Below are 144,179 nucleotides of genomic sequence, written 5' to 3'. Positions count from 1 at the left end.
TTCTACCAGTAGAATATAAACTTAACATGTCTATTGTTTTCTTGTCTCCTGGAGTTGTCCCACTCACAGAACCCACTGGTAAGAGCAAATGTTCACTTACATTTTTGGTTAACGACTTATTGGGCATCTAAGAAGTGTTGGGCTCTTCCTGGAGCCCATTTAGAAGGTATACATTCTCTAGATAAATTCTCAATGGACACAGTTCCTCCCTGAGACTCACCATGGCTTCCTCCCTCTCCTCCACCCTATGGCCCACACCTGACATCAGGCCACCTTCTCTGATTAGGGCAGTCCTTTCTTAAGTGGTCCCTGCTTCTAGTGTTGTCCTTTTCCAACCCATTGCCTACACTGTCAGCCCTGATCATACCACTATTCTATTTAAATCCATCTGTGGCTCTGTAATTGCTCTCAGAATTAAGTCCAAATCCTTTAACATTTTCCACAGGGTCCTGATTTGACTCCCAGTCTCACGGCTTGTCACTGTCTTCCTCACACACTAAGCTCTGGTCATGTTTAGTAGTTTATTGCCCTGATGTCTCACCTCCAGGCCTGTGTGATGATGGTCCTTCAGTCTAGAATGATCTTCTGTTTTCCCCACCCACGCTCCTACCTCTCTTCCATCTGCTTTTTTTGTAACAAGGCAAACTCCTATCCATTTTTCCAGTTTCAGTTCATGCATCATTTCTTCCAGGAACCCTAAGAAAGAGTCACCAAGACTCAGACTGGTGACTAGGTTAAATTCCCATCTCATCCTGAGCTGAAAACCTTCCTATAGAAGTTTGGTCCTGTATTCTAATGGTCTCTTCCCTTGCAAGCTACAAATTTGTTGAGTGCAAGATCTGTGCCTTGATCACTGTGGAACATCCAGCCCCAAGCAAAAAACTTAACATTTAGGTAGGTGCTTAAAATATATTAGATTCTTTATATCTAACTTACATAGAAATACTACATATGTCAGAACTAATTAGTTTTTATTAAAATCTTTTGTAATTGACTTATTTTCTGTTCTTAGTTTCATTTTAGCAGTTTTTACACTTGTGGCCTTTCTTTTGTCCTCCGTCAAATCTGGTTATCTCTCCCAGATGTCTGTAGGTATCCTTTGGAACAGACAAGCAGGAAAGCTAACATTAGTCAGAGACATGAGAGCTACGTCTGGCTGTCTTAAAACTTACACTAGGGGCTTCCCTGGTGGCACAGTGGTTAAGAATCCGTCTGCCAATGCAGGGGACATGGGTTCGAGCCCTGGCCTGGGAAGATCCCACATGCCACAGAGCAACTAAGCCCGTGCACCACAACTACTGAGCCTGCGTTCTAGAGCTCGTGTGCCACAACTACTGAAGCCTACGCACCTAGAGCCTGAGAAGCCCGCGCACTGCAATGAAGAGTAGCCCCTGCTCGCTGCAACCAGAGAAAACCCTCACGCAGCAACGAAGACCCAACTCAGCCAAAAATAAAAATAAAAAATAAATAAATTTAAAAACAAAAACAAAAGAACAAAAAAAAAACTTACACTGCCACTCTCCCTAAGGCAGAAGGGCCACTGGGTTTTAAACCACTGATGAACTTTTCCACTTATTTGTTTTGGGCTTGGGTACATTGCAAATCAATTTCATAGGAAATGGAAGTTGCTGCAGCATCCCAGGTGACTTCCTGCTTCAGATAGGACTTGCTGAAATGAAGAGTGTGTGACTTTGTGGACCAGGGTTTCTTCCAAACATATGAGGCAATAGGAAAGACAATGTGGCATCTTAGGCTGAGGACAGGCATGCTTGCTTTCTCTTGGGCAGAAGAGAAGAGGGAAAAAAAGCTTTTCTGACAATTTTCTGACAAACTATCTTTCCTCATTTTACTGACCAAAACTCCCCTTGGGAATGAGTTCGGTGCCCATATTTTTCACTTCACCCTCCTCGTTTGCAGGTAGAAGAAGGTTTTCTCTCTAGAGTCTGTGCCTATCCCCTGCGCTTATCTTCACCTACCTTCCCCCCACCACAGTGCCTCTGAATATTAGATAAATGCCTTCTTATTCTTCTAATTCCTTTGGTTGGCATGCACGTGGTCATCCATTACATCTGCCTGGACTGCTTCAATCAAAGCAGCACATTCTTGTTTGGCTCTATTTCCAGGAGGTTTCTGTCTGGTTACTTTTTTTTTTGCATCTTCTTCTTTCCCTTTACCCATAAACTTTTATTAGACCTTTGTGAAGCCAATCAAGATAGCAGGGAATATACATTATAATTCATTCGAAAAAAAAAATCAGCTGCATTTTGATGAGCAGGATCATTTCGCAAAGCTTGCGGGAAGCGAGGCTATTGATGCCTTCTCCGTCTGCAGGGTTGGAAAGCCCCTGCTAGCACTTGTCTGTTCTCACCTCGCCTTAGCAGTCCGGTCACATCGGCGGCCTGGCACCGATTGCTATCCATATCTCACCCTCAGTATGGCAGGAGGCGATCAATAGATGGATTAATCACACTTTGGGGAGCTCACACCCCGGGAAGGAGAGAAAATGAGGATTGGAAGAGGAGGCTGCTTGCCAATGTGTTCTGCCTGGAGTTTGCAGACTGGTGCCCACAACACAGGACCACAAAGAAACCCGCTTTGCCCAGAAGGATGACCAAGACCAGTTGCATAATGAGACCTTCTAGAAGCTGACCACTAGCTTGACCTCAGCTGATCAGCAATGCTTAAAAAAATGATATGGGCCAAAGTTAAAGCCTTAAAAAAGTGTAATGAGACATAAGGGATCTAGTGAATAAGATCATGCTTTTTCATGGGGCCAGTCTACAAAAATGCATACTTTTCAATATGAAAGAAACCCTGTGTGTGTATGTGTGTTTTAAATGTATTTCTATAGACCCAGAAACTGGAGAAATTTTTTGTTTGTTTTTATAGTTTACTTATGTGTAACTGGGAGGTTTGCAAGGAAGAACCCTAGCCATCAAAAGTCAGCTCCTGGAAAAGGGAACCCTCTCGCACTGTTGATGGGAATGTAAATTGACACAGCCACTATGGAGAACAGTATGGAGGTTCCCTAAAAAACTAAAAATAGAACTACCATATGACCCAGCAATCCCAGTACTGGGCATATAACCTGAGAAAATCATAATTCAAAAAGAGTCATGTACCAAAATGTTCATTGCAGCTCTATTTACAATAGCCAGGACATGGAAGCAACCTGAGTGTCCATCAACAGATGAATGGATAAAGAAGATGTGGCACATATATACAATGGAATGTTACTCAGCCATAAAAAGAAACGAAATTGAGTTATTTGTAGTGAGATGGATGGACCTAGAGTCTGTCATACAGAGTGAAGTAAGTCAGAAAGAGAAAAACAAATACCGTATGCTAACACATATATGTGGAATCTAAAAAAAGAAAAAAATGGTTCTGAAGAACCTAAGGGCAGGACAGGAATAAAGACATAGACGTAGAGAATGGACTTGAGGACACGGGGGGAGGAAGGGTAAGCTGGGACGAAGTGAGAGAGTGGCATGGACATATATACACTACCAAATGTAAAACCGATAGCTAGTGGGAAACAGCTGCATAGCACAGGGAGATCAGCTCAGTGCTTTGTGACCACCTAGAGGGGTGGGATAGGGAGGGTGGGAGGGAGGGAGACGCAAGAGGGAAGAGATATGGGGACATATGTATATATATAACTGATTCCCTTTGTTATAAAGCAGAAACTAACACACCATTGTAAAGCAATTATACTCCAATAAAGATGTTAAAAAAAAAAGGGTAGATATCATGTTAAGTGGTCTTACATAAATAAATAAATAAATGAATAAATGAATTAAAAAAAGAAAAGTCAGCTCCTGAATTCTTATTTGGGGGACAGTCGGGAGGAACACTGGTTACTGAATAAGGGGCCCAGATGGCTCAGGAATCCAAGAATCCAAGATCTCCTCTAACAGAAGCTATGTGTGCACAAAAAGCACTGCAGTTTGGAACAAAAGATTTAGGTTTGCATCTTCCCTCTGCTACTGCGCCAGCTAAAGGAAAGCAACTGAATCTCTGACTCTCAGTTTTCTCACCTCTGTAATGGATTAAGCCTGGCTTTGAGGTTGCTGCAAAGAGCGAACAAGACAATGCAGATGGATGGGTTCCATAAACTGAAGTGGGCTTTGAAAATCTAAGCGCTATTATAAAGGAATGTGCTTAGAAAGGATAATGGGGGCGGGGGAGAGGAGGGATGTCTGCATATTTGGACTCTCATCCTTTAACTGGTCCTCTGACATGGTTATTCAAGGTAAAAAGACATAGAAGATATGATTGTTTTGAACTTAAAAACAGTAACGACAGCAACAAAAAAACCCCTGCTACTGATTTGTTCTCTTCCTGAGTAAAGCTATTTGCTTTTACCAACACTTATCCTCAAAATCCATTCTGGTTCAAGAGGACTCAGGGCTCAGCCCCTGACTGATCTACCTCCCACCCTGGATGGAATCATCATCATTTACAAAATGGTTTGATTAACGTTTGATTAAGGAGGTCTGACCTTTGGGGAATTAGCTTCATAATTACAGGGCTGTGCATTGTCCCTCCCCCGTTGAGGTCTCTTTCCAGCGGTGAGTGACAGGCATTGAGGAGCAAATCTCCCCTAATACTGTAATCACCAGGTACCACGTAAGTGCAGCTCACATTTTCGCTCCAGAGTAGAGAGCAAAGGAAGTTGCCTCTTAGGGCTCTGAGTCGCTTTCCGTGCGCTCCATTTCTGCTTTTAATGGCTTTGGTAATTCAATCACCACCTCCATCCAAACAAGAGCTAAAGGGGTTGGGAGGAGGGTAGGAGGCGGTTTGGGGGCTGAGGCCAATCTTCATCACACTCCCCTGAGCAGTTCGTGTGCTGGGAGTGGGGGACCAGCTGGGTGAGTTGGCGGAGCCGCAGGGCCGCGGGAAGGGAAGCAGGTGCTCCCTGTAAAGGCGACACGCTTGCACCAGGCTGCACATGAAACGTGGAGAAGGCCCCTTCCTCCGCTTTGTAAGCGCGGCTCCTTTTGGCTTCCGGAGTTTTCAAAAGCGTAAGGGAAATGAGTCAGAACGGGAATGTTAGCCTGTGTGGTGAGAATTGTCGTGTTTCGCTGCTCTGTTTTATCCCATTGGTGAAACTTGACGAAGGAGAGAAAACACAGCCACCAGAGCCCAGCTGGCCCCCTCGGCCACTTCTAGGAACCCACTGACGAATGAGGCTTGGATCCTACTCTCAGAAGCAACCCGAGGAGAATTACTGTTCAATTAGCAGAAGTATAGTCCCCCATTTCACCGAGTGTAGGGGGTGAGATAGAGGTCACCTGAGAAAATGGTTTTGGGCATAAATTAGCCTTGGAAATCCTGGATCAAATAAATTGAAACAGGTTGCTTCATGGCAGTACTTGTCAGAGCCTTCAATTCCTGAATTCGCCTAATCAATCTCTAAAAGAAAGATAAAGACAGCAGCATGTCCTAAACTTGGCCAACCCACAAAACTCTTTTACATAAAATACCGCTGGGGAAATGGTCTCGTCCAGTCCGAACTTTTTTTCCTTAAGAATTCAGGTTTTCTTCAACTTCTTGTCTGCACTTCAAACTTTGTTGCTTCCTTGTGCATGTGTTTTTTATTTTTTATTTTAAAAAAAATTTTTAAGCATCTGTATTGGAGTATAATTGCTTTACAATGGCTCAAGTCCATTCTCTACGTCTGCACCTTTATTCCTGTCCTGCCCGTAGGTTCTTCAGAACCTTTTTTTTTTTTTTTTTTAGATTCCATATATATGTGTTAGCATACAGTATTTGTTTTTCTCTTTCTGACTTACTTCACTCTCTATGACAGACTCTAGGTCCATCCACCTCACTACAAATAACTCAATTTCGTTTCCTTTTATGGCTGAGTAATAGTCCATTGTATATATATGTGTCACAACTTCTTTATCCATTCATCTGTCGATAGACACTTAGGTTGCTTCCATGTCCTGTATGTGTTTTTTAAAATGTACGTACATTTCAAAACATGACAAATAATTGTTAGCGGCAGAACATCCCAGTGACTCGGAATTGTTTAAGCCACTCTAGGAAGCTGAACCCAATGGTGTAGTGAATGCCAACCCCCTCCCCTATTAGCAGCTGGAGTCCTGGAACTGACCATTCCTCTCTTATTCCTCCAGAGAACTGCTCTTGGAACGTAAACACAGGCAGGAAAGAGACCCTCTGGAACACAAGATGTAGTGGAACTTTCCTTCCTGTAACCACAAGCTCTCTTGCGGGAATAATGTAGTGTAAGGGGTAATGGCTCTGGACCACACAGGTTCAAATCCTGGCTCTGCCTCTTATGGGCTCTGCCTCTTATGGGCCACATGGCTTTGACAAGTCAGTTCATCTCTCTGTGCCTCTACTTCCTCAGCTATAAGGTGGGGTTAATAATATTGCGAGCATTTTGGGTTGGTGTGAGGATGAACTGAGACCATCTCTGACAGCACTGGGAAGACCTAGCTCCTCATTAGAAACCAGTTGGGAGAAACCAGGTGCTGTTAGGATACATAACATCCCAACACCCAGCACAGCGCTGGGTGCAATAGGCAACCAATATTTGCTTAACTGAATTGGATACTCAAAATCTGAACCTCAAACTGCATTTCTTTTGAACTCTTTCTTTCTATGCCTAGTCGAGGAATCAGCAGATGGTAGGCGTCCAATGTTGCTAGACTCAGGGGGAAAAGAGAGAAAATTAAATAAACGTTTCCCAGGGTCATTCAAAATGTTTTTCTTTATAATTTTTTTTTCTTAAGTTTCAAAAGTTTTCATGTGATTTTGTTATTGGGAACATAAAGAAAAAATTTGATTTAAAAAAATTTTTATGAAGGAAGATGTTTACCATAGCATTACTTTTACTGGTGGTGAAACAGAAACAAAGCAATTCTCGGGAATAAAGAAATGACCAAGTAAATTATGTTAGAGCTATAGGGTGGACTATCATGAAGCCATTGAAATAATTTTTATGAAGAGTTTTACAAGGAGAAAATGATTGTGATAGAATATTAATGCAAAACATGAGATACAATATAATATGGAGGATGTGATCACAATTATTTAGAAATAAGGATGGAAAAAAGTAGGATGAAAATAACCCAAATGCAAAGAGTAATTTTATTTGGGTAAAGGATTTTTAAACTCTAAATTTCCAGAATTTCTATAATAACTGTGAATTACTTTTATATTTTGAAAAGATAAATTCCATGAAAAAACTTAAAACAAACTTGTTTTAATTCTTCCAAACTTATTGGTTCTTCCTGATTCTCAGGCAAGTGAGTATTTAGCCATAAGCAACGATAACTACCCAGACCCAGGTGTCCTCTGTTGGCTGGAGGTGACAGCCAAGGAGGAGCAAGCAGCTGAGGGTCTGGGGTCAGCGACACAGAGAAGTCTAAGGGGGGACTTAACATGTGCCTTATATATCCTTGAAGAGCAGACTTCTTACCCATCACTCAGTAATTTCCATAGGCCTTATATTCCCAAACTTCTGTCTTTGGAAGCCACTTGCTTAATAGGAGTAAGAAGCATTTATTCTTTCCCAAGTGTCTTTAATTCTCACTCATTACTAGGAAAAAGTTATTTCCTTAGTTTGGCACTCAGCACTCTCCACAAACTAGCTCCAAACTATCTTTGCAGGATCTTCTCCCAGTACTCCACAAGTCTTTTGCAACAATTAAACTGGTCTATTTACCGGATCCGAGAAGTGCTGTGTAGAATCTTACATTACGAGCAAGGCAGCAATGTAGCTGCGACATCTCTTACATGTGAACTTAGTAAATGGTGGGCACTTGTGGAAGAGGCAAATAAAATAGAGATGATATTTCAGCTGTGAAATATCCACAAAAGAGAACAAATGGGGTCAAAAGGCAGGGTAGCTTGCCCATACTTTCCCTCTATCTAGAATGTTCTTCTTTGTGTCTTCAAATACCTAAACCATCTCACAATGTTAAAATCTTAGGTATTTCCCCAAAAGAAATGAAAACTTACATTCACACAAAGACTTTTATGTGAATGTTTATATATAATTGCCCAAAGCTGTAAACAACCCTAACATCCTTAACTGGTGAATGGATAAACAAATTGTGGTCCATGCAATGAACTACTACTCAGCAATAAAAAAGAATAACCCACAAAACCCACAATGTGAATGAATTTGAAATGCATTATGGCAGGTGAAAGAAACCAGACTCAAAATGTTATGTACTGTATGATTCCATTTTTGACATTATGGAAAAGATACAACTACAGGCATACCTTGTTTTATCGTGCTTCGCTTTACCACGCTTCACAGATACTGAATTTTTTACAAACTGTAGGTTTGTGGCAACCCTGCATCGAGCAAGTCTATCAGTGCCATTTTTTCCAACAAGCATTTGCTCATTTTATGTCTTTGTCATATTTTGGTGATTCTCACAATATTTCAAACTTTTTATTATTGTTATATTTATTATGGTGATCTGTGATCAATGATCTTTGACGTCACTACTACAACTCACTGAAGGCTCAGATAATGGCTAGCGTTTTTCAGCAATAAGTATTTTTAATTAGGTAAGTACTTTGTTTTTAAAGACATAATGCTATTGCACACTTAGTAGACTACAGTATAGTGTAAACGTAACTTTTATATGCCCCTGGGAAACCAAAAAAATTCATGTGACTTGCTTTATTGTGGTGGTCTAGAACAAAATCCACAATATCTCCGAGGTCTCCTTGTATAGAAACAGAAAACAGTTTGGTGGTTGCCAAGGACTGGAGTCGGGGCATAAAAATGGGCACGAGGGAACTTTTTGAGATGATGGAAATGTTCTAGGACTTGAATATGGTGGTGGACCCATGACTCTACACTGCATTTGTGAAGACTCATAACTGTACACAAAAATGGGTGCATTTTACTCTATGTAAGTTATACCTCATTAAACCTAACTTAAAAGAAAAGGAAGACAACATGAAATACACACACGTATATATAAGCCTGTGGTTCTCAAAGGGTTTGGTTTCAGTATTCCTTTACACTCTCAAAAATTACCAAGGAACCCAAAGAGTTCATTTTTATATGGGTTGTATCTATTAATATTTATCGTATTAGAAGCTAATGGTGAGTTTTTGTCTTCAAGGAATTTGCCCATTTCAAGAAAGTAATCGAACTTTTTAGCATAAAGTTGTTTATTATATTCTCTTAATCCTTCTAATGATGTAGATCTCTAGTGATATTCTTTTTTCATTCCTTATACATAATGTATATATTCCAAAACTCACTCAAGAAGAAGGAGATTACTTGAATTAGCTCTATGTGTATTAAATAAATTAATTAATTTTTAAAAAAAGAAGCTAATGGTGAGAAAGCCATCTTTAATTCATATTTACAAATTCAACTAAAATAGTAAATAGTAACCTCATTACACATTAACATAACCAATATACTTTTATGAAAAATAACTATTTTCAAAAACAAAAAAATTAGTGAAAGTAGTGGCATTGTTTTACACTTTTGCAAATATCTCTGATGTCTGGCTTCATAGAAGACATTGTGATGTTCCTGCCTGCTTCTGCATTCAATCTATTGCTTTATTTGTTTTGGTTGGAGTATATGAAGAAAATCCTACTTCATTGCAAATACGTATTTAGAAAAGGAAAAAGTATTTTGATATTTCTCAGATAATTGTAGCTATTTGTCTTTGATGCTGCACCAAAATTCTTCAAGCAGTAGTTTTTGTTTTTTTTTTTTAAAGATAGCTGCAATGTGAAATCGAAAATCATACCATGAAGCTTTCCATACTGTTACATTAAAAATTGTTGGTCTATCTTGCACATTGAATGCATTTCATAGATACTGAGTTATGCAAATCTTTCAAATTTTGGCCCATTTCATCATTTTATTTGTATATAATATATATGATATATGATGTATATATATATATATTGCATTCATTAATATCATCACCTATCTCATCAGAAAACTCATCAAGTATTGGGAAGCTGTCAAGCTTATGGTGGTGGATATGTTTTGCCAAAATCCTAATTTTTCACTTGAAATCTCAAATTTTATTTTTGCCAACAAATACTGCCAGTTGTTTTCCTTGAAGTGACAGGCTGACTTCCTTCAGTTTCAAGAAAATCTCTGCCAAATATCTAGGCCTGAACAGCCACACTTTGTCTGTTTGTCATTCTTTCAAGAAAAAATGTTGTCCTGTGAAGAAAAAGCAGCTATTTCAAGTTGCAGCTCAATCACAAAGTACTTTTTTTGAAGACAGTCATCCTTCAAAACACAGCAAAAGTGCTTTTTGTATACTTCTCACTTTATCACACAGCCTATTAAAAAGACCTGTACTCTAGAGTTGAGAGTTAATAAAATTATTTTGTTGTTTCATTGAGAATATTCTTAAGTGAAATTGGCAATTTGTTTAAACCATGAGTGTGAACAGTAAAGAATAGTTATATACTACGGCCTATACAGTTTGGTGCCACTTAAGTTTTACCAGCATTTTTTTTGCATTATCAATACTACGGTCAACTCAGCAAAGAAGGCAAAGTCTTATATTGTTATAAAAATACTTTTGAGTTTGCAGACTTTTTGAAAGGCTGTCTGGGACCCCCAGGGGTCTTCTGACCATACTTTGAGAACCACTGATCTAAACCTTTCTCATTGTTATGTCCTCTCTTAAATCTCACTATCTCCTTGAAATTTTCCCTTCCTAAACCCCTCGGTAGTTATCATTCTTGCATCTGTATTCTGATAACACTTGGCGGTTCTACCCTTATGTCTTGTATTGTCCACTTTTTATCTGTCCTGTCTTTCTAGTTACTTTCCAAACTTCTTGAGAGTGAGGAATGTTTCTTTGAATCCTTACCCCACCCCTAGCCCAGTAACTAGTAGAGTATTCCTATACATAACACACACTGTAAAAGTTTTTGATGATTGGTAAATGTTAAAAATTATGCCCAGGTAGACAGCTCTAGGTACATACAGTAGACACAATGGCAATGTTAGTCCAATTTAGTAAATAAACATTACCTAAGGCATCATCACTTCCCATTACCTGAGACCAGCCCATTTGAACTCAAATCTTTCTTCTCTGGATATTAACATTTTATATTTTCTCCTTGGTCTGCCTTCACTCTCAGCTTAAGCTAAAGAACGGACTGTGATATTATGGAAATAGCCCCTGCTTTGGAGGTCAAAAAAAAAAAAATGTGAGTTCATATTTTACTTCTACCATTGACCTGACCTTAGCAAGATCCTTCAGATCTCTGAGCCTTCAGCTATCCCATCTGAAATGAAGACAGGAATAGCTGCCTCGGCCACCTCATAAGGTTGTAAGGATTAAAGAAGATAACAACTGAAAAGCACTTAGCTCATAGATTTTCTCAAAAATGCTAGTTCCATCGGCCCGAGCTCCATTTGACCTTCTATCCTGGGAAGGAGCAGCTGCCTTCTCCTAGCCAAGGTTGAATGCCCAGGCCAACTCCCCGCTTGTTCAATAGCTCTCACAGAACTCTTCCAATCCTTGTTTGCTCATGACTATTCCCGTATTCCCTCATCATTTTGTCCTTGAATTAGCTGAGATCTCTTATTCAGTCTAACAATTCTAGCCCTTGCACTTAAGCTTAAGCCATCATCTTATGTATTACCAGTCACTAAACAAGGAGATGGATGGACCCCATAGGGCCAAAGAGAGTTTTCTTAATCTAAGAAAGGGAGGGTTTGTTCGTTAAATATATTTTTCAAGTTTTCCAAGGTTTGCAATTATTGTATACTTTAGTGGTAAAAATTTTTAAATCTCATTTGAGGCAAGGGCCTGATTTGTTTTGCTTTTATTTACTCATTCAACTAGTACTTTTCAATATTTGAAAAAATATCGAATATGTGCCTAGTGCCATGCTAGAATTATTAGGAATAAAAAGAAATTCTCAGTTAGTGTGATACAAGTCTGAGCTGGTTACTAAGGGAATAAATAGCTTCGGCATCTCATCCACAGCAGTGTTCGGTATGATCCTATTACATTTAAATGCTAATCCACATCCTGTAGAATTCTGATTCACCGGAGGACTAATGTTGCTGATAGCCAAGCGGATAGCCTGGTCAGACATGACATTCTGAGCAACAGCTGAGCAAAACCCTCTCAACCTTCAATTCCTCCAAAATGCCCATAAACACAGCTTTCTGACTGAACTAGGAAATATCCACAAAAGAAGAGAAATTCTGTAAGTACATACAAGGATGATGAATTTTAAATAACAAATGCACATTTTATGAACACTGCTAATCTCATTATTTTAAAATTTGGCTAAAAGTTTATCATTACTTTTTTTTTTTTTAAACCTGGGATGCACAAAATTTATTCCACTCTTAGGTTCACAGAATATTGCCATCAGCTGATGAAAGGCTCTTTAACAAATTTTATTGTAGTACTTTCACTCCCCCTCCTCTTCCTAAATGTCCATGCTTCTATTTTCCTCCCTCCACCCTACAAGTACCCAATCAAATGTATCTGATATATATCCTTACATATATATTTATTCTTATAAAAGTTTAATGTTATTTTCTATGTGTATATTTTTGAGGTTTTTTGGTTTGGTTTTTGTTTTGTTTTGTTTTTTGTTATATTTTTTTAATTAATTTTTATTGGAGTATAGTTGATCTACAACGTTGTCTTAGTTTCTGCTGTACAGCAAAGTGAATCAGTTATACATATACATACATCCACTCTTTTTTAGATTTTTTTCCCATATAGGCCATTACAGAGTATTTAGTAGAGTTCCCTGTGCTATACAGTAGGTTTTTATTAGTTATCTATTTTATATATAGTAGTGTGTATATGTCAATCCCAATCCATATGTTTTTAATTTATAGAAATGGTATTATGTAATAAATCATATTATGTTCTCAATATTCTTTTGTTTGGCTGTGTCACGCATCACGTGGGATCTTAGTTCCCCGACCAGGGATCAAACCCATGCCCCCTGAGTTGGAAGCACGGAGTCTTAACCACTGGACCACCAGGGATGTCCTGTTCCCAATAGTTCTTACTTAATGCTATGTTTTGGTATCCATACATGCTGCTGTATACATATTGAGTGTATTGCTTCTGCATTTTGCAGAGAGTTGCAGAGCATGTACATTTGATTTATACATTCTACTGAGAGACCACTAGGTTACCTCCAACTTCTCAGAGTAAACAATGCATCTATGAACATCCCTGCACATGTTTCTTTACAGATCTTTGCAAGAAGTCTCTGAGGTAAAGAGTAGATTGGAGTCACTAGATTGTAGGATATATACATATTTTAATTCACTGGATACTACCTGTTGCTGACAGAGCGGCCATACCACTTTATAGTCCCATAGCAGTTCCCCTGTTTCTACATCTTCACCAACGCCTGCTATTATTCTTATTTTTAACTTTGCCATGATTGTTGTTGTGAAGTGGTATATATTATCTTAAATGAAGTTCTCTGACTACTAAGGTAATTTAAGCATCTCTTTACATACTAGTTATTTGTTGGGGACTGCCCCTTCTATGAATTGCCTATTTATTTTCTTTGTCCCTTTTTCCATTTGGTTTGCTTGCTTGCTTACTTTATAAGAGTTATTTGTAAATTCTAGATATTTTCCCTTGTTGTTTTGAGGTTGCAAATAACTTCTCTCAGCCTGTTATCTGTTACATTTTTAAGTGGTGTCTTCCATTGAACAAAAATATACCATTTGATGTAATCAAACCCATTAAATCTTTACTTTGTAGTTGGTGCCTTTCAGGTTTGGTTTAAGAAAACTTTCTCTGCCCCAGAGGTCATGAAGCTATTCTTACAGGTTTTAGCATTAGGTTTTTAGTTTTACCTTTTACATTTATATTTTTAACCCATCTGAAATTCACCTTTGTATATGGTATAAGGTAGAAATCCAACTTTATTTCTCCACATATGCTGAACAAATTGTTCCAATGCCATTTTCTAAACAATTTTTCCTTTTCCTCTTGCTTTGTGGTGCAAAACTATCAAGTTTACATACACACGCACACACACACACACACACACACAAAAGTATGTGTTTATGATATTTCTGAACCTTCTAGTATATACCACTAGTCTATTTGTTCCTGCGTTCATTACATATTATTTTTATTTTATGGTTTTTACTATGTCAATAACATCTGGTAATTTGTCTCCCTTCTTTGTTTCTTTTTACCTTTAGGTATTCGTGGCCATTTATTCCTTTATCATAAATTTAAACTGAATTTTTCAAGTTCCTCAAAATTCAGACAGGAATTTGATTATAATTGCATTGAATGTATAGATTCATTAGGGAAGAAGTAACAACGATAAATCATCCCATCCTATACATGATATATCTTTTACTCAAATGTTTTTTAATGGAGTTTAACAAACTTCTTCATAAGGTGTTATGCATACTTTTATGTTGATTTCTAAATATCTTATAGGATAGGTTGGCAACCTTTTTCTGTAAAGATAGTAAACATTTTAGGATTTGTGAGCCATACAATCTCTGTTGTAACTATTCAACTCTGCAGTTGAAATGTGAAATCAGTCATAGACAATATGTAAACAGATGGACATGACCATGTTCCAATAAAACTTTACTTACAAAAATAGGAAGTAGGCTAGATTTATCCCATGGACCATGGTTTACCAACTCCTTTTGCTATTATAAATGGTATTTTAGTGTCTATGATATTTTCTAGCTTGTTGTTGCTGATAGAGAGAAACATTATTGGTTTTATTAGATAATTTTGTATCCATCAGGTTTGCTGAGCTCTTAACACTTCTAATAGTTTGTTGATTTGATTCCATTGAATTTTTGAAGGAAACAATCATATCATCAGTAAAACATTAGAGTCTGAGCTCTTCTTTTCCCAAACTTTTTTTTGTGTCTCATATAATAGGCCAGGGCAGCCAGTGCTATATTACCAGTTGTGACTGTAATAGTTTTTTGCCTGATACTAATTGGGATAAATCTAGAGTTTTTCTGTTAATATAATCTTTGCTCCAGGTTTTAGGCATATAGACTTTACCAAATTAAGGATCTTTCCTTTTATTCCTCATTTACTTATAGGTTTTATTATAAATAAGTCTGATTAATATATAATGCATATATATATATATATATCTCATAACAATCCAGCCTGATTTCTCTGGCCTGAATTGATCACTGTAATCTGACTTTATCACTGTATCTAACTGTATAAAATGCTTTTTCTGCCTCTGTTGAGATAGTCAATGATTTTTTCTTCCTTAGTCTATTAATGTAGTGAATTTCTGCTGTTAAATTTTTCTTTCGTTCTTGGAATAAATACTTCTTGATTATAATATATTTTGGGTATTTGACTAGATTTGGTTAATTAATATTTTATTTAAGATTTTTGCATCTATTTTATGAGTGTAATGATTCTGATTTTTTCTTTTCTTGTTCTGTTCTTTTGTTCTTATCTAATTTTTGAACCATAATTATGTAAGACCCATAAGATTATTAAAATAGCTTTTTTTTTTCTTTCTGAAACAACACATATAAGCCAAAGATGATGTGTCCCTTGAAATGTTGATAACTCTCACCTGTAAAACCATCTGGATCAAGGACTTTGGGCATAAACATAGATCATACATTATCAATTCAATTTCTTCACTGGGTATTATCTATGTCACAATCTACATGTATATATATACATACACACATAATGCACACTCACACACACGTATTTCAGACATGTATCCTCTTTTACCTTGCAGCTATGTGAGTAAAAAATCACTCACATTTTTATGTTTTCCCCCATAGGATTCCAGTGGTTGAATACATGAGTATATGTATTAACACTAAAACGAAAGATCCCTAGTTCTTAAACTGATAAATAACAAATTAGTGATTATTTAAATTGTTTTTGCTGTATAATTTACCTGAGGCTCAAAAATAAAATTAAAGCATTCTGGATGAATTCTATTTTGCTTTAGAGCAGTGACCCTCAGAACTTAGTGTATAAAATCATCCGTATTCTTGACTAAAATGCAGAATCTGAGGATGCAGATTCTGAGGCCCTAACCTTAGAAATTCAAATGCGGATAATTCTGAGATGGGAATTAGGAATGTTCTGATGCAGTTGATTTATGAATTAAACCTTGAGGGACATGGTTCTAGACTATTCTATATAAAATGATCTTTTACCCACAAAGATACTGGAAAGAAGTGGAGCAAATCCTTGGCTAGTTTAAATATTAGCTGCAAGGTCAGGATCTCAGCAAATCAGGACTGAAGTTTAAACAATGTATTTTTTTATTGTTGTACAGAAGGCAGGGTCTGAGAGAGCAGACTCCCACCATTTCCCAGATGTGACCTTGAGCACGTCCCTTGTTTCCTCGGGACCCGCAGTTCTCTTACTTATAATGAGAAGAATGAATTAAAAATTTTAAAATTTTGTTTCAAGTTTTACATTCTGCTGTATGATTCTATGATTCTATGTTGTGATAGATAGCATGACTCTATCAAGGAATTAGATGAAGGCGAGGTTTGAAACTGCACTAAAAAAAAATAAATCTTAATGTTGATTCTTCCTAGGTAACATTTTATCTTTTTTATATGGGCTTTGTCCCTTTTAGGGTGGGCATCCAGCCACCAGTTCCCTGCTCCTTCAGTCTTTTGCTAACAAGAGCTTTCACATCTCACATCAAGGCCTGTTTGAGGTAACTAGCTCTACAGCTTTTCCACTTCTAATAAGATATGCCACCCCAGTGACAGAAGACTGCTTTCTAATTCCTGAACACACTGGGCCCATCCTCAACACCAAATCTTCACTCATTACGAGAGTCACTCATTATAGTCTTCACTCCTTCGATAAAAGGTCCTCATCTCTCTGCTTTTCTTGACTGAAGTCCACTCATTAATCACATCCATGTCTGAGGTCACCCTGTCCTGAATGCTTTTTCTGAGCCTCATTTCTCTTACCTGGATCAATCACTGTGCTCTGACTTCCTATAGCATGTAATTTATATAATGCACATTTTAACATTCAATCATATCCTTCCTTATTCCACTTAGCTAACAGGTTCCGTGCAGGAATAAGATTATAAGCCCCTTTAGTCCAGGGCTCAAATAGCCCTAGGATCCTGGAAAAGTCCTAAGCACGAAACATACCCAATCAATTCAAATTCAAATTCCTCATTCTCTTTAGCTCTTCTTTCAAATAGGTCCAGGAGAAAACCAGATATGTGTGGACAATAGAGCAACCTAGCATTTAAAGCACGCAAATGTTTCCATGGTTCTGAAATCCATTATCACCTCCAACTCATAGCACTAGACTAGCTTCCATTTCCTCCTGATTCTATTTTCAGGTTTATTTGATCCCATTCTAATAGCTAGATGGAAGCAGATTGCAAATGGATAATATTTTCCACATTCTTTTTAAAATCTAATGTCAAGGTTTCTGTTAGCATTTTGGACTTCTCAAAAATGTCTCATTCCAAATCCCATTGGGTTCCAAGGAAGAATTTCACCCCACTGCCTAACAACCATCTGTTTTGCATTTTTTAACCATGACTTTTATCTATAAGTACAGTTCACCCACCAAATAATTACTACGACCACTCTCTTAAGTACATACATTAGTTTCTGAATCTTTCCTTCTTTGACCTGTTTCTTATGTTTCCAGACTTTTCAGCCTCCAAGGGATGAGTTAAGACTTACTTGGCAAAGGTTACTTCATCAAATAAGAATGGCATCTTGACCAGGGAAAGGGGCTTAAGTTAGCATTCCTGGGTTCCCATTCCATCTCAGTTAACAACCAGCTATGTTAGAAGCACAGAATGTTAAAGGTGAAAGAAAAGTTTGAGAAAAATTAGTCCAACTCCTTTATTTTAAAGCTACTTTTAAAAACCTTGTGTAGTTAACTTCTATGCCACTCATTTGGAAACATCAAGCTCCATTTGGGAGAAGGTTCAAATAAAGTTAAATTAATTAACTTTTGTGAAGAATTCTATTTGGTTTGTCCTTAATATCAGATGAAAGAAAGTTAAAAAAATAAATCCAAAGTGTTAATATCAATTAAAAATAATGAGGAAGAAGGAACAGTTATAGAAATAGTTCCCTAGTATAGTTTAAACTTCTTGATCACATACTTGCAGACCAAACAAAATGAAAGAGGCATCACAGTGGTTCCTTAAAAACTTTGGAAATCTCAGAATTTTCTGATTGACCTAGTGCAGAGTATACCCTAAAGAGCTATCAAATATAGCATTTGGTGGAGCTGGCCTTAGAGCAAGTCATAAGACATGGCAAAAATTTCATTATTATGGGCAAAGGATCTCAACAGACATTTCTCCAAAGAAGGTAAGTAGTCAATAAACATAGAAAAAGATGCTCAACAACATTAGCCACTAAGGAAATACAACTCAAAACCATAATAAGGTACCACTTCATACCCACTAAGATGGCTATAAAGACAAAAAAACCAAAAACTTACAAGTGTTGGTGGAATGTGAACTAACTGGAACCTTTATACATTGCGGGTAGAAATGTAAAATGATGTAGCTACTGTGAAAAACAGTTTGGCAGTTGCTCAGATGGTTAAACATAGCTGCCATATGGTCCAGCAATTTCACTCCAAGGTATATACACAAGAGAATTAAAGCCATATGAACAAAACTTGTACGTATACAGAAACTTGTGAGTAATACTGCAATGAGCATTTGTGTACAACTGTCAAAAATGGGAACCCAGATTAACTGATGAATGGATGAATAAGATGTGGTATATCCATACGATGAAATATTATTCAACCACAAAAAGGAATGAAATAATGCAATATGGATAAACCTTGAAAACCATTCTGCTAAATTAAAGATGCCAGGCACAAAAGGCCACATATTGTATGATTCCATTTATATGAAATGTCCAGAATAGGCAAATCTATAGAGATAGATAGTAGATTAGTGGTTGCCAGGGGCTGCAGGGGTAGGTATGAGATTTCTTTTTGGCATGATGAAAATGTTCTGGAATTAGATAATAGTGATTGTTGCACAACCTTGTGAATATACTAAAAACAACTGAATGGTATATTTTAAAGTGGCAAGGTGTACGGTATGTGTAAGGGTTAATTTTACATGTCAGCTTGACTGGGCCATGGGGTGCCCAGATTAAACATTTCTGAGTGTGTCTGTGAGGATGTTTCCAGATGACATTAGCATTTGAATCAGTGAACTCAGTTTAGTAGATTGCTCTCCCCAATATGGGTGAACATTATCCAATCCTTTAAGGGCTTGAATAGAACAAAAAGTGGTGGAAGGAAAGATTCATTCCTTTCCTACTTGCCTGCCTGAGCTGGGATATCAGTCTTCTCCTACCCTTTGGACAGACAGGGATTTATACCATCACTTTTCTGAGTCTCCAGCTTACAGATAACAGGTAGTAGAACTTCTCAGCCTCTACAACCACATGAGCCAATCAATCATAATCAATCAATAAATCAATCCTATTGGTTCTGTTTCTTTGTAGAACCCTGATTAATGCAGTATGTGAATTATATGTCAATAAAAAGAAGCAATTATTTATTCTAGCTTTATAAATTCAGTCCCTTTCCAAACGCAACAGTGACCCTGCACTGTTCTCTATCCTTGCATCTAAAGAGTCACTGAGCCCACTGTGCTCTTCAGAAGGGTTTCTTCCCTAGGATTCTGATTCCACAGCCATCATCACAGTCCAGATTTTCATCACCCTATACTGGATTTACAGCAATTGCTTTCTAACTGGACTCCATTTCCATCATAAACTATCTCACACGTAACCCCCCAAATATTTTTAAGACATATGTAACCTCTCCTTCTACACATACATGTATTCTCCATCAGCCTAAAAGTCTGTAAGGGCCCCCTATTACCAAGTCATCACATTTAAACCTTGTCTACGATTCAAGGACTCTATCAAGAATCAGATCCTCTCTTGCTTTATAACTTTCTTTTCCTTCCCATGCAGATATACCCCCTCTAAATAGCCATGAAAGTCTCCTCCGTATCTCTCACATACATCTTGTCAAGTCTTGCCCCTGTACTTTGACTCTTACATATAATTCTTTCTCGAATGTTCTTCTATTTCCCTTTATCAGTCCATGCCACCGATTTTCTTTAAGACTTTCCTCAAAGCTCCCTTCCTTCAGAAAGCTTACGCCACTCTGAATAACACCTTGTCATAGTAAAAGTAATAACTACATACTAGCTATTAAATGTCTACTGCATACTAGATACTGTGCTGGGAGATTTAAACATTTATTATTGTTTTACCCTTGCAAAGACCTATTGAGGTAAGTAGTATTGTTCCTATTTAGAGATGAGGAAACCAAAGCTTAGAGAAGTTAAGTCATATACACAAGGTCACACAGCAAGGAAGTGCCAGAGTTGAGATTTGAAATCATTGCTATTCAGCCCTAAATTTCATACTCTTGCTTCCTAGAATATCATATGATACATGTGCAATTTTGTTCAAGAGTTTTCTTTGAGAATGTTGTTTCCTCAAACTACAGAATATTTATTGTGCCTAGTGGTACCAGTTAGCAAACAACCAAAACTATCCCTAGCTAGCAAAGAGAAAGCTGTTAGCTGGCTCAATATCAGAGTCATCTGAAAGCCTGTAGAACCAGGCTCAGAAAACCAGAAGGACCCAAGGAAGGTTAGACAAAGGAGACATATAGCCCAGGTCCTTGCCCCAGGAATAATCTGCTGAGAAAGCTACTGAGGACATGACTGTTGCTTGATGGCACCACTGCTGAGTGAGTGATCTCTCCCACTGTTCCTCCTCTTTTAAGTCATTCCCTCTGGATTATCTCGTGGCTGAGCCAGGGCAGAAACCAGAGAAGGGAATGGAGAAGGGAATGTCTTACCTCTTTAAGCTTCTGAAGTGGGAGGTGGAGGGGCCTGCATCCACCAAGGCTCACTCTAGGGGGGTAGTGATAGTTTATATTTTTGTTCTACAAATATTCAATTTTCTTTCCTTCCCGTGGGCTTGGCCATGCAACTTGCTTTGGCCAGTGGGATATTAGCAGGAGTGATATGAGCAAAGACCTGAAATAATCTACATCATGGGCCTTGCCCTCTATGCTGCTGCCATTGCCATGAGAAGAACATGCCATGAGAAGCGGCCTGGATCCTAGAATGAGCACCTGTGGAGCTGAGCCCCTGCAGCTGACTCTCCATCCCACAGTCAAGACGGAGCTGCCCCAGCTGGGCCACAGAATGATGACAATGATGATAAATGCATATGACTGTATGCCACTGAGTGGTTTGATGCAATGGACTGCTCCCACATAGGAAGGGTTATAAGATGCTCCAAAATGTCAGATATTCAATGTGCTTCAGCTCCTATTTTAGTGTATTCCCTACTTTTCAATTCCTTGCATAGAACCAGTGTAGCATTCAACACAAAGTATTCACTCAATATATTTTTTTAGCTAATGATAGTACAGAGTTTCTGATCGCAATTTATACAGAGAAAGATAAAAAATAGAAAATCTATTTTGACAGTTTCTTGAGTCAACAGGATTCCTAGGTTCATGAAAGGAGAATGTAAAATAATTAGTAATGCTGAAGTAAGTAATTTACTTCTTAGAGTGGCAAGCAGAATTCCATAGGATCAGCAATGAGACCCAACTAGACAAGTTTGACATGGAGGATTTAATTATATGCCTTTTTTCTAGTGTGAATTAGACGTTATGTGCGGTCTCACACCAACAGGTTGCACCTGTCCATACCAGTCAGGGTCATGGAATCCAAACGTCCCTCCATGTGACTGAAGCATGGGGTTTAAGGAAATTTAAAATTCATAAACATCATTTGAAAAAAAGTCCTCTTGCCCTTGTTCCAGTTCTATACCAATCAGTCAACAAGTATTCGGTAATCTTCATTTAGGTTCCCAGCACTAGATCCGGCCTTAAATCCTACAGAGCCTGTGTCAAGAGTAGAAATGGAGGTCCAGATATGATATGACTCAATATTCAAAAGTTATAAATCAAGCTAACAAACTACAAAATAACATAAGCTCTTATCCTTCTCCCCTGACAAATATATTTCCATAAAAGCATATAGAACAAAGACAACAAAATGGAGAGATGCATATAAATCTATGAGTTTTATATGACTGAATTTTAAATGACAGAATTTAAATATTTTGCTCATGCTTATATGTTCTGTTGATGGGTTGGCAATTTTGGGTGAGTAATAAGATCCATATAAAATTCAAAAATAATGATACATTTATTCCATATAATATTGCCCTTTTTTCTGCAAAGTCACTAATTATGGTGATATAATCAAGATTTTCACATAACTTATAGTCTACTAACAGTAATGATCTAAAGGATTAAAAAAGTATACTGGATTCAAAGCAAACACAAGTTAAATATATTTTCATTAAAAAGCAAATTAAAATAAAAACTATACTTATTCTTCATATTTCCAAAATGTTATTTTTTACAAGATACTTTACATTATCTATTAAGAACAAAAGATAACTTCAAATTACAATGAATGAATATCAAAAATTTAAGTTAAATTATTTTAATAAAACTAACATTTTTATTTTAGATTTTTGAAAATTTAATTAAATCTTACTGACAATTCTACTCCTAGGTACACACACAAGAGAAATGAAAACATATCCACAAAAGAACTTGTACATGAATGTTTATAGCAGCATTATTCATAATAGCCAAAAAGTGTAAGCATCTTATATGTCTACCAACTGATGAACGGAAAAACAAAATATCTTTGGTATAGCCATACAATGGAATATTACTAGGCAATAAAAACGAATCAAGTACTGATACATGCTACATTATGGATGAACCTTGAAACCATTACACTTAGTGAAAAAAGCTAGTCACAAAAGACCATATGATGTATGATTACATTTATATAAAATGTCAAAAATTGGCAAATCTATAAGAGACAGAAAGTAGGTTTGTAGTTGCCAAGGACTCAGGGGCAGGGATGAAAGGATTGGGGATGACAGCTAAGGGGAATATGGTTTCTTTCGGTGCTGATGAAAATGTTCTAAGATTGTGGTGATAAATGCACAACTCTGTGAATATACTAAAACCACTGAATTATACCCATTAGATGAGTGAATTGTGTGGTATGTGAATTATACCTTCAAAAAGCTGTTAAAATCTTATTAAATACCTACTAATCTTATTAAATATTCTTACTTTTGTTCTAGCAATGATGTCTATGGAGTTACCCAGGTAAAGAATTGCTATCATTCTTTTATGCACACTATGTTTAGACTTACAAATAAGCAAAGTAAGAGGAATATGAACTGTTTAACACTGCAAACTGGTCCTCAGCTACCATACACATTGCTGTTAACACCACCTAATTTGTGAGGACCTCTGAAACCACAAATTGGAACAGGAGAGGAAGATAGTGCTCAAAACTATTAAAAACAAATACTTTATTACATAAGAATCTATTTCAATGATACTGAGAGGGAAACTTTGACAATTTTTTTACTCTTATTTAAGTGCTTTCATGGATCAAATCCTCCCCAGAGTTTAAAGCAAAGTCCATCTTTGATGTCAGCAGAATAACCCAGAAACCTTCACAGCATTTGGATGCAGTTGCCTTTTGATTCAAGGATGCAAGGCAAGAGATTTGGAGAAATATTTCTCTGGGACCTAAGTGATATTAATCACTGGAGCAGATGTTTGGAGGCACAGGTCACATTGGGCCAGAACTGAACACGGGATCCTGAGTAACAGAAAGGTCCTTGTGTTCTTTATTAAATGTGTTTGGGAAAAGTAGAGTAATTCATTTTGCTGCCTGTAGAGGTACAGAAAGTAATTTGTAAGCCCTATGAATCCAAGTTTGGAATGAATGAAGGACAGAGAGGCAAGGGCTATGGAAGCCCCAACACCAAACTGGATTGATCTGATCTTGGTTGCTTCCCATGGACTTTCAGGGTTATATCTGCGATTCTCCCTGCCCATTCCATTCCTTATTAAGCTTGAATCAGCTTGAGGCTGATATGGATGGACAAAATCCATTTCCTTTTCTCACTGGGTACAAGCTAACCTTTATATCCCAACTTCTCTTGCAATTAGATGGGCCCATATAACTGAGTTATGGCCAATAGAAACGAAATGAAACTGATATACATCACTTTCCTGCCTGCCCTAAAGCCACTCACACAAACCTATACTTTGTGTTTTTGTCTTATCTGCCAGCCAGACTCACAGGAGCCAGTGGAGGAGCCCAAATCCCTAGAAGATGGTGGAACCACATCTTCTAGGAAAGAGCCTGGATCCCCGAATGACTATGTGGAACAAAGTCTTTGCTCCAATCTGCAGTTGACTGTGATACTAGCAGGAAATAAACTTGTATTAAGTTACAGTAGCTAGTATTACTTGTCCTAATATATTGTCAAAAAATCATTAGGTAGGAAATAATTATGTAGTTATTCTCTAATTATGTGAATTAGACCTTCATCTATTTCAGTTTTGGTATTTGGGATCTTTTTGTCTTCTCAGTTCTGAAACCACTCTTAGTTATGAATAATGATTCTGGCTAAGGGTGGGGCCAGTGGAAAATATAGGCATCAGGGTTAGATGAAGCTCTCAGACCCAGTTCTGTATAAGAGCTATGCATCTTGTTCTTTGCCTTCTCTTGCCTGTTATCTGATGAACATCTTAGAAAGCAGAGCCACAATAAAAGCTGACAAGCAGAAAAAAAAAACTGTGGTAATGACACCTAGACTGATTTTTCCTTGGATTAACTAGGAACTGATGGAACAAGGGAAGCTAAGCTGCTGCTGAGAGCAGCAGTTCTGTAACATCCAGAATCTTGCCATCTCCACACCCCTAACACCAAAGCTGGCCAGCCCCAGGCTGCAGATGGGTCATGTTAAGGACAAGACTTTACAGAATTCCCGCCAGTGAAGAATAAGCTGTCATTGAGGAAGGAACATAGATAGTGGCAGGACATTCTCTGCTCTGGAAGAGAAAGAGCCGCACTCCATGTAGCATAAGGACTATTCCAGGAGGGGCTGAGACATCACAGTGACAGCCAAGAGTTACCAAAAGGGCTGGCAGATGTCAGTTTGTAAATGATTCTTGAGCAAGGATTGCAAACTCAAATGCCTCCCTGAGGCTGAGCCTGGGCAGGCAATGCAAATGTGTAAAGCAGGGTAGGTGTTTTCCTTACTACTTGTGGTAGACTTGGTTTAACTTTTACTTCCCCACTTTCCACAGAAATATGGATGTAAGAAATATTTCACCTTCCCCCTTTTTATAAGGAAAACAAGGCGACACAAGAAAGATGAAAATGGCAATGACTTGCCCATTTCCAGAGGGAGGCATTATGGAGTGGCAGGGACTGTGGCAAACGGAAGAGCACACATCCTGCTCCTGATGAAGCAGTTGCTGCCTGGGGCCAGCGGGTTTTCCCATTTGGGATGGTGAGCCTAGAATTTCTGGATCTTTAGTTTTTTCAGTAGATGCTGGACATAAGAATATGTACTAAACTATTTTTTATGTCCCTGACATTATATTTTTAGAAAACATTGTGTGGACCAATATTTTGTAGGTGAAACAGAACATATCTGTGGATTTGATTGAGCTGAAAAGCTGCCTATTTTCAACCTCTGCTATAAAAGCTAGACCAGCTTCAATTACCTCCATTTCTCTATAAGGGTATAGATAAGATGAAAGAGAATAAAGCTGGAAATACTCTTTCTCTGCAAAGTTTCTATGACTTGCTCAATGATCTGGAACTTGTGTGTCTGGAGCAGCTCAAAAAATAGAGTGTAAGTCACACATATAACTTCAGATCTTCTAGTAGCCACATTAAAAAAGTAAAAAGAAACAGGTAAAATTAACTTTAGTAATATATTTTAAATATTAAGCACAGCATAGTCAAAATATTTCAACATATCATCAGTATAAAATTTTTTAATGAGATGTTTTACACTCATCTGTTTTTACTATATATACTGTTTTGACTACATATGCTCTTTTTTGAAATCCAGTGTATTTTATCCTCAGAGCACGTCTCAGTTTGGACTAACCACATACCTAGGGCTCAGTGGTCATGTGTGTTTGGTGGCTTCCATAGTAGACACTGATGGTCTAATCTGTCCCTACTGCTGCTTTTGGAGGACCTGGGGTTTGAAGTAACAACTCACAGGCATCACTGAATGCAGTGCTTCTCAAAGTGTGGCTGGTCACAATAAAGACTGCTGGAACCTCACCTTCAAAGACTATGATCTGAATCTCAGAGATTAAGGCTGAGGAATCTGCATTTTTAATGGGCAGCCCCATTGACAGCAAAGCACAGTGAAAGTTGAGAAGCACTGCCTTCCAGCCATGGAATAGATATTCTTCATTTTGTTTTGTTTTTAATAATGTCTTTGTGGCCTGAATAATTTTATCAACTCAGAATAAACCAGAAGTTGATTGTTGCTATGGAATCAGAGCCACGGTTGCTGTCAGCCAGTAATCATTAAAACTCTGCTGCACCTGTGCAGTCTGAAGCTGATCACGGTAGCCCTCCCTTCTGGCATAATTTCTCCATCTGAAACGAGAGCAGTGGCCCTCTGCTCCTCTCGGGGATAAACCGTTCATAAACAGAAGTTTTGAGGCTTCCCTTCCTCTCTTGGATTCATCACTGTGGCTTCTCAGCTCCAAATCTTGGCCATTGTTTCTTTAGGATTGAAGACAGTCAGGGTTGCATTTTAGTTACCGTGCCTAGATTCCTGATGTATTTCTCCAGCTGGGTGTTTTTGACTTTGCACAACATGCAGAAAGGACATTGGATGACTCTGTGCGCACCTGTGTGCCCAAACTGCGGAGGTAGAGTCCCAAAGTCACTCTGCCCCATTCCCCACTCAAGTTCCTGCCAGAAACTTAGGGCCAAATTTCCAAACCTGCCGACACAGCCCTTCCTCCCAGCTTGGAGGATTCCCATATCTCCTTTATCCTGGGATGTTCAGAAGCTTTACAAACTATATTTGAGGTGGGGTCCTCATAATTTTAGAGCATTATAGCACGGTATCTTAAGCAATTTTTTAAAGTGCCTTATTTGTGACTAATTCTCCATGAAGAGATGGCAGGTGATTTAAAATATTTGACCCACGGAGGGAAAAGAATCCTGCCTGAGTCCTGGCTGATCGTGAAGCAGAGGGTGGAAGCAGGGGCGGTTGCTAAGGGACCGTTTCTAGGGGTGCTGTCGGGCGGGAGTGGAAGTTCCCCCGGGGATGTTGGCCTGTTCCTTCCACTCTCCTCCTCTTTCCCCTCCTCCTCTTCCTGTTGCTACTCCTACTTCCTGTTATTATGTATCTTCCTGGTTTCCTCATGGCGCCCCCTCCCCCTGCCCCAATCAGGTCATGGGAATTCTAAGCTCCTGAAAGACAATTCTGTGATACTAACTACATGTCTGGAAAATGAAGCCCCAGCCTGCAGGGGGTACCCGCTAACAGCTATCACTATTACTGTTATTATTGTTACTGTTATATTAAAACTGTAGCTTTCCAGGACTGAATTATCTTCCTTTGGCTTTGTTGCCAGGCTTTGTGTGCCTTCATTTTCTTTTTGATAAGGCATTTTTCTTATTCCTTTCTGCATCCTTTTTTTCTTTACCCAGAGTTAAATGCAGCCAAAAAGAATGCTCAGATAGATTAAGATGCTAAGAAAATAAAAGGTTGCTTTCAATCCAAGCAATTTTGAGTGACAGAATATTAATGAGAGGTGTGACATTTTAATGATGTTCACGCAAATATTTGAGAGCCTATTAGGTGCTAGGTACTCCTCTAGGCTCTGCAGATACACCAGTGAACAGGATTGAAAAAACTCTCTGTCCTTCTACTGCAGGAGGCAGACAATAAATAAATTATAAGCAAAACATGTGTCTGGGGTGATAAACGCTATGGGAAAATAAAGCAGGGAGGGACAGAGAAAGGGCTGGTGAGTGGCTGCAATTTTAATTAAGATGGTTGGGAAGATCTCACTAAGAAAGTGACTTTTGAGCAAAGACCCCAAGACAGGCAGCCTCACAGACTACCTGGAATATTCTTTCCACAGATGAGGGTAAAGCATGTGCAACAGCCCTGGGACAGGAATGTGCCTAGTAGGCTTCCCAGAACTTCATCAGTTTGGATTCCTAGTGGCTTATGGCAGAGATGAGGGACGTAGCATTGGCAAGAACACATTTTGTTTGAACTGACACCTTGGGGAACATTGGCCCCTTGGGAATTTTTTGTTTTAACACTTTACTTTTGCTTAGTAAAGTTTATAAAGAAATGATAGTAGACAGACTTACAGTCTTAAAACTTCACTGATAAATTAGGTTAAGTTCCCCAAATACAAGCTTTCTAGAGAAGAGAAGGGAATAGAAGGAAATTAACAGCTATTCAGCATTTAGTCTGCACTGGTGTTTAAAAGCTTACTAGGAGCCTCCCAAGCCTAGAAGTTTTTTTTTTTTTTTTTGAAGTTCCCGTCTATTCTTTTTTTTTTTTTTAAGCCAAGCCTAGACGTTTTGGAATACTAATCGGATCCCATTGACCAGAGCGCTCTCAGCCCTCTGGCTCCTTGCCCCTGCCTGCACATGTAGGATTACCAGCTCACCTCCAAAGTCTCCTCCTCCTGCTAGGTGTTGGGGGGTGGGGTGCAGGGCGGGGGGGAGGGCAGGAGGTGTCACCCATGCACTTAGGCGTCAGCCCTGCTGGGCTACCAGCTTCCCTCGGCTGCCTGAGCGCCCGCCCCAAGCCGATGTGGCCCGCACCCTGGCTTCTGCCTTGCCAGTCACTCGTCACCAGCGCTGCTTCTACTGGCTCACGGGCTGCTGGGCACATGGGGGACGTAAGGTAGCCGAAGCAGCATCACTCGGTCCTCAGGAGTCCCCAGTGTCTGCAGTCCAGCGTGACCAGAGGTGGAGCACAGCCCCTTCCTCTCTGCCGGAGCCTGACTGGAGGGTCCTCAGCGGAATGACTGCGCTCAAATCTCCTGAGTTTCCCGACACCTCTCCTCTTTCTCACCTGTACCCTTTCCTCCTAAGGATGTCCATATTTCTCTAGAGTGACTGGGTCAGAGTCAGAATTCAGATGCAGAAACATCCACAGTGTTGCCGTTCTTGAAATCGGCACGTCCCTCCGACCCTCAGGCCCATTTCAGATTTTAGACATTTTCTTCCCTTAGAATAAGTTCGATCTCAGGAGCCCCCAGGGCCCTTCATCCCACACCCCATCCCCAGCTTACAGATTGCTATCTGTGAGCCTCCCGTCCCTACCCCACGCCTCCCTGTCAATCAGACTCCCTCCCATATGTTAGTATCCTTGTCATAGAAGCCACTCCAGCTACTTCTCCCGAGAGGCTCCAGGTAAGTCAGGAGACCATGCACCGTAGTTCACTAATTAAGATATTTTTTCTTTTTTGAAAATTTTATTTTATTGTGCTAAGAACACAAATATTTAAGAGGGTAGATTTTCTCTTAAGTGTAAAGTACAGTATCTTTCACTATAGGTACAATGTTGAACAGCAGGTCTCTAGAACGTATTCATCTTCGCTGAGACTTTGACTACTAACTCTTCGTTCCCTCTCCCCCAAGCCCCTGGCAGCCACCACTCTACTCTTGGATTCTATGACTTTGACTATCTTAGATATCTCATGTAAGTGGCGTCATTTGTTTTTTGTTTTTCTGTATTTGTTTTTCTGTGACTGGCTTATTTTCCTCAGCATAATGCCCTCCACTTCTATGCATGTCACAAATGACAGAATTTCCATCTTTTTAAGGCTGAGTAATATTCCATTGTATGTGTCTACCACAGTTTCTTATTCATTCATCCACTGATGGACATTTAGGTTGTTTCCACATCTTGGCTATTGCGAATAATGCTGCAATGAATGTGTGAGTGCTAACATCTCTTTGAAATCCTGTCTTCAATACTTCTGGCTACACACCCAGAAGTGGAATTGCTGGATCACATGGTAGTTCTATTTTTAAATTTTTAAGGAACCGTCATACCGTTTTCCATAGCAGCTGCACTATTTTGCATTCCTACCAACAGTGTACAAGAGTTCCCTTTTCTCCACATACTCACGAACACTTGTCCTTTTTTTTTTGTAATAGGCATCCTTACAGGTATGAGATGATATCTCATCATGGTTTTGCTTTGCATTTCCCTGATGATTAGTGACACCAAACATTTTTTTCATATACCTGTCAGCCATTTGTATATCTTCCTTGAAGAAATGTTTATTCAAATTCTCAGCCCATTTTAAAATCAGGTTATTAGGTTTTTTAGTTATTGGGTTATAAGCATTTCTTATCTATCTTAGAGATTAACCCCTATCAGATGTATGATTTGCAAATATTTTCTCCCATTCTGTAGGTTGTCTTTTTCACGGTCGATTGCTTCTGTTGCTGTAATAAATTTAAGATTAATTATCCCATTTTAACATTGCTAATATTGAGATAGATCTTATAATCAATGAAAAGTAAAGTTTCATTGGCAGTGTTTTTTTTCATTCTTGGCAATACACAAAGTCATTCTACATCTTACAGCTTTACAGGTGTCTCAGATGAGATAAGATATAGTAAATACCTTGTGGGTCCGTATGGTTGAGGGGTAATCTACATGCCAGTCTTGCTAAATCCTAGCTCCAGTGTTTTCCTGGATTTGTATTGCTCATGCTTTATTTGATTTAATGCTCACCATGACTTCAAGGAGTAGGTACTATCATTCCCATTCTATATGTGACAAATTTGATTAAGACAAATACAGTCACAGGCCCAAGGTCACAGAGGAGGTAAGAGGTAGAGCAGGAATTAAGCCTCTCTGTTTTTCTGTCCTCAAAGCTCAGCACTTCTCCTTCTCCATCCTGAGCTTTTCACACAAAAATGGCACAAAGGGCCAGAGATGTGTGTCAAAGCTGGTCAGGGCGCTGTGATCGTCCAGACCTTGGAACACTCCCTTAAAGTTGGGCATTAGCCTTAAGTCACCGTAACACTCAAAATCCCAAGATGTGTGAGATGTTTCCTTTTTTGTTTCTTTAGTCCCCACATGTGGTAAAATTCTGAGTTCTTAAAACCACCCTATAGGGACCATGATCATTTCCTTATTGGTTCCATATGTTTTACTAATGTAGTCTCAGAGGTTAGAAATCAACATTCCTCTGTCCCCAATTTCCCTCCCTGTAGGTCAGAGTCCCCCAGAGATGAGAACTAGCCTCCTGGTTTGTAGGTTCTCCTGGGTCTTTAGAGACCACCAACTTGCTGACTTCATTCGGTGGCTTTATCTTAACTTGCTTGGGTGGTTTTTGTAGTGGTCCAGCGAGCTGAGAGTTCTGGGAGGTGCCAGATGTGTGTATAAAGCTCTTGTCGCTTTATGGATGCCACTTGATTACTCACTTGCCAATCCCAATCAACAGATAAAAAGAATTCTCCTTCCATTTTCAACACACACTTTGACTCAGTCCCCTTCATCTACCATATTCTGTTCCCAAACATATTGGATATGGCACACACCTAAAGGGCTTTGGGACCTATTGATGGCTCCCTATCCCTAGCCAGTCTATTTTTTTCCACTGCCAAGAAAGCAGTCCATTTTCTTCCTCCTGACTGATCTTCCTCCAATATTTGGGGTGGGGGGTAGATTTGGGGTCTGAAAACACTCTAAGATAAAACCAAATCTATCCAAATTGAACAGCATAAAGGGGAAAGAAGACAATAAATGCCAAGAATAGGACATTGAGCCAGGAGTTAGAGACCTGGGTTCACACTGGTCTCCAGTTACCCCACTACACTCATAGCTGATTGGACCCCATAAAAGGGGCTCTGGCTCTGCTGTTCATGATAAATCTCTGGAGTAACATAAGGTTCTCCTTCCCTTGGACGGAAAGGCCCAGCAAGGAAGCAGCAACAGCTCAGATTCAAGGAAATGGGACTGTAATAAACAATATTTAGTGAGTACCTGTTAAGCGTATGGCGGACAGAGTCCTGTCAACGGAGCCTGAGAAGTTCGCTAATATTCAGCAGGTTACTTAATTTTTTAAATAGGGATAATTCCAACTTGCTTACCAAGACATAGGGCTAGCTCATACAGATCTTAAGTATCTTGTAAGTGTGTGTATGTGCGTATATGCGTGTGTGTGTGTGTGTGTGTCTACCACTATGCTTGGTGCTGAAAATGTGGACGAGTGAGACGCTCATTTCAGTTGACCATCAAGGTGGGCTCAGAATGATGCAGTAACAGGAAGGAATACCTGTGTCTGAATCCTCCCTCTTATTTCTAGTCTAACCTTGTATAAGTGATTTAACCTCTGGCTCAGTTTCCTCATCTGTAAAATGAAACCCATTGCATCTAAGCCAGAGGGTTGTTAAAAGGATTAAAGGAAATTGCATGTCAAACCCTTAGCAGAAAGCCTGAGACAAAGTAAGCACTCCAAAAAAAAATGTTATTTCTTTTTCCTTAGGGAGGAAAAAGTGCACGTATGAAGCAATTAGAGAACAAGACAATAGCTACAAAATGCTAAATCCCTGGTAGAGTCAGTAATTGCGCAAGGAGCCAGAGGAAGGAGAGATCAAAGAGGCTGAGGTCTGCGGGGAAGGGCGGAGGATGGCTGATCTGGGAGCCTGGGAGCCGAGCCGGGCTGGGGGCGGGGCGGGGTGCTGGAACGCACGCCTTTTACCTCTGGGTTTGAAATGGACACCACGACTCTTTGAGGACAGAAGTGCTTCGCCCCCTTTGGACTTCACAATATTTAAAAGTAGTGGGGGATACTAACCAAACCACCTCAATAAAAACATATTTTAAAACCGACAATAAGGCTATGATGGAATTTGAAGCAGAAAGTGAAACTGTGCGTCCGGCTCTGCTTGCAGGAATCCTGTTTTACATTTTCCTCTTCTCGGATGTGTGGCTTTCGGAAGGGTAGGGTGGCAGGAGGAAATACAAAATTCTCAGCTGCTGATATCAGAGCAAGTGATTAGAAAGGGGGTGGGGCGAGGTCGAAATCATCTTTGAGTTTAAATTATTGTAAATCAGACCCGAAAACTAGGTTATACATTATGCTTTTGTTACTCTGAGAGTTAAATTACAAGGAAATGAACTGTGCATAATAATTCCCCACGTCACCGATTTCTCTGCTTTTCAGCTGAATGTTCTCGCCTTAGAAGCAAGGCTGCCGCTTAGAGCGATCGCTGGGTGGCAGGCGCCCTCTAATGGCGACTTCTGCAAGGACGCTGGAGGGGGAGTCAGATTCAAGCGCTGCCCACCCAAACCCAGAGGAGCCTTCTAGCCCTTTCCTGGTTTTGGAGACAGTGGGCCATGAAGGCTAAAGGCAGTGGCTCCAGGGAGTTGCCTATCTTCGGTGGACTCTCCAAGGTGTTAATAAAGGACTGTAAGTTATCTTATGCCTGTGTCAATATCATCTCCATCCAAGCAGGGAAAAAATAGTTAATAACTAGACCATTTAAGGAGTAAATTGAGAACATTTCATCAGATATTTGGTAAGAGCTGATGAGACGATGTCTGCCCACCCTGCACCCCTACCCACCCAGGCAGCCCCTCGCCCCATGGCCCCGTTCTCAGTTCTCGCTGAGCTCGGTTTTCTAAGAGAGAACGTCCTCATGTTATTAAAGAAGCCTGTCTAGCCGAATTCCTGCGGAACAGAGTGAAAGGTTCAGATTGTTCTGGGGCCCTGCAAAGCCTTTGACTGGAATGTATTATTTTTTCCTCAGACCAAAGCAATTAAAAAAAAAAAAAATCAGAGTTTCAACTAGAGAACTCATGAAGAGGCTTCCAACTGACTGGGTTTAAACAACAACTAAAAAAAGGTCTCTTGGAAGCAGAGTCTCTCCCCTGGTTTTCGTCTCTCTTCAGGTGACTTAAGGAGGTCGGCCAGAAAGAGCTCACCCTCTGGTCCCTGCCCTTTGATTATGAGTAATGACATTGAGAGTTATCGGAACCTTGAACACTCCCTGGCACATACCTCCCCCCTTCTGCTTTTTAAGTGGACAGAGTAAGGAGGTCATGGTACCACACGGTCTGAAATTGCTATAGCCACACTCTTTTCTTCCCCTTTCTCTCCCCACCAGATCATCAAGACCCAGAACAAGTGGTTGTGTCACGTTTGATTCTGTCGCATTCTAAAACATAATGTCTTGCTGGAAACACACACACACACACACACACACACACACAGACACACACATCCTCTGTGAGAATGGGAGGTCTCCCTTTCTGGGCACGTACAGCATCTGAGGCCCTGGGTTCTTGATTGGGCTGGGGCGTGTGTGCACATGCACCCAGGGCTTGGGATGCAGACACCAGCAGGCAGATGCAGGTGCTGTATTTAAGCATTACACATGGGCTTAGCCACTGACAGGCTCACACAGAATTTATGGAGAGCCTTATTCAGTGTAACAGCAGCAGGCTCCATTTTAATAAATCCCCTTGGTAGTACAGTCATCACTCAGACAGGAACAACTGCTCTGTGGGGCTCTGCACCCTCTGGCTGACCTTTGTACCTTCCCGCTGAAACCAAATCCTTCCCATCTTTTTTTTTACCCCCGTTGCACCAAAAATTTCATCTTTAAAATGAATCAGTATGTGCCTGACGAGTGCAGTCGGGGTGCGGGAAACAGAAGAACAGCGTGAGTCCCTCCACCAGTGAGGAAGGTAAGCTGGCTTACTTGAAGGCATGATTTGCCTCCATAAATACCATGAAGTAGAATTTCATGTTACAAATTAACGTGTGTGTGTGTGATTTTTTCCAAGCAAACGCTTTGTTTCTGAGAGAGCGCGTAGGCACCACATACTGCGGTTGCTATGGTAATTACTAGCCTCTGCTGAATGGGGACACAAGGGGTTACTTAGAAATGAACCAACTGGCGAAAGTGCACGTTCGAATGAATAAACCCACTTATTTGTAAAAGGTTGCAAGAGGCACTCAAATCAGAAACTAAAGGAGGTGGAAGTAGGGGCACATTTTAACAAAGATGCAACAAAACTACTCCAGGCACCCCTCGGTATCCATGGGGGATTGGTTCCTGGACCCCCCCCCCCAGTATACCAAATCTGCAGATACTCAAGTCCCTTATATAAACTGTGTAGTATTTGCATATAATATAACCGAGGCACACCCTGCCTTATACTTTAAATCATCTCTGTACTTACAGTAACTAGTACAAAGCAAATGCTATGTAATAGTTGTAAATATAATATAAATGCTATGTAAATACTTGCCAGGTATGCTGGCAAATTCAAGTTTTGATTTTTGGAACTTTCTAGAATTTTTTTCCCAAATATTTTTCAGCCCTGGTTGGTTGAATCTGCCCATGGGGAGCCCATGAATATAAAAGGGCCACCTGTACTATAGCAGTTTTCATCACATTTCTGGAGTTAGAAATGTCAAAAGCCTTTGAGACACTTGCACGTGGGTTTCCATAGACAAAGGACAAAACATTTCTAAAAGCAGGACAATTCCATGCAGTAGTAGCAGTACAGCAATAATAATAATAATAAGGATTCCCATTTATTGAGTGCACGTGATGTTTCCAGGGCCTTTCCAATTTTATCTCATTTAATCTACATAACCCTAAAACATATTCATTAGCTTATGTTTTCATTAATTTTATGTTTATTAAGCATCTTCTATGAGGCACAGAGTTGTTGCCCTGAAGATATGAAGATGGAGAAAGGTGGTCTCTTTACTCCTGGAGCTCCTGGCTAGTGAGAGAGATGGAAAGGAAACAGGGTCATGACAGTACCGGGTGCCGAGGAAGCTCACAGAGGGGAAATCTTCTCCTTGGGCTTTGGGGCAGTGCTGGGCTTGGGGGTGGGGAAACGGAGGGGAGTTCTACAGAAGAAAGCGACATTCAGGCAGTGCCTGGGAATAGCGAGATGTCAGCAGAGGCCAGGGAGAAGGGGTGTTCTAAGCAGAGAGAGAAATCTGTGCAAGTCTTGGTGAGGACACGGAGATTCCTAGTCCGGTTCCCAGAATAGGAGCTGGTTCACTGTGGCTGGATTGGGGAGTGAGTTGGGATGAGTGGGAGAGGCAAGAGAGAGTAGGCAGGGCCAGATTAAGAAGGGCCTTGAGATCCATGTGAAGGGGTTTGAACCTTGTCCCGGACAAAGTCCAGTCAAGTAGGTCAAGGATATCTGGTAGTAACACAATTCGGTTTGTGTTTTAGCAAGTTCACTTTGAGAACGGAGTGGAGAAGTGTGAGAATAGAGGCAGGGGGGAGCAGAGAGAAGGCTTGTGGACTTGAGAGAGAGACAATGGTGGGCAGAATTAAGGCAGAGGTGGGGAGGAATGGCAGGGGGGAGGGCAAATCTGAGGCTCCTGAGGGGACCCGATCAATAGGACTTGGTGGGATGGCTGAGGGACAGGAGGTAACAAAGTGTCCAGGAAGCGACCTGATCCCTGTTTTACTGGAGACAGAACTGAAGCAAAGAGAAGCTAAGTAACTTGCCCAAGTTCCTGCTACTAAGTGGTGGAGCAGGCTTTGAGCCCACACCCATCTGATTCTAGAGCTTACGTTCTCTCCAAGAAGCCATGTTACCTCCACGACTGCCCAAATCAGCCTGAGAGGTGCTGTTTACAAAGGAAGGAAAAAGAGGTACCAGATTCAGCTGAGGAACAGGGTGTCCAAAGGCAGACTGGGGAATTTTACAGTTGGACAACAAGCCTCAGGAAAAGAAATGCAAACTGAATCATCACGTGTAAATGTAGTAGTTGGTCAGAAATACAAACTGAATCATCACGTGTAAAGGTAGTAGTTGGTCAGAAATACAAACTGAATCATCACGTGTAAATGTAGTAGTTGGTCAGAAATACAAACTGAATCATCACGTGTAAATGTAGTAGTTGGTTCTTCCTCTTAGCCCAGCTTCCTATGGAAATATTTCCATTCAGTCCCAGTAAAGTGATGCACCATCTGCTTTTTTAAAAAATTGTCTTAAGAAGCATCAATGTGGAAAACATCATCGTATGTCCTGCAAACCAGAGTTAAAGATACATTCTTCCTGGTTGTTCCACAATGTCCCTTCTTTAAGAAGCGGTGTGGGTGGTGGGATGAATTAGGAGATTGGGATTGACATATATACACTAATATGTGTAAAATGGATAAATAATAAGAAAAAAAAGGAGTGTGATTGACCAACTAATAAATCAGCAAGTGCTATATCTAATTCCAAGAATAATTTAAGACAATACACATGATTAAATCTCCTTTTGAATTTAATGGCAGCTATCAGTTTAACTTTCCAGGCAAAAGAGTGTTTTTGAAGAAGAGATAGGGGCTTCCCTGGTGGTGCAGTGGTTAAGAATCCGCCTGCCAATGTAAGGGACACGAGTTCGAGCCCTGGTTCGGGAAGATCCCACATGCCGCAGAGCAACTAAGCCCGTGCGCCACAACTACTGAGCCTGCACTCTAGAGCCCATGAGCCACACTACTGAGCCCGCGTGCCACAACTACTGAAGCCCGCGTGCCTAGAGCCTGTGCTCCACAACAAGAGAAGCCGCTGCAATGAGAAGCCCACACACCGCAACGAAGAGTAGCCCCCGCTCGCTGCAACTAGAGAAAGCCCGTGCGCAGCAACGAAGACCCAACACAGCCAGAAATAAATAAAATAAATTAATTTTAAAAAAGAGGGAGATAGAAATAGAGATGGAGAGAGAGAGAGAGGGAGAAAGGCGGTGGGGGGGGGGGAAGGAAGGAGGAGTGGGACATAAGAAAAGAAAACAACAGTAACAACAAATTAGAATCAGAATTATATAACCCATCGGGTTTTCCTTTTGTTTTAAGCTGAGGAATTTTATAATCCTTCTATTTAATTTTAGATCACCATCTGATATATCTTTACTCTAAATTATTTCTAAGCTCTCCTTATTTTTTTAAACTTTTACTTCCTATATCTTTAAATGTAAACCACTTCCATTTGTTTGAGGAATAGGTAAAAAATAAATATAAGCAGCAATGTGTTTTCTCTGGGTGCATCTTTAACAGGATTATCTTAAAAAACAAAACAAAACTGAGGATATACAGAACAGCTTATCTGGACATAAGTGTACCAGGGATGACCCCACCATCAGTCAGGGTGGCTTTGGAAACCAGTGCATACTGGTTTCAGCCCTAAACACAAAAAACTCTGCCATCAAGGGACCAAAATGTGCCAGACCAAAAGGCACCATGAAAGTATTTAACGGTCTAGTTTAAGTGTTAAAATAGTGGGCTTGAACAGGATTTGAAATTAGTGGAAGGAAACCAGAGTAGATCTTCTTAGCTCTCCTTTTCCCCTCTTCCTCCAACTCTCTCGTCTCACTGTAAGTCTGAACCATCACCTATTACTCACACCCTTGTGCTCCTAGCTTTTGGGGGAGGTGGGCTATGGGGCAGAAATGATAGTACAGGTGCAGCAGAGAAAAGCTGAGGATGGGAGCCCACATGCCACGAGGGATTCAAATCAGAGTTGTCAAAGGAGAAGCCCAGCCTTGGGTGGTGTGGCTTCCAGGCCACTTTGAGGGGTGAGCCAAGGCTGGTTTTATGCTCAGCGATTTGATATTTGTGTCATCCTCAGAAAACTCAGCACTTTATACTTTAATCTGAGAAATTCACAGGCCTTCTGAGGTTCTTTTTAATCATCATACAACCCAACTGTGAGACCAAGAGGTGGTATATGACACTATTCTCTTTCGATGGAAGCGCAGACTGGGGCCTGGATCCATGGAGAGCTGCACAAGGACACATGGCAGGGAGTGAGTCATTTGACAAAGCAACCCAGAGCAACAGCTCTCCAATTTAGCATTTATCTACCAGGCTACATAGCTTCAATTTTGTTTAGGAGGCAATGTTTTCAGTAGCATGTGATCGTTCTTTTGTATCCTGTGGGGACTGGATAAAACTTAGAACCCTAATTACATTCTGATAGCATTGGCAATGTTTTCCGGAAAAGTGGGATCCCCTGTCTCCCACTTCTGCCTCCCAAGATGAGCAATGGCTGATCTCAGCCTGTCATTAAGTTCTTCCCCTTTCCCAGGGGTTGGTTTAAAGGTAGGCATCTGCCCCTATTCTAGCCATCGAGATGGGGGGAAGAGTTGTGGGAAAGAGTTCTTGGAGTCTCACACCCACTTTCTCCTTGCCTGTGGAAATGATCACATGAGGACTTGATGCTTAGAATTGTGATTCTAAGAATTGAAAAGAAGCCAAATGTTTCACAACAGATGCAGCTAGGATATTGTCATGGTTATGCACACTGACTCCAACAAATTGTATGGTTCCAAGTTTATCTTTCAGTGGCTGCATTGGTGATGTAATATTTGTGACACATACCTATCTTTCTTTGCTCTCTTTGAGAGAGAGCAAATTCAGGTTACTAGGAACCAAAGCCTTGGTTGGGTTTTCATACTTATGATTTTTTTTCTTTTAAGTCCAGATGGGACCAAGGATCATGGCAGAGCCAGAAGCCGACGTCAGGTCACCTTCTTGGCTGTGGCACGTGGGCGTTACAGCACCAGCCCTGTCTGCTCTTGACGAGCCCTGGCTAATGATGTCAGCTTGTCTTTCACCCAGGCCAAGGGGGCTTTGTGGGTTCTGTACCCACATCTGTGCCTCCCAATTAGCAAGGCACTGAGCTACTACTGCCATCAGCTCAACCTACTTTGCTGTAATGGCTTTCAAATTCTGTTTTGACCTTATTGAATTCCTTTTTGTTGAACAATTACAGCCTATACAGGCTATAATTACAATTGCAGTCTGTATCATTGAGCCATGAGAAATTAAGAACAAATACAGTATACTATGAAACAGACAGGAAGCCCAAATACCCTCATTTCGTATCTTGAGAAAAATGTTTGATAAATCATTAGGGCAAAGGAAAGTGCCTAAGTTATGGTTAAATAGAAAAAGTCTCCGTATTGTGAGGCAGAGGGGGGTTCCTCTTGAATTGCTGGGAAAACAACATTTTAAGAAGGCAAATCTAACTCTGAGCAATCAGCCATCATTGGTGGTTGGCAGATGCTTGGTAACCATTTCATATGAGACTTGTATATAAGTTGAAATATTGCAGTACAAATGTACCTCTCTTCGCTCATTCTTGAATGCAATTTCTGTAAATCAAATCCCATTTTAAATGTCCATTGAGTGATTTCACATTTAAAAGAATCCTTTTTAAAACTGGGTAATCTGTGTATATGAAAATATTGAATTTTTCGGGTAGTTTAGGTTCTGGATTTTAGGCATGATATTTTCTCAGGCTGGGGGAAAGCAGAAGACCTCTCTATTGCCAAGATGCTGCTCATTTATGGCCCCCACGCAGGTTGAGGATATTGGACGTTGTACTTTCTCTCTTTGATGGTAGCATTAGAATATAGAGCACACTATCCTGGCTTGGAGACAATCATTTATAGTAAAAAGTGAATAGAAGTTGAATAGGAATTCACATAGGAAGAGACATTTCTGAATGCATGCAACAAGCTTCTAGAAAAAAATTATCCAAGAAGGAAGGGCCTTGGGGCCTGGGAATTGGTGGGATGCGCGTGGATGTGCTCGCATCGTGAGCACAGATTCCTACTGCCCTGATCACTGTCATGTGTACACCAGCTCCAGCCCAGGACCAGGGTGCCTGCATTTCAGAATTCTGACCCGTAGGCCCCGAGGACAAACACCTCCAGGGGCGGTCGGCTTCTAGAAGCTTGCATGCAGCTCCCAGCACACTATGAGGACTCTGTAAATGTCAGGGAAGAACAACAAACAGATTTTCCCAAAGCAAACTGTTTTCTCCATTTTCTAAATGAGTGTAAATGTGTTTGTATGGGAAACTTTAACAAGTTTATAAGAACTTAGTGGCTGGACCAAAGGAGCATAAAATTGGTTTCTAGACACAAAGAACTCTTTAGAAAGTGGTTAACCTTTAAAGCAGCTCCTAAGAAAGACAAATATTTTGTATATTCAATGAGACCCTTGGAATAACAATTGCTTGTGTTTTCACTGCCCAGGAGTGTAAAGGAGCAAACAAACCAATTTACATTTCCCTTAGCAGTAGCTTGCTTGTTGTTATTTTCTTTAAGAGTATCAGGGTCTGGTTGGTGGCTGCAAATGGAATTTAAATATGTAGAGTAAAGAGGCAGTCAGACTAAAGTAAATGAGATTTTGAATAGCCTCTGTAATATTTATAATCTTGTACACTCTGAATTCCCGTCATTTCTTACTCATCCAAACAAACACAAATGGGTTTTTGACCCATGAGCCTTCTTTCCCTAAATACAACCAGTGAGTGGGTACACACACACACACGACCACAATATGAAAACATTCTGACCTAAGATATTATGATGGTTACAAGAGGATGTATTTGGAAACCATAAGAATCCCTCATGGTAGAAGCCTTGAGTGGCTTTCCAACCAAATGTTTTAAGTCTAAGCCTGCATCCGCGGAAGTCATTCTGGAGTCAAACACCTGGGTCTGGTCAGAAGTCAATGCAAGAAGAGAAAGAAATTAGTGAGTAATTACCTAGAGGGGAAAACAGAAACAGCCCTGGGGAGCAAGAGGGAATCCTCATGGGCAGGAACACAAATTCCCTGCCCCCAAAATGGGGCTGGGAAATGTCAAGAGCCCCAGAGTGAACGCAGTTAACTCCTGGAATGAATTCAGCACACCTGCCTTCTTCTCACTTGCTCTTTCGAGGATGGTGTGTCTCCTGGCCTGGACCTCCCCCGGCTTCAGCAAGTCAGGGGGTAGATACTGGTCCTGGAGCTTCACCTTTGTCTCATGCTTTTTAGTTGGCAAAGTTCTCTGCATTATCTCGCATGACCCTCCCAATAGTCCTGGGCAGCATGCAAAGTAGGTATTATAATCTCTATTGTATAGGTGAAAATCAAAAGGTACAAAAAAGATGGATGATGTTATCCCAAATCAGATGGCTGGTAGGTGGCAGGGCCAGAAACAAGCCCCAGAATTTCTGACCTGTGGCCCATGGCCTGGTCCTTGCACTTTTCCTGCTGCATTGCCATGCTGCCCGCCATAGACCTCCAGATAGATGAAAGGCTTAAGCACACGTTGTCTGCAGTATTCCTTCTATGCCACGCAAATGTAGAGCTATTCAAAAGCCTAATTCCCTACCCATCTTTGCTTTGATGAGTCAAAGGTGAGTGGACAAAACAATGAAGCAGGCTGTGTTTGATGGTCCCGGATTCCTCCCCTTTCTTTGTTCAACTTTTTCAGTTAGTTTTGACCTCCCAACCCCTGTGAGGAATATGGCCACCTCTCTTCTCCCAAACTAATCATTCAAAGCCTTGAAGGAAAACCTGTTTCAACAATTAACTCAACAAGTATGGTGAGTCAAGTACTGTAGCTGGATGCTGGGAATACAGAAATACAAGGTAGGGCTCCTATGCGAAAGAAGGTCCCTTGTGATGGGCGAGACAAAGGTCAGCACAAACAGTGATCAGTACAAAGATGGAGATGGCAGGAGCCTGGGCAGACCTCCTGGGGCCAAGCAAACTGTAGGGCCCGCCCTCCTCTTTCCCCACCTTCCTGCGCCCTCTCTAGCTGAAAAGTACAAGATTGTTCTAGACATAGGTTCTAGAGGCCTGATCCCAGGAGATGGAGAATAGGAAGGTCTGGAGTGATGACATTACTACCTCTCCCAGACCCAGCCCGGGATCACACAGCTCCTTGTTTGACACCTACCTTCACCCCCATGTGCCACAATTGACTCTAGGAATTTGCTGCTTGAGACGTGGAGAGGATTATAAGTGGAATAGGATGAAAGGGAAAAGGTCTGGAGGTGGGAGAAGAAGCTTACGGAACCTCAGCAGTCAGTGCGTGCACTCGTGCAGGTGGGGTGGTGGCCAGGGAAGATGTGGGGTGCAGGTCAGATAGGATCCCTGGTCAGACAGACAGGATCCCAAGTATTGTAGAGCAGATTTGAGAACTGTGCGTATATACAGACGAGGGAGGAAGAGAGAGAGGACAAGCCTGCATGCAACAGGAAGAAAACCTCCATACTTTCCTGGTGGCAGGAGGAGTCCAGCTGCGTTCAAATGGGAGACTTTAAGGGCGATTGTGGGAGACTAGGCAGGGTGGAGGGAGGAGACAAAGCTGGATGCTGGAAACAGCAAGAAGGCATTACGACATCTTCAGGGGTCCTCAGAGTAACAGCCTCTGAGAATCGCCCCTGGCTGCTAGGTCCTCAGCTTTCTAAAACCCTTTCTTGATACAGCCCAACTTTGCCCCATGGTTCTCTACCACCTTAGACGCTCAGACTGCCTCCGATGCCTGCATGCTCTCAGCCAGCCATCAGTTTGCTCTGTGACCTGCCCAGCACAGGTGCTTCATGGGAATGTCGCCTGGTGACCTGGCCAGTGCTGCCTGATCAGGTGCATGGCCAGGTGGTCCAGAAAGAATGTACATCACATCTTCTAACTCTTTGATTATTTACTTCCACAGCAATCTTCCTGGCTGTGTATATGAAGCACGTAAAAGGTGCCCAATAATGCTTGTGAGAAGGGCTGGGAGGGATTATCTGTCAGATTAGGCGGCCTGTTGATGATGCAGGTGTGCACTGGGGTCCTTGGTTGGGCCATGCCTGAGCCGTATAAAGAAGAGGACAGCTGTCTGTGGTCTCGAAACAGCTTCATATTTTTATCACCTGGACTAAACCCAGGCAAAGGGCAATCAGGTGGCGATTTTCTTAGCTTTTGCTTCTATAACTGTAAACTGAATGCTGAGGCTACTGTATCTGTAACTCTCCATATGCACCAAAGTCAGTGGGTTGCATTTTACCTCTGGAAATGAAAAGTACATTTTAAATTTGGAGGGAGAGTGAAGTAAATTTCTTTTTAATGACCTCTCTTTTTTCAAGATTCAAAGAGTTATCAGAAAGCTATTTTCAAAGCCTAATTTTGGCTACACTCTTCTTCCCATGATAAATAAAACTCTCTTTCTTTTATAAGCGTGATTTTTCAGTCTGCAGGAAGTGGTATTCTGTGACAAAGTTTTTCTTTGACCTGAAATTCCATTTTTCTACTTTGCAGCATCCTCCCAGGTAAGTTGCCAGCTCCTTATTAGTCTAAGAAGTCTCCTTGAGGGAGCTGGGATAAGCCCCACCTCTGGGGACTCCAGTGAAAATTGATTTAATTGTCACAAGCCTCTCAGACTAAGTATCTGAAAACTTTGGGGAATAAAAGGAGGAGAGCCTTTTAAGTAATCATTTGCAGCTCTGTGCTACTAAGAAGCACAAAAAACATTTTTTTTTTAATTTGAAAGCCTGTCAGTCCTGATGGTTTTCTTTTTAAAGGTCAAGAAACGTCCTGTGGGATTCTTCTTTTCACCCGAGCTTCTTATCTACCTTAAAAATTGTTCTGGATTAATGGCTAGAACACAAATGTGATACGTTGCCCAAACAGAGCTATCAGGAGCTGTCACCCAGGAGAGTCGGCAGGCATCTGTGGTGTGTCCAACTGAGCTTCTTGTTGGAATTTGTGGGGAGTGAAGGCTTCTGGTACTTCTTTTCCTCTGAAGATCTGGAAAAATCTTTCTAAGTTGACCATCCCCTCAAGCCTCCCTTTATGCTTAACCAAAATATCCCAAAACTTTGCTGAAAGAATATTTTTCAATCTGCTTCAACTTCTCTTCCTCAAATCAATCAGGAAAAAGGACTAAATCTGCAAGATGGACCGAATTTAATGCGTGATGATTATAAAGGATCTAAACCTGTCGTCACAGGCACACTATCCGCACTACTCCAGGACAGAGAGACCATTCAGTGGAAATGTGGGGCGTGAACCATTTCAGGCTTAGACGTGAAAACATTTGCATTGATGTTTCTCAATTGCCAATTACAGCTGCTTGTACAACTCAGTTACCAAAAGCATTGTGGTATGCCTTGATGAATAAACACTTATAACTAATTGGAAAATGTATTTCTAGAGTACCATGTTGCAGTCCTACAGAGCTCCTTTATTATCGCGTCCTGGCATCCTGCCCATCGAGCGGAGCCCACTTCCCTTTGAATAAGGCTGAGATGCCATAGGCTGACGCTTTCCCTCCCCCGCCCGCTTCAACAACACAGCTGATTATTCAACCATTTTCTCTACCCTTTGCTGCCTTCTGTGCTTTTTTTGGTTCTTACCATTCAAGAAATTTGGCTGTTAGAAGCTCCCAAATTACTAGTTCTTTGAAAATATGCCTTCCACGCTTACTTTGCATCCAGTTTAGAAAAATGTTTCTCTTCTCTCTTAGGAGAAGTAGGGAGAAAATGGCAATGTAACTTCAAGCAGTTTTCTCATTTGTTTACATTAAAGTGATCATTTAAGCAAGTTAACATGAATGCAAAATACATGCATTGTGTACACACACTCACAACATGTAAGGATATATGTCATAGTTAAGACCGACTGATTCTAGATATTGTGATTTAAAAGATTTTTTTCTGTACTTCCTAATTTTTTATCTTCATCATGTATCACCAATATAATCAGAAAAAAATACACATAAAATGACATTAAATAAAGTTTTCTTTACGTGGATCATTTTTCTAGAGAAAGATTAGCATAGAAACTGGAAGTATTAATATTACCATTTATCTTTGGTGGAGGTGAGTGAAGTAGGGAAGAGAGGTCCATGAGAAAATTAATTCTTACTTATATTTCTGGAAGTGTCTGCCATCTTGCTTTAGAGACGTAGCAGTGGTGGTCTATTTCAACATCATTTTCAGGGGTACAGACTGAGGTGGAGAATGGAGAAGTTGCCTGCCATTTCCCTCTCCATGCCTCCCTGTCTGCTGGCAAACTTGCACTCTCTCTAACAAAAGAGGCAAAAATGACTCCAAGGAAATGGAATTTTTTCCTGTGATGGCTACATCTGAACCCCAAGATGCGACAGTGTTGTGTGTTCTGAGGATTTACTATTTAATTGCTTTAAAATATATATCTTTCTTTATATAGTAACTGCCTGAAAATATAGGAGGTGAGAAGTGCAGGGCAGATTCTGAGTATTGAAAACTTCCCTTCGATGAGGAAGCTAGAAGGTGAAGGACACAAGAAGAACCAGTACAGAATAGTAACACACTGAAGTTTTAATGAAGTTTGCCAAAGCACACACAGTTTTTCACATAGAACAAGAAAAACAATCTCATCATGGATTGGGGGCACCAAAATACCTAATTTTGCAAAACTCTGAAAGTCTATGCTACTTTCGAACAAGACTTGTGAATCAGATCCTTTTTTTGCTTGGGAGCTGTGGGGTTTTAACAGGAAGAGAGTAGAGGGCTGTATGGGTAAAAGTTGTGTCCAAGTTTAACTTTCCCCAAAAGGAACATGTAACTATGCTGGACAGAAATTTCTAAAAAGAATTAAAATTTCCTCTTGTCTGAGTCATTTATACGTTTTCACAGAAGGTTTTGCCTAGTTTCACTACAGCGTTGCCTGCCTAGAGAAAACAGGTTCATTAATTGCTGGAAAAATAACCAAAGTGAAATCTTCTCCCTCAAAGGAGTGATGTTAAGTCTCAACCAATGGGCGCTGTTGTCATTTCAAGCAGTTTCCTCATTGTCCATACCTAGTCACTTCCTGAGGTTTCTAAAGTGACTCTGTCCAGCCAGATGTGACACGTATGTCTAGGAAATGGGTTGAGATCCAGTCTATACTCTAACCCAGTGGTGAAGTTGGGTCCAATATTTATTGAGCACTAAATATATTGAAAGCATTTTAATGGATACTACAGGGAATAGCAAAATAAGCAAAATGATTCCTTCCCTCAAAATGTTAAAAGTATGTAATAGTATAAACTATAACATGCTTTAATGACAGTTACTACATCAGAAAATAATCCTACGCAAGTGCAGCTTAAAAAAATCATCCACAGAAGAAGAGTCATCATAATAAAAGGTGAGCATTTTTGAAACGTCACTGGGGTCGGGGGTAGAAGATAGCCTTCATTGTGCAGCTATGTAGGTGCCCCATACCATGGGGCATGTTGCTGTTATACCCAAGGACAGATGAGAAAGCTGAGGCTCGGGAGTGTAATGGAGATTTCAGAAAAAGAAAGGAAGTTGAAAATTTGTGTGAGTCTCCCGTTCCTCCTCTCCTCTCAACCTGAGGGGAAAGGGGCTTCTCCTTTCTTGGGCAATCCAGGGTCTTCTGGGTCACAGAACCTGGGGACTGAGGACTGAGAAGCCAAGTCCCTCCACCAGATAAAGAGCTGAGTCTGAGACGAAGGAAGAGAGGAGATTAGAGAATGTGTGTGGGCTGAGACCCAGAAGAGTTCTGAGGAATTTGCAAGGGCAAAAGAAATCTTGCCATAGAAATATTGAAAGGGAAAGAAGGGAAAAGGTGGATGGTAAACATTAAGATGATATTCACTAAGAATGTATTCTCCCCTCTACCTGTTTAAGAGAGTGCACGGTAAAGAGTTAATTGCACTTTGATGACTTTTAATGCTGAAATGACGTTTCTGGGATGGTAGTGCTGTGCTGAGCTGGGGTCGGGAGGACGTGGGGATGCACTAATGTTCTCATCGTTTGCTACACACTTGATGGTAAAGGACAGAATCTGGCTTCAAACCTTTTACCGTAAGAACTCTGTGGAGGCCACCTGTGGGAGGATGCTTGAAATGCAGATGGGAGGTGGAGTGTCTAGAAGTCTTTCTCCAGCATCTAGAACTCTTTCCTTGTCATGGCACAGCAGCTATTCTGTAGACTAGAGCTAATGGAGAGAACACCTCCACAGCACATACTTCTCCAGCACAAAAGATGGGGTTAAAACTGTGGTAAGGCAATTTCGGGAGACAGATAAAAATATTTCAATCATGCAAAATGAAGAGATGTCCCTATTGTGTCAGGATGTGAGAAGTGATGCCACCCTTCCGCTGTAATGGACCTCACATATTTCAAGGATTCATTTAGCAATATTAGGTTGGAAATCCATTTAGTTTTGAGGCAGTAGGACCACACAGATACAATTACAAATATCAGTTTTCATTATTGTATTTGCAGATTTAAGTGGCATATTTACATCCTGTCTGCATGGAAACTTGATAAACAGCTCCAACAAATTGGATAGAAATGCCGAGGAACGGAAGATCTTTACGCGGATTTCTACCTTCGGCTTTGGCACCAGCGCCCAGCAGCCTCATTGGCCCTAAGTGCTTGCTGCCTTCCTTCCGCTGCTCTACTTGACAGCAGAGAATGCTGACAGCCCAACTGAATTCCCTAAAGTCTTATTTTCTATCAGAATGAAAGATGACAAATGAGGTTTCCACGCCTGTTGATGAGCACATCACGAAAATGACATAATGGTGTAATTTTTTGCCCGAAGACAAGGAAAAAGATGTATTGGAAATCACTGTGTTTCATGTTTTTGTTCCCTTCCCACCTTCATCTGGCCACAGTTGTCACTCAGAACTCTTAAAGAGGAGCAGAAACGGATGCCGATGTTGAGTGGTTGCCTTGGTGTGTGTCCGGGACAAGGTCATACTTGTCAGTGCCCAGGACATGCTTTTCTTCCCATGCTTTTGTTCCTGGGTTATCCCAGGAACATTTTACAGGCTGTTAACTGACATCCTTGAAATTGGATGTGACACCCTAAATGACATCTCTTGGGCAGAAAGCTAGACAGACACCCATCTAGAGAAGTAACGACTCTATTTATGTACCACTTAAACAATACTCGAGCAGTACACGAGTTCTCTTCAACCTTTGTGATATCGCTCTTCACCGGCTTCTCTGACAGTGAACCCAGATGGACCTGTTCAATTATTCAGGTTGAAGTTGTCATCCAGGTTGAACAGTTTGGTGTAGGGTTTTTTATTTTAATCTTGTAAAAAGTCAACCAGTGTCACCCACTGAACCACCGGCTCAGCCTGAATCCGCATTCAGGTTCAGCTTGAAGGCATCACTGGGCGAGAAGGTCCTGGTTTTCTCCTCCATGGGTGGGGCAGGATTCCCAGAGAGTTGGTGCTTCCAGACTAGCCCAGGGCTCATCAGATGGAAGGTCTGTGATGAGTCTGCAGGGTGTCCCAACTTCAACCAGAAAGTCTGCTGTTTCTACAAAGGGTGATTTATAGAATTTTATTTTAAACAAGATTCTAAAGTCAGTAGGTGAAGCCAAAAGCGGGCATGATTGAAATCACTGTTCAAATACGTGCAGGTTTTTTTCCCCTTTATTAGTACAGGCCACCATTTCTTTGCTTTAGTAAAAGATGACTCAGTGAGCTTGAATTTTCCTGGCTTCTGTTTTATACTCTGAGGGACACACAGCAGCGAAGAATGTCCCATCTCATACTCAGACCGTGCACCCATGAGTAAAGGGGCTTTACTCTGTTGAACAACTGAAGTGTTCACTCATTTTATGCTTTACACGCATATTTGAGTTCTCAACGTTAAATACATGAGTGATGTGACCTCGCAGGTCACATCAAGAAAATTTTTAAAGGCTTACAAGAGTAATTTAGAGAGAAATCAAGGTTTTTAGGCTCATTAGAAGAGTAATTTCCTTCATATTCTTATACTCGCCTGCTTAGAATCTTGCTGGAAATTCTTCTTTTCTGATAAACCAGACTACCATCAGATATTTTTTTGCTTATAAATGACCAACCTAGAGTCTCATCCCTATTTGGCCATTTTGGAACCTAAGACTTATGATTTTCCCATGGTAGACTGAATGTATCAATGGCCCTATTTTTCACACCTCCCTGTATCAATACCCTTTGGAAGTGCCTTCCCACACTGACACTGGGCTAGGCTACGTAACTTGTCTTGGCCAACAAGATAATAGCAAACTTGACACAAGCAAAGACTTGAAAAAGCTCTTGTGCTTTTCTGCTTCCTCTCTTTACCCCCTGCCATCCCCATGAGATTATGACCAGGCTAGCCCACTGAAGGAATGTGAGAGATACAAGGAGAGCCGTGTTGCTCTGCCAACAGCCAGCGCACCTGCAGCTGAGTTTAGGTGGCTAAGTCCCCAGGTGACTGCCAGCTGAGACCTGAACATCAGCCCGCCCCCCACCTCCACCAGCCTAGATCACTAGCCCGGGGACACGTGAATGTGTGAATGAATGCTTACCGTTGTACCAAGTTTTGTGGTTGTTACTCAGCATCTCTGTGGCAAAAATGACCTTCCCCACATCTCAGTGTTTGTTTAGGCACAAGTGATAAAGAAATGTTTTGTGGAGAAGAATCATATAGAAGGATATTGTAGCCAAAAAAAAAAAAAAAAAAGAAAAGAGTTTTTGAGCCTATCTGCTTAATAGTAGTTTCCAAATCATTTCAAAGCAGGAAAAAAAGCAAATCATATCTGAACTCACAATATGGAAAATGGATGAAAAGTGGTTCAAGTGTATGTGTGAAAGGGTCCACAGTGGAGCCACCCAGAGGCACCTGTTCAGGGTCGTGGGGCTTTGTGAGCATAATGTGAAAGCCACTTCTCATTTTACAGGCAAGGAGACCAAGATGCTACAGGATTCAAGCCAGTTGGTCAAGGTCCCACGGGAAATCAGTGGCAGAGCTGGGCCCAGAAACTGGGCTTCTTCAAGGGACATTAGAGTAGTCAGAAGCTCAGGATAACTCCCAAGGTGAACATCTCCTGATGACCTACCTGTGGTAAATTTCTAGTATCACCTCCCAAAGACTATGCACCTGGGACCCTTCCTTTATACCTTTCCAGGCTCCACTGATTGGCCACGTAACACCTGTTCCAGACACTGTTTGGTAACAGGCAATAAACAAACAGGAAAAATCACCTACTATTATGGGAAATGAACTTGAAGTATGTAAACTGTACATAGCTGCACTAATTCCAATGTTAAAGTTCTATTCTCCCTGAGACATTTTCTTTTCCTTCGATCAGCTATTATAGTTCTCTGGCCAGCTTCCCTACATAACCCTTCCACCTCATTTTTTCCCTGGCTCTTATGCTTTCTCCTTGAATACATGAACAGGTTCTCCTGCTATTTTGTCCACTTTCTCCCAAAACATTCTTATTTCTCCTTATGCTGCCTTTTGGTCTCCCTGCTTCCAGTATTACTACTGTTCTACCTCACCTGTCCTCCTCTTCATGCAAATATTAGCATATCTAAAACCCGTGTTTAAAACCATAATAGTTTTTCCATAGGAAAATATGTTATAATCCCTAATCTATACAGAATATACCCTTTTGATCATTCCTTCCTTTCTTTAAAGATCTATTACGAATCCAAATTGGTTATTAATTTACAAAACCTCTTTTTTTAATGTAGTCATCATATCACACACAACCTCCCAGAGTAAAGTTTTAGAATTAGGTCAGTTTAGTCACATGGTCTGCATAAATTATTTTCCCTCATTTTCTAAGATATCAATTTAAGAGTTAAAACAGTGGATCCTGTCAACTTGATGATAATTTGCATGCATGCTGGAATTTCCTAGAGTCGTCTTCACAGTGTTCTTCTGTTTACTAAGCATAAAAATCAAAAAGGAAGTGGTTTGCAGTTGATTGCAAATTCCACAGAGGCAAAAGTTAGGAATTCTTTAGAAGAGACCCTCAGAGAAAGGAGTTTTGAACCAACGACTAGAAAGGTTAAGATATTTTTCTCAGTCTCCCTCAAACTACTTCAACACAGTAATTTGAGAGACCTTTCGGAGAAGTCAGTACAGAATATATCTCCTAGAGGTTCTGAAGAGACTTGAATTAACAAGTGGTTTGGGATTCAATAAAAATTAAGATTCTGTAAAAACCTGTTGTACATACTGATATATTTGAGCATTTTCAGTTCTTTCTTGCCTTTAGACAGAAAAAATTGCCATCATAGGTTCTGTTCTTGTGTTTTTTCATTTCTAGTAAGTTTTCAGAAGATACATTAATCAAGAAATAGTCACTTACGACCGTTTGGTCTATGTTTTCCTCAATGTCAATGCAGATCATTTTTGACACCCGATAAATGACTGTTAATAACAATTATATAAGTATGTCCAACTAAAATGAGCAGGATAATTTTTTGAGGAGTACAAAACCAATTTTGTATCATTTCTGACATCCTAATTTGAAAGTCACCTTTCCAACCCCAAAATGTGAGTGTGTGTTTGGGAGTGGGTGTGAGATATGGGGAGACATTGGGGGCCTAAAGGCAGATTTGCTATAAAAATCCAGCTCTTCATCTGCATACAAAAAGGCTAAGAAATTGGCATCACAATCTGAAGACAGGTATTGCTGTTTTGCATTATTATTATTCATCATCACGATGCATCATAATTTTGCTTATTCCTGTCTTTATGGTCTAGAGAGAGACATGAATAGGGTAGGAACACCTCCACTTCTCCCTGAATATAGACGAATGAATGATATTAAGCATTCACCATCACCCACATGTCACTTTCCTGAACCTCTAAATACTGGATGTTCTCAGCAATGTACTAGCTAGAAGTTTACTTTTTTAAGGCAAAGAATTAAGGTAATTATGTACCGAATCTTCCAGATAGTTGCCCAACATTTGGTTAAGAAATATTAAAAAGAATATAAATATATTTGTTGATATTAAGGTTGGCTATACGGTTGGTTTTAATGATGTCAGGGATGTGAATTAGGATGTCACATAATTTTTCTTAATTACAGTGATGCCCTTGGTGATGCAAAAAGGGAACTTTTACTGGGTTTGAAGATGGACCAAGTATTACTTTGTCCTCCTTACTAATGGGAAGGCACATTCACCAAAATCCATATGCCTTTCTCATTTTGCCCTTCACCACCCTGGGGCATTTACTTCCTCAGACACTGCAGGGTGTCAGGGGAGGTTCTCAGAGAAGACAGTTATAAAGTCTCTCCCAGTTGCTCTGAGAAATGGGCTTCCAGAAACCTAAACTCAGCCCACCTTCTCCTTCTGTCTAAGACAAAGGGCACCATGTGAGTATCAAAGATAACACTTTTGACCCTCTCTCCACTCCCTCTCAAATCAGTTTGATCACTCAGGAACAGACAGTAATTTCAGATGCATTCTCATTTCCTAAAATATATCCACATCTGCCTGATGATTCTTGGCTCTCCTGTAATAGGGACAAAGATTTTAATGCCAACTATCATTCAAGTTGCTGGTTAAAATATGCCCATTGACTGAAACTTACTCTAAATAAATATTTCTGAGCAAATGAATTCCCAGTGAAATATAATCAGGTAATGAATAAGTCAGTGTAAATTCTTGTTAGTGTGGCTAGGATATTGGGGACCTGAAGTTGGGGATGGGGTGTGAAGGCAGGAGGAGATTGCCTCTGGGGTAGGGGGTGGGGTGAAGGGCACCCAACAGGGAGAGGGGGGTGGGCAGAGTGACCCTCACCCCGACTTGCCATTTGGAGTGGAATCAATCTCTTTGCTTTGAACAGGACGGGGACAAACAGAAGCTCTTTGAGAAGGCTTTTTTGCCCAGGGTGCACATATAGGGCGCTCTACTGTATATGATTTATAAGGAGTTAATCTCATTTTTAATAAGGGGACTTTATTATAAAAGAGCATTGCTCCCAGGGGGGTTTGCTAATTGAGGTGTCACTGGGTTCCCAGTGGTTGTGAATCTTCATCCTTGGAGGCTTGCTATGACCTTTTGGAAAGAGCCATTTAGAACCAAGCAGGGTGGGTTAGGCGGGAGACCAGCTGGGGAATACAGTCTGAGGACAAAACAAAGGGAGAACATAAAACAAGAAGAGTGATTCTTCTGCATGGACCGGAAACGGGCGCTGAGAGTGGCTGGAGAGGACACTGCATGTTTAGAGTAACATCATTAGAGAAAATTCGTCACCTTCCAAGGTGACTCCTCAGAAAAGGAGATTGTGCCTTCACATGTCAGCATTCGGATACATTTATACGAAGACCAAGCTCACAGTCTCATGTAATTTCACATGCGATTAATACTGTTGATATGTATATTGGACACAGTTTTTTTTAGATAACAGAGGAATCTTTTAATTACACTCAAAAAGATCTATTTTGTATCCTCTGCTGTATAGCAAATACTAGGCTAGGCAGATCCTAAACTTCTAGATAGAATATGAAAACATAGTTAATTTATATGTGCAAATTAATTTTGGCCAAGCATTTTCTTATGGGTGAAGCTGGACAAAGTGACTCATGTGCCTGATAACAAAATTAAATAGTGTTCTAGCTCATTCTGTGGAAATTCTAGACCAATTTCCTCTCAGATAGCTCAGGGAGTGTCTAAAAGATGTCTTATTTGTTTCCCTGATGGGAACAAGAATTTCTGGGGAATAGTATTCTCCAGAATTATATGATTGCTGGATTTAGAAAATAAAAACACAGGACATTCATTTGAACTTGAGTTTCAGATAAATGACAAATCACCTTTCAGTGTAAGTATGTCCCACATACTGCGTGGGACCTACACTGAAAAATTACTTCTTGTTGGCCTGAACTTCTAATTTACCTGGGTGTCCTGTGTTTTATCTGGCAATGCCACGGAAGGAACGAGAACAATGGGGGAGAGTCAGCAAGGGGAATCTTTGTGCTTCCTTCAGCAAGGAATTGCAGAGTCTCCAGCATTCCTAGACCATCAGACAGGTGCGTCTGGGTGGCCCCAGGGAAAGAAGAAAGAGACTGTGCGGTGTCTCTGGGAGTTAGAGGGATAGAGGATTGAGAGGGAGGGCTTTAGGGAAAGAGAAATTCCAGAGACCCTGTGCGTGGGGTGTTGTGTGTGTAAAAGGAAAGGAGAAAAGAGGGGATTTTTCCATGTATTGCTGTAGATTATGAATTGGCCCCCCTTTAGTGTTCCTTGAGCGAACAAGCAAAGATTAAAATTGCTTTTTAAATTACTTTCAGTTAACTGGCTTGTGCTTCTTTCAGTGATGCTGCACCAAGATTAAGTCATAAATCCTTAGGGATTTATTTGGGTTGCAAACAGTGTAAGTTTTCCTGTTTTCCTCCTCTTCAGTTCCCTGTGGGAGAACAGGTCGCTGAGCTGCCACCCATTAGGCCACTGTCAGGAAGCGGCCGGGCAGCTGCTGAGACCAGATATATGATCCCACCACCTTCCCCGTGTCCGATTTAGGCTCGTCTCTCCATCTCAGTTCTATCATAGTCCAGACATCATCAGGGGAGCTTGGGCTTTCAATGTCTAACAGATTGTTCATGAAATATTCTTCCCAAGTGTGTGTGTTATATGTACGTGCTTATGTAGTGGCTGGTTGCCTGCTCTAACAAGGATGAGAATCAGTTAGCCATGTTCTACAAGACTCAAGCCATTAAAATAAGAGGAAAAAGACAAATAAAAGGGGAGGAAAGTATTGTCTGAGTTTAGAATCGTTAAAATTGAAAAAGATAGCGTGTTGCCCCCCTCGTGTTTAGTTGGCATCCTGGTTAATCAATGGTTTCTCTGGAATTGAGTCACCTAGTAATGATGGTTTGTTTGGTTTTTTTTTCTGAAGATATCCTTTGACTCATATATTGAATTATGCTTTGGCTTCTGTTTTTCTCTATGGATTTCACTGCGGTAACTACTAAATTATCCAGGTGATTCAATCTATGATTTTTATTAGTAGGTCCTTTTCAGAGATATGCATTTTTTCCTGTTTCTACTCCTTAGGGCAGTTTATACTAATTACTTTGAAGTAGCATCTTTCTCAGACTACAAATAAAAGTTCGTTTTTAAATGATAATAATGAGCTTAAGAAAAGTTCTTATACACTTCTGAAAATTCGTATGTAATTTCCCAATAATTTTGCTATCTCTTAGTTTTCTTTTCCCAGTGACTTCTTCCCTTTTTCCATCTGAGAAATATGTGTTTGACATTTACTGAAATTCCAGATACTACGCCAGAAATGCCAGATGCTCGTCTTGCCATTCAATAAACCTCTCACTCTTGCCTTAAAAGTTAACAGGAAACAATTATTGTGACAGAGGAATTTGCAACCATGATAGGACTTTGTGAATTGGCAAAGAATTTTTATCGACATGGGTAGGTGCTTAGGAAGGAGGCTATTTTTAGTTTCTGAATTCACACCTTCGTAAACTCAATTTTCAGCGAGAGAAGGTGCTTCTTCTAGTTTATCTAGTTTTTTAGAGCATTATTAAACTGCATTTCTTTTTTCCTTCATCAGAGCCGTATTCATGGAGAAGAAATAAGTAGCGACCATCCTGTGTGATTTGAGGGGTATACAAAAAAGGCTGGTCTCTTCTGCAATATCTCTACCACAGGCTTATCTTCCTTTTTTTTTTTGGCCACACGGCCTGTGGGATCTTAGTTCCCCAACCAGGAATTGAACCCCTGCCCTAGGCAGTGAAAGCACCAAGTCCTAACCACTGGACCTCCAGGGAATTCCCCTATCTTCCTTTAAAGAAGAGAAATCCCCACCAATAAAAATTCTCTAGCATCTTGTTTATCTCTGTGACCCAGCAAGTAACACCACACTGAGGTTTGCCCAAATTAGGCAATCATGTTTGTGAAATGGAATTGAGTTACTTTGCCTGAAGGCAAAGAATAATTGAATTAGTAAGTGAATAAACAAATATGCTTAAATGGTGAAGATTAGGGCTTAGAAGTTTTCTACAGGTTTTCCCAGGCCCTTTCATCCACCATGGATTGTATAATCTCATATTAGTGAATGAAGGCAAAAAAAAAAAAAAAAAAAAGTGTTCATCAAATACGGATGACACAAAACTGCGAGGAATGTGGAAAATGACTGTATCAGGATTCTAAATGTTTTTGACAGATGAGAGCAATAATGAGCTGACTAAAATGATCAGATTTAGCAGGGATAAATAAAAGGTCTTGCAATTGGGCTGAAAAAAATATAACTGTATATAGGCAAGATAAAAGAGAGACCTGGCTTTGACATTTAGTCAATAGGAAGTTCAATATTTTCTTGGTCTACCCTACAAAACGTGATATTCAAGGATGAACTGGGAATAAAAACCAACAGGAAAACAAAAAGTAATAGTCAGAAGCTGGAAAGGTGACTAGGATACAGTTTAAAGAACAGGCCAAGGATATTGGACCCACGTTAGACCCACGAACGACAACTGGGTGCTTGGCACTCTCTTGGCTGGGTTCGTCTAGAAGGTGAAGCTAGAGGCAAGAATTAAAGTACAAACCCAGGATGCTGGGGGTGAAAGAAAAAAGGATATAAGATAAAGAAAGATGCAGATCAACACATTTGCATGCTGGCCCTGCTTCACTAGTCTTGAAGAAGTATAGCAGGCATATCTGTTTGGCCAACAGGACTTTTCCAGAAGAGAGGTAAGAAGGGAAAATGGATGGAAGATTTATCTGGTTCCTTCCTTTCTCCTGTTTCCTATTGGGCAAGAGCCAACGGAACTCTCCTCACTTTCAGGTTGTGTGATCCAGCCCCTCAGTTGAAACCAGATCATGAAATCAAATGCATCCATCTCACTTTTCATCTACGATTGGGAGCAAAGGAGCAATGCACCATGGATGGGGTGCTGACCAAGAAAGAGAGAGATGAATGTGATCAAGGAAAGTTGAAAGACACACAAAGTTGTCCAAAAGAGTACCCTTTTATCTGGTTTCTATCATGTAGAAGATGAGCAAACAGGGCAGCCAGAAGAAGCCACAGTGTTCTCCAAAAGAAGCTATTGCCATCGTAAGCCGCACATATGGCTGTATTGGCTCTTTACCTCTGTCAAAGAATACAGAAGTCGCAGCATTATTCAGTCACTGAAAACACAGCACTCACAGCCTTATTTCTTTCAAAGGCCTATAAAAATGCTTTAAGATCTCAAAAGATTTACTGCTTCCAAAATAGAAAATTGATAAACTGAAATTATTAAGTGCTTAATTAAACATCTACAAAATGTAACATGATGTCAACTTCATTATTTATTATATTTAGTGTTCATAAAAATTTCACTACATTTGAAAGCAATTTGTAGGTTAGATTCTCTCATTTTGTAAGAATTCCTGAGTATGCCTGATGCTTGTCAAGAAATCATTGCCAATCGAAAATTAAATGAGTTAGTCTATCCCAAAAGCAAATGATTTTTTAAATCCCTTCAGAAATTTTACAAGAGAAAATACATTTCATGTGTGCTAGCAAAGTACTTTACTATGTTTTATATGATGTAGGGAGTGTCCGAGGAAAGGGCGACTGCTACGCTGTTTGCTATCACATGAGGGAAGAGATAGTCTTCTCTTACATGGACAAGGTAAATGCCAGGGCCATCTTCAGTTCCAGGTACTGCCCATAATAGGAACACCCTTGAACTGGAGGCTTTGGAATCAGCCTTTGTCACACATCCTACCTGTACTACATATTGGCTCATTCCCATATGAGCCAAGGTAAGTTACTTTAGCTCTACGAGCCACAGTTCCTCTTGGCTAATAGAGGATTGACAGCACCTACTTTGCAGGGTAGTTGAGAATACTATAGGAGCTAGCTCAGAACCTAGACATTGTGGATCCTCAATAACTATACTCAGTAATAGTGTTTCCATTGTGAGGTCTGGAGGAGGAGATCCAGAATGTGGAGGCCTCCATGTCTTATGAAAAGTTGAGAGAACCGAGTGATTTCTGGATTGAAGAAGAGAAATAAGTACAAATGTGCTGAAGACTCCTTAAGTGAGAATGTAGGTCTATTCAACTCTGTATGTGACAAAATAGACATTATAAATTCAAACTGAGTGGATTAAGGAGTAAATTCACAAATTAAAGACAGTTGGGTTTTAATACAACTATAAGGTGGGAGAGAGATTAAATTTACTCTTTTTGGCTCCAGAGGGCAGAACTAGGGCCAGTGATTCAAAGTTACATGGGAAGCAGATATCTCCTTATTTTAAGAAACAACTTTATCACAACTAGAACTGACCTAAACTGGAATCGGCTTCCTTGGGAGGGAATGAATTTCCCATGATCAGAGATGTGGACGAGAGACCGGAAGGTTAGAACTAAGGCCTAGACTAGGTGATACCTGCAATTCTCCCCAAAAGTTTTACCTTTCTGTTATCACTTCAGCTTAGATCAAACAATAACCTGATTGTCAGTAGGTTCTTAATTGTAATTCCCGATCTTAACCATCCCAGCACTGAATAACCAGATGAGATCAGGCCTCTCGTATGAGCACAAAGAGAGAGAAGCCTGCTAGCCTATCTGAGAACAACTCCCACCCAAACGGATGTGAGACACCGGGGATAAAGAATGGGTGAGGTTGCCTCACCCTGTCCGTTGAGAAGTTGTTACTACTTGCCTTGGCTGCTTTCTGTTCACCTACGAATATAAGTCTCAAGGAAACCATAAGCACTTAATAAAATACCTTAGGTAGGAATAAAAGAGAAGCTGCCAAAACTCTGCATCATGGTCAGAAATTCTTGGATTAAATAGAATTTAATCTAAGTGCTGGCTGAATTGAGTAGTAATGTGTAAAATTCTTTTTGAACAATGGCTGACTTGCTCAAGTTGTCAAAAGACAACAGAGTGAAAATCAGGTGCCATCTCTGTTATGATGCTTAAAATCTGCTTTATTGGGGAAAATGGTATGTGGTGTCTTGGCTATATTTCCTTGGGAGGTCTAAGTTACTATTTAGTCGCTTGGCTCCACCTTATATCTGTAGCCCCCCCCAGCGCCTCTTTTTGACTGCCTATGTTTGATATTGACAACTTCTTAGTTATTTCTAAAAAGGACAAAGTCTATCTGGTTAACTAGGTCATCGTTGCACAAGCATGGCCTGAAATAAGACAATAAAAGACCACAGGGGCCATACAGACATGTGAGACTTATGTGATGTGCCTTCCCTTGTTTCTTTTCTCAGCTGAGGACACTCTTGCCTTGCTCCTGTCCTCAACGTGTCTCAGATTTTGACTTGTGAAACAGGGCTGGGGCCATTCAGGTAGGACTAAAGGAGACCTCTCATTGGTGCCTGTTTATATTTTGCCAAAGAAAACTGCAGTTGAATTGTTGACTACATGTTTCTTTTTGATCTTTGGCCCAATCATAGAAAGCAGCTGGCTTTCCAGCTGAGTAGTGACCTGGCACACGGATGCAACTCAAAATGCCTTTATTTTTCTCTTTTTGTCAGCGAAGCAGTAGCTCTGCGCTTGTAAGAAGCTGTGGCATCTAGTGCAATACAAAGTCTAGGACACCTAGGCTTAGGTCTTGAATCCAATATTCTCTCAGTGCCTGATATTGGGTAAGAAAACAAATTTTTTTAAAGATAATTTTACCTCTCTGGGTTTTAGGTCCTGATCTGCAAAACTGGAATAAAAATCCCTTTTGCTACTATTATCCAAAGATGTGAAGAGAACGGATGTGAAAAAATGCTCCAAGGAATCCCCATCTTTCAACCTCAGTAAAACTTTTTACAAAACATCTGCCCTGAAGGTAGTGAGGTGATTCCACTGAGAAATGCCTTGAGTTGTTTTTCCAGCAGCAGAGGGGGAATTTGTGCTGTGTCATCCTCACTCTCTCACCTGGCTTCCCCGGGGACCCAGTTGGCTGAGTTTGGGGTCCAGACCAAAACTAGAAAACAGTCTTTTTTTTTTTTTTTTTTTTTCCCCCGTTGTGTGAAGCTAATTGGCCCTTATGGAAATTGGACCCATGCCCTTGGACTAATTAACACTGTTGCCTATTAGCTCCAGCTGAACTAACTTCCTCAAACTTACACTCATTTTATTTAGTAGATAGCAATTTGCATTTTAAAAAGATATCATGCCCATAGCCTCTGGCTACTAAATATGCTTCCAATTCCACGCACACTGGAAGCCCTACAGATTTAACATTACCCTCTGGCTCCTGAGGTGCTGGGAGCGATTTAATACTTGTTAATTTGTCAGTGTGGCAGAGGTGGGGTGGAAGTAGGGAACTGTGGGTGTAGCCGGTACTCTGTCACTAACTAAATGGCCTTCCTCAAGCAATTGATGAGTCTCGCAGGACCCGTTTCCTCTTCTTTGAAGTGAAAGAGTTAGACTAAATGACCTCTAATGCCCATTCTAGGTTTAAAATTCTATGATCTTTACCATTCCATGCTTTGGGAACATGCAGCTTCATCAAGAAACAGCAGTATTTACTGCCCGTAGGAGAGAAGGACTCAATTAATAAGCGTGACTTCTCCTGCTCCATATACATAATTCTTAATGAAAGTTAATGGGAATTAGAAATATCACTAGCCAAACAATCGACACCCAAACCTTTAACCCATGACCTCTTGGTGTGTCATTTTGTCCTAACTAGGGAAGCCTTAACCCTGAGCAGTACGGGCTCAGAGGAAATAACATCAGGATACACTGACCTTTATGGGGAAGACGGATTCTCATCAAGGCCAGGTCCTCATAGCAGAGCAGAAGCTAAGACAGATGGGAAGGAGGAGAGATGTGTGCCTCGCACCCCATCCTTAACTGTGTCAGTATCCCGGTCCGGCATGAGAGGCATGGAAGGGAGGGGAGTTCTTCTGATGAATTTATAGGGAGGTTTCACCATGTGCTCTTCTCATGAAGCCTTTTCACCGTGCACCGTTGTTACTCGCACACAGTGTGATTAGCCATCTAGGTTATTAGAGCAATAGGACCTGGTGATGGATTACACATTAAATTGGCAATACTTAACTAATACTACTATTTCAGTTAAATTTCCTGGCTCATTTGAACTAGGAGATTGGCAAACCCACTGTCTAGGGTCACACCTCCCCTGAAGCCCTCAACATTTCTCTAGCACCGTCACAGCAAAATCTGCTGTGGTTTTCTTTCCTGCAGGAACCAGAGGCAGCAAACAGGAGAAGCACATGTGAAGGAGTCCTTCCTTCCTAGCCCCGGCTGGACGCTATCTGGGATTTCTCACTGTTCCCTGCATTCTTACCCTTGACCCTTCGGTGCTATCCAGTTCCCCCTGTAGCAGGTCCCTCTGAAAGTTGTGATTTCCTCTCCTGACAGGCGGCAGGAAGGGGAGAAAGCTGCAAGCCAACCTTTGCTCCGGGAGCATTGGAAGGTTGTTAACAAAGAGGCCACAGGACAGGGTGTGCTCAGGAAATATCGATAACGTGAGAGAGAGAATGAGGAGAGAGAGAGACGCCTCCCCACACCACCCCTACGGACACTTAAACACACACACTCTCTCTCCTGCAGCTTGAGGAATGTGGGCTATTCTAAAGGCTGGCTCTGAGAGACTTCTGTAATGCATCTCACCCAGTTGCAGAATTGCTCCCAGTTAAGAATTCTGTCAGAAAAAGTCATGGGTTCCTTACCTATAAAATGGAGATAACATTAAAACCTACTTCATAGGGAGTAAATGAACCGATCAATGAAAAGAGCTTAGAATACAGCCTACATAAACTAAGTACTTTATAGGAGTGAATTACTATCAGTATTTTAATACTAATTATAACATGGTTGGGGGAAAGTAACCATACCAACAATAACAGACAATTTCTCACCTTGATTCTGCTCAAATTATGGGCAAGAAGACCCTCAGTGCAGAAGGGCAGCAACAGCCAGGTGTTCCCATAGTTCCTTGCTCTTTGACATTATTCTGTTCTCACTGATTCCAATTCTTCTCTGCAGATCTTGGGCCTTTGATGGACATTAGACTATCCAAAGTTTGCTGCTTGCACTTTTTTTATTTTAAAAATGTACTGGGAGCACAGGTATAAAGGCAGGAAAGCTGGATCTTCTCTCAACCCCAATATTTACCAGCTAGTTAACCCTGGACAGGTCCCTTAGTACTTCTGAATGATGGTTTACTCAGGTGTACCATAGGACAGCAATGTTTATCCTGACTGCCCTGTGGTGTTATGACAGTCCAGTGAGACTCTCCCATGTGAAAAGACTTTGGAAAGTGTACATTGCTATAGAAACATAAGCAGAATCTAGATCTTTGTGTTTGTTTTTATATTGATACAATGGTTAGCCCAATACTTGTTACATAGTCTTTATTGATAATGACGATTTGTCACCAGGCCTAGGGACAGCTAAACTGTCTCTTGTCATACCTGCCTCACCTTTTCCTCTCAAAAATCCCAAGCCAGACATGGAAAGGAAGTTTGGTTGTTCAATACCCTTCATACCACCCTTTGCTAACTCTGATGCCCGCCTTTAGTTCCCCGACTAAATTCTAGCTCTATAATCATGCTGCAAGCTCTTTCTGTTTCAGTGGAGATTTTTTTACCCCTTGCCTTTAATGTAAAATGACAGCCACAACTTCAGAAGGTTTGGTGTTAAGATTATGTCTTTTACATTCCTACAGTCTCTGTTGTTTAGTTCAGCTTGTCAGGCTGTCAGATAAAGGCCTATGGAGCGTTCTACAAGGAATTATTAATGAAGATTTGACTAGGTTTTCTTCTGGAAACGGATCACTTCACTTTTCATCTCACTGGCTTTTTACATAACAAACTAAAAATAGCTCTGAGTATTCCAGGGAAAGAATTATCAATATTTAGCAGTGTATTCCTTGCTTTCCGGTTGTTAGATTTGGTTCTTTCCCTATTTAGGACACAGACAGATGAATAAATCTTAATAGTATAATCCCCAAATCACAATCCCTATATTTTTACTCAGAACATAACTGAATCTGGTCTCAGGACACCTTGCTTTAAGTGTAGGCCTTAGTTGGCTTGTCCTGGAAAAGAGCCATTTAAGCACAAAGTTTGACAATGATGGCTTTGGGAAAGTGGCCCACACTGAACTCATACTGTATCGGCACAATCACTATCCTTCCACAAATGTCCGTTCAGGACCATGTTGGCAGCTGAAGCCCCACCTGCTATAGCTCATAACCCACACGTTCCTGTTTATGTGTGTAAATTCACCAAGTTATGCTGAAGTTCTCTGCTCTCCAGAAGCCACTGCAATCCACCTTCATCCGGGCTCCTCTTTCACAGAGAGCCACGTGTGTCAGAATACTATATGGATGAAGTTTGACGTCTTTATTCATCTTCTATTTATGGGATGAACGTACAGTTAAAAGGTGGCTTGAGACCATCAAACCCACGTCTAGCTGTGATCTAAGTGGAATTTAACATAGGTCTCCTGAGGTGAAAGGAGAAAATGAAGGAAAGAAATGAAGTGCCTGCTTCAATTGAATACTTTAGGCCTTTTTTTTTTTTTAAGAAAAAAAAAAAAATCAAAAGACTGGGACCTTCCTTGGCCCCCTGAAGTTTTAGGGTTTCAGATGCTCAGAGATTCAATCTGTGCATTTTCTTGGCATCTGTTTTTTTCCAGGCAGTATATTACCACTATAAAGTAGCCTGAGCAGTGGGGTCCCCCCGACTGGGGGCCCACTTCAAAGGCAATGTTTGAAGTCCCCTGATGCTGACTGTGGGTGAAAGGGCTGATTGTTATGTTTAGTTTATTAATTACTTTAAACAGAAAAATAAAAGCTAATTTTCTTCTAAATTTCTCAGCCTGTCTTCCTTCTTCGAGTTACCCTCCAATCTGTTTTTTCTGTCATACACGAGTAACTTTAGTTCCAAATATTGGTGTGATGTAATTATTTAACGTCTTTTAAGCTGGAGATATAGGGCTGTCTTGCGACAAAGGTACATTGCTGTTTTACGCTAGATTTAGAAAACAATTTAGAAAGGAAGAGAGACCACTCCTCTCTCCCAGCATTACACCATGAGGCGCAGATGAAGAGAACCCAGATTTCTTACTGTTTCATCAGGGAAGGAACATTCTTCCCAGAACACTGGAAACCCTGGAATCCCCCTGAAGTCTGAAGAAAACTGTCCCCGTGATTTCTCACAAACCAAACATCCCACCCAGTTTTACTTGCGGTCAGTTATTTCACTCCGACCACAGCCTTTGTTGCCTAAATATTTTTCTCGAAACTAAAGCAAGTCAACAGACTTCTGCGGCGTGAAGCAAAACAAAAACACCCCAAAGTTCGTGTGTTGTCACCAGACAAAAATTTGCTAAGAACAAGCAGAAATGAGGAGTTAATGGATTCCATATGTGGCCACTAACCTAGGTTTATGAGATTTTTCCAAGAGATTTCTGAAGAAATTCCTGTAGCACAAAATAAGATCAAACACTCATTTTTCCTGTCAAACAGGACAAGGAATGTTCAATCCACAGTTCCCCCTGCATTCACCTCAGTAAACACGGGAAGAAAATTTGGCTGCAGTATCTGCTTTGCAAGGAGCTGACGGCACTGTGCAGTGCCCCAGAGCAGGAAAGCATCTCAAGATGAGCCTGCTTCCTCACAGCACACGTAGATCAGCCCTCAGAGCGTCCTGCCCGGTATTAAATTCATCCCAGAGGGGAGGGCTGATCAACCAAAGGCGATAACTGTGGAATTTTCTTCATCCAGGAAGATCGCACCCGTACGCCAAAAGAACCATCTTCCTCAAATGTCAGTTGGCTCCTTGAAGGTTTAAACTTCACTCAGAGGTTGGGGAGGTATTTCCTCTGCACATATTTGGGTTCAGCCGCACGCAATTTCTGACACACTGGCTGTGGCTATGTCTATGACAGTGAGCTTAGCATTAACCGCATTAGGCCCAGGGTAGGGAGAAGATTTGCTGTTGTTCTGATTGTTTTTGTTTTTTGTTGTTGTTGGAGCGGAGTCAGGGCAGCTGCTGGGGTTAAACACGGTTTCTATTGTTATTGTTTTCTTTCCCCCTTTGTGTGTCCTGAATTCTGACCTGTAGAAACGAGATCTCCACTTTTGCTGGCGGAGTGGCTTCTGTGAGGAAATTCCAACCACTGGAACGTCCCGTGAGTTGCAAAGACGACCGCAGAAGTCTTGGAAATTTGTCTGCGGAGTGATGGCTGGGCCCCCTCGCCAAGTCCCTCCTCCTTTCCAAGTGGAAAGAGAAGCCACCAGACACGTGGGACAGGAGTGGATGGGGGCAAATCAGGAGGAGAGGGCACCTGGCTGAGATGTCCAGCCGCGAGAAAATGTAGGCTTTGGGGTAAAACGATGTCCCCGTTAACCAAGAGCACACAACACAGAGCACGCTGGCAGCCGGGGCCCCAAGCAGCCCGTGAGGTGTCTTGGAGCTGCTCCCTTACAGTGAGATGAGTCTACCGCAGACAGGTTCACGGATGCCGCAGGAAGCAGCGTGACCGGTAGAGATAATGGAGCATTCAGCTTGACACCCGAACCTGGAGTCTCCAGGAGAAGCGGGATTCTTGCTGCGAGGGGAGACAGTAATTGTTTTTAGCATGATAGATAAGCCGATCTGGCTTCCTCGGATGCCCCACATCCGGGAAACTAGCTCGATATTTATGAAGGCGTGCACAGTCTTCGACTTCTGTCCACCTCCTCCTTTTAAGATTACTCGTAAATAAGAATGCCCTGCCTTCGTAATTTCACACTGAGATAGGTAAAAGCATAATTGTAGAGGACTGTTTGGTTTTAATCTGATCAAAACCATAAGTCACCAAGAGGCTTCTAAGAGATTATAGGAAACATTAATTGTGTAGTTGGGCTGGGTTTCATGACTGCAGGGCGACTCGTAAATTAACCCCAGGACTGGAGCTCAAGAGTGTAACAGGAGAGAGAAAACAGAAGCTGGTGGAGAAAGATGCCTGATGTCTCCTTCTAGGTGAAAGTATATAAATATATACGTAGTTTGCTCCCTCCGAGGTTGTATACGATTTAGTCCCTCCTCAGATGTTCCCATTTAAAGCTGCGGAGCTGTGGCCAACTGAAGGGCTGGAGATGTTACTATTTCTTTAAAAAAAAAAAAAAATGATAATAAAAGGAAAAAATGCTTTTCTGTAAAGTCCCAAATCACGGGTGTGATGTCCCTCCCTCATTCTCCTCTCTCCCAGGGTTGACAAGTATTTGACCCGCAGAAGTATTCATTTAAGGAGAGGAGACACTATTTTCTCCTCCTCCTAACCCAACTCGTATTCTTCAAAACATCAAACAAAACAATCTGCAGAATACTGTTGCCTCTGAGAGGGATTTTCCCTCTTGTTTCCCTCCCACTTCTGCTCATCAGTCTGTCTTTCCCTCCCACACCCCCTCACCCTCCCCTGCAAACGCTGGAAAAACAGTAGTAACTAACATTTGTGCCTTTGGCAATAAAACCACAGGCCTCGCAAACCCCAAATGGCAAAAAGGCATTTCCATTCCAATCCCAGTTTTAAATTAAACTGTAATGAAAAATCAGCAGTGGCAGCTGGGACCAGAGACACTGATTGTCTCTAGGAACAAAAAGGAGGGGAACAGAGGAGGAGAGGAAAAAGAAAAGAGACTGCAAGGAAGCCGCGCTCTGGTAATAAAGCAGCTGGTAAACCTTCAAGTAAAAAGAAATTAGAAAAACAAATCTAGTATCGAGCCAAGCAAAGATGGCTGTTTCCCTCTACAGTCACAGTGAGGCGGTCACAAATCACCCGCCACTTTATGAATGGACAGGGAGAGGGCAGGGAGGGAGGCAGATGCGTGGGCCTCTACTGACCCCTGCAGGACGAGGAGGGAAATTCTCGGGCGGTTGGCCTCCACCCGCAGTGTCCCGGGAAGGAGAGGGCATTTGGGCTGTCGTCCTAGGCAATAGTGAGGCTCCTAGAGGCTTTATGGAGAATTAGCAGGACTTCAGTCAGTGCCTTATTCTCTATAAAGAAGAAAATAAAAGGGCATTAAGGAGAGCATTTGACTTCAACAGGAGTTTTGTTTGTACCAAGGAATGTGGCTAGGTTGATGCAACCCTGCAGCTTTCTATCTGATTTCTTTTTTTTTTTTAATGTATGTCACAGAAAACTTAATCAGAAATGGGGATAGAACCCAAGATTCAAGCATTTTAATTTGTAGCTTTCTAAAGCTTGCCAGACTCTGCAGATCTTTCAGCATATAATTTATAAACATTTTTCTGAGTGGTGGTGATCAGGAATCCAGAAAAGACCTGTACTGATCGATAAGAACCAAAGATGCTGCCACGTGGTTAAGGATCGAGACAGTGAGTGGACTTCCGGGTAGCAGACAAGAAACAGAGACTAGGAGGCCAGCTTCCTTAACCATATTTTGTTCCCAGATATCTTTAAGAATCTGATGAAGTTAGTGAATCCACTTCTCAGGAAAAAAAAAAAAGTACCTAGGTGCACACACAATTGTAGATGCTCACAGAATTCTTCAGGCCAAGACAGAGAGCCCAGGTTGAGAACTGCTTCTTTAAAGGAAAAGAAAGCTGAGAAAGACTGCAGTCCGTCCACGATGAAGACTGTTGTGATCCCACAGGAGAAGAAATTCAGATGAAGCTTAAAATATACGGTTGCCTATTTAGATGTCAAGTAAGATTTCTTTACAGAAAGGAAAACTGCTGAAAACAAAAATACTCAAGATTTATGCAGAGTAAATAGCCTCTTCAAAATACGTCCTTTTGATTGTGAGTTACTCTGGAAATTTGACAGGCACTGGGGACACTTATGACTTTTGGGGGCTCCCTCTCTGAAGAGGGTCACCATCCACACAAATGGCAATGCCAATAATAATCTACTTATTATTTAAGTAGAAAAATCTACTTAAAATTAAAATGATTTATTTTAACTAATCAGGGGCTGTTTGTCGTGCATCTGGGATGTAGAGCTGGGTGTGAGCCTGGTAAAGCTCTGGGTGACCCTTTGGGGTGACATTCAATTAACTCTGCCCTGGTGCCTTGAAAGAATTAATGCATCTTCCAGTGGGTCCAGCTGACCTTTACCAACTCTCCCCCAATAAGAGCTTCTGTTTTTGTTGCTAGTATTTTTTAAAATAATCTTAGATTTGGCTACTATATTCTGATCCTCTTTGCTAAATTCTTTGTTGCAGTGACAGTAGTTGAAAGCAGAAAAACAAAAAGACTTTGGAAGACTGTGTGAATGGAAGTGTTTTCAGTCCCACCCTTTGGTCTAATTAGTTCATTTGGTCTAGTTAGATTCTACTCTTCCTACTTTCTCTTCTCACTTCTTTTACTGCCTTACTTTTGCTCTCTATATTATCGCTAGAGGGTGACGGGGAGCAAAGAGAAGAAATCCTCAACTTCCTTAGAAAGCATTGGATGCTGAAGAAGGTTGAACCAATAGTATGGTTAAAAATCTTTCAATTATTTTTAGGTTTCATTGTACATCCACAGTTGTGGTGGATACTGAAGTCATCTTCTCCTCTGATTTTGTTTAGATGTGCAAAAGTTATCCACGTCACAGAAACTATAAAGCTTAAATTAAGAAAACTGAATAAAAAGAATATTTTCTTTCATTGGTTTAGCAATGCTGGGGAGTTTTCCCCACCAAATCTAGCCATAAGCCATGATATATATTAAAGCTTGTTTCTATCTCTGCTATTATATGACATTTGGGTATGTTTACATAATATGGTCCCCTCCTAATAGATGGGTACTTTGCAGAATTGAGCCCTTTATTTATAGCTTTCTGCTTACTGCTTCCTGAGGTATAACCAAAAATAACTGATACATGTTTTAAGACCTTTGCTCTTCCCCAGTCTCTGATTTTTGTTTACTCAGGGTTTGAACAGACAAAATGATCCCATGAATTAAAAGTTTCTCCTCACTTCTACATTTCCCAAACATTAAATAAATCATAATCATCCAAGCTTCCTGTCAGTTAGAAATTGCTTACACACACAGCATGAGGAACGTTATCCAGGCCCTTTGGTGAGAAGGTGGTTAAAAATTGACAAAAGATCAATCATCTGTTGCTGAAACCACATAGCAGTGAATGGAATGTGGATTTGGGAGTAAAGCAGAATTGTATTCCAGTTTCTAATATGCTGCCTTGATATGCTGATATGCTTGATATGCTTAATATGCTGGTCTTGATTTTTTGCCAAGCTCTCTAACTGCATTTGAACTTTGGTTTCCTTATCAATTGGGGAAGAATTACCTTAACAAAGTGTTACATCTAAGATATAAGAATTATCCAAATGCGCTCAGAATTTGACCAATGTCTCTTTTCCTCCCTAGGATGTCAGTTTCCCAGGGCAGGGCCATGTCTGATGAACTCACTGTTGGGCCAGGGTAAGTGAAAATTCCACACATGCCTATTTTGCGGCATTTAATGGCGTACAGTGAATCTTCGTTGTTATAGATTAACCTGATCAGAGCTAACATTTATGGAGCCACTTGCTACATTTTGGACCCCCTACACAGAAATCCTGAGTGATCATCAATGTTTACAGAGGAGGAACTGAAGTTTGCCCACCAGAGTTCCCCTGGTTGGTAAGTGGCAGGGCCAGGATACAGACCCATATGTCCGGGAAGGCAGCCCTGTGAGCTGCCCTGCTTGTTTCCCACCCAAAGCCAAGAAAAGACAAAACTGAAGTGGGAAGAGTTTTCCTTTAGAGAGCCTCATTACTGTAGCAATCTTCACCTCCGCCATTGCAGGGAGCGTTCTGTCCCCAGGCATTCTGGCCGCTTCTAAGAACCCACGGAATCACTGCTCTCTGCTTCTGAGAGAGGGTGACCCTACTCTACTTCCAAAAGATGAAGAGTTTCCACAAAGGAGTTATCAATTTAGAAACAAAACTCTTCAGAGCTATTAACCTCTGAGGGTTGTCATTTAGCTGAACCTTCTTTCATTTTCTTTTTTTCTCCCCCAAAAGTTTCCACTGGAGAAGCAGCACTCTTCTTAATTAAAGGCATTGTCAGAGACCACAGATGGCTTTTTATAATGGTTTCTAAACCTGAAACACCTCGGGGTATGTCTGCGTATTATTTCGGAATCATAGCCAAGAGACTGAACTCTTTTCTCATATTGTGCAAGGTTTTAAATAAGAATATTATGTATACTAGTACACTGTGCACAGAACCAATAGAGACCACAAATGGTCAAGCAGGATTCAAACAAAAAATCCATACATCTGTGGGTAGTAGCACATGCTGTATTTTAAAAATGTAAACTCATGTATGCGTATGACGGCTCAGTCTTACATCACTTCCCAAGCAATCCTCCCCAGTGAAGGATTTATTAGCAATGTTTCTCAAAGTATGTTCTGGGTCTGACTTACATTAGAATCACCTGCATTAGAGTCACCTGAGTGCTTGTGAAACATGCAGATTCCTGACCCTTAACGCAAAACGATTAAGTTAGAATCTCTGGGGGTAGGGCCTTGGAATCCTTATTAACAAATAACAAGTATCCCCAGGTGACTTAACTCATGCCAAAATCTGAGAACCATTGACATATATGGTAGTGTAGTATTCAAGAGCATCAACTTTAGAATCAGACAGATCTTAGTTTAAAACTCAGTTTTCCCATCTATTGAATGACGATAATCCGCCCTACATCTAACTCTGTCGTTGGGATTAAAGGAGATGATGCATGAGAAGCAGAGCCAAGAAGATTCAAGTGCAGAATTCAGAGCCTCTCTTCCCTCCTTCCTGAGAGGATACTTTATGCTGCCGATTGGCTGCTGACTCAACTGAGCTGATTGAGGGCGAGAAGCTGCCCTTAGAGAAGAGAAAAAAATCTGGAAAGTGGGAGAACAAGGGAAAGACCAGGACAGTAGGCCAGTAGGGGTGGAAATTGGGGGTCAGGTGGTAGGGGGAAATGGCATAGACACAGACTGAGACATCATCACACATTCGGGAAAAGAGGTTAAGACTTTTAGGAACATGTTCCGTGTGTAATATCCTAAAATTCTCCCTTTGCAACTTTTTCAAAAGGGTTCTCAAAATAAAAGGTTTTTCAAAGCACTTAGGAGTTAGGTTTGATTTTTTTTTTTTTTAAGATGTATTAGCTTTCAGGGCTTCCCTGGTGGCTCAGTGGTTGAGAATCTGCCTGCCAATGCAGGGGACATGGGTTCGAGCCCTGGTCTGGGGAGATCCCACATGCCGCGGAGCAACTGGGCCCATGAGCCAAAATTGCTGAGCCTGCGCGTCTGGAGCCTGTGCTCTGCAACAAGAGAGGCCGCGATAGTGAGAGGCGCGCGCACCGCGATGAAGAGTGGCCCCTGCTCGCCACAGCTAGAGAAAGCCCTCGCACAGAAACTAAGACCCAACACAGCCATAAATAAATAAATAAATAAATAAAATTTTAAAAAAATGTATTAGCTTTCAGAGACAAATCCTAACCCTAGAAGATCCAGATTAAATAGATACTAGATTAGATAGATTGATAGATACAAGGCCTAGCAAGCACCCAATTATCTAATTTATTCCTAAACAATGCCATCATTTCACCTGTCCTCCTAATTTCATGCCCTACTCCTTTTTAAAATACTTGTTCCTACCCCATTTGTCCTAAATTTCCATGGCTTATTCTCTTCATTTCCTTTATCGCTTTATCTTCTAATGTATCTTTTACTTGTTTGTGGTTCTTCTTTCCCTTTTCCATGACATTTTTTTTCTTGCCCTTTCTCAAGCTTTGACCTTTCTACCACTGCCTTCTGGGGCAGCTTCTCTCTGTAAGCTCTTAGGATCAGGCCTAAAGCAGCACATCAAGGAAGTCTACAACCTGGCTTTTGCATTCCAGGAACTCACGGCCCTGGAGTGTGGCGATATATGCGTCTGGTAGTTTTGCTTTCTTCTTTCCTGGCAACCATGTTCCTGGTCTCTGTAGACACAGAAGTATGAGCTGGGACCTCTGGATGCCAGAGGGTCTTACTGCAGCTGTAAGCCCTGACGCCTATTCTTTGATCTTCGCCTCTCTGAACCCTACAGATTATTTTCATTCTTCCAGAAACTATTGACTACTTTTTTCTGCACAAGACCCCTCTTTCCATTGTAGTATTTCTCCTCCTCCACCCCCCTGCAACTCCAGTGGAACTGGCAATCATATACTTGATGGCACATCACTCAGGCCTGACCAATCAGGGCATTTTATCCCTCTGGAACTGCACTGATTGGTTCAAGGATAGCCACATGACCCAAGTAGTGTCAGAGTATCCAATGAGCTTAAATATTTAGATACTGTCTTCTGGAATTGAGTACTGTGAGAACAATGTAAATTAGATCTACTTGCAGCTGTCTTTTCTAACTCCATGGAGAAAGATACCTGCAACAAGAAAATAATATTCCTGGAATAACCCTCAAGCAGTAAACAATGGAAGTTGGTGAATATATACCCCAGCTTTCTTATCACTCAGTGGTATAATTCCAAGGCATGTTCTACCTATTCTCTAAAGAGTCCCCAGTAGATTAAGCCTCAATTGCCCACAATAGTAACAGTAACTTGCTCATGAACTTTTCCTTTGTTTGCTTCTCTCCCTTCGGTGTCTCCCCTACTCCCTCATAGTGCTTCCTGGGATCGCCTCCCAAATAAAATATTTACACCTAAATCCTTGTGTAGTAGGCAGAAAAATGCTGCCCCCAAAATGTCTACATCCTAATCTTTAGAACCTGTGAACGTGTAAGATTACAAGGCAAAGGGGAACTAAGGTTGCAGGTGGAATTAAGGTTGTTAACCAGCTGATTGCAATGTAGGGAGAGTAGCCTGGATTATACAGGTGGACTCAATTTAATCACAATGGTCCTTAAAGGTATAAGAGGGAATTGGAAGAAATAAACAGAGGGATGTTACGGTGAGAAGGACTTGGCCTGATCTTGCTAGCTTTAAAGATTCAGGAAGGGGGTCATGAGCCAAGGAATTCAGGCAGTTTATTGAGAGTGGAAAAGGGAAGGAAATGGATTCTCCCTAAAACCTCCGTAAAGGAATCCACCCTTATGACACTTTGGTCTTAGCCCAGGGAGATCCATGTAGAACTTGTGATCTGTGAAAGTATAAGATAATAAATTTTTGTTGTTTTAAACAACTAAGTTTGTGGTAATTTGTCACAGAAGCAGTAGAAAACTAATACACCTTGTCTCAGGATTCACTTTGGGGAAAACCCAAATTTTAGATGATAATTTCTTTTCTTATTGTTCTTGGGATGTTCAGTCCTACTTTCCCTGATATATGATGGGGTAAATATTTCACGGTTTTGACTGCCAAAACAATGTAGAAAAGTGAACTAATTTGGAATCATGTCTGGCTAATTACACTAAACCTCTGTCTCTTCGGCAGAGAAGCGCTTACCTTGGAGCACCAAAGAAGTCTCTCTCAATCGGGTAACAGTTTTAATTAGCCCAGCTCTGTCTCATATCCAAAGCCTGGTTCTGTATCTGTTGATATTTCTCACTTAAAACATGAAATAACCTAAACATTCCAGAATTAGAAATAATTATTGTTCCAGACACTAGTGGATTTAGCTACTACCTAGATGCAAATAGTTTCATATTTTACTGTAGAGGAAATGATTTCTAGCATTAGAAATAATATAATATTTCTTCAGATCTCCTAACACAGTGATCCTTTAAAGTGAAAGCTCTGGAAATGAAGGACCATAACCGCCTTATTTATTTATTTTTTTAAATCCTCAAAGTATTGGCTTGTCTCATTTTCTTAGTCAAAGCTTGCTTCCCAGTTTTGCCCTGCTAATGACCTCAGCTCTCTCTTGATGCTTTAGGACCAAGGGCTCTTTGATTAATCATTCTCTGTGTTAATATCAAACAGCCCTTGCATTCTTCAGACAGATTGCTGCTTCTGTTAAATAATGCCCTAAATATACAAAGCAGATAAATTATGACCATTGAGCCAATAGGAACAGAACCAAGCTCTAAGACTGCTTTGCAATTATAATGAAAAGACACAAAACTGATGAGTTCCATATCTGAACTTAAAATGATTTGTGAAGTATAAGATCAAGAGAAGTACAGACTGAGCTCTCAAGTCGGACTCTCTACCATAAAGTATAGACTGGGGGTAGAAAGCATTTTAAAATTGCTTGGTGTGCATGTGTCTGTGTGTATTTTTTTCTTTGAAATGGTTAAATGCTTCAAGGAGTAGAGCCTCTTTGGGGGGCAAAAGCCCGGAATGATATGCATCAGGGTTTTATTTCATTTCAGTCTCTTGCTTATTTTATTTTTTGAGGTGTGGAGAATATTAGTTTTTAGAATGAGTTAATATTTTACATTGTCAGTGATCTTCTGCAGTCAGTTTGTTAATTAGATACTGCAGACAGGCTGTTTAATATTGTGTGTTGACTCTGTGGGAAAAAAGGAAGAGACTATTTCTGATAGGCAAAAAGAATCCACGGCACAACATCAAAGTTCTCTTACAGACCGTGTGTTGGAGGTGCTTTGCTGTAGAACAAATTGTATTTTGCCCTTAAAAAGGCTCCCTGAGAGAGCTGGAGATAATTGGAGCCCTCTCTTGCTTTGCTCCCTTAGAAGTTTTCTGGAGTCAGGCAGGAAAAGGAGATTGGAACCTGAGCTTTTTTATTTAAATAAAAAAGGCTTGTCTGGGAGAATTAGAATACTTTTGCAAGTCTGGAATCCATTGAAATGCATTGTCCTGTTTTGATTTCCCTGGAGGACCCAAGTTGAGATAGTGGCTTAACGTTATTCCCTCCCGGCCCCGTCCTCAACACCAGCACCTCCTAAATAAAAAAGATGTGGTCTACCAGCATATTTGTTATGTATTTAGCTTTTAATTTGGATAACCTAGGAATGGGGACAAAATGACATCGAATATATAGATGCTTTCTCTTCTACTCGTGCCAGAGGAAGAGGCTGTTGGCTGACTTCTTTGGTTGGTGTCTACTCTATGGGTTGGCTTTACCAAAACTTTGCAAGAGCAAGGAAGGTCACCAACAGTGTGCTTTGTCACACAATTCCATTACACAAACCCTAGTTTTGCTTTGTGTAAAATTAGTGTGTACAACTCCAGTGAGATATTTTTAGTGATATTCAAAATATGTTGTAAAATCAAAATAGTAATAAATTGGGTAGCTCATTTTAAGATGAAGTTCAAGTACATAAAACTGAAGATTAATATTTCTCTAAAATAAAATTCCTACCACAGGAGTTCAAGTTGCTTTCATAAGCAACCCAACAATAACAAATTATCTATGATACATCATAATGCTTGGAACAGGTTTTCAGTTGTGCTTTGTAAAAACAAAATGGTGGCACATACAGGTAGTATGGATAAAAGAGTTAAAAATATTTCTTCAATACCAACAAAAATAACCTGTAACCTCATAGCCACCAACATAACTTGTTTGTTTTTATTCTTTGTTTTTTGTCTGTTTTAATTCATCAACAATACAATATCTGAATATTCAACTCATTGTCTTGCTTTTCTGGAGTTAAAGATACTGACATTAGATACTGACATAGGATAAATAAGAAGTTATTTTTTCCATAAAACAGTGCTTTCCAAAGGCAAAATTTGTTATTATTTCATTTGGGTTTTATGTGCCTGATGTAAGAAATAGTTGAAACTGTGGAATTAAGTTTATATATATAATAAATAAAAATTAAAACTATATACATATCTCAGTTTCAAAGCTTCAACTATTTCTTAATAATCATACATATGTATGTATATATATAAGGCATAGTGACGGGGTTTTCATTTTTATTTTATTTTGCTAGCATATACCCTCATTATTATTATACAATTTTTAACTCAGAATATGAACTTTCCTTCATAAAAACTTATCCTCTGAGATATTTTCCCCTACTTATGTTATGATATGTCAGCATAGATGCACTTTTTGACTACTCCAAGAGTTTATTCAGAGGTGAGAAAAATAAGCACAACTAAAAACCGGGTAAATGTTTCAAAAGTCAGTGGTTAGTGAGTCACTTTAGAACATAGGAAGATTAGACACAACAAAGGTTCTCTCTCTTGAAAACAAAGCCAAACAAAACAAAGAACACTCCATCCCCCTTATTGGAAGTAATGGGCAAAATAGAAATAATTTCCAGGGTTGAATGCTGAATGACATTTGGCGCACAATGGTTATTCAGTATTCAGCAAATGCTGTTGACCAGTGATGCTATAAGGAACTTCATAGAGCATCCACTACTGCTTCACCTACAGAATAACTTAACACATTCAGTAGAGAGTCATAATATATAAATAAAAGGTTGTCTTGCTCCTTCAGAGAAAAGCATTTTGTTCTCTTAAACATGGGATTTTTTTTAAACCTCAAGCCTGTGTTCCAATTAGCTACAATATACTGATCTAGCATCACTCTATGGAAATGTATCTTGTACTTGAAATATATATTTAATACGATAACACCATCAACCAAGCATAGCTCTAAAGTCACCATCTTTTCTTTTTTCTTTTCTATCTGCTGTTTAATTTCATTATAATTTCTAAAAATTCTCTGATAGTGTACAGCTGCTCCACTGTTAATAGCCTTGAAATAGAAATGTGTTACTTTGCTTAGTGAGAGACATCTGCATACGGTAGAAAAACAAAATCATTTTGATATGATTAATACAGGAAGATGGTTATTCGTATTTTTAATGCATGTTGTTTAAACTCAAATATGTTTGCCTCCCAGCCATTTTTAGATATGTTATTCTGATCTATGATTCAAATATATTGATGCTTTTAGTATCTACATTAAAAAAATGAATGTTTGCCAGCCCATCTAATAATACCTCCTGCTGCTAGTTGGCTGGGGTTTTAGAATGTCACAAACAGAGCTTTGATATGGTACCCGTGGGGCTCTTTATCCAGGATGATATAAATAACTACTCCCAACATTTGGTCCTTCTACCATCTTTGATCATGTCATCTTGAAATTTGCCCTTGCAATGAGCAAGAGTCTTTACTTTCACACTAGAAGAGCTCCTACTATATTTGAAAATGTCAAAGTATATAAGCCCAGGAGGGCAATAGGACAGGTTCAAAAGTTTGCAGGTAGATGGATTATTCCAGGCTTAGAAATCACAATGAGGGAGAGCATATCTGCCTTCTCTCATTCCCTCATAGTCTTGCAAATCTTCTGCTACGTCATAAATCTTTCTATGTTCATGCCCTATTCTCTAGCCATTTCACAAGTGGTCAGTCTTAGCCTCAGATTTACACACAGAGTCCTGGAACTGACCTCACTGGAGGGCACGATTTATGTAGTGGAGCCAGTGATTGAGTGTGGAATACACTCCAGCCCTCTTGTCACGCAGGTGAAATGCTCTCATCATACCGTTCCTGCTTACCGTTCACAGCATGTCGGTGCTTAAAGGGACCTTGGAGTGCACCTCCTTCAGCTCCTTCCTTTTGCAGGTAAAGATCAAAACTCAGGTGAAGTGATTTTCCTGAAAGTTACACACCTTCCTCTCTCTACTCATCTGGAATGCCTGCCCCTGTAATCTCTTTAAGAAGGTATAGCCTATACTCCTGCCTGGAAGCCAGAAGCATTAAATACAGAGACCTGAAACCCTAAGTGTTTATACGACAAGACAGCAAAACTCTGCCTTCCTTACCCAGTGTTCCTGGAGCCATAAGAGGGCCTATAGGGGACCTGTGACAAAGCTAGGAGATGCAGGAGAAGTTCTTCCCTGTCCCATAAGGCAGACCCAACAGATTTCATAATGGGCAAGTAAGATGTTCAAGTGTTCTTTAAACTTTGCCCAACGATGAGCATTCCTGAATTTGGTATATGTTAAAAGTGGCACTGCAAACCAGCAGGGAAAAGACGGGCTATTTAATAAATGGTGTTGGTACAAAAGGGTAGGCATCTGGAAAAAATGAAGTTAGATCTTTACCTCTACTCTATGTGATGATAAATTCCAAATGGATCAGAGATTTTGATGTTAGAAATAAAACTATACAATTACTAAAAGAACTTGGAAAAATTTTAATCCATGGAATGGAAAGATTTTTAAAAACTGATCCAAAATCCAGAAGCCATAAAAAAATTGATAAATCTGAATACATAAAAATAAAATCTTCTACATGACAAAGATACACACATACACATATAAGCTAAGTCAGAAGCTAGAAAAATCTACAAACTAGGAAAAAATATTTGCAACTCATGTATAAACAAAGAGCTAATTTCCCCGATAGATAAAAAGTTTCTACAAATAGAGAAATAAAAGCCCAACAAGCTGATAGGAAAATCTGGGTAAAAGATATAAGCATAGTTCACAGAAAATGAAATATGAGCGGCTCTTAAACATGTGGAAATATCCTCGGACTTCACTCATAATAAAAGATATGCAAATTAGAACTACATTGAGATACCATTTTTCTCCTATCAGGTTGGCAAAAATCCAAAAATTCGATAAAACACTCCATTGGTGAGGCTGTAGGAAACAGGCCCTCTCAAACATTGCTTGTGGGAGTATATGTTAGCATAACCCCATATGGAGAGCAATTTAGCAAAATCCATCAAAATTACAGATGCATCTATCTTTGGCCCCAGCAATTCCACTTCTGGAAATTTATGTTACAAATACACTTGCAAATGAATGAAAAGACATATGTTTAAGATATTCATCATAGTATTGTTTGTAAGACACACAAAAAATTGAAATAACCTAAATTGTTAAATCCAGTTAACTGCTTAAATAAACCATGATCCATTAATACACTAGAATACTATGAAACCAAAAAAAAAAAAAAAAAAAAAAACCAAGAGTGAGGGGATTCTATATATAGGAACATAGAAAGATCCTTGAGACCTTATTGAATAAAAAAACAGCAAAATGCAGAATAATGTGTAAGGTAAGCTGCTTTTGATATTAAAAAGGAGAAATAAGAACCTGAGTTTATATTTGTTACTATACACATAAAGAAACTGGAAAATTTACAAGAAACTAAATATAGTGGTTGCTAGTAAGAGTTGGGCATAGGAACTGGGAATACGGGGTACAGAAACAGCAAGATTCAAACTGTTTATATTTTTATTTACTATTTTTTTTTAATTTATTGAAGTAAAGTTGATTTACAATATTGTGCTAATTTTTGCTGTATAGCAAAGTACTCATTTACACAAATATATTCTTTTTCATATTCTTTTCCATTATGGTTTATCACAGGATACTGAATATAGTTCCCTGTGCTATACAGTAGGACCTTGTGGTTTATCCATCCTATATATAATAGTTTGCCTCTTTATATTTTTAGAACCATGTAAATATATGACCTTTTCAAAAGCTACACTTTTAAATCAAAGAAAAAAATAATTGAGTCCCCTGTTTGACTCTGAGGATGCCAACAGGTCTCTGTTAGTATAAAGGTTAAGATTTCCAGATTAATATGCCACTGCCCAGAGTCTTGAAACACACATTTGTCCTTCTTTCCTTCATTCATTTAACAGTTATTTATTTACAATCTGCTGTGTCACAGGTGCTGTACTAGACCCTGGGGATGCATGAGAATAGGACCCACTAGATCTTTGCTTCATGGAATCCACGTTCTCGTCCAGGGTCTCTTCTATTTGGAGTCAGGGCCGGGGGTCCCCAATTAGCATGAAAAGACTCTAGGACCCATATCGACAAGTTTCACTTCATTATGATATCTCAAGTGCAAGCACACTAAATCTCCATTGGTACAGAATTCAAAAACTCAATATCCTTGATTTTTATGAGCAAACAAGATGTATACAGGCTGAAGGCATTTTTGGTTTCTCTCAATGGCACCTCTTTGTAAAGTTCCACAATATCTTTTATTGTGTATAATACAATATAATTTGAAACTTTATTCCAAAAATGGGCCTTGCTTTTACTTATCTAAGGTTGTAATAATTTCCTGTGATTTACATTGATGGCTTTTTATTAATGCTCTAGTATTATACAGCGTATCACTACATTCCTTTCCTTTCTGTTTTATTTTTCTTCTTAGTTTTATTAGTTTACATTCCATTATGATTACTTTTTCAAGCCAAATATCTGTGCCTGGGTGTTCATACCAGTGCCTTGAACAGCACTGCCTTCTTTTTCTGTCCTCCTATTCCATTTCAAGCAGCTAAGAGCTGCTGGGAAAGCTTTCAGGCTCAGTGTGTGTTTGTGCATGAATGTGTGTGCATCTATAATTACATCACCAGAGTTCAGAACTGAGCCCATTTGGTTAATGAAACAAAGCAGTGCTTTCAGGGCTGTCCAATAGGACTTTCTGTGGTGACTGAAACATTCTCTGGTTGTCCTGTCCAATACAGCAGTTGGTAACCACTTGTGGCTATTGAGAACTTCCAATGTGACTAGAGCAACTGAGAAGTTGTATTTTTAGCTTGATTTTATTTAAATTAATTGAAATTTGAAAAGCTGGCAGGAGAGAGATAAGATGTGAATGCAAGGTATATGGCCCCAAAGAGAGTAGCCAGCCATCCAAATTGCAGCCTCCAAGGGCAGAAAGGCCACAGTTATGGGAGTCTCTGAATCTTTGGTATGCCAATGAGATGGTGAAGGCTTCTTGCTTTGTGAGGAGGAGGAGTAGTCCCCCCAGATTAGAGATGGTTTCCAGATAATTACTGAGATAAAGTGGAGTACAGTGCATTCCTCTCACACTCAGTCATGAAAAGGAAGTCAGCAAGCATCAGGGAGGTTTGCTTAAAACTCTAGGCAGGCTCATTAGGGCTCAAGGCTGAATTCCAGTCCTTGGTATACATCAGGAACATGGGAGAAAATGCCATCTCATGGACTGAGCATCTCAGTCTGTGTTGGTGGGAAGATGGATACCCAAGGGACATCATGAATGCTAGAGTTAGGAAAGTCAACCTAATTTTAGACCTCATTCACTGGTGGGAATGAGCTCATAAGACACAGCCCACCTGGGCAAGATTAGCTCAAGACCTCAGTGCAGTCATGCCAGTGGACAGTCTTCAGTATCTGTAGGTAGATGGGCTCAGGTAAGCAGAAACTGACAAGCCCCAAGTCTATCCAATTCAATCTCCTTCATTTGCCCCTTATTACCTACACTATTGGTATATATACCCCACCCGAGCATGCAAAGCTCTCCACAATATGGAGCCCGCCGCTGTGCTCAGCTTTTGTCTCTGCAAATCTCCCACACTTACCTTATGCTCCAGACAAACTTGGCTTTGCATGCTTCCTTAACTGTGCCCCACCCTCTCCCACATCCATGCCCTTGCTCAAGCTGTTGCCGGAAATGCCCTCCTCCAGCATCTCCATGGGTCCAAACCCCATCCAACCTCATGGCTTATTTCAGGCTGCACATTCCCTGAAGTCTCTTCCCTGGAATCCACAACTGCATCACTTACTCTCTCCTTGGAGCCCATGGCACTTGGTCTGTGCTGCTGTTTCAGTACTTGTTTCTCTCCTCCTTATGCTGCAGACATTAGTGAACTTGTTTGATCCTGTCTGCTATTCTGTGAGCACTTTGAGGATGGGGCTCACTGTACGCCTGATAGTGTTTGGCACATGGTTGGTCTCCAGGAGTTATTGTTTTTGAACTGGACGGTTCTAAACATGGGGAGAATTTCAGCTGTAGGCACTTAAAAAAAGAGCTCTTTTGCTCCAAAAGGTAAGAGAGAGCACACAGCTCTGAGCATTTATCTGAAAAGTACATTATTGTGGCATGGAACATTTTCCAAATCAAAAGTGGTAAACAAGTGATCTAGAGGTCACATGTGGCCTCCATACATATTTTGTTCGACACACCATGTTATAATTTAATTGTCAACAACATTTAAATTTTTGGAGAGCTTACATCAAAATCCATGCTTCCAGCCTTTCTTGAAAAAAAAATCAGATCTGAATTTGCCCGTTCACCGTAGTCCCCGGCTAGCCTGCTCTCCTCAGATCCTACAGTGACTGGACGGACTTTCTTATTTTTCCTTCCTCATGTTGGATGTGCATAGCCCAGGCAACTTTGACAACGATAATGATCCACCCATGTCATTTCTGAAGCTCATATTGTCAATTTTTAAATCATACAGGTTCTGATGACTTTTCTGGTTATTGTTTTGGCCTGCTACTTTCTGTATCACTCATCAAACTCCCAAGAGTGTAGCACATGTTTAGATAAAAATATGATTTAGGTAATTTTTAAGGAGTGTAATGGCAGCTCCATGTCCGTGCTCACCTTATCTGCAATCTTTAGACATTAGAGAATTAGTCAACGGACTCAGGGTGGCAGGACAAAAGGCTGAAAGAAGAAGTGGTAGACACTTGAAAAGGCCTAAAGAGAGTGAGACCTTCATGCTATTGGATGCTAACATTTCATTTCTCATCCATAGCACCTTTTGTGTGAAGATTTCCAAGTAGGTTTCAGGCAGTAAGTGAGCCTCAAAGCCCTTGATGAGAAAGGGAGGTGTTTTGCTCGATCGCTGATAGAGGAAACTAAGGCACTGTTTGTTCACCGCTGTAAGGACTTCTCTACAAGAGAACTAACTGGTAGTTAAATTTAATTATCTTTATTTCAGGCCCCATCCCTAATTACTCATTCTTACTCTTTGATTTCAGGGGTAATTTATGTTAGGTCAATTTAGACTCCCTCTCAGAATTTAATCAATCCCATCTGCAACTTGCAGGCTGTCCTTGGCTAAAGCTTAATCTTCAGAAAAATGTGAGGACTAAAAGAGCATACACAGGCAAAATGTAGAATCAGATAGGCTACTCTCTGACTTAGAGGTAAATACCAATTTTTAAAATCCCCATCCTCCATTTTCAATAGTTCCTTTTTGTCCTCCCTCCTCACCTTCTCACACTAAACTAGTGTGAAAGCAGCTGCTTATGTTCAGCCTTTATTTTAATGTTTTATTCTTGAAACATCTGAAGGAAGACTTCTAACTTTTTTGACCCATGAGAAGTGGAAGTTTTTAAGAAAAGAAAGATCTTGTTAGCTAAATCAACACTTTAAGTGTCTAGGAAGTGCTTTCAGTTTAGAAAAGAACAATGTGCTGCCTTTGACTGTTAAATCCATTACCCTAATCACACTTTAAATGAACCATTATGAGGCACTGATTTATATAATCTTTGTGAACACACTATTTCTAGGGTGTAGTTAGTTGTGGTATTTTGAGTAGGATCTGGTCATTACATATTCTTTGTAATAATCATTAGTGATCAAAATTGCTTTTCTCGAAACATTATCTTTCCAAGACCATGTCCCTAACCAAGTAACAAAAAAACAAATGGAGACTGCAGGAATTAAATACTAAATCATCTGTTGCTTCACCAAGTTCATGAGCTAACATTTCATCTCTGGAAGGATGGCATTAAATATAACTCAGATAAAGGTAATTTAAGAGCTCTACCCTATGTATTTTTGGAACCAAGAAAAGAAAGTGAATCTATGGGTTTACCTAGAAATACTTGTTGCAGGGAAGAAAATTTACGAACAATATTTAGGTTGTGTTTCATGCCCCCGCAGCAAGACTTTGATATCGGCAGATGATGGTTTTCTCTAACTTTAAGTAGAATTTCTGAGTCTCCAGGTCAGCTGTAGGGGAGCAAATCAAAGTTGTACCAACTTCAGCCTGGGAAGATTGTTTGCCCTCATTCCCTCCTTGGTGTGGACAAGGTTCAATCCCAGCCTCAGCCATTTCTGATTTGCCCACCTAGAGCCTCTGCCAACTGCTCCTTCCCCAGTGCATCCCTTTTATTACCATTCGATCATCAGCTTCTTCTGTCTGTCATCTCTTGTTGTAGCCAGGTGACCTGCCCTGGATCATCTCATGCTCTGTATTTTTCTAAATTACATTGTTCTCAGTGTCTGTTGCCCAACTGAAAGAGTCACATAGTCTTTCTCTGTTAGTTACTCAAATTATCAATCATTCTGTAACCACCTGTACTACCGTTGACCTTCTTCCTGTCTTCCAAATCAAAACCCATTTCTCACTTCCATATGTCAACACCAGCCACATGCATTGATTAAATGTCTTTCACTTGAAAGCACGCAGTCCCGTTATCCTTGCCTACGTCTGAATGCCTCCCATATGCTCCCGATGCAAGCCTAATTCTTCTGTTTTCTTCCTCTGGAAAGTCATTCTTCATTGAAATAAGTTGCCCAAAGTAAATGTATTCATCATCTTTTTCTCTGACAACCATGTTTCTCCACTACGGGAAATTAAACACTGCAACATATGGCCTGAGTGGCAAACTTTAGTGCTTGTTCGCTCAATTGTTTTAACACATTGCCGCCTTCACATAATATTCTGTTTGCCACTAGCATGTCAGCCTTCCACTTGACATATGCATTAGACATGTTAATGGCAAGACAGAAACCAACCGAAGCTGACAGTATGACGAAAGAAGGGTAAGTGCCTATTAATTACTAAAATTCACATTTTTCCACTTATTTAGCAGGGGGGAACAAACCAAATGAATGCCTCCAGAACATGCCACCACATTAGCCTGCTGTGGTGCCATCTGACAGATTTTTAAAACCCTAAGTACTAAGGAAGAGCTTTGTGTAGATTCAGCAAGGCCAATATAAATGACACCAACGCTCTCCCCATTGCCATGAACCCTGTCGGTCTGCTCTTTCTGCTTCCACAGTCAACCACTTACACAATGGACAGGGCATGGTTGCTGAATTCTTTATGTAGCCATCCAAACACCACTGGTATATGCTCCAGGATTCTTTTCTTTCTGATTTATGCATGTAAACTGCACTGGAAGTATATTCTAAATACTACATGTTTACTGAAGACAGACACACTTTTCTTCTGGGTCATTGCTTCAGAGATGAGATTGTTTAATTGTATCTTTAATTGAATCTTTGGGGTTCTATTGTGAGTCTACAGATGCTGTAGTCATCTTTCAGTTAAGGAATTTTGATCTCAGAATTAATAAGAAGTTACCATTTATTGAAAAGCAGGTTTTCCATTTTTAGATATTTTTTATTACTACCCTTTAACTTTCAGGGCATATGCTTAGGACTGATGCATGTCCCTTAACAATAAAAAAAAGTTTAAAAGTTTTTAAGTGGAAACTATATTGAATTTTCTTTTACATAAACAAGTTAGAGCTATATTTGAGTCATGGCTTTTACTTGATACTGGAGGATCTCCAACAGCCAGCGGGTTTCCTCGAATCTCTGTGTCTGATTAGTCTCTATCTTTATGACATTTCCTGAGACCTCAGGAGCCCGTGGCTCCTAGGGCATCCCCCTATCAATAACGGTATCATCTTGAACTCAGATGTATATTTCCACCAATAGTTACCCGAAGCTTAATCGAAAGAAACAATTTATGGATGTCCACCCATGACTCTGACCCTCTGAAAATATATCTTGAAATTCAGCTAGATGGCAGAGAGCTGTGTCCCTGGACCTCATCACACTGTTCCTCTGTAGAATTGCTTTCACATTGACTTCAGTGTCATCAGCCTACACTGAGGGACATCACCAGAAGCAGTCCTGTGAAGCTCACTGTATTTCCTATGAGGACATTGTTTAAGGTATTATCTACTGCACCACAGGTGTCCTCTCTATGAGGACCTATGTGACAAATTTCTTTCAGGCTTTAGGAATAGCTGAGCCATGCCTGAGCACCTAGTTTTATCTTATAGAGTTTAAACATTGAGTTCTGATTTATGCATTGCCTACCAGAGAGCTTAGAGCAAATAAGTAGGAACTCGTGATATATTTTTGTACCCTAGATTCTTTGATGCAGTTACCCTTTTTTTTCTAATGGCCCTTATTTTTCTATTACTCTGATTTTCTCAACTATTTATTTTTAATTAAATTGAGTGTTATAATACACACATATATCTTGTTCAGTGACCTTATACTCTTTCTAAAATAAGGTAAGTTATAAATGTGTAAATATATACCTAAAAACTAGGCTTCAGAAAGTATACATTTATGCATATTTATAGATGTATTTTTTTAATACATTTCAAAATCTACCATCCAGCAGAAAAACATGTCCTGAGTGCCTGTGCTTACTATGTTTGACCCTACACAACACCAGTATGAGAATTTTCTCTATTCTATAGAGAAAATACAGTTCTTCTCCTGGAGTAGGAAGCTATAAAAGAAATACAGGAATGCATGCCTACCATGCATTGCCAGATCACTCAAACAATTGCAAGTAGAGACATATTTAAGAGGGGAGGCTGCTGAGAAAAAAGCCAGGAAAGTAACTTTAGACCATCTTGATCTGCCAGTCTGCACATGAAAATAATACTGTTAATATTACCAAAGTAAATGCTTATACGTATCAAAGAGTTTTTATATCATCCAAATATGTATTCATTCATTCCATAAAGATGTGGGGAGCAATGTGTTAGGCACAAGGGATCTTACAGTTCACTGCCAATAGGGAATAGGAAATTGATAGGATATGCACAAGGAGAAGCATCCTGCAGTGTTTGATGTGCCTGTGAAACATCCAGGTAGATATTGAAGTCTAGCAGAATATTCTAGACACCATAGCTCAACCTAGCCTTTTATAGTTACAACACAAATACTGGGTGGAACACATCTTGCTGGATGAGAGACATGTTCCTGGGGCAAAGCTGAATGCTGAAAATTGCTCCTTCTCATGACAGCACTGACAGAATGGCTGAATTAATTTACTAAATGCCCTTCCTGTGACCACAAATGCTAATACTACCAAAGAGTGGAAACCATCCCTGTCATTATTTTCTTCTCTTTTTGTCTAGAACTACAAAGTATCTTTAAAGTAAGTCGCCAAGTGAAATTTTTCTGATATAGTCATTATGTGAGCCTAAGGGAACAGAGAAATTTGTACTGAGCCATGAGAAAGGTTAAAATTGGGACTTCTTTTTGAAAATCATGACTCCAGTATTATCTATTTGGATTCAAAGACATCCTAAGTTTTCCAGGTTAGCATTTACAGCCAAGTGTTTTTTTTGTTTATTTCACTATTTTAGTGGAAACCGAAGAAGAAAGTAGCCTACAAAATTGTTTGAGTGAGTTGAAAGATCAAAGTTACTGAGTTGAATTGCACCTGAAGCAAGATGACAGTAAATACAGTCTTCAAATACAGATATAACAGGCTCTATATGACACACCAATTAGGAGACTGTCAAACTACACCCTGAATTACCAGCCGATGGATCAAGGGAGGCCCTGATAACAAACATTGTAATAATTCAATTTTGAGGCCACAAAGGTCTGGGACTTGTTTGAGAAGTCTGACAGAGTCCATTTGGTTTGTTTTTCTGCTGTATATAATATACCCTATGGGGAAAGCTTGCCACAGTAAACCAATGGATACAAAGTGAATTTCTACGTCAAATATCTTCCCATCACAAAGGATGACTTACTGGATCTCCTAAGGACAAAGCAGTTACAATCTTAGTATCTTAATTCTTCTTTTCTTTTTTTTTCTTTTTTCGTTTTGTTTTAGTTTATTTTATTTTCTCTTTTTATAAAGTATAGTTGAGTTACAATATTGTGTGAGTTTCACGTGTGGAGCAAAGTGATTCAATTATACATACATATATATGATTATACATATATATTTTCTTTTTAAAATTCTTTTCCATTATAGGTTATTAGAAGATATTGAATATAGTTCCCTGTGCTACAGTGTTTTTGTTTGTTTGTTTGTTTTGTTTTAATTTTATTTATTTTGGCCGTGCCTCATGGCTTGTGGGATGTTAGTTCCCCGACCAGGGATCGAACCTGTGCCCCAGCTACAGTGTTTTAATTCTTCTTGCCACAGAGCGTGAGAAGTAATGGGGAAATGAGTGGGATGATTATTCTCAGATCAAATTATTTCTGCTGGAGTTTCTTGTTTCTGTTATGTTTATCTGGTTTTGGAAGTCTAGTTTCACCATTATATTCCTAAAACTGACCAGAAGTGGAGACAGTACCCAACACCAGACTCATGCATTAAAAATGCTTCCTAGTTGTTTCTTTTCTTTGTACCACCTTGATCTGTACCTTCTGTAGTAGACATTCCTACTACTCACCAAGGTTTACAATTCTTCTCTCCTCTGGGAATGTCATGTGACTTGTTTGGGCCAGTGGATATGAACTTAAGAATTGTACTGGATGTGTAAATTTGTGTACAATTGTCTATCTACTCCTTTGTGACCATGTTGATAGGGAGTGGTCTTAAGAACAAAGCAGTCTGGAATGCTGAGCCGTCCCAGAAAGAAAACAGCTTCCTGGAGAGTTTCCCAGACCCACAGCAGACTTTGCATGCGTAAGAAACCTTCTTGTTAAGTCACTGCTCAGTGTTAAGTCACTAAAAATTTTGGTGCCGTTTGTTATCTCAGCATAAACTAGACTGTTCTGGCTAATTTCTTCTACTACTTTCTATTACTGTGTCTCCTACTCAAGTCCACACATGAGGCCAATAATGGATTTAAAGATATATCCTAAAAGAAGTTAAGGGAAAGAGAATATAGAAACCAGATCTGGGTTCTAGGCCTTAACTTGCCATTTTACTGTTGGTCACAAGCACCAAGTCCTAGCACCATTGTTTGAATCACAGATGTGCAATGACACAAGCTCCTGGACAAAGCCATCTTTTGCTAATCATGCTACTGTCTGGATAAGATATTCAGTCATTCAGAGAGTCAGATAGTCAACATCTGTTTAATAAGTAACCACTACAGTCCAGGGGCTAAAACCTGACAATACAGGAGTGAACAAAAGAACTAAGGTTTACACTTTCATGAAGCTTCTGGTCTAACAGGGAGAGAAACATGCTTGTACACCCACACATACATACACACACAGCGAGTAAACAAATGCATTATTTTGGTTCTGTAAAGAAATAGAAGGAAATATGAGAATGATTGCAGTGGAACATACTATTTTATATAGGTTTTCTCTGAAGATATGACATTAAGGCTGGAACCTGAATGACAAAGAAGCCGGAAGTGCAAAAATTTGGGAGAAGAGGCTAAAAGCAGAAGAAACAATAAATACGGAAGCGCTGAGATAGGAATAAGCTTGAATGTTACAGAATCCAAAAAGAAGGCCCGTGTGGCTGTAGCACAGAATGAAGAAAAGAAGGTGGAAAGAGATGTGATCAGAAGAGAACAAAGGAACTAGATCCTACAGGACCTGGAAGACTCAATAAAGAGTTTTGATTTCACTCTTAACTGCAGTGAAAAGTCACTTGGGTCTTTTAAACAGGGAGGTGACTTGATATGACCCACATTCCTAAAAGAGCACTCTAGCTACTGTGTATAAAGTAGATGATGGAGGGAAAGAATGAAAAAATGGAGTGAGTAGTGGGGAGGTACTGCAATTGTCCAAGCAGTGGAGATGAAGCAATGTAGTATATATGATTTGAAATATACATCAAGGTTCCCATACTGGTCTCCACATTACAGTCACCTGGGGTGTAGATCATTTAGCGTTTTCAAAACCCAGGCCACACCCCAGACCAATTAGATCACCATCACTGAGGGTAGGACACAGCTGTCAACTTTTGATGCTCCCCAGGTAATTCCAATGCGCAGACAAGTTTAGGAACCACTGATGTATAGTATTTTGGAGACCCGTCTCACGGGTCTTACTGATAGACTGAATGGAAGGGGGGGATGGTTGAGGTGCGGAAAGAGAAGAATTAATGATACTACGAATCACATCAGCAGTTGGGTGGATGTTGGTGCTGTTTACTGAAATTGGAAAGACCTAGTGAGGAATAGGTTTGGGGTGGGAGATGTTGGAATCAAGAGTCCAGTTTAGGATGGGGAAATTTTTGAGATGCCTGTTAGGCATTGTACAACTTATTTTCTATAAGTTAACATCACACAGGCAATGGGGAGATCAAGGCTAGAGGTATAAATCTCGTAGACAGCAGTATAGAGGTAGTACTGAAGCCATGAGACAAGATGAAACCACCTAGCGAGTGAGTGTAGTCTGAGAAAAGGGAAGAAGGAGAGCACACTCAGGAGTCAGAATTCGCCATAGCATATAGTCTGAATCTGCTCGTCTCCTTCTTAAATTTGCCTTGATCCCTTGTCTGCAAAGGAGAAGGAGGGACTTCCTTTCTGGGACCCACAGGTGGGCTCCACACTGCCTCTTACTTTACCCTGGCTACTGGGTCTGGTTCTCAAGATAACCCTTTCCTCTGGTTTCTGATGCCCTTTAGTTAGTGTCTTGAGATCTCTTGGGGTCTAACTCTACCACTTCCTCCCTAAAGGGACCATAGCATCTGCTTCACAAAGTCCTCTATGAAGTGCCTATGAGACCATCCAAAGCCAGGCACTCTGCTGGGCAAGCTGAAAAGTGAACAGGCCTGACCTCCCTCAAACCCTGCACACCTCCTAGTACATCACAGTTGCCTCTCTTTCAACACATCTGTGTGCAGATGATTCGAAGACACATAAAACTATGTTGTCCTTGCCTTATTGAGCTAAGCTCCTATGCAGAATTTATTTCTCAAGCTTCTATATGGTCAAGTTAGTGCTGCCATTTTATCACTTTGAATCAATGAAGTCTAGGCATTTGACTGCTATTTTCTTAGTTTTCCTAAGAAGCTACTACACCAATAGCTCCCGGCTCAACTACAAGTACAGAGCTCGCTGTGGGGACCTGCACCTGCCCCCTGTTTCCATTTTCCACTCATTGAATTCAGCTTAGCAGCTGCATCCATTTCCCAACTTTAAACTAATGAATCCAACAGCTACGGTTTCCCCCAGGGCAACTTTCCAAGGTTACCTTATTACAACACAATATCTTCAATCATATTTAATCATACATTGAGACAAAAACAAATAACTCCCACCTGACTATAAAGGGATCTCTTTCCATATTATGTGTAGCTGTTTAAGGGTCTTCTTTGAAAAGCAACATACAAAATGTCTCTAGTAGCTTGAGTAAGAGTAGAATTATGATATGTAAGTGTTCAGGGACCATAGCGGTAGATCAAGAAGTTATTGATTTTCTCTAATTGGATGAACGAGCTAATAATCTATACCCTTGAGACCATGTTGAGGCTCAGATTTTCTACTACAAAAAGGCTGGCTTGTTTGAGAGTCACTTGAGGTTTTGGGAGGGGGAGAGAAGGGAAGAAAGTGAAAAGAATTTTTGTTTAAAAAATTCAATCAGTGGGAAAGGTTAATTACTTTACAATTTTCTTTTGGAAAGAGTTCTGCTCAGGATGTGAAAGTCCGAGAGGATTTTTGAGGACATATAAAGACCTTTGCAGTTTTCCAGCCAAAAGTCACTACGATCCTCATCAGTTATAGAACAAATCCCAGTGTGAGTCAAATAATCTAAAACTGATCTTTACAATTCCACATCCACGGCGGAGGTGGAAGGCTTAGAAGTCTTGCTGGCACACCCGTTTTCCCAAGCCCGGCCTACGGATCAGAGCACACGGAGATCAGCTACACATGTTCTCCATCAGCAGAATCATGCTGCCGAGATGCCTGGACCTCATCATAGGAGATCTGGTTAATAAAAACTGGTGTGATAAAAATAAACAGTAAAGCGATATTTTGTTTTTCAGCCCAGCCTTTCAATCTGGATGTGGGAGAGAGCATCCAGAGGGCTCTTTCTCCCCATAACACACATGCATAACTTTCATTAGCATTAATGAGAGGAACACGTGTACAGCGAGGGAGATGCCGAGACCCCACAGTGAGCCATAAGCGAGCGTAATCTTGGAAACTTGTGAGATGAGAGCATGCGACTAGTCTGATGACTATACTAGGAGGGAATAATAAAACCAAGATGGCTTTGCAGTACTCATTTATACACTATACACGTGCATGTGCTTATATGATAAATGCCCGGGAAGACCCACGTGTAAAATAGAAGGGAGAAACTGAATGTGCACTGAGAAAAAAAAGAGGGGTGTGTGTGTGTGTGTGTGTGCGTGTGCGTGTGTGGTGTCTGTTCTAATACAGTGCAGGATTATAAGTTTATCACATGCACAAAAAGTAGACAGCAATTAACACGTTCTAATGCAAATATCTTGGATTTGACCAAGCAGAGGTGTTCCTTGCAAGTCCCTCTTATCTATTCTCGAAGGAGTACTTTGGAATACAGGGTGCACTTTAGATTCTAGCCAAGCTAGGCCCCTGGATCCCTGGGTCAAGATTTGATCCAGTGGGTGAAAGCCACTGAAAATGGCTATAGCCTGTAGGAGCCCCTCCCTTCTTGCTTCTAAACGTGGCAAGCACTTGCAAAGTAACATTTTCATTTGTTTTTTCTCTACAAGATGCTAACCGATAAGGCTACTAACAATTACAAGGTCATGCTGTTATTTTCAAATTAGTAAACACTTTGTGAACAGCTTGACAGCCATGCTCTATCAAGGAAAAGAAAAGTCAGCTCCTGGTTGGAGGATGAGTGCAGACCTGCATTAGTGGAGGCCCTGGCATGTGGCAGCGTGAAGCTACTTAGCTAATTATAGGAATCTTTGCAAGTCTGCAGCCCTGAATTGTAGAATTTACCCTCCTGCAAATATAAGCACTCTGCAGCATTGAGGAATATAGGTGACCTTTTGGAAATGCGTTTGATCCTGGGCTCAATGATCAATCTTGACGCAATTCAAGAAAACAATATAGTTTTAAAGTTACACAGATGTGCCCAACAGTTATCTTTCGTTTCCGTGTAGGGTAATGTATTTCTGACATGGATATGCAGAAGCTGACTCTTCATAATGGTGTTCCCTAATTTCGTAGTGTTGGTGATTATTTAAAGGAAGCATCCTATCTGCTCGCCTTCGTGGTAGTGTGGAGAGGAGAAGGGAAGAGAAGTAGTATGACTGCTCTCATTTCTATGCATTTTGTATGTGCCAGGCACTCTGCTAGGCACCTTACATAAATTATCTCAACTCATCCTTAGAACCCACCTGTGAGGCAAGTACTATATCACTAACTAACAGATGAGGAGACTGAGATTTAAGGAGGCTTTAAGCAACTTGCCCAAGATCACACAGCTAGGGAGTGCCGATTATGACCCAGCTGTTCAGCCACAAACCTGTGTCTTTCAACCCTACTCTGCTGCTTCTGTAATAGAGGAAGGATTCTGTCTCTTTGCTTGAGAGGAGGGAAAATAAATGAGGCCCTGGGAGGCATTAACAGAGTGTGAAATGCCCACACCGGGGAGAGAGCCTTGTGCTTTCCTCAGCATTACACGTCTTCCTTAACTCACAATGGGTTATGTCCTGATGAAGTTGAAAGTCCTGATTAATGGCAAATACCATAAGTTGAAAATGAATTTAATGCACCTAATCCACCGAACATCATAGCTTAGCCTAGTCTACCTTACACGGGCTCAGAACACTTATATTAGCCTACAGTTGGGCAAAATCATCTAACGCAAAGCCTATTTTATAATAAAGCGTTGAATAGCTTCTGTTATTTATTGAATACTGTGCTGAAGGTGAAATACAGATGGCTGTCTGGGTACAGGATGGTGTGTACTGGTTGTTTACCCTCGTGATCACGTGGCTGCCTGGGAGCTGTGTCTGCTGCTGCCCAGCATCAGGAGAGAGTGTATCGCTGTATCATATACTGCACATTGCTAGCTGGGAAAAGGTCAAAATCCAAACTTCCAAGTACAGCTTCTACTGAACGTGCTTTGCTTTTGCATCATTGTAAAGTCAAACCATCTTAAGTCAGGGACTGTCTGTAGTCAGCATGGCAGGTCCTGTCTGTGCTCTGCCCATAACCCCTCAGGCCTCTTTCCATTTTTAAGCATAACAGCTCTCAGCTGCCAACACCTGCATCTCTTTGTCTGAAGGCTGCCCTTAGGCTGAGGGAACCTGCTTTGTTTCCATGGACAGCATGAAGTTCTTGGAAATGTATGTCCTCAGTGGGGCAACACTTAACCAATGACTGACAGTTCTGGAGATATACCCACACCCAGTTAGCTGGTCCCTGATAGGACACCCAAGGTGTGATCTACACTGACTCCAGACCTGCTGCTGGGTTGAGCCAAAATCACCCTGTGGGAATTGCTGGTGTACCCTTGCTTAGCCTCTTTTCCTTCCAGGTCCCACTTTTCCTATTCTCCTGCATTCCTCCATGTGTAACTGAAGTACTGGGGAGAATTTTACCCGTAGGAAAAAGAACAGGTGACTTAAACTTTACCTTGGTTGAAAATGGTTGCTATGATCGGGAGCACACTGTCTTCTCTATTTCAGTCTCAAAAGACTACCAATCAGAACAAATGAAGCGGGCTTCCCTGGTGGCGCAGTGGTTGAGAATCTGCCTGCCAATGCAGGGCACACGGGTTCGAGCCCTGGTCTGGGAGGATCCCACATGCCGCGGAGCAACTAGGCCCGTGAGCCACAACTACTGAGCCTGCGCATCTGGAGCCTGTGCTCCGCAACAAGAGAGACCGCGATAGTGAGAGGCCCGTACACCGCGATGAAGAGTGGCCCCAGCTTGCCGCCAACTAGAGAAAGCCCTCGCACAGAAACGAAGACCCAACACAGCCATAAATAAATAAATAAGTAAAATTTAAAAACAAAAAAACAAACAAAAAAAACAAATGAAGTACTTGGGGATGAAAATCACAGCTAGATTATGCAGAAGACTTCTTGATTACAAAGGTGACTGAACACTGAAACTGTCTCTCTCATCCTTACAGACATTTCCAGAGGGAATGGATAGCTACCTAGATTGCTACAGGGCAATATTATAGCACAATTGAGAGAGTGAGTTGTGCTCTCATATGGACCTGGGTATGAGTCCATGAGCTGCTCCCTATACCTCAGTTTCTTAATCTATAAAATGGGGGTAAAGTGAGACTTATCTTGTTGTAGTGAAGGTTAAGTGAGATTTAATGCACTTAGGTTGACAAGGATATAGCAAGGAAGCCATAAGTGGTAGCCATTATTACTGATTTTTATATTTCTAGATGCAGAATGGCCCCTTGAAATTATTTTAAGTCTATAGTTATATGCCTCTTCCCAACTTTCCCAAAGCTTGACACTGGAAGTAGGATACTGGATGCATCCCAACTAGGAAGAAAAAGAACCCAGGAGGTGGTGAAAGGGGCACTGCTAACGCTTCCCCGGATTTTAAAGATATGGGCATCACCAAAGGCAATTGCCAGCTACTGGTTCAAAAGAGAGTATTGCCCTTGTTACCGAATCAGGTCCAGCTGCTCTCCACTTGAAAAAAAATCAATACTCGCAAAAGCTGGTAGGAAGGAAAGTTGCCTTTAATCGGAATGTGGGCAATCTGGGGAGATGGTGGACTCAGTGTCCCCCAAAAACCATCTCCCAAGATTCTGCTCAGGCATGAAAGCTTTTAAAGGAAAACAAGGAAGTAATCTCAGTTAATCACTGAGATAGGGGGTCAGAGTGATCGTAATCCCCCACTGTGTGCAGGCTTGTCGACTCCTTGTGATTTTTCTTTCGATGTTATCTTGTTCACACAGTTTGTTCACGAGATTACTGAAGGGGAAGCTAGGGAGGATATCTGGTCATCTGTTAATTATTTCTTCTTCATTTCTACTGCTTTGGTCTATGGAAAGAACTAAGAGATTAGGCAAGGTGTACCTGGCCCAGAGATAAGTAGAGCATGGAGGTGTCTGGTTTAAGATTTGCGACAAGACAAAGGGGCCTCCTGCAGAGAGCTCTCTCCTGCCAAAAGCTGCTTACACCTTTCCAACTGAGTTTCACAAAATAAGATCCATCTATTCGGCTTTTACTTGTGTGCAAAGCCCTGTGCCAAGCATTTCGTTTACACTATCTTATTTCATCCTTACAACAGTCAGGGGAAGCAGTCATTATTCCCATTCACAGAGGAGAACACAAGCTCAGAAACGTTAAATAACATTCTCAAGATCAAGTAGTGGGGCCAGATGCAGACCCAGGACTCCTTGACTCCAAACCTCCTTGCATTTCATTCCATGTGGAATTTCAGAGAATGCATCCCTGCTAAATTGTAATTCCTCTGCCCCTCTAAGAGCTGGTATTGGGATGATGGACGATAATCATGTCAATGTATGAATACGCACTTCTCCTTGCAGAGTAACAGTTATTCAAAAGAGTCAGCCTCAAAAGGTCATTGAAGCCAAGAGACAATTTCTACCCAAGGATGGCCTTCTAAAACCCAGGTGATACACCACCTTATGGTCAAAACCCTTAATCTTGGAAGAGTAAACTTCAGCTGGCAAGACAAAAGCCACCCCATGTTTCCAAATTATTTTTTTTAGAATCTGTTAAATTGCTTGAGAAGCCCACTAGGAATGAGCCTCTTTGCATTCAATACTTTGATTTCTGCAGACTGCTGGGGGATGCCCCAATAGTCAGACATGGCCATGTTTCAGAAAGCTTTCCAATTTTCCTAACCGTCTTCCAACTTAATGAGCCTTGAGAGAAATCCTGAAAGATCCACAGGAGCGCTCCAAGAAGGCCCTCTCCCACACCCCCAAAAAGAGTGTGTTCATGCCAGGACCAGCGAGCACGATGAGGGGACAGCCAGATGCCTCTGACATAAAGACTGGTACCACGAGTGACTGCCACTTTCACCTCCCACTGAAATTCTGAAAAACTTGTGTGAGGGTGACCGCTCCCTCTTGTTAGTACAGAGCTTGGGAAGAGGCCAAGCATTTCTCCACTGACATTTTTTAGACCAGCAATTCCCACAGGACCCCCTGTGAGCCTAATGCAATTTGCACTAAAGAGGAAATGATTCTTGTGAAAGAAGCTATACGCAATTCAAATGTTTTTGAGTAATAATGGTGGTGGTCTGGGGGGTGGGGGAGTGAAGCCTGAATTTGTACCAAGAGTAAGTAAGGGGTATTTGTATTCTTTCCGTTAAGCCAAAGAACTAGTATTAAGACAAGTATGGTCAAATTCCCTGCCCTGTGTTCCCCTGTCAGGAATCCATTCTTTTTTTATGGTGCCATATGCGTAGCTCGAGGTTATATTGGAATGCATAAATCTCTTGTGAGCCACAAAACGTTAAGCTGCCGTTGTCCTCATAATTTCATTATCTCAGTTTCTGCCCTAAAACGTTTAACACTAATTGAACACCCGAGGTTTTCCTGTGAAGTTTATTTTCTGAACATTACCGAAGTGCTGTTGATAAAAGTCAGAATTTATGGAGGCAGCACTCCTTAAAATGACATGATAGATTTGAACAGAACTTTTTTTAGAGCAGGAATATTTTTATGAATTTGCCTGGAGATTCAAAGTCTTTCAATCATTCTACATTATAAAGCTGTCTATTTCAAAGTGTATTTTCCAAGAACCAAATTACTTTCCTGAACCTAACCTGTTCATCTACAGGTTCGGGTTGGACATGCTTGGCTACCAGATTTATCTTACATTTCCGGTTGTCTCTTGATGTTTATTTTGTTCCTGATTAAAAATACTTGATTTTCCCCCACCCACCTATCTCCTCCATGCTGTGGTTCAGGCTGCCTTGAATAATGCAAATATTGGTAGTCATCTCGGTTCATTCTTTTTCACTGAAAAAAAAATGCGTTTGCATGACTCAAAGCTATCAAGCAGCATTTTGTCCTCTAAGGGAAGGGACCATCTCCTGTAAGTTTCAAAAAAAAAATTATAATAAAGAGAAGCCATGTGTTAAATCTATCTCTTGGATATTGTTTGCATCTCAATTAATTTCACATGTCTCTCTCAGAAACTAGTTCAAAAAAGAGTTACGATAGGTGTCTCTTATGGATTTGAATTAATATTTATGCATTCATATGCATACCCAAACCACACACACTCACACACAAACGTACACAATTTATGGCATATACTATTCAGAAGTGCAGTCTTTACAAAGCATATGACTGCATTTTGGCTTCCAAAAATGAAGCAAAAACTTAGAGTTAAGTGTCTATTTCCCATTTAAAAGAAGTAAGTTGTTCCTGGTTGCTATAGTAACTGCCGACAGACTAGCATTTTTCTGTCATTATTATAATTTGAAAAGAAAATAAACTATTTTAAATTGTAAAGCATGGAGAGGACTATTCATCTAAAATGGGTCCCTAAACTGACTAAGAAGGAGGAATAACAGACATTTGCCACACTTGGGATTGGAACTCCACTTTTCTTAGACCGAAATAGGGTTTCTGAAGGGCTAAGCAAGGGTAAGTTGTTTATCCTGATGCAGGAACTACAATGACAGGAAAGAAAAATGACGCGGTATTTCCATCCTTTAAAATAAGTAAAAAATTCAAAACTGCTTTCACAAGGGGATACATAACTAAAAACCTGTGATTTTTTTTTAGTATCCTAGGAGTGTAGTCTGTGTGTCTCACTGTACATATTCAGTCTCTGCCCTCTATTACCATTTACTACCATCATCTACAAGGGATAATTTATTTTACTCATAAAAGAAAAGACTTTCTCTCCCTTTCAATGAACTCTCCCTGTATTCACTCCCCCTACAATCATTTAAAACCTTACTTTCTGCACAGAAAGTTTGAAAATAAAAAATCCAAAATATTAACAGTGGGGGATGCTGAGTGAATTCTACTTTATATTTCAATGTAAAATTTAAATTTTCTACAATGAATATGTACTTCTTTCATAATCTGAAACTTTTTAAACATATAGAGATAATGAGGAAGATACACTTTAAATCACTCATGGGTCCAAAAGACTTTCTAATAGAAATAAAATAATCTCTACATAACCCAAACATAACCAAAACATGACATATCAAAACCTATATGCAACAGGTAAAAAGGTTCTTAGAGAGATATTTATCACTGTAATGTATATATCTGAATATAAAAAATGGAAATTAATGAGTTAGCAATCATTTTTAAAGGATGAGTTACTGATAAAGGAAATCCATATTTAGAAGAATTTTCTTTTATACGACTTCCCTCCTAGTATTTTCTTGTGTACAGTAGTGAAATGCTGTGTGTGAAGCTTTTCCCACACTGCCTTCTCTCCAGAGGTGTTCTTGTATGTGTCCCAGGAATAAGGGACAACTGAAGGCTTTCCTACATCGTTCATATTTATAGGGTCTCTCTGTAGAGGGAGATCTCACACATTGCCTAAGATTAGAAAAAGACTTATAGATAGTCTTGTAGCATAGCAGAATATGCCATCCCAAAATATGCCACTTTGGCATAAGGATTATTCTGAGCTAACGGCAATGGAGAAGAAGCAGATACAAGACAATCTCTCTGTCCTCCCACTGTTTGCCTAAAAGCAGAATGTAAATTTTCAAAGATGTGACCCCTGTCCTTTCTACCAGGAAGGACAAAATTTCACCACTGGACACTTTAGACCCTTATCAGCCCAGAGGTGTCATTACAGGAATCCACACGACAAACTTTATTAACTAACCCTTATCTTCCACTAGTTTCCCTGTGTATTTTTCTTCTCACAATTTACCACCCCTAGAAACTCAAAGTTCTCCTTTGAGTCACTCCTTTAAAAATTTGATGTTACTCTGTTAAGGGGCTACATAAGCTCAAGTTCTAACCACCCTTTTGAGTTACTCATCTCTGAATGCTCCCATGTGTAAGCACAGGTCACATGCTAATAAATTCTTGTTTGTTTTTGTCTTGTTAATTTGTCTTTGTTAGTCCAGTTTACAGGACCCATGCCAGAGAACCCAGGATGGTAACTGGAAAAAAAGGTTTCCTCCTACAATCTCAAATTCCTTATATTTATATGGTTTCTCTACGGTGCAACTTCTCACATGTACAGTAAGATGTAAACAATTAGTGAAGGCTTTCCCATACTTCGTATCTTCATGTATTGTCTCTGATGTGAGTTCTCACATGTCTGAAAGTGTATAGGACAATGCCTATGCTTCTTACCGTTTGATAGATTTTCTCCAGTGTATGTTCTCATGTGTAGAGTGAATTTTGAAATCCCATGAAAGACTTTCCCTCAATGTTTACATTCATGAGGCTTCTCTCCATTGTAAATTCTTAAATGTTGAGTGAGGGACAATGTATTAGTTACCTATTGCTGTATAACTAATAACCAGAAACTTAGCTTCTTAGAACCACACACATTTATTTTCTCACAATTTCTGTGGATCAGGCATCTGGGCATGACTTACTGAGTCCTCTGCTCAGGGTCTCTCACAGCTGCAATCAAGGCATCAACCAGGGCTGGGGTCTCATCTTCAGGCTCAGCTGAGGGAGTTCTGCTTATAAACTCACATGGTTGTTGTCATGATTCAGTCCTTGCAGGTTATTTGACTGAAGGCGTCTGTTCCTTGCTGACGATTGGCTAGAGGCAGCCCTTAATTTCTGGCCAAGTTGGTCTCTTCAACATGGAAGTTCATTTCATTACAGCTGGCAAAGGAGAGAGTCTGCTAGCAAGTTAGAAGTCACAATCTCATGTAGCCAGATGCTATGGTCTGAATGTTTGTGGTCCCCCCAAAGTTATATGTTGAAATCCTAACCCCCAAAGCTGATAGTATTAGGAGATAGGGTCTTTGGGAAGTGCTTAAATCATGAAGGTGGAACCCTCATGAATGAGATTAGCACCTTATAAGAAGAGAGGCTCCAGAGAGATCCCTGGCCCTTCTGTCTTCTCCCTTCCACCATGTGAGGATACAATAAGAAGTCTGTGACCCAGAAGAGAACCCTCACTCAACCACGCTGGTACCCTGGTCTTGGAATTCCAGCCTCCAGAACCATGAGAAATAAATTTTTGATGTTTATAAGCTACCTAGTCTGTGGTATTTTGTTATAGTAGCCCAAATAGACTAAGATACCAGGACATAAAGATGATATTACATCCCCTTTGCTACATTCTATTGATGAGAAATAAGTCATTAGGCCAGCCCAAACTCAAGGGAGGGAATTACCCAAAGATATGAATACCAGGAAATGGTGGTCCTTGGGGGACATCTTAGAGTCTGCCTGCCATGTATGAAGAATGACTAATGGCTTCCCCACATTCTTTATTTACATATATATTGAACTTTATCAATGTGAGCTCTCATATATGCCCCAAAGGATAAGGAACTATAGAAGGCTTTTCCACATTCTTTGTGTTTATAACATTTCTCTCCATTATGAATCCTCACAAAAGTCCTTAAATATGAGATACAATGGCAGGCTTGTCCACATTTCTTACCTGTGTCCAGGTGAGATCTGACATGAGTCTCAAGAGATAAATGATCCGTAAAGACATTTTCATACTTACTGAATTCATAGGATTTTACTCCAGTAGAGGTACACTTTAGCACAGTAAGATGTGGAAAATGGCTAAAGCTTTTTCCACGTAGATTGCATTCATTACATTTGCAGAAGCTCGCCACCTTATGACTTCTTGAATATCTCCCTTGTTCTTGTGCTGAATTTTTATGACATAATATTCTCAGTTTTCTCCTAAGATGGAGAACCAGGAATCATTCTTTGTGATTCTTTCTATTTTCTGTTCATTGGGCTCTTTTTCTCCATGAATATCCTGCCTAACAACGGACTCATGGTTTTAAGTCGAATCATGCAATCTACTGAGGCTAGACTCTTGAAGCTTTTCTCCAGCATCACATCTCTGCAGGGGTTCCTTTGAGCAGGAGCCAGCAAAGCCTGCTCCCTCTGGGTAAATTTCACAGCTATATCCTCAAAGACCACTAAGTCCACTTCCTGGCTTAAGCTTCTGGAGGTTTCTGTGAACATCAGCCATACAGTCCAAGAGGGAAGAGGAAAGAAGGTGAAATTGGGGCCACCTGGGGCAATTTGAAACCAGATGAAAAAGGTTTGGCAGCAGAGCAGCTTAAGTTCTTACTTTGCAATAACGTGCTTGTACTCAATTTTAAAACCTTCAACTGCAACTTCGATGATTTGCATTTTTCTCTTTTTCTACTTTATTCCTCTCCTCTACCTATCCCTTTTATGTGCCCTATCGCCATTCTTTGGAGCTATAGAAAATTGTTATAGTTAAAGAATTCTGTTAAGACTTCCCATCCTTTTTAGCAGGAATCCTTGGCCAAATATGTGACCTGTTATCCAAATATGTGTCAATTTGGACATTGGCCAAACCATATATTGCACTAGAATGCTGACCCACAATCCCTGCAGCCATCGGTCCTGAAAGCTATACATTAACTTGTGCAGCAATTGGCCGGGAAGAGCCAGGACTAGTCAATAACTGCCAGCTCCCCATTTCTTGTCCTTCCCCCCTCCATTCCAATTTAGGATCAACCAGAGAAAGCCAAATATACTCCCTAAGCCAGGCACATAACATGCCCCGCTTCTAGGTAGCCTACCTCCAGCTTCCCCACGCCAGTGACCTCCAATCAGAGCATACTTGAAGCCTTCCATTTTTTTCACCATAAAGCTTTCCCATTGCCCTGCCTGCCTTTGAATCTCTAACAAAACACAATTGATGGTGACTAACTCCCTTGCTATATTATAAAAAGCTCTGACTAAATAGCCTCTGTTTGTTCTCTCTTTCTTTCCACAATTCTATTGTATATGTCTTTATTTTCATTATTTCAGACACTGGTGGTTCAAAATATTTACTTCAATCTCAGGTATCCCTCACAAATGAAGGAAACATTAAATTCAGATTTAGGAAAATTACATTTGTTCTATAAAGAAATAGGACTCCACCATTTCACTACATTCACACGAGAGAAGAAAACTCTTATTAGAAAAAAGAAAAGCTTTTTCTTACTTTGCTTTCTTTCTGTAACATCTTTACTGAAATGTGATTCACATACCCTACAACTCACACATTTAGGGTGTACAATCCAATGTTTTTAGTATATTCGCAGAGTTGCACAACCACCATATGCATTGTTTCTTTCTCCCAAGTTTCAGGATTTATAAGGTTTCATCAGTCCCAAACTGAGTAATAGTAAAAGCTAACATTTATGGAGGACTTGCTATGTGCTAGAAACCGTGCTAAATGCTTCACACATATTAGCCTATGGAATCCTAGTGTCAACCCTATGGAATAGGGACTATTATTATCACCTCCATTCTACAGGTGAGAAAATGGAAGCACAAAGAAGTTCAGTAATCTGCCTGGAGTCACAGAGCTGATAAGCATGGAACCAGGACTGGTACTGAGACAGTCGCACTCCAGAGCTTTGCCTTAACACCATCCATCCTACAGGTCAGTTGAATTCTAACAAGTGAAAAAAAAAAAAAAATTAGTCAAATAGAATTTGCTGTGCCTGTGAGGAAATGTTTAGAAAAGAACATTTTCTTAAGTTTTCATAGTCTTACTTCTAGACATCACTCCACCAGCCCTCCTTATTCAGTTGGTCTCTGTGGAGTTTGGGTATTTTGATAAATGATATAAATTTCTCCCATCAGCTACCACTTGAGTAAGTTACATCTTCACATCTTCATGTTTTAAAATAGATTTATTCTATCATTTGATTGCTCATTTCATCCTTTCTCTCTCTCTTCTTTCTCTCCCCTCTTTCTCTACTTAAAAACAAAATCACTTCAGCGAATAGGACTCTTACACACATACTATCTTCATATTTATTTCCACTAAGATGACCATTGAACCATTTTTGTTTTAGAATGTTTTCAGTTATCCTGATAATAATTAAAAGGCCTTGACTGCGTCTGTAAATGACCAAGATAGTAATACAAACAAAAATACTAATCATTTGTGTGTTTATGTTTCTCTTAACATTTTCCAAACATTTTTACCTCTGACCTCAAAATGTTCATCATTCATCTAGATATTTCCAAATGGTTCCCATTTAATGTTGTTAACAGCTGATGCTTCTCATTCCATGTTATACTCTTAGAAAAAGGGTTTTGGGATAGAAGGGCATGAGATGCAGAGTAAGGCTCTTGTCATAAAAACACTGTCATTGAAATCATCAATTCCTCCAGCCAGAGCATTATTTCAATAAGCAAACATTTTGATGGATAAAAATTTAAATTCTGCCAGCAAATTAAGATTTTACTTTGTTCTGAGCTTGAAGAGTGGTGGCTTGCCAGCTGTGTTCAGTGGAGCCAGGCTGGGCTCTGATTGGCATCTGTGCCTTGTTGGTTAAGATAGAGGACGGATGCCCTGCTTACTAACTTCACAGGAGGGGTGACTGGTTGGAAACTGGGTTGGCCGCTTCTCAGTGACTGAATGTGCTTTTTAGAAGGCTTCCTTTTATGACTTAGACTAGTTTAGCTGCCAAACTAGCTGCTGAACTTGGCCTATAACACTGTGAAATTTGTTCAAACAGCAGCTAATATTCTCACAGGTCGCCTGCCTGCTCTGGACAAATCATAGAGGAATCATGTCCTCTATGTAGTGATGACTTGTAATGTCCTCTCCCTGGTCCCCCTCCTTCAGTATGCAGGAGAGAAAGCCACGTCAGCCCCCTCACGTGTGCCAGCTGCACTAATCTTTCTTCTTTTTTAAAAAAATTTATTTTATTTATTTATTTTTGGCTGCGTTGGGTCTTTGTTGCGGTGCACGGGCTTCTCACCGAGGTGGCCCCTCCCGCTGCGGAGCACAGGCTCCAGGCACGCGGGCCTCAGTAGTTGCGGCGCACAGGCCCAGCTGGTCCGCGGCATGTGGGATCCTCCCGGACCAGGGCTCGAACCTGTGTCCCCTGCACCCGGATTCCCAACCACTGAGCCACCAGGGAAGCCCTGCGCTAATCTTGCTGACAGAGAGCTTTGGTTGTAGGCAGGACCAGGCAGGCAGTTAATTATACCCAGTGTTAATTGAGTGGTCATATTAACAGTCTAGTCTCGTGAGGTCTAAAAGAGGATTCCAGAAATTTCGGTGTATAAGACCCTCAAGATGAAGTCGAATGAGACATCATGTTCTTTGTGACCTTCCCCTTCAATTTGGGATGATGATTTCGTTAATCAGGATTCCTTACCCCCTGTCATTCGCTTCTAATTGACAGACTCTAATTAAAATAGCAAACGGGATCCTCACGGGCAGTTACTTCTGTGTTTCTTCGGTGACCGTTCTGTTCTTGACTGATTTAACATGGCTTTTTCCCCTCAATTAACAGACAAGTTAAACTTTATATTCCCTTAAATTTTTATTACTCATGATTAGGAAGTGAAAAAAATCATTATGCATTTTACAACTTTAAAATGTAAAAGTAAATTGGATACTCAAATAATGTGGGACTAATTGCCTAATCGGAGGTGAGCCAGAGTCAGGTGGCATGCCAACATTGTTCCTGCACCCTGAATCTACCGGACCCTTCACCCCAGCATCCCAAACCAAGCCAATTTTCACAACAGGGATATATTTCAAGGGACTTACCTTTAAAATATGCCTAATAGTAAAATTGATTCTAAACATAAAATCATTTCACAACAACAAAAATATTGGCTTTAATTCTAAAACCTGGTGTATTATTTCCATTCCTGCATTATATAAACATGGACGTACTCACATTACTCTAAGCTTCTTGGGGCCAAGCAATGTCTTATTCAGCTTTGTAATCCCGTGTAGTCTGAGCTCAGCACACTGTACCCGCACGTACTCAATGACTCAATCAAATGAATGACCCAACTATATCACCCCGCCTCATTGCTTACCCTTAACTTTGTTTAGTACTCTTACATCTGTTTTTAACATTCAGCTGCACTTCACATCAGTAACTTGAGCACTGAGGATCAAGTTGTAGAGGCTTATAATGGCCTTTCTTAAAACTGTTGCCTTAGTCTAGTCTCATAAGAAGAAAGCATGAGTATTAAGTCCTGATTACACCTTACCACAAAAACAAGAGGAAATTAGCCATGAATGAAAGAATTTACATTAATATGAAATATGCTCAGTAATTACCTCTAACGGTATTGATTTTTTTAAACAAGAATTTTATTAAAATGGGATTTTCATTTCTTGGCCAATCCATAGTCTGTTTTTTTTCTCTGAGTGGAAAATACCAGATTTCAACTGGTCACATTTTGACTCTTAACTATAACAATGCTCTTTGCCTCAGAAGTGAGATTTAAAAATTACCTTTGTGGAATTACATATTTAGGAAGGAAAGGGAATCAGGATGCTGGGGAGGAAAGTGGAATTTCTCATTCTTCATTCTTCCTCAGGAAAGGCCTTGTCATTAAATATCAACAGTGATTTCCACATTACATTAGGAAGAGATAAAACACCAGTGCATTTGCCTGTAATCGCAATGCAGCTAAGGTTTTTCACAACTGCCTGAGAGAACTCAAATTCACCAAGAACTAACGGGTATTTACTCCATTGGGTAACACAAATGCATTCACGAGAATCACACGGTCACGTAAATGTCTCAGGAGACAGGAGAGTGGGTTATCCTGAAATTAGCCCTGGCTCGGTACTAGCTGTAGGAAACCATTCTCTCCTCACCTAATTCATAGATGTGTCAGAAAGGCACAACCCCTGAAATCCCTCCAGGACCAGAGGAAGTTTCCATGAGCATTTATATAATGGCTGGAAAAGGGAGCAGCAAATATGTGTGAATACATTGCAGCAAGTATTCTTTTCTGCAACGGAGTCCCCATAATAAAATGAGGGAGGTTGCCATTATGGGATGACCCACAACCCCCCCCCCCCCAGTTTGCCTGGAACTGAGGTGTTTCCCAAAAAGTGGGATATACAGTGCAAAAACTGGCAGCCTTGGGCAAACCAGAATGATCATCCTGCATTTGATGATAAAAACTGTCCATTTGTGATTACATGTGTTTTGGGCCCCACTGAGTTAGGGTTATTTAGACACAAAGCAACTCTTCTAGTGTAGAAAATGGGGGCATTCTAGGATCTCACTTTCGGGAATTGGGATTAGGAATAGAGAGACCTAACCTGTTGGGATAAAAAGAATATTGTCAATATTTCCAGGAGAAGAAAGAGGAAGTGCTAGGTTTTGTTTTTTAAAAAAAGGGCTATTTAAATACAATCAGCCCATGAACTGCCCCAGTAACCTAGCCATCCCCAACTCCTTATCCCAAGGGAAAAATTAGGTTCCCTTATCCCTTTCTTTATCTATTGGTGTCAGGCTACTCCCCTTTTTCTTTCCTGTAAGCCTGGTTTTAATGCCTATTCAAACTGTTTCATATACAGATGTTGGTGGAGGTACAGCAGGTGATTTAATCTGTACCCAACAGAGGTGGATTTAGGGCTCCCCGTACATGAACTTCTCAGCACACCGCCACCTGCTATTGACCAAGGAACAGCTTAGCAGGCAGATGGATTCAAAGCTCTTGGGTTAAGATTCCTTCCCCTTTGTTATTCTACATTAGGCAATGACCCAGCCCGCTGTCACCTTACACCTTCATCTATCAATCAAATGAGACAATAAAGATCTCCTTGGTGTTAGTGGAAGCCAGGGTCCACCCGTAAACTTTTCAAGCGCTCTGGGTAGATGCTACATGCCACAGAAACATTAAAACTCAGAAAACTGTAGGAATCCCTAGAGATTAAATTTGTTCCTATGAATGTTTCTACTTCTTACCATGTGGTGGGAGGGACCTAGAACTGAGAGTGGATTGTGAAATACTGCAACGGAGAAGGGGACTTATATGTAAATAAGTCTTGTTTTCTTTGGAGATAGATTGGAAGCATCTATAGCTTTGTTTCCATGATGGCAGGTAAAAAAAAATTGTTCCCAAGTTTCTAGATTGGGGTCTTCTCAATATTCCTGTCTGGACTTGAAGAGTCTACAACCATTGAGAGAAGGATACTAATAGCAGCAAAGGTTTAAATTTAGAGGCACAGAACTTACATGACTACAAATATTTTGTAGTCCAGGGGTTGATGTGCTTCAGCTGTGGAGCCAGAGGCATTTCTAGAGGCAGGATCTTAGGCAACTTGTTTAGCCTCATTATGTATGCTTCAGTGTTTTCACCTGTAAAATGAGGATAATAATAGGAACTGTCCCAGGGAGATATGGAGAGAATGCAATAAGAGAGTGCATGCAGGGGGCTTAGCATAGAACCAGGTCTGCGGTGCTATCAATTTTATTATGGCCCCTTGTACCTACAGAGCATCAGGGACTGTTGATGTAGACACAGATGCATAGGTTCACATTCAGGACTTACATGGCTCTCAACTCCAGGAAGCATTGAAAAATACTAAAGTCAGGGGTTGGGGTGGGGGAGAGATGAATAGGTAGAGCACGGAACATTTTTAGGATAATGAGAATTCTCAGTATGATACTATAAAAAAGGATATATATCATTATACATTTGTCCAAACCTGTAGAATGTACAACACCAAGAGTGGACCCTAATGTAAAGTATGGACTTTGAGTGATTATGATGTGTCAATGTAGGTTCATGGATAGTAACAAATGTACCATTCTGATGGGGGATACTGATAATGGGGGAGGCTGTGCATGTTGGAGGAGTAGATGGGAAATCTTTGTAACTTCCTTTCAATTCTGCTACGAACCTAAAACTATTCTTAAAAAAATGTAATAAAAAATAAAAAATGGAAGAAAAAAAAAACCTACTAAGAGCTAGGTCTTCCCCCAGACCAATTAAATTACAGTCATTAGAGAGTAGGACCCAGGCCTTGATATATTTTTAAAGCTCCACGGGTTGATTCTCAAGAGTAGTCAAGGTTGAGAATCACTGATTTACAGACTCTGTTGGTTGTGACTTAAGATCTAATAGAAATCAGCTGCTTTGTGATTGCCAGCCATTGGGTTGGCCCACAGGTGATTCTGCTAAGTCTCTCAGGCTATATAAGATGTGGGCAGAGTTCTGGGACAATGTTTTTCAATCTGACCCGCACCTTAGGCGGGTAGCTTTTCGGTGGGAGGGTCGCAGAGCAGGGCACCAAGGCTTCGTGAGGGTTGAGAGAAGAAAGTGGTAGCAAATAGGAGGGAACTCTTGGCTCTTCTCAAGTGTCTTCTCAGCGTCCCCTGTTCCTCTAGGAAACAAAAAATCAGGGAGCTAAGAGTTTGGAGTTCTGAGTTAGTGCTCAAACTGGGCTGGGACAAAAAGGAGACGCCAACTTACAAATCAGACCAAAATCATGGTCTAATTCAGTGAGGAGTTGAAAAACTAGACACAAACTCAACACATCCAGCTGTGGAAGATGCTAGCACAGATTTCTCCTTTCTCGCCTCTAAAGCAGGGGATGGTTCTGAGTTCTCTTATAAACTTAAATGGCAATCTCTCAAGAATGATCACATAGCTTTTTGGGGGCTGGTTCAGCTTCTTTAGATTGATGAGGATATTTGGATCAGAATTAAGCTATCACCTACATATGAAAGCAGTGGTATTTATTTAAGTCATTCTCTGAGCTTCTGTTTCCCCAACTTTAAAATAGGAACAGTAATACCTACCCCTTACTTTTCCTCAAAGCGAATTTGTGATGATAAACAGAAATAATTTTCCACATAAAACTCAGTTTGAGCTCCTAGAAAGAAATGAGTACAACTTAAATCAAGGTAATATTATTGTCATGAAAGAAGGTGCTGGAACAAGTTAATATTCCGATTCCTATCAAAGTACTGTCTTTCTGGGCAAAGCACAGTTTCCCAGGAGAGATTTCTCTCAAGTATTAGCCAGTAAATCCCAACATTCCATTCCTTCTAATGAGCCACGCTTTGAAACTTGCCAAAACCTATAAAGCATCCAACAATAGTAAGGCAGTCAAAAAGTTTGTGTTAACCTTAAAATGAGTTCTAATCTATACCCTGACATGTTTAATAATGTTTCCAGTCTCCTTCTCCACTTTGAAGTGAATACCTCATTGAAATAAGCAATGTATGCATTTCACACATTTATGCTTGGTATTGTTTTTTGGGCCACTGACACTTTTCTCCAAGGCTAGTTTAACAGCCCTATGGGATTTTTGATTATAGGAAAAAATGTTGACTCTAGCCTCCCAGTCGAATCTTAAATAGTTCTTTCTTTTCCGTGATGGACTGTCCCATTATTATTAAACTGTAACCATTTTGGGGGGGGGGGAGCACCTTTCACATCTCTTCAAAATTTGCTTTTTTTCCTACTTAAGCTCACTATTTCTTTTAACTAACTATCCTTTCCGTAAACTCTTATTAGCATTTCAAACCTGATAATATATTATAGCTCTGAGGCACATCAGATCTTTTGTACACCCTGTCTCCCAAAATGTTCTCAAGAATTAAAACAGGAAAACAAACAATGCACTCTAATTTGTTAAATTCTGTCCTACAAAATTTAGGCATGCAGTCTGACTAACAGCTGGAGGGGAGGGAGAGGCAGAAGTGTGGGGGAAGGAACAAAACGTGGATATTTTTAAAGAGTTGGGAAGTCAGTGAGGGAGAAGATAGCAGGCAGAGATACTTGAACAAACAGGGACTAGACTTTGATTACTTAGTGGACACAATGCTGTTTTGGTGGGATGATTCAATTATAGTATTATCATGCTCTTTGTTGTATATCCGCTTGGGGGAATCTCCAGTCAGCTGTTGGCGATCCACTGATGGATCTCTAAGTTGCTGTTCATCACTAGAATCCTTCTTTCCTCTTGCTCTCCTCATGCTTTACAGTTTCAGTAGGAAGGCAGTGGAAATGACAAGTAACTGATGTCCACTAGAATGTATGCTCCTCAAGGAGAGTAGAATAGGAATCTCGGGTTCAATAGCCATACATCCAATGGTAACAGTATTCCAATTTCCTTCTGAAGAGCCACTTCCTCCTGTACAGCCCATGTGGTTTGGATGGGACTAGAACTAAATCAATCAAAGCATTACATTCCCCAGGAGTGGCTATATGGCCCAACAATAGCCAATGAGATACATGAAATTCTTCATCTTTCCCACGGGACGTGTTGGATCAGTGGCAGCCATCTTGCACCACAAGATCCTTCCTTAAAAATAGTCAACATATTAGAAGGTAGAGGTAAGAGATTAAAAAAAGAGAAGCTAGGGGAATTCCGTGGCGATCCAGTGGTTAGGACTCCGTGCTTCCACTGCAGGGGGCCCTGGTTCCATCCCTGGTCAGGGAACAAAAAAAAAAAGAGAAGCCGGGACCTGATTGACATCACCTGAAGACTGGTCAACCAGTACCCTAAACTGTTAAGTTATGTGAACCACTAAAGAGCCTATCTAACGTAGACAAAACCTACGATTTATTCACTCTATTTTCCCAGAACCTAACTTGGTAACTGGCACATAGTGGGCACTCAATAAATACTTATGAAACAGTACCGATTTTTTAAACATCCCTGTCAGCAACAATACTGTTCTTTCTCATCTTCACTCAACACTTCATTTGTAGGAAATCCAACTCCCCCAGCCAGGAGGGAAGAGGAAGTAGTGCCAAGACACGGAGGAAAATGAAAACTATATTTCCTCATATAAGACTGGGGACTCTCAGTTACTGCATGCCTAAGACACTACCCCACACATGAGGACAACAGTTACTTAGTGTCTTCACTCTTCCCTTGAATTTTCCTGGCCAGTCTTCACAGGCTTTCTTCACCAGCAAAAACATTCTCCTTCTCACCATCATGCGTTGGTATTTTACCACAATATCCCAAAATGAATTTCCATTCATTTCAGAAAGTGCTGCTCAGCCGTTGAATCCTGAGGTTATTGACATTTGTATTTTTGACTTGAATTCCTTTAGTAGCATATTGCCAAACAGCTAAACCAAAAGAACATTTTTAGAACAAAGCACTTATAACTGGGAGTTGGGAAATTTACCGAGAAACAGAAGGCTTGGACTTGGTTCTTGGCTTTGCCAGCGACTTCCAGCATAACTTAAGAAACCATCATTTCACTTGGTTTTACTTTTTCTCCCAAGTCCTTGAAAAACAGAGCTAGAAATATCTCAGAGTAGAACAGCCACACTGATTCCGCCATGGGAGGACACTATATGAAGAAAGACTTAAATATTAGGGCCTCAGTCTGTAAATATGATAGTGGATAAACTGAACACTGATTTGTTCACTAAATTCTAGGGTACTAGGAGACACATACTGACTTTGAGAGAGGCACATTTAGGTATATCAAAGGAGAGTTCTATTTTATGTAGCAAGAGTAAAGTTGTTTTTTTTTTTTTTAAATTCGTGAATATGAGATCCATAAATGGATTAAGAGGAACTATGGTGATTTGTGGTATATTCCACAGAGAGAGAGAAGGCTGGACTTGATTAATCTGGGTCCGACCCAGAAAAAATCTTATGTTTATATTCTTTATCTGACTATAAAATGCATTCAAGAGATCTCATAAGGACTTTGTTGCTGAGGCCCTGAGATTGCTCAGCATAAGGAAGACATAAATGGAAATGTTATCTTGATGCACAGACTTTTGAGAGCTGGACAGTTTACTGCTGCTTACCAGTTTGAAGGTCCTGGGAAAGTTCCTTTACCTATCTGTGCCTCAGTTTCTTCATCTGAAAACTGGGGAAGGTAATAGTGACCACCTGGATTAGATTTCTATTGTTGCTGTAACGAATCACCACAAACTTAATGACTTAAGACAATACCAATTTATTTATTATCTTATGGTTCTCAAGGTCATATGTCAGAAAAAGGTTTGACTTGGCTGCAAAGTGTCTGCGGGGCTGCATTTCTTCTGAATGCTTGAGGGGAGAAGTCATTTCCTTATTTCTCTTCAAGTCTAGAAGCTGCCAGATGCCTTGGTTCCCTGGCCTCCTTCCATCTTCAAAACTGCAAACATGTCACTCTGACCTCTGCTTTTGTTCTCACATCTTCTAATCTGACTCTGACCCTCCTGCCTCCCTCTTTCATTTATAGGTCACTTGTGATTATGTGGGCCCACCAAGATAACCGAGGTTAATCTCCCCATGTAAGATTTTTAACTTAAGCACAGCTATAAAGTTCCTTTTGCCACATCAATTAACATATTCTCAGGTTCCAGGGATTAGGACTTGGACAGTTTTGGGAGGGGGCGGGGGAAGGAGGCATTATTTCTTCTACTATTTACCATACCACCCCAAGGGTTGAGAATAAAATGAGACAATGCTCATAGTAAATTTAAAACAGCGCCTCAAAAGTAATAAGCATAAAATAAATGCTAGCTGTTGTCATCACCTCCACTGGCAGTTTGTATTATTAGTCTCAGGATTTCTCATATATGTACAGGTAATCCAACTTTTCATTAGACAAAGTTCATTTTCCTAAAGAAAATGTGCTTTCCTTCCTAGTGTCACAGTTTTCTTTGGCTAAGACAACCCATAGACCCAGTTGGTCAACCAGGCCAATCTCCATGGCAACCAGAGCCCCCTTTAGTCATCTGTCCTCTACACCAAGCCTCCTTTGATGAGGACCTCTGAGTCACACAGGAAGTCCATTCCATTCAACAATGGCTCTACTCGTTAGAAAGGGCTCTCCTGGGTTTGAATCTATCCATATCCATGTGCTTTCTCCACAAGTCCTAGATCTGCAATCTGGCCAGAGTCACCTCCAATCTCTCAGCCATATGAAAGCCCTTTAGATGCTTAAGGAACGTATCACATGCCTGCTGCATCTTCTCTTTTCCGGGCTAAATATACACAGGGGTTCCTTAGCATGACACCTCTGCTGTCTGAAATGTGAACTCAGAAATGTTTGTGATACTCCAGATTTTTCTGACCACTCATCAATAATTCCTTTTCCTTCTCACCCTTGTCACCTCCACCCTCTGAAGTTATAGCCAATCTTCCTATTATGACACACTCTACTTAAGGACCCTTATGAAAGTATTGTTACAATAATAGTGGCCATTATTAGTACAATATATGCCTGACTCTTCTTTCTTATAGATTAGAGTTTTGGAGATATTATTTTTGCCTTATTTTTCCAGTGTTTTATACCACCATGTGAAAATCAAGGTAAATGTAGTCCACTAACTAACAATTTTGAAAATAAATTGGCTAAAAACTGGCTCTTGTACTCACTGCTGATGAAAGTATAGCTGGATACACTTTTGTAGAAGGCAACATATGAAGAGTCTTTAAAATGTCATGTCTTTTCTCAGAAATTCCATTTCCCAGGATTTATCCCAAGGATATGACAAAAAAAGACACATATATTTATGGAAAAGGATGTTTATTATAACATTATTTATAACAGCAAAAGGAGAAAAGGAAACAGCCTAACTGTCCAACCACAGGGAATTGCTTAAGTGAATTATGCCATGTCATATGATCAAGTGCTCTTTTAAAGTATGTTTAAGGATATTAAAATAGTCGATATTAAATAAAAAGGAAGGATGCAAAAGAGAATGTACAGTCTGACCCCAATTTGTAAAAAGTAAAACAAAACAAAACACTACCAACAAATTGGGGGTGAGGAGGGATAGAAAAAAGACGTCATGGAAATACCCCAAAATATCAAGTGATTATCTCTGCCTAATTTCTATTCTCTTCTTTATTTTATTTTATAACTTTAAAATCTGTATAATGAACAGCTTTTCTTATTTTTATATATAGACTTTATTTTTTAGAGCAGTTTTAGGCTCACAGCAAAACTGAGTGGAAAGTACAGAAATTTCCCACATGTTCCCCCCAGCAATATATTCACAACCTCCCCCGCTATCCGCATCTGCGCCAGAGAGGGGAAGATGGAGGAGGAGGAGATGGAGAAGGAGATGGAAGCATATCAGGCCAGCAGCATGGGAGCTTGATGGGAGACCTCATGGACAGAGCCATGAAAATGACCACTGCTGGGAGGCGACTGCCTCAATGTAGCTGTCACCTCTGTGGGTCTGTAGTCAAGTGCTTCGTGGCAGAACAGGGGCCACTATTGGTCAGTATTGCCAGGAGTCAGCTGACGAACTGGATGCAGAGCTGAGAAAAAGGAGAGGCTAGGGCTCACTGGGCCCCTTTTGTTTGATGGTCACAGGATTTGACCATGATGACCTTCCAAGAGTATTAGTTTCTGTTTCATTTCTGCTTTCCCAATATCACGCAAGTTTTGATCAACTCTAGCTTGGAATGATATAGGCAAGGGAATTGTGAGAAACATAGTTCTGAGCCTTAGCCTAGTTGAGAAAATCCAGTACAACATAATTACAGGGTGTATATCTTTCATCTTTTTATTTTGGGGTGTTTGGTATGTAGATATTTCATGTAAACCACAGCTTGCCTCAGAGAAGCTTCTGGAATAGCCAATTCCGGGACACTATTCGTGGCTCAGTCCTGTGAGGAGATGGTGCCTACTCCAAGATTCTCACACTTCTAGCCCAAGGTTGATATGGGTTTGCAGAGTTTCCAGAGCTACCCACACTCCTTTCCTCTTTTCCATGACAGACATTCTCCTGAACATGGTTTCCGCCCCTGTTGGAACACACATTCAAGCTACATCTGGATTGCCTGAGTGAGGAAATCAGTACTCTCTCTGCTTTTCAAAGATCTCCCTAAGGCTGTGATGCCGTCCTGCATGGGACCTTTCAAAATTCTTCCTTATACTTCATAGAGATGTCTATAAATACAGGTCCTGGAAATTTCTCGTCCACTTGGTTCATGGTAGTGTTGTAAAGCACAGGTTGTGGAGACAGGCACTCTGAAACTTAATCTCGAGTCTTCTAATAGCTAGTTGTGGAATGTTAAACACATCATTTTACCTCCTGGGCCACAGAATCTTCATCTGTAAAATAGTACTTGACTTTAAGAACTCTTCCATCTCTAAAATTATATAAACCAAATAGGGAAACCCTGTAAAGCAGGCAGTAGAATTTCCTTTCTGATAAAGGGTTGGGTATGGGAGAATTTTTAGACATCTTTAAATTCAGGGTGATTTGTGCATGGTGAAGAACAATGCGTGGGCTAAATGGAAAAATAAGCAAGTATCAGTGCTCTGCCATGCAGGCTCCTGGTTATTATTTTGCTCTCAGAGAAGCTGGGTGTTGCAGAGATCAGGAAAACAAGGGTTAACTTTGCTCCTTTGTGACTGACAGCGCTGCAGGCTATATGACAAGCACTCTTTCATTGCAAGACTAGATAACAATGGAAATAAGACATCCTCTATTTTTTATCAAATACAATATTTGCCATCTCTTGTTAGGGAACATGATGCAATTAAACCACCAATCTTACCCTCTGTGTTCTTCTCTCACTCACGACTGGTTCAAACAGAATGTTAGCTGATACTTTAGAATCTCTTAAGCGATACTCAATGTCGAAAATGTTTGCCTAATTCTGTCCTGTGTCCAACTTTCAGTTTAAAAAATAAATGAGAGAGGAAGAAGGTTTTCCTTGATTGCAAATTCATATGGGAGGTTTTAAGTTTTTTGCAGACAAATTGCTTTAGGTACATTGACTTCCTAATTTGTGTGTGGCTAATTGGATTGCCTGATTAAAGGACATGGACATTGTTCCAAGACGGCAATTGCTAGACTGGGGTCCTCTGGTGGCTGGAAAGGCCTCTGGTGTGTAATCCTACACCTCTGATTTGATGTGATTAGTGATGTCTAAAGCCAAAGGAAAATCATGAGACTTCTCAAAGCAACTTTACTGGTGAGGGCAGTCTTCCCACAGTCTCAAGGATTCTCCAGAGCTCAGCAGAGCCTAGACCCGGAGTCTTACACATGACTTATCAGGATCAGCAGGGCTGTACCAGTGCAGGGATACCAGACTGTACCAACTTTGGGACCCCATTAGCACTGGGATGTCAAGAGGCTGTCCCCCCTACCACTAGGGGTCCCAATTGCTTTGAGGATGTCACACAATCTTTGTACCCATGCCTATCTTTATTAAACCATGCTTCATTAAACTTAAAAATGTTGACTCTATTAAACCAATAGCTCTGTCTGGTTCATTTATACCTTCTCTACTGTTGCTTTGATGGTGTGAAATGCCACATGGTTCTAGATCTGGTTTAAGCCCCCAATATACCATCAGGTGAGACAGTAGCCTATGTCTAAATAAAGACTCAGTGCATCCTATTTTGAACCTATCCCATTTTTTTACCCTAATTTCTGGTGTCCCAAATAAAAGTCAAGGGAATATGAAATATTACCTAAAGCAAAGCTAAAATTGCATGTTTTAAAATTTTATGTCAGGAAATGCAAAATTAATACTCTCCTTGTGACATTGCTCATTAATACTTACTTAGACTAAGCTATGGTTTTAATGGCCTAATTCAAGAGTGGAAAATTTTATTTTAGTTAATTTAAATCATTTAGATGTACGAGCTCTTTTATTTCCACTGGCACTTTTTCACATTCAGTGTAATAGGGCAGAAGTCCAGTTCATACTCTCTCAGAGAACATTAACTCTTGATGGACGGAAATGAAGGGGAGCCTCTGAATACTTATGACAATGAACTGAATGGATCGGGAGAGCAGGGGGATGGCCACATGATCAGGTCAGAGAAAATGTACAAAGCAACTTGGAGGTAGTGGTTTTCAGTAGGACTTCCCCATTCAGAACAGCTGTGAAATGGCCCACAGCTTGTAGGAGTGGCAAGATTTCAGGAGCGTGGAGGTGGTGATGAAATTCAGGGCTGCCACTAGGCCTGGTAAAGGAATAGACCGAGAATTAATGGAACAAGGCCCTGCAAGGAGCAGGCCCAGCTTCTAGTCAAAAGACAGTCATAATCCCTATGGCAGAGCAGAGCTGTGGCTTAGGGCTTCTGAAACCTCCTCCCAGCCCTGCCATCCTCAGTTTTCTTTCTCATCTATCATATGAGGGTCTCGGGCTGGAAGACCTCTAAAGTCGCTGCTGGTAATCACTGGTATAGGAATGCATAAGAAATGGTCATTCATTTATTAAATATCTTCTATATGAATAGTTATATACAAGTAACAGCACTATTCACAGTTATTTTTCTTTATTACGATGGATATGTGATATAAAAGCAACCATTCAGAATGTCTCCCAAACTAAGATGCTTCATTGTTCTTAATATTTCTTATAAATACCATTGTCTTCTGTACCACTTACTTTTAGCCCAAATAAAACAAGCCCAAAGAAATAAAAATATGCAGAATTGTAAGATAGTCCAGAAGCAAGGTGTCAACGTCAGCCAGTGACTTCCTGAGAAATTTTTCTGTTCCTTCATTCTCTTTAGCACTGAGTAATATTCTATTGTCCAAATGTACCACAGTTTATTTATCCTTTCATTTACTGACAGTCATCTTGCTGCTCCCAAGTTTTTCGCAATTATGAATAAAGCTGCTCTAAACATCCGTGTGCAGGTTTTGGTGTGGACATAAGTTTTCATTTTATGTGGGTAAATACCAAGGAGTAGGATTGTTAAGTGGTACGATAAGAGTATGTTTAGTTCTGTAAGAAACCACCAAATTGTCTTCCAGAGTGGCTGAACCATCTTTGCATTCCCACCAGCAGTGAACAAGAATTTCTGTTGCTCTGCTTTCTCGTCAGCATTTGGTGTCGTTGGTGTTCTGGATGTAGGCCATTCTAACAGGTGTGTTGTGGGATCCCAGGGCTATTTCTGTTCCTTCATTCTACTCAGTGCAAATATACTAAATGGAGAAGCGTCCAAGAGTAAGAAAAGAAGGAGATATTTTAATTTTTCTGTAACAATTTTCCTTTCCAGCAGAGCAGCATATAAACATTACTGGATCAACGCACTCATTTTTAGAAGGAAAACTGACTTCAACAGTCATTCTGTAGTGAGAAAGGAGAACACTGAGACCAAGTGGGCTGCAGGAATGGGGTTAGAGACTTATAGGTTAGAGATATAGACTGGCTCATAAGAAATGTACCCATCAACATAGAAATATTGCATAAAGGAAGGTGTGGGATTCTGACTCAGGATGTGGTTTATTATTTAATAGCCAGGCAGGAGCCAGACTGCCTAGGTTCAAATGTCACCACCACCTTGCCATAAATAGCTGTGTGACCTTGGGTAAATTACTTAACTTCTCTATGTCTCAGTTCCAGATTTGCGTATCCAGCTGCCCACCTAACAACTCTACTTACATGACAAAGTTAACATGTCCAAAACCAAACTCTTTATTTCCATCCCCACAAAGCTGCTCTTTCCAGTTTTCCACAACTCAGTAGAAGGAAACTTCCTTCTACCAAAAGCAGCTTGGAGTCATACATGACTTTTCTCTTCCTCTCATATCCCACATCCAGTATGTCAACAAAATCCTGTGGGTTCAACCTTAGAAATACATCCTCAAGGTGACCCCTTCCCACATCCTCTACTTCTTCCACCCTAGTCCACCATCCTCTCTCACTTGGGCTCTTACAATAACCTCCAAGATGGTCCCTCGTTTTCCAGCCTTGTCCCTTAGCAGTCCCTCCTCCTCAGAATATCTAGAATATTCTTTTTAAGTCCAAGTTATAATGTGTCATTCCTCTGCTCAAACAGCTTCAGTGACTTTCCATCTCAGAGTCAAATCTGAAATCCTCACCATGACCTATGAGACCCTACCAGACGATCCCCTACTATTTCTTTAACCTCAAATCCTATCATTCTCCCCATTACTCACTCTACTCCAGACTCACTGACCGCCCTGCCGGTCCTAGCACAAGCTAAGGAAGCGATTCACTCTCTTTGAACTTTCTTTCTTTAGATATTTATCAGGCTAACACTCTCCCTTCCTTCAAAGCTCTGCTCAGATGTCACTTTTTTACAGAGACTTCCCCAACTCTCTCAGAGAAAACATCACCCCTTCCCCCAGCACTCTCCACCTCCTTTCCTTGTATTTCCTAGCACTCCATCTGATGCATACATATTTATTAACTCTCTATATTCCCTTACTAAATGGTTATCTCCATGAGACCAGGAACTTTACCGGGTTTGTCCACTGCTGTCCCCTGCAATGCCTAGAACAGAAAGTGCTCAACAAATATTTGTTGAATTAATGAATATGAAATATTGGGATATATTAATTATGAAAATATGAAATAATTGGGATAATGATAGTACCTACCACATGGTGTTCTGTGATTTTAAATAAGATAATAGATGTAAAATACAGTTCAATAAATATTAACTGTTAGTGTTAATATCAATCAAACTCGTTTTGCTATCTAAGAGGTTGATCTAGCAGTGGGGGCAAACCTTAAGGTCATGGGAAAATCAAAGGCAGTTGGGTTACAACACATTAGCTCAAGAAGGAGCCATCAAAGGTGAAGCAGGACTTAGTGGTTGGCTTGGAGGGTACTGGAACTGAATCCAGACTGAGACAGAAAAAGGTCTATTAACACTGGGTTAGTGGTCAGAGCCCCAGCAAAGTTGACTAAGGTTCAAGATCAAGCTCCAGTCCCACTGAAATTAGAGAAAGTGATGAAGCAATGCACTCCAGGGAGCAGTCAAGTATTTCCTGCTTAGCTCCTCATCTCACGTGTGCGCACGCGTGCGCGCACACGCGCACACACTCACACACACACACACACAGACACACAGAGTCTCTGGGAAAGAAAGGGCAAAAGCTGCATAAACAATTCTCTCCAGGGCACAGGGCCAGGTGGCAGACATGCCAGGTCTTGAGTGCAGTGTGTCTAGAGGAACAGCACAGATGAGAAGAAGGTGAGCAGAAAGGCAGGGAATGTGGCCAAGAGGGAGAGAGCCCTTGGAAGAAGAGTCAGAGGCTTCTCGCATTACGTCAAGGCCTTGAAGATGGCTGCTATGTTGGACAGGTATGTTATTAGTTTGCTAGGGCTGCCGTAACAAAGTACTATAAATGGGGTGGTTTAAACAACAGAAATTTATTGTCTCAGAGTTCTGCAGCCCAGATGTCTGAGGTCAAGGTGTCAAGGGCTGGTTCCTCCCGAAGGATCTGAAGAGAAATGTTCATAATCCTCTCTTAGCATTTGGTGGTTTGCTGGCAATCTTTGACCATCCTTGCCTGGTAGACACATCACCTTGAACTCTGCCTTCATTTTGACATGGTGTCCTCCTTGTGTCCATGCCTTGTGTCCAAATATTCCCTTTTCATAAGGACATGAGTCATATTTGATTAGTGTCCACACTAATGACCTCATTTTAACTTGTTTATCTCTGTAAAGACCCCCTTTATCTCCAAATAAGGTCACATTCTGAGGCACTGGGGGGTAGGACTTCAACGTATGAATTTTGAGAGGAAGACAATCCAACTGACAACAACAAGCAAGAGATAGACACCGTACACACAAACGGGAGAGATCACACTTCCGGAAGAACACGGGACCACCGCAGTCCATCAGGCAGTGGCTGAAGGGATAATATAAACTAATATTACTCTTTTCACAAAAGAGCTTCAGGAAGTGGAGACAAGTGTTTGATTAGAGATGAGGAAAAGAGATGAAGCATGGTTGTTGGTGGTTGCTGTGTTCCAAGATGGCAATCGTAGACATGTGGACCACACAGGAGTGAGGGGAAGGCTCACCCCTGGATACACTGAGGATGTTCTGGTGCACAGGGCTTCAGAGCCCCCAAGCCTGGTTTGAATCCTGCTTCTACCATTTATTGGATTGGCCAAAAATTCATTCGGGTTTTTCTGTAACATCTTACAGAAAAAGCCAAACGAACTTTTTGGCCAGCCTAATACAAACACTCTGACTTGCACAAAGTCTTATAAACTCTTTGGCCTTGTACTCCTTAACCGAAAAATGAGTATGGTGGTACCTGTCTCATTAGGTAGTTGGGGTAATTTAATGGAATTCAAAGGAAGTGTGAACGTAAAGTGCCTTATCCTGTTCCTGGCTGAGTGCTCATTCAGACTGCACTAGAATTTATGAGGAAGTTATCCCAGGAGCATAGCTAATGTAGGACTTTTCCTGAAGGTAAATAAGAGAAAGTGATTCTCAGGGTATCTAAGTAAAGACAAGTTACCCAAAGCAAGAATATTTATCTTAAGGGAACAGGCCACCTGGAGAGACAGACATCCATCCCAGTTATGTTTCCAAAATAGCTCGTCTTACTTCTGCAAATTCATTTCTATAAATCTCTCTCTTCTTAATATTCTACTTTCTAAACCAGGGTGATTACCTTTATATCCTCACTTAACAGAAACATGTGTTCTCCTTTCTTTTTAAAAAATACTTTGTACTTTTCCATTCTTGAGAATGGGAAGTAACCCTATTTTACTTGAAAAAGAAAAAGTGTATCCCTTAATTCCCTGTTAGAAACAACCAGAAATGCATCACATTTTATAACAATACTAAGAGGATTTATGGTCTACTTTTGTTTTCCTTATGAAAATATGCAAACCCTCTTCTTTGAATTTTTAATTTTCTTTGTTTCCATGTCAAGCAGGGATTTCCCTGAGCTTCTGTTTTCCTGATGTATGTGTAAAATATAGAAAGTGATTCGAAAATCTTTTTTACTAAGAAAAGCAATCAGAGCTAATACTCGTAAGCACTAATTACTGGGAAGATGGATGATGTGTTTTGGTATCTAGTCATATTTTATTTGTTAAGAGCGATGCATTCCAAGTAACTCCATCTTGCCTTCCTTTAAAGGAAATAATTGCTAGATGGAAACATCTAGTGAAGATTCATACCAGAAGCCGTGTGACCATTCAAACCCAGATTTCCAAGCAGTTGGGGCCTCAGATTTTGGTTTTACTTCAGGACTGTAGAAAACTCCTTAATTCTATGTTTCAGAAGTATGGCAGAAGATTTGTGTAAATGTTAAGTAAACTCATTTATCTTCTTTTCCCTTTTTACACATCCATGTGAGGTTTATATGCAGAAATGGATCATGGATCTTAGATAATGAATGCTCTAAATCATGTTATATACATAGAGCTTAACTTTTTCTAAAGCAGTTTCAAAGGTACTCACCCATTTTTTCACCTCCCTCGTGCTCCACCCTACTACCTCCTGTCACTGAGGTCATCGTTAACACTAAATCCAACGGGCACTTTTCAGTCCTAACATCTCAATAGCATTTCCCGCTCTGGTAACATCCTCTTCTCAAAACTTGCTCTCTACTTGGTTTCTAGAATTCCAAAGCCCACAGCTTTTCTCCAGCCGCAATGGCTTTTACTTTACCATGCTTTTTATTTCTTTTATATTCTTTTGATTTTTATAAAAGTTGTATCGTACATAATTTTAACAAATAGTCCTACAAATCTTCTAGTGAAAAACACACCCTCTGATTCTCCCCTTGATCTCCTTTCCTCCCTCTTAAAAGAGTGTGCTCTGATATTTGTCTCCATAGTTCTAAATAACATGCTATTTCTGGATTTTTCCCTTTTAGATTTCCAACTTAGGAAGATGAGTATTTAACTCTTTTGTACTCTCTTCTCCTGCCAAACATACTCTCTCTCCATCTCCTCTTTTTCTTTCTCTTTTATCTCTTATCCTCTCAAGAAATTATAGCATAAATTTTGGTTAAATCCATAATCAGTATTTACTTTATTATAAGCATACAAGTATTATTCATGCTAAATTCCATAGTATACTAAGATTACAGTTCCTTTTTTGTACAACTTTTTGTTTTCCCTGCTTTAATAATTGCTGTACTTTCCCTCTCTGTTTATTAAGTTTACTAGCTGCTATAACAAAGAAAACTCCAAATCTCAGTGGTTTAACACAACAGAAGGTTTTTTCTTACCAATAAGAAATTCAAAGCAGATTTTCCTAGTTGGTGGGAAACCCTTTCTGGGATGAATCAAGGACCTAGGCTCCTTCCACCTTGGTGCTCCTCTATCCCCTGGACCTTAAAGTTTCCTGTTGGATTCTTTATATCTGCAGGCAAGCCAGGGTGAGAGAAACCTGGACAATTGAGAGGAACATTTCTATGAGATAGGTTCACAGTGGTATGCATAATTTTCATTCACAGCCTATTGGTCAGAATTCAAAACATACATTTAAAAATGAGTTGGGTTTTGGGAAACATATTGCTGTCTCTGTCATTCCAATTAACATATATGTATTTCACTCTTCTTCCCACGGATAAAACATAATCAGTCCTTCTACTAGGGCAGTACCTCACAGCCCTAGCAGTCCCTGCTTCCCCATCAAAGATCAAGATCCTCAGATAATACACAGTCTGCTGTCGGGTTCAGATATGACTCCTCAAGGTCTAAGAAACTATGACCTAAAAATGCAAGTAATTTGTTGCCCTCACTCCCCCAATACACACACTCTATAGGCAATGAAAGAGCAGGAAAACTAAAGAATAGAAGGCACAGAGCAGTCATTGGTACATAGCAATTATGGAATCCTGTGGATGGGATTCCAGCTCCTGGGTGTTAGCAAATTCTTTGCTTAGACCCTGATTCTGTTCTCTGGAAAGAACTCCTTTATCCATTGTTTTCCATACGTCTTGATTCTGCCCTCTGGGCAATTCTTCCTTATCCTATTATTTTCCTCTGACACACCTGAAATGAGTGTGGACGTGTATGTCTTCCTTGGGGACTGTGTAGGTTTTAAAACACAGTTTCTGCTTGGGGATTGCTTCAAGACTCATCAAATAGTCATAGGTCTTTTGAGGCTAGGTTTAGGGTATCATGACAATACAATCCCCTCAAAAATGTATTAGATTTCTAATCTATTTGCTGCCAGTCATTTCCATGTTCATTCAAAGTTCTTTTTTAGATACAGTCCTTAATCCTGACTTCTTTATATCCCCTGTTTCTCTTTCTTAACTCACAGTGGCTAACTGGAAGCCATCGGCACCCAGAGGCTTAGGTGGAATGGTAACATCTTTAATGTGGTCTTTGCTCTAAGGTTGAATCACTTCAGTTAACTGAGAATTCTTGAAATCTCTTGGAGTCTAGAAATACTTCACGCTCAAACTGTCCATCAGAACTGTAAATCTCCTTTATGTGTAAACACATCCAGGAACCTCTTTTCATTTTTTTTCTTAAAGAGATTATTCCTGAAGCCATGCTCTACTGCTTCATTTGGGACTGGTTGTTCCTTAGTCTTGTTGCACAGAGGAAGCACGGACATCTCTCTTCATATTCACCTCCTTTACTTGCTGATGTTTTAAAGCCCCTGTTTCCTGGATCCCATTGTCAGGATGTGGGATTTGATTTTACTCTCCCTACAAGATAATAAGTTACCCTTACTAATACTTAATGTTAGCCTATTACTAACGTTTAAATAACTGTTGGAAGAAGACAAGAGACTCCTGGGTCAGAAACAAAGGACTATACTAAACATGGCACAGCAAGCAGCATGAGAATCAGGTTTGTGTCCAGTCCCCTTGCCTCAAGTCCCATGCAGGCAACGTGGAAGCACACAGGTGAATGCCGTGCACACAGTGAATTGCTTTACAGGAGATTGGGAACTTGTATTATAGCAAACAATAAGCAAGCCTGCTCCTTGTCCTAGAGGGACACATTGCCTCATCCCTGAAGGTTGCTTGCTGCAGATATAACCCTGAGAGATGGCCCTAGTGAAGATGGGTCAGGGCCTTGCATTCTTGGCAAAGTTAAAAAGAATGTGCAGGAACACTCAGAGCCCATGCAGATTGCCTTTCCCAACACCCATATGTGCTACACCTAGTTTGTGCACTCCCCAATTCTGCTAGACAGCATCAATGGCCCACCAGGAAATTTGTTAGGATTACTAGGCAGGCAAGGACCAAATCTGTTTTCCAATCATTGGATCCCTAGGGCCTATCACAGTGCATGGTACATGGTAGGTAATTAATTCATAATCCAAATAAACTAACAGACCTAAGTGATTCACTCTATGAATGATTTTATATTCTAAGAGCTCAGGTAAACCACACACATACACACACACACACACGCACAAACACACATACAAGCATTCTTGTGGAAACACAAGAATGGAACTTTTTTTAAAAAGTGTATCCACTTTTTAATACTGAACATTTGTCGCATTCTCTTTTTTTCTCCTATTCAATTCTTTCACATTCTGCAATCTTCAGTGTCTCTCATTTGATAAACTCTGTGACTTAGATAAGATAAATTTAGCTTGGAACCCTTATTTGCCTGACTTTAAAACCTGTGCCTTTTCCACTACATTTTGTCTGTCATTACATTTTGCCTGTCATTACATTTTGCTTGAGATACATCAAATAAAAGTCTAATTATTGGGCTTCCCTGGTGGCGCAGTGGTTGAGAATCTGCCTGCCGACGCAGGGGACATGGGTTCGAGCCCTGGCCTGGGAAGATCCCACATGCCGCAGAGCAACTAAGCCCATGTGCCACAACTACTGAGCCTGCGCGTCTGGAGCCTGTGCTCCGCAACAAGAGAGGCTGCGATAGTGAGAGGCCCGCGCACCGCGATGAAGAGTGGCCCCCACTTGCCACAACTAGAGAAAGCCCTCGCACAGAAACGAAGACCCAACACAGCCCAAAAAATAATAATAATAATTTTTAAAAGTCTAATTATTTAATTTCTAGACTAGTCTTAGTGATTGCTCCAGTGCACTGGTTCTCAAACAGCAGTCCTTTTGCTCTCCAAGGGAAAATTGGTAATGTCTGGAGACAGTTGGGGTTGTCACAACTAGGGTAGGAGGTGCTACTAGCAACCAGTGGGTAGAAGTCAAGGATGTTGCTGAACATCCTACAGTACGCAGAACAGCCCTCCACCCGCATCCCAGCAAAGACGTATCCAGTCCAAAGTGTCAGTAGTCCTGAGGCTGAGAACTCCTGCTCTGGCGTATACATGAATGATGCTTCTCCGTACTTGAAACGCTGCAGACCAGTTCTTGTGCTGGCTGCACAGAAATCCATTATTTTCCCAATTTTCCTCCCTTCTTTAGTACTTTAGAAACTTACATTTCTCTATTCCTTAATGATAATGTCATTGTTTATTCTTCTTATCCTTTTTTGTAGCAACTTTGTCTTTATAAAACAAATAATCTCTAGAGAAGAATGTAAATTAAAATGGAGTAAAGATTCACTACTATCCCAAGGATTCCCTGTGCCCATCTGATCCCTGCCTCCCAGCCGTACACATACCTCACTGAGTGGTCTGATTTATTACTCTCTGCTGTTTGGGTAACAAGGACACAGTAGATATTCCATATGACTATATCTTGCCTTGAGCAGAAAAATGGAGTTTGAGATTATTTCAAAAGAAAGGTAGCCCACCAGTTTGACCCTTTATTCAAATATTGGATCCACTCAAACCCAAAGTCCCTGGAAGTTTAGGAGAGCGAACCACAGTAACTTAAATGAATGTTTCTGGATGTGTATTTAAGCTGAGTCAGGAAGCAATAGAAACTATAATAATCTATCACCAGATAAGTCCTATTTGCACAGCAATTTGACCTGACCTAAATCAGGATAAACAGGTAAATCAATACAGGAAAGTCTCGTATGTAGGCTTCATTTCCAGACCTAAGAGATTAGAAATGAATTTAAAAAGAGGTATAAGCGCACAGAACTACAAATGTATACAGATTGCTTTTAACCCATCCCACAGATAGATTTCCTTCACCTTGTCAGCTTATTTGCCTGCTTGACATCTCAAAGACTGTGGTTTGCATCATCTCTTGAAAAGCATTATCACCCTGGGATTTTCTATTTATCAATAACATCGGAAATTAAGTGTTCAATTAAAGATTCAGCCACATGGCAGGCTGAAGTCTAGCCCAGAACAGTCAACTCTCTCCTGGCTTCTCAGTTCTGTCCACGTAGCATACTGGTCCTTCCCATGGCCCACTGCATTTCTGCTTTTCTTAAACACTGTTCTGGCATTCACTCCCAGCAAACCTCTCTCCCGTTCAGTTGCCAACTCCTTTCTCCTGCTACCACCCTGATTTCTGGCTCCAGAATGATCCACTCAGCAATGATCAAGACTCATAATTCAGGGGTGTAACTCCACATCCAGGGGCCATGAGCTGTTTTTTCCATTAAAGGATAGTTAGTGCTGGAGCCTATGTCTTGTATTACAAGAAATTACATCAAGCATTAATTTAATTTACAGGTTCTCCAGCTTTCTTAAGGGGGAAGGGAAAAGGGAGGTGTGAGAAGAGAAGAAGAATCCACAGATAGATTTTTGTTGAAACATACTAGAAATGGAGCTTGAAGCGCCAGCAGAGTGTTCCAAACACCATTTTTTTTTTAATGATTTTCTGTGAATGTAAAGAGTGAATCTAGCACATAGTTTACTACTGGAATTGGAGTTTGTCTGATACGACAGTTAAAAGGCTACAATAGCTTCCCATAACTCAAGTGGCTGAAGCCTAAATGAAAGGAATGGGAAAACTGATGGCAAGTTGAAGAAATGGGTTTTTCTAGGCAGCAAGACATTTCTCAAAGCTCTGAGACAGAAAGAAAGTGAAGATGGATGGAAGACTGAACCGGAAAATAAAACAGTCACCTCCTTTAAGAAAAGAGGAGCTATTTTTAATGCATTTGTCTTCTAAGGAAAGTGGTAAAGGACAACAAAAATTGAACATTTTACTTAAAAGCTCAGTAATAGCTTGTTCTCATTTGGTTCAATTTAGTCCAACAGATTAAGTACCATGTCCAACTCTCATCCAAAATTGTCATGAGATTTTAACTACACTGAATTCCTACTCTTGTTTCCCCTTTTTCAGAGTGTGTGCTGGTCCTTCTCCTTCTGTCTCCTTGTCCTCCTCTCCCCACCTCTCTCCCCCCTCTCCTCCTCTTGCTCCTTTCGTGGATATCATATCCCAAGCAGTAGAAACTGGATTGCTACTAAATTTTAAAGGAAAATTCCAAGTAGCTGAAGCCATTCCAGTGAAGGATTATGAAAACGATTACATATGAAATGGTCCCCGGGGTCCTACTGGTAAAAGGAATGGCTCTTCGTCACCTCTCCCCTCACCCTATCCACCCTCCAGCCTGCCCTGGAAAGACATTAGAAATAAAGTAAACAGTAAAGACTATTTGATGACAACTTTTGAAAACTGAAGAATCTTGGAATCGAGGGGAGGGGATGTGTGGATCAAGATTAGACAAAGCTGAGGGACAGTGAGATATATGTCTGTTGGCCGATAGGGACTCCCACACTTTTTGCATGTTAGCTGTTAGGGGGAGGGTAAGAATTGGTATCAAACTTTCCCAAGCATCTTGACATCATGGGATAGACTTAGCCATCCTTGTGTTCAGTCTAGTGGGGGGAAAATGTAAGAAAATGGGAAAAGAAAAATACCTTTCAGGTTTGTCTGAAGGCATAGTGTCATGAATCCACTTTGAAAAGGTTAAAAATCCATGTACAAATAATTCGTCTTACGTGTACATTTTTGTAAGCCTCCTTAAATATTTTTGAGAGCAGCCTGTATAGTTTTAAAAATTAATTTGTGAAAAGTAAACTTTATTTTTGTTAATGAAAGAAGCATTAGTCAAAGAATCAGACCACTTGGTATCTCTATTCAAACCTTGCTACCAATAGGAGGTAACCTAACCTTGATCATCCATCCTTCTCTGCCTCCCTGACACTCTTTATTTAAATCTTTTACAGCACTTTTCACATCTGTAGCTAATTATCTGTTAATATACTTGTCTCTGTCCATAACTGTAAGCTTTCTAAAGAAAAAGACCATCTTTTTCAGCTCAGTAACTGCCTGACATAATAGGGATTTTTAAATGTTGAATAAATGAATGAATGAAGTTTCTGCATCTCAATCTCCTTTCTTATTCCCCCCTAAAGAGCCATTGTGAGAGTAAAATGAATGAAGGTAAGCACAAGTGCCATTAGAAGGCAGTGTATCACCAGTAATCACTTAGAGGAGAATGACAACAAGATAAATATGGAATGTGCGCAGATGAAGGGAAAAAATGCTTGAAAGCAGTATCCAACTGACAGCCCATTGGCTGTCACCACAGCCACCTTACAAAGGTCCCATAATAGCCGAGGAAGACCCTATCTGAAGCTACCAAAGGCAAAACACATGAGCGATTATTACTCATTGTACTACTTCTCCCTGTTGTCCAATTTATGAAACCAAACTTGTGTTGTTTTTGGAAAAGTCTTCCTATCCTGATGATCCCAGTGGATTCACAGGAGCATATACCTCTTCTTTGACTTCCATTTGAGGTTGATCTAATCCAGATGGAAAAATTTCACAGACATTGTAAAGTATTCCATCTGTGAAGCAAACAAGAGAAAGTAGAAGATAATGAACTATATGAAAGCTGAATAACCCATTAAGGGGTTATGCTGAGGTCTGATAATGAATGAAACTCAGGGTTGTGTGAATGCCGCAGATAATGCTGAGAAAACACTTTCTTTCCTCTACTTGCCCTTTTGAGGATCACTGAAATTATGAATGTCTTTACCAGGGGTGGAAAATATACACTTCTTATTTATTATGTAAGTTAAATAATATTTTTAGTTGGCCTTTTAAATCCCTTCTTTCTTTGTGAGTTAGGCAAGCTTCTTGGTAGCAGTGTGACCATGGGCAAGTGGGGGGTTTTCTTTGTTTGTTTGCTTTTAGCCTTTTGACCTTCAGTTTCTTCATTTGTCATAGGGCATAGTATACTTACCTCACAAGATCACTGAAAAAAATAAATGATAAAAGCTTCTATAAGTGGTTTAGCAGAGTACACAATGCATATTATGCTCTCTGTGTGATGGTAGCTAGTAGGGTTATCAGGCTTCTGTCAATTTGTTAATATTACCACGCTCTGTTGTTTGCTTATGTGTCTTGTGTTCTGCTCTGTGTTCATCACCTCAGTACCAAAAAGCAAGAAAGAGATGTAGTTTCCAAAAAGCTAATGGGCCACTGGTTTTCTAAGGTGATAGAAGATAGCTAAAAACTTTGACCATCAATAGTATTGATGTTAAGCTGAGAAAGACATGCATTAAAAAACAGTGGTGTCCACACCCAAGAAAATAGCCAAAATTTAAAAGAATGACAACACCAAAGGTTGGTTAGGCTGTGGAGCACCTGGAACTCTCACCTTTCATTGGTGATAATGTAAAATGCGACAACCACTTTGGAAAATGATCTGGCAGTTTCTTTATAAATTTAAATATACACCTTTTCTGTGACCCAAAAAAGGCCACCCCTAGGTATCTACCCAAAGGAAGCAAAACCATATGTTTACAAACTACATTACAAGGATGTTCATAGCAACTTTACTCATAACAGCCAAAAACTGGAAACAGCCCAAATATCCATCAATAGGAGAACAGATAAATAAACTGTGGCATATAATGAATTACTACCTAACGATAAAAAAGAACAGACTACCAGTTGTTGGATGAATCTCAAAAACATAATGCTGAGTGAAAGAAGCCCTACACAAAATAGAACATACCCTATTAGCCCTTTTATATGACATTTTATAACAGACAAAACAAATCTATGATAGAAAAAAAAAAAACTCAGAACAGTAGTTGTCCAGGGACAGGAGCAGAATAGGAAATGTTCTGGAATGATAATTTTCTATATCTTGATAGGAATTGGGAAAGCACAAGTATATGCATTTGAAATAATCCACAAATGTATATTTAATATTTGCTCATTTCGTTGTATATACATTTTATATCAAATAAAAAAACTAAACAAATGGCAAACTCTACTTAATTATATTCAGGCTTATATTTATGCAGACATACACATACTGATATCTGCAATTTGTTTTGAAATGCGTCAAAAAATAAGATGATTAACAGATGGACAGGGGCTTAGATAGATGGATAGATAGCAATAAAGTGAAGTAAATGCTAATGGGAAAACTAGCTGGTAAGTCTATGAAAGTTCGCTGTAAAATTTGTTCAACTTTAATGTATGTTGGATAATTTTTGAATGTTTGAATGTTTTGAATATTTGAAATGTTGGGGAAAATATAGTGGTGGCAAAGTTCTTTCCTGCCCAGAGGAATAATTCTTTAACTTTCCTTTGTCATAAAAGTTCCTGTTCTATTAAAGGAAATTATTCCTATAGTGTATGAAAGAAAGGAATATATAAAATGCACAATAGCTCAGAGGTAAGGGGAGATGACCAAAGAAATCTCAAAAAGGCAGAGCTAGCTAAAATTGGGTGTCCTTTCACCACTTTTTCCTCTCATATTTCCTTCTCACTTTCCTGCTGATCTGGTGGAGCCTGTTGACTAAGTCCTGTCAAAAAAGGAGGGTCCTGCCTATTTGTGGTCTGAGTTGGAGGCCGTTAAGAAAGACCTCCATCTCAATATGAACTAGTTTAAGAGAGAGAAGAAGATGGAAGATGGTACCAATTTGCTTCTGCAGAGACAAACCTTTGAGTGAAATTAGCATGGTGACAGATTTGTGCCCTTACTGTAAAGATTGAAACACCTCTATTGCGAACACATTCATGTAATAAATACTGCTTGTTTCTCACTGGGCCAGGAATAAGAGCAATACCATGTATGAAAAAAATGGAATTTTCCTTTTGTTAACAGGATCTGGTTTTCCATTTTTCCACATTAGGACTGGCTGGGATGGTTATTTATTGGGCCTCGGCGCAGACATAGTAGCCATGTGCTGATTTTGATACTTTTTCTTGTGTAAAATTTATAGAGAAGTAGAAAAAATACATTTGAAAAATAAAATGAAATCTCAAGAAAAGCTCTATCAAAGCGATATAGTTTGTTCTTTTAGAGCTATCACAGGATTTTGAGTTTTATAGATGAGCATGGGATCTGCTTATTTTGGCACAAAGAAAAGGAAAGTTAGGCAGAATCGAAGGAAATAACCATATCAGGGTTATGACTCCATGATAATAAACGGGCTGACAACACTGGATTTTAATGAACACATGAGTGAAAGTAATTAAGCATAATTGTTAATTTTGCCTTATATAATTTCTAGAATAACCACTTGCAGAAGATGGAACTTCTGCTAATGACTTCAAGGAGGCAGCCAAAGAGTATCTTCAAGCTTCAATAGCTTTCCACCAGCCGTTCTGGGGAGGTAATAGGAAGTGGCATTCAAAAGTTAATCCCAGCGTGGCCATCAGACATGAATACCATTTGAATCCACATGTCATCCAAGAGGGCCTGAAAACCAGCACCCTCTTGGCAGAAAATTTATCTTTTTAAACTTCTTCAGCTCAACTCTAGCACTTTATTAAAATTTCTTAACAAGGATTAAGCTATTAAATCCAATTATAATTCCTATAAGGGCAAATGAGTCAAAAGTTTCATTTTTCATGTCCATCTGAAGAAGAGAAAAATATGATGCAAGTGCTTTCTTTGATTTTCTGGAGATGGTAACATAAAAACATCATTTTAGTCTATTGCTATTTGCTTTTCCTCATTTTGAAGAGAAGGCATTTAGAAACAAGAATGATCAGAAAAAATACATAATGGCCAAGAAAAATTTTAAATGTTAATTCTCATTAACAATTTAAGAAATGTAAATTAAAACAAGGGAATAGGGGTTTTCTCAACTATGAAACTGGCAAAGGTTAAAAATTGGCAAGAGAATGGAGAGGGCATTCTTACAAATAGCTTATGTGTAGGGATGTAAATTTGCTATAACTTTTTGCTATATAACTTTGCTGGTGAGAAGTCATAGCAATGTGGATTAAGAGCTTGTAGGTATTCTAATTCTAAAACTTTAAACTAAAGTAATAATCAGAGACACATACCAAGATTTATATTTTTAAAAGTTTATTGCAGAATTTTTTATAATAGCCAAAATTGGCAATAACCCCAATGCCCACCCATAGATTATTGGTTAAATAAATGATGGTTACATCCATATATGGGAACAGTGTGCAAAAAATTTATGATTTTCAAGAATATTTAGCCATGTTTATAATATGCATTAAGTGAAAAGAGAAAAAGCTGGATGAAAATCATGCTTCGAGCAGCATTCCAGTTTTCTAATATATGTATATATTCATGAAAAATCCTCCAAGGATCAATATTTGTGTATGATGAGACTTTGGGTGATTTTTGTTTTCTTATATTTTCTGTATTACCTGTATGTTCTACAATGAGCATATTCTAACAGAGGACAATGAATCAATATTTTGAATTATACAAAACAGAATTTGTGCTCTGTATCGATCTCACAGGCCATTGTCAGTCAATTCAGTTGAATGATGGGACAATTCAGTGAAGAAAAACATATCGGGCAACCTGGTTGGTTGGCAGTTTGTAGACAAAAGAGTTGGCTAATTTCCCATACTTGTAATTTTTCAACTAGTTGGTTTGGCATCACATAAATGCAGCTAGAGTTGGAACATTTGAAAGTGAAAAAGTTTTAATGCCAAAAGTCTCTTAGACCCAAATTGAAAAAAGATGAACACTGAATTTTTTTTTAACTACAGTTTCTTTCGTACATAAAAATGAACTAATAAACCAAATCCCCCATCACCACCAGCTATATTTTGAGCATTTTAACTGTAAATGTAGTCCTTAACCCCATCTGGCTGCAGAAGAGCTATTTGTAAGGCTACAAAGAGTTTAGGGGGAAGGCCGGGGGTGTGGGGATGCAAGGAGGGGAGAAAATGTAAAGTTATCTCCAGGCAGAACTGGGCTTCTTTGTTCTAAATTTTTCCTTCATTCTATTGTGTTGCTATTTCTTTATTAGTCACCTTGGATATGGTCAAATTAACCATCATAGCTCTTACCTTAGAGAGGTTAGCCAAAGGACTACCACGAATCTTCATTCCTTTTGTTCACTGCAATATTCCCAACAGCTAAAACAGCTCCTGGCACAGAGTGGGCACTCAATTACTGATCGAAATAATCTACAATCTAATGCTTGTAATTTCATAGGTATTCAGGCAGTCCTTTGGCTTAAAGCTCTGGGAGACACAATTGGGTCAACATTCCCATTTACCGATTAAGAACTTATGTTGTTATCAGTAATTTAGACTTTAGTCTGATGAGTTTCAGTTCCTTTGGAATGGGTTATGACAGAGCAAGGGAGCTCAAGAATGAAGTTTCAGGGTGCTGAAAAGAAGAGAAGGGAAATCATGCTTTTGGGGTACAAATTGTCATATCTCGAGATAAGGAGAGGTTTCTGGTAAATATACAAGAAGGTGGGATTGTTTTGAGAGTAAATTAACCCAAAATCTTGCTAGATGCTCTCCTACGTCATTGTATCATTTGGTCCCTGCAATCATCTTTCAAGAAAGGCATTTCTTATTTCCATTTTGCAGATAGGAAACTGAGGCTCAAACAGAGCAATTTCCTGAAGACCTAACGGCTAGAAAGTGGAAGAGTCTAGATGTATTTGACTCCAAAGCTCCAAACCATGGAGGAAAAAAATAAATAAAATTGAAAAATGAGAGACTGGGAATGCTGTAAAGGAATTTGTTTGTCTTAGTTTTGTTCAAAGCTGCCAGTCCGGTGGCACTGGTGATAATCTCTCAACAGAGCTGAACAGCTTGGATGGGTTCATGACAGAAGAAATTCCGAGACGCACCAAGCAGGCAAGACTGTTGTAAACCCACTGCCACATTATCTTTACAAATGCTACACCATGGCTGTACCAGCCTCCAGGGCAGTAAAAAAAAAAATCCTCCCCCAGCATTTCTAATAGCCTTAAATAAATACTGGGAAGTTTCAAATAAATATCCAGAAAGCAAAAGTTGAACTGAGAGCTAAACAACCTTAAATTATTTAAATTCCTGAATATCAAATAAAAGAGCCAGACACTAAGTAAATTAGTGGGAGGTTTACACATCAACTGGATAATTTCTAATCTAATTTGCAGGGGCATTTGGAACACCGCTGACCATTTGAAATAAATAAAATGTTGTCTTAGATTCAGCTGATTAGAATTCTTTGAAAAGATCTGCTTTATTGTACAATACCTCCCAGCAAAGAAATATTGCTTGAGGAGACAACTATTGCCAAACTGGGGATTATTTGCAGAAGGTACATAGCTGAGGATAATTGTGTGTAGTGTGAATCTTACCCCTACACAGGAAGCTCAAACAAGCTTTCCTGGATAGTAGCTGAAAGTGAAATAAATATGATTTAGAGTACTTTTATTCCAGGGAGTAATTGTACACCCTGGCCAGCAGTTGAGAACTATAAACAATGTCTGGGAAGACAGAAACAAATGTCTTAATTTTAGTGACTAAAAAGGTCTGTGAAAGAACATCTGAGTAGAACAAGGCTGCTCTTGAAATCAAGAGTAATAACTGACCACTCCCTCAGAAGGGCAGCTATCCAGACAAGGGTTCTGAGAATTGGAAAATTGGACTCAATTCAGCCAACTTCCTCACTTCTAGAGCTCTGGTTTCCTCTGCTGCCAACAGAAAAGCAAGGCATACATAAAAATAGGAAATGTGCACTTTTCAGCAAGGCTGGCTGGCTTGCGGTATTCACATGTTTCAAAGAAAAGGGCAATGCTATACCATCGAGAGAGAGAATTGCAGTCTGTGTTTCAGTCTGTATATGTTTCAGAATAATATTTAACTTGAAGTACCAATAAATGGGGTAAGATGAAAGTTTGCAGCAATGGATTACTAGATATAATTTTAGAATATTGATTTAAGAAATTGACAATATTATAAACCAAGAGTACATAAATGTACACATTTGATATCAGAATTCATGGGTGTAGGTCTCTAGGTCTACCATGCTCTAGTCAATAAGTATTGATTAAGAACTACTATATGCTTGGGTTTAATTCCTGCTATGAAGGATATAATATTATCAGCTATAACTCCAAGCCTCTGATAAAGGGGAAGGGAAGGAGATGGAAACTCATCAAGAGTCAACTATATGCCAAACACAGTTCAAAGCACTTTACATTTAATATGGCAATCCTTCAAGGGAGATATTAGGATTTCTATTTTATGAATTAAATATGCATGAAAACAACTGCAAAATTATATAAGATAGTATATAATTCTTACGTTGAATACCATGAGGTTCTACAGTTCATGATTCTTAGGAAGTCATATGGGAAGTCCAGAAAGGCTGAAATCATTATTTACTAGAGTGACTACAAATGGCATCATGAAGGAGCTGGTGCTTGGAATGTATTTTAAAGTAAATTTAGATTAGAACAGATGAAACAATGTCTGGATGGAAAGAGGTTGGACATTGGGTGCAAGAACCATATAATCAAAAGCAAAAATCCATTAAAAAAGAATAGTGCATGGGCAGAGGTGAATCAATATGGTGGCCAATCTGATAGGAAGAGAAGATTAAGGAGAGTATAGTAGAATAAAATTATATAGAAGTTATGAATGCTTAGATTCTGGTTGATCCAAAAAGCAAGGGAAGGCCATTGTAGATTCTTGAGAACAAATGACACGATGATTCAAATATTCAGCCATATTATGAGCACATTTCTAATCATGGAGGCAACCCAATTTTGGGTGGCATACAGGACACAACTGTATAAACAGTGTTATCATGACACATGTTTTATGAAGACATCACTTGTGTCCAGAGGTTAGTGCAGGAACAAAACCTGGAACAGGGAGATCACTGAATTCTCTTTCATTGTGGAGACAATGGCTTGATCTGTGGTCACAACAGTAGACACAGAGACTAAAAACAGCTTTTCAGCTACTTTAAAGGAAGAATCTATGGGACTTGGTGATGGACAGGAGATGGCAAAGAGGAAAGCATGAAAGTGACTCCCAAATATCTTGCTGGGAAAAGAAGGAACCTCTAAGCAATGTAGGCATAAGTTGCAAAGAAAACATAAAATTCAGCTCTACTACGCTAGGCCATCATCAATGTTTTAACTAATTATCTTGTTCCCCTGCTCAACATACATCCCCGTAATTCAGAACTAGAGGCGGGAAGCAGGAATAGACAGTCAAGGGAATGATTTCCCCTCAAGTAACATTTACCTTTTAGTCCAAAAATGTATCTTTCTCTGCAAGAATATAAGCTGGGATGAAATGTGTTGCAGAGAGTATGTACCCATACTATGTGCCCATATCATCAAGTGATCAAATGTTATAACTTCAGTCCCGTTGACCTTCAGAATTTCTCACATCAACCTTAGGCTTTACAACCTAATATCAGTGACCTCACCAACACCCACCACCCTGCCTTCTCCTCACCCACTGCTATCAAATAGGAGATTATTTATTTGAGGGCAATTGGACTTGTAGAAAATACTTTGTTGAGTTAATAAAATAATGCTAAAAGCAAGAATGCTGATCAAAATTGAAATGGTGATCCTCAGTAGTACACTATGTGTCTTTGAATCAGATGCTCAAATAATGGCTCGGTGCTGGATGAAGTATCTGGCACAAAATCAGTGCACAATAAACATGGGATAAGGGAATACACAAATGTTCTTATTTTCATTTTCTTTTTGAGTTTATGTGTTGCCTTGGCTTGAAAACATCCGAAGCCCTCCATCATTCTGACAGAATGGGAGATAATAGTTGATCTTAAGGTGGCTGTGAAAATTTTAGAGCACAGTGGAATGGAAGAAGCATTTGTCTGAGGAGACCGGGTTTGAGCCCAGGCTTTGCCTTGAAGCACCTGTGTGACTTCTGGACAAACCACTTCCTCTCTCTAAGCCTCTGCTTTCTCAGTGGTGGAAGAGGGGACTGTATCAGCAGGATTCTCAGGCTTACTCTGGTCTAACAAGCTGAGTCTATGCAAGCTGGCTGAAGGTTACCTTGAGCCCTGCCCAGAACATCCGGTTGGCTAAAATTTCTGCTCTGGCCTTAAAACATGACTTAGTAGGATTTTCTTTTCATCAGCTGACATATGTCATTTGAAGGGTCTTCTATAACAACCAGAACGAATGTGGCTCCAAGCCATTAAAAATAAAAAGGATAATTATTCTGTAACATCCATGTGTCACCCATGAGTTTTGCCACACTGGCTGTATGATTTGGTAATAATTATCTGGAAGACCCTTTTGCAGGAAACACCTGCTGAGATGTAGGTCGGCCCAGCTGCTCTAAATATGAAACACTTCTCTTCCTGTCCCTGTAGAGATAGAGATAAGCAGGGCAGGCTCTCTAGAAACCTCGAAGCCCCCAGCTTCCTCTTCATTCTCCCTTTCTTCCATCAGGGGTCTGCCATCTCTCCTAGAGACCCCAGTTTTTATCTTCTTCCCAGATAGAAGAACAAAGGAACCACCATTAGCATGTGCAGTTCTATATCCAGATTTAATTGTCCTGGTCATATTTGGCTTTTAACTTTTTTTTTTCTTTCCCATTAAAAGGAGCAAGAAGTTAGTTGCTTTTAATTTAGTTGAGATTTTTCTTGGTGGGAAAGCGGTGAGTGTTAGGAAATGGGTAAGAACATAACAATGGTTTGAGATCTCTGTCTCACACTTATCTCCTATAGCACGCTTTACATCAACTCTGTGTGCAGCTCCTGGACCTCGAATTGTGTGCCAGCGACCCTGACTACTCCTCCCTCCCCAATCCTTGAAGTCAATTGTTTTCTTTTCAACTTTTTGCTCTAAGACTCCCAACTATTCAGCCCTACTCCCGCAGCCCCACATTTCCCCCATTCTCCCGTGTCTCCTCATTGGCCTAGGTTCCCCTCTGTCCATACACTAGTACTGTCACCTTTACAGGGAATCAACAGTCTCAGACCTTGGAGCTATTGCAACTTCAAACCTCCTAGAGAGCATGCTTCTGGAACATTATTCTTTTAACAAATAGCTATTATATTGATAAATATTAAATGGAATATTGATTGGGTATAGAAACATGGCAGCAAATCAAATGGAGAGTAGGAGAGGAAAGCTGATCATAAAACCCCTCAGGAAGGGTGTGGAATAGGACTGGGGCATGTTCTGGGCTAGTGTCCCCCAAAAAGTTCAAGTCTACCCAGAACCTATGCATGTGACCTTATTTGACAATAGGGCCTTTGCTGATGTAATCAAGTTAAGATGAGGTCATGGATTAGGATGGGTCTTAAAATCCAATTGGACTGGTGTCATAAGAGGGAAATTTGGACACAGAGACACACAGGGAAAACACCATGTGACAATGGAGGAGAGACTGGAGTAATGCAAACCAAGGGCTGGGGCCAAGGATTGCAGGCAACCTTGTCAATACTAGGAAGAGGCTCTTCTAGGGCCTTCAGAGAGAGAGAGTATGGTCCTGCTGACACTCTGATTTTGGACCTCTAGTCTCTGGAATTACAAGAGAATAAGTTGATGTTGTTTTAAGCTGCCAAGTTTGTAATAATTTGTTATAGTATCCCCAGGAAATTAATATAGATTATCCCAGTGATTAAGTACTGGCAGACAAAGCAAAGGCTTGAGAACCTCACCCCTGGGCACAGGAGGATAGAGGATGTGGAACCAAGGATCCCCCAATGTTGAGAGTCAAAGCCAAAGCCTTGCTCCTCTGATACAAGCGATAGCAGAGTATGTCAGTGAGTGGGGGAAGATGACGATTGTACCAGTGATGACTCCAGTTGTTACGACAATAAAGAAAAAGAGAAGGAGCAGAAGAGGAAAAAAGGCAAGAGAAAGGAGACATGGAAAAGGCAGGATTTTAGAGAAAAATGATAGCACTGTTAGCGACTTCATATCAATAACCAGAGTCAAAGTAGAATGAGGAGTAAAACACCAAAATCTGGCTCTGCTGGATAAAATAACGTTAATTATGCAAACTGCTTACCATTTATGCCTAATGACCTTGTAGCACAATAATGATTATGTGTATCATTCAATGTTAGATTTAAATTACTATAAATCTTATTTGATCAAAGCAGTAAACTCTATGTAAATAGACTTTATAAACAGTGACTCCTACAATATGATCACTAGCTCCACAACTTTAAAAAAAACCAAAACTCTAGGCAACAGTGCTTCACACCAGTCAAATAAGTACAGAAAATATGGCACAATATCATGTTATTTACAGATTTTACCACCCAAGTCTAGATTTAATAGTAAGGATTAGGAGAAAAGAAGCATGTTATTATGTGTGAAAGTGCGTGTTGAAAGAATACAGCAAGTTTACAGGGGTGATGCACCATTTTGTATAGAATATTCCTTGACCAAAATAAAAGTGTGTGCTATGTGTTTAACAGAACATTAAGCTTTCTCTGGCAATCCTCTGACACGTCCACTGCCTGAATTTTAACAGGGACTGCTTGTTGCTACTGTGTGTTTGCTGCTTTGTATACCAATCCCACATACAAAATAAGGTCTCTTTTCATGCTCCCACCAAGACGTAAGAAAAATATCCTGCAAGTGTGAATGCACAGTCCTGTGTAATTGTTGGCGTTCAGCTGAACTTTATCTCTTCCATTTTGAGACCATGACCAGTCTCACAGTTTTCCTCTCCCAGATACGCCAGCTTTTTTTGTTTAATGACCAGTCTGGGTTTAAACAAAATGCAATTTGTTTTTAGAGATATTTGAAACTAAAATAGGAAGTCTTGTTATTGGTTTACTGGTCTGTAACCAGGTTCTTCCCTGTAGAGAGATGTTTTCAACAGTCAGTGTGAGACCCACAGGTAGCGGCTCCCTTTCCAGGGATGGTGTGTTGGTGCCCTCTTGAGGAAGAAGGAACAAGGCAGAGGGAAAAGAAAGAGGAAGGGAGCAGTGGGAAACTAAGAAAAGAATATTTAGATACTCGGTGCTTCAAGTCGAATCTACCTCAAAGGACAATTGGGTTTTGCTAGAATGTGGCCAACAAACTTGTTGCAATGTTTCTGGCACAAACTCACATATATTGACATTTGTAAGTATAGCCTGCTTTGCTCCTGCTTTTTATTTACAGTGTGTTTTCCAAGGCAATGCCATTTTGATGAAGCAGTGGGTCCCTGGCTTTCATATAGCTCACGGTCAAGAACAATTTTTGATGATTAAATCCACACTGTTACTCTGACAGAATGTTTGCCATCCAACCCCTTCTAGCTGAACTTGAGGATCACAAATCTCAAAAGTCTCCATCTATCTTGCTCTCATTCCCTGTCTCATACTCTGGTTTAATCTAACGGTGCACGCTCAGTAATGTCGCTCTTTCCTTGCTATTCACTTTTGACAAACTGCTAATCCTCTGTCTTAGAGTTCTTTGAACTCGGTCCAGTTTTCTGCCTAATTTTAATTCCAGGATCATGAGCTTTGAGGATATTTTTATAGAAGACAAGTAATATGTTTAGTTAGCATCTCCACCCTCAGCCCCCAAGTTAAGGAATCCTTTTCCGAGTTCCCTTGAAAGAAAATGAACTGACTAATGAACCATCCCAGACCACTGAAGAGATTTTCAGAGCATTTTACCTGATTCATTCCAATAGTTGCTGGCAACAGACTCTCTGGGGTTCTAGTCTAATACTGTAGAATGAAGTTTGCCTCTACCCAAATCCTTAGCAGAACTGCAGACCTAAGAGCCACCTGTATATATTTCTTGTCTCTAATTTCTTATTTTCTTGGGACTGGTCAAGATAAAGATGCAAGCATGTTGGCTTCCAAGAGACCATATACTCTAGTAGATCAAAGAACCAGTTTTAAAACTATATAACCTGAGTTCTCACTTTCTCCTCTGCCACTTTCTAATTACTTACATCCCAGCCAAGTTACTTTAAGCTTTCCGGCCCAGTCTCCACATCTATAAAACAGGCATGGTCAGAGTATCTTCCTGTGCTAAGGAACCTGCGTCAGTCCTCTGGACACAGGCCAGGGCTACTTTTTGGTCATTTGCTATGTAATAATTATTTCTACATCTTTGAACACATCAAATTTACAAAGCTATCCTGGGAAAAGCAGAGCTTAAACCATTCCATTTCAGTAAAACAGTATTAAAATAAGGGAACCAGAACAGACCATAGGATGGCATAAGGCATTCTTTATCTTTCTTTTGAATTACCATGAGATAATTGCCAAGGTTTGCATCCTTGCTGCTCTGTAACAACCTCTCAGTGCCCCAAGTGAGAAGTTGCACCTTGGTTCCATCAGTGTCAGTCTTCTTAGATGTCGCAGGGAAGCAGGTCACCTCAAGGAAGGGAAACTGTGACTGCGCTTTATACACGGTGCTTGTGGACAAACGTATTTTGGCCTGATCTCCCTAAGAGAGAATGGGTGTTTGGTGGTGGCGGAGGCGGTGACAGACAGCCTTGGAAACCTTCATCACTTAAGGAGAGACTTGTCTCCAACAGAAAGCTGAAAAATCAGGTCATGTAGTGTCTTATTATGTAATATGATCTCTAGTCAAAATAAAGGAAGTTTGCTGTGAAAAAGCCTTGTGACTATTTATTATCTGTCTCAAAATTCTGAACCTCCTGCTCAGTCATATGAAAAGAATTTACTTATCAGCTTGGAAACTGAAAGGCATCTGCCCCTATTTTTGGACCAAAAATTCCCCTCAAACATCCCACGAAGAGTGGTTGTGAGGATTAAATGAGATAACGAAGTGCTCAGCCTAGGGTCCGAGATATGACTGTATCCAATAATATCTGTCACTATCCCTAGTCATCATTTCATCTCTGGCTCTTTTGCAAATATCTCAGCAAGTGAAGCAAAGGACTAAGTTTAAGCTAAGCTGACCTCCTGGGCATGGTGCTCATGGGGAGGTATTTATCCAGGGAAGGGCCCTGCAGATCCCAGGAGGGACAAAATGTTTGTCCCTTTAAGTCTGGGCAAGATCAGACAAGAGGACCGAAGTGTTTCCCACAGCACTCAGCAAGTCAAGTCCACCTCTGTCCTGGCAGGACCTGTCTCAACATGGGCTCCCAGGTCCTGCTACTGAGATTCTTCGAGGAGTCTTTGACATTGCCCACGGCCATGCCTTCTATGCTTGCCTCTACTCTATCAATCATTAGGCTCTTTTCCTAACAGAGCCAGAAGGAATCCCTCTTAACATGTGTCAGAATCTCCTTTCCTACCAGACTGCGGACAAACACCTGGAGAACTGTGCCTGTTAGTTAGTTGCTATGTGCAAATGGGACAGGATATTATTTTATGAATGCAATTCAGAATTCTTAGAGAAGAGACTTTCCATGAATAAGATTTGTTCCCATTTTAAATAAGGCAAATGTTTTTTCTTTTTTCTTTTTTTCCAGATGCCCATGTGGATCTGCCTTAAATCTTCTGGAGGTTAAAAATGGTTAGATTTGGATACAGCATAAAGCTTATTTCCCTCATATTGTTATTTGTGAAAGTATTTTTGTTCATTGGGCTTATTGCTTGAAAAGACCTGATTTTGTTGAAAATAAGAAATGTCCACTTTTTCTATTCTTGACCTCTCACATCTCAGTATTAATTC

This window comes from Balaenoptera physalus (genome assembly GCF_965194825.1).
Source record: "Balaenoptera physalus genome assembly, chromosome: 6".
Lineage (NCBI taxonomy): Eukaryota > Metazoa > Chordata > Mammalia > Artiodactyla > Balaenopteridae > Balaenoptera > Balaenoptera physalus.
This window is presented reverse-complemented; position numbering follows the sequence as displayed.